At 42.8% G+C, this 144,179-nt stretch overlaps 6 protein-coding genes across 7 annotated transcripts; 4 read left to right on the plus strand and 2 right to left on the minus strand.

The window, feature by feature from the left end:
• The first annotated feature begins 3,135 nt into the window (after positions 1-3,135).
• On the plus strand, positions 3,136-21,027 carry LOC311230619 (transforming protein RhoA). The gene is made up of 5 exons (XM_084316954.1): positions 3,136-3,258; positions 4,326-4,483; positions 9,014-9,134; positions 17,678-17,808; positions 20,226-21,027. Exons 2-5 carry the CDS (start codon positions 4,328-4,330, stop codon positions 20,397-20,399), a joined length of 582 nt encoding a protein of 193 aa, XP_084173080.1. The 5' UTR covers positions 3,136-3,258; positions 4,326-4,327; the 3' UTR covers positions 20,400-21,027.
• A 710-nt stretch (positions 21,028-21,737) lies between these two features.
• On the minus strand, positions 21,738-44,545 carry tmem43 (transmembrane protein 43). Its single transcript, XM_084316192.1, has 12 exons — positions 44,406-44,545; positions 34,510-34,656; positions 33,391-33,525; positions 33,118-33,212; positions 32,210-32,259; positions 32,054-32,123; positions 31,478-31,548; positions 29,461-29,588; positions 28,844-28,918; positions 27,006-27,107; positions 25,951-26,068; positions 21,738-25,537 (listed from the first exon to the last, which is right to left on the minus strand). Exons 1-12 carry the CDS (start codon positions 44,427-44,429, stop codon positions 25,335-25,337), a joined length of 1,218 nt encoding a protein of 405 aa, XP_084172318.1. The 5' UTR covers positions 44,430-44,545; the 3' UTR covers positions 21,738-25,334.
• Positions 44,546-51,828: 7,283 nt separating this feature from the next.
• Positions 51,829-65,014, plus strand: LOC311229562 (rab GDP dissociation inhibitor alpha; the record flags this gene model as incomplete). Its single annotated transcript, XM_084315638.1, has 11 exons — positions 51,829-51,870; positions 55,609-55,716; positions 55,812-55,908; positions 57,263-57,397; positions 57,626-57,824; positions 58,168-58,296; positions 59,815-59,914; positions 60,370-60,541; positions 62,316-62,460; positions 63,404-63,458; positions 64,886-65,014. 11 exons carry the CDS (start codon positions 51,829-51,831, stop codon positions 65,012-65,014), a joined length of 1,311 nt encoding a protein of 436 aa, XP_084171764.1.
• Positions 65,015-83,032: 18,018 nt separating this feature from the next.
• Positions 83,033-95,919, minus strand: ndufaf3 (NADH:ubiquinone oxidoreductase complex assembly factor). 2 transcript variants are annotated; one of them, XM_084316047.1, is made up of 5 exons: positions 95,617-95,919; positions 86,001-86,196; positions 85,650-85,716; positions 84,930-85,030; positions 83,033-84,817 (listed from the first exon to the last, which is right to left on the minus strand). In XM_084316047.1, exons 1-5 carry the CDS (start codon positions 95,700-95,702, stop codon positions 84,722-84,724), a joined length of 546 nt encoding a protein of 181 aa, XP_084172173.1. In that variant the 5' UTR covers positions 95,703-95,919; the 3' UTR covers positions 83,033-84,721. The 2 variants fall into 2 exon arrangements, with proteins under 2 accessions (XP_084172173.1, XP_084172172.1); XM_084316046.1 differs by having other exon boundaries at positions 95,584-95,919.
• Positions 95,920-96,116: 197 nt separating this feature from the next.
• nckipsd (NCK interacting protein with SH3 domain) lies at positions 96,117-114,748 on the plus strand. Its single transcript, XM_084316532.1, has 13 exons — positions 96,117-96,734; positions 98,571-98,683; positions 98,814-99,015; positions 102,530-102,605; positions 102,861-103,630; positions 104,848-105,018; positions 105,942-106,028; positions 106,632-106,770; positions 107,600-107,680; positions 109,707-109,835; positions 110,576-110,665; positions 110,810-110,982; positions 114,016-114,748. Exons 1-13 carry the CDS (start codon positions 96,564-96,566, stop codon positions 114,241-114,243), a joined length of 2,430 nt encoding a protein of 809 aa, XP_084172658.1. The 5' UTR covers positions 96,117-96,563; the 3' UTR covers positions 114,244-114,748.
• Positions 114,749-117,967: 3,219 nt separating this feature from the next.
• On the plus strand, positions 117,968-141,299 carry slc25a20 (solute carrier family 25 member 20). Its single transcript, XM_084316360.1, has 10 exons — positions 117,968-118,067; positions 118,183-118,297; positions 119,533-119,625; positions 120,957-121,084; positions 121,205-121,295; positions 122,328-122,445; positions 123,246-123,318; positions 123,445-123,554; positions 125,197-125,321; positions 138,792-141,299. Exons 2-10 carry the CDS (start codon positions 118,193-118,195, stop codon positions 138,852-138,854), a joined length of 906 nt encoding a protein of 301 aa, XP_084172486.1. The 5' UTR covers positions 117,968-118,067; positions 118,183-118,192; the 3' UTR covers positions 138,855-141,299.
• The last annotated feature ends 2,880 nt before the right edge of the window (positions 141,300-144,179 follow it).

Consider the following 144,179-nt stretch of genomic DNA (forward strand, 5'->3'; position numbering starts at 1 on the left):
GCGGTCGGGGACGCGCTCACAGCTGCATTCTCGACTGTGATGGAAAGGTCGGTCAGGGGGGAGGATTTGTCCGGCAGGTGGGGCAATTCTGTTTTGCTTAGGTTCAGTTTGAGGTGGTTGGTCGTCATCCAGGCGGAGATGTCGGACAGACAGGCCGAGATCCGCTCAGAGACGTGGATATCTGAGGGAGGGAAGGAGAGGAAGAGTTGAGTATCATCGGCATAGCAATGATACGAGAAGGCATGAGACGTGATAATGTTACCCAGTGATTTAGTGTAGAGGGAGAAGAGAAGGGGTCCTAGGACCGAACCATTTGACACCCGTCCGCAGGAGGCAGGTGGCCGACAGAGTCCCTCTCCATGACACTTGGTAGGAGCGGTCATTGCGGTATGATGTCAGCCATGTCAGCACAGAGCCAGCCACTCCCATTCCTGCGAGGGCCGCGAGGAGGATCTGATGGTTGACTGTGTTGAAGGCTGCAGATAGATTTAGGAGAATCAGGACAGAGGAGAGGCCTTTCGCTTTTGCTAAGTGAAGTGCCTCTGTGACCGCAATGAGGGCCGTTTCTGTGGAGTGGCCAGTCCGGAAGCCTGACTGATTAGGGTCTAGGAGGTCATTCTGTAAGAGATAAGCAGTAAGTTGATTGGATACAGCACATTCAAGTGTTTTAGAAAGGAAGGCGAGAAGAGAGACAGGACGATAGTTGCCTATGACGGTGGGGTTCAGGGTTGGTTTTTTTTATGAGCGGTGTGACTCTGGCTTGTTTTAGGGAGGTGGGGACCACCCCCGAGTTGAGGGAGGAGTTGATGGTTGCAGTTAGGAATGGGAGGATGTCTGGTGCTATGGTCTGGAGGAGTGGGGAGGGTAGCTGATCCAGCTGGCATGTAGTCGGACGGTTCGACGTTACCAGTGTCAGGGTCTCGGCTTCTGTAATGGGAGAGAAAGATGACAGAGTGAAGGATGATCTGTCCTGAAGCGGGGATTTTTGATTAAACACCTGCTATCAGAAGAATACAGTCATAAAATAAGTTTTTACTTTTACTTTTTAGTACTTAAGTACATTTAAAAAATACTTTTACTCAAGTGTGTTTTTAGCCAGATACTCTGACTATTACCTGAGTACGATTTTGAGACGGTACCCATACTTTCACTTAAGTATCTTTTCTGGGTACTTTTTACACCCCTCATCCTGTAGAGAACAATGCTGGTCGATAAGTCAGACACTGCTGGTGGGGGGTCGTTTCTGCCACTTCCTGAAACTGTACCTCTTTATGTCTTCTCTACCTCTTAAGATGCAATATTTCCTGCATATCTCTCCATACATGCACTCAGGCCCAGGGTGGTGCAAATGCTCATCATACTCCTTCATCACTGGGTGTTTAGGGTCTATCACAATGGGGTGTAAGGTGTCCTGGCTGAGATCTCCATAACGCAGCATGTGGCCTCTGCAGTCGTGTTCTGGGGCCAGCATTAAAAGCAAACTGGATGATGATATCGGCTTGTTCCTTTTCCAGATGCATTAGCTCCCCTAGAAAGCTGGTCGGTTCAATGTCTTCCATGTGGCTCTATTTATAGCCATTTAAATATGACCACCAGGCACCAGTGATGGCATTGGGGACATTGGATCCTTGTGTTGTGTTAATTACAGCTCAATGAAATGATAAGATAGCAGTCCCTATAGGACAATGTAATAGCTATATTTACTACATCTAAATCATTTCCTGGTGAAGGATAAAAAGTCCCTGGACTTCGCTCCTGGCTTTATCACTGTTATTGACCACCTGTTGATGGATCCCTGGAGCTTGCTACTGAGAAGAGGAGAGGGTATCCATCATCTTTTGTAAAGTGTGGTGCATTCGCAACTCGTCCTCCTGTAAGTTCAGTATTATCGTATGGAAATCCAGAGATCTGGTATTTTCTTCCCAGTGTTCATGATTAGGTAAAGACCTATTTCGGTGGAGGAGTGTGATCCTAGCAGCATCCTCAACCTCTCATTCCTCTGCCATGCTGGAGTGAAATTGTGTGTGTTGATGAAGGCTGGGGTGTTTAACTTCATAGTCATCGACGCATAAAGGCCGTCCTGATGTCAAGGTCAGACGACAGATCCATGCCATCTGGGAATTTAGCCATCTTGCCACTACAGAAACGGCTTGATTGCGGCTCAAATTACCAAGATTGTATCAGAGCGTAATGTTGGATTAATTGGTACTCTTGGTTGAGCAAAGAATGACTAAATCTATGACACTGCAATCTCTGTAAACTGTCCAGTTAGCACAGTGAGGCTTGATTGATTGAACATTTTATTAACAGCTTGCAGAATGGTTACAATACAGTACGGCTCAATACACACAATTGTTAAGGGGATGTAGACCAGAGAAAGACTTTCGTCTTGTTTACATCAGGGTCCCCCATTTTCAATTCATAACAAGGTCCATATGAGTATTTTATCCAATGTTGAAAACTATCAACAGGGATGGCAATACAGCTAAATACACAAAGGGGAGAGGTCTCACAATGAACAATTGGATTAGGACTATGACAATGTCCAAAACCCAAGATGGGTGGCTGGCTAGACCTTGCAAACTAGCTCTAATAATTAACTATTCAGGTGGAGAGCCCATATTTATAATGGCCTGCCTCTGGGTTACTTATGGGTTGTATTCGGGTGACCTGATGACAATAAGAGGTCAGGGATGGATTGACCAATGACAATAAGAGGTCAGGGATGGGGGGGTAACTCGAAGCAATTCATTCTATAGAATTGGAGGAGGGAATTCTTGGAATGGCTAGCGGTGTCCATGGCAACAAATTGAAGCAGATTGGAACCTGTTGTAGGCTACTTTATGATGAATTGAAAATGGGGGACCCTGATGTAAACAAAACGAAAGTCTTTCTCAACTGGTCTGCATCCAATTGTGTGTATTGAGCTGTACTGTATATTGTACCCATTCTGCAATCTGTTAATAAAATGTTCAATCAATCAATCAATCAACATTGAGGTACATTGTGGTTTGGCATTTTTCACATTATTAATGTTATTATTATTGTTGTCGTCATTCATCTTCATCATCCTCCTCCTGGACTGTGTCATCTTCTACCCCAGACGTGTTTCTGAAGACCTCACTTGATCTCCCCTCCACCCTCCTCCCTCCACCCCCACAGCAGCAGCAGCAAGTAACGCATTGAGAGCAACGGAGGAGACAGACAAGCAAAGCATAACGTTAGCATTATCTGGAAGCTTTTAAACCTTATTACCAGGTAAGAATCGTGCCTTTATAAACAAGGAGTGTGGATGTAGTAGTTGTATGTTTGAATGAACGCCAGGTCGTCTTTTGTTAACCGAGTTTTGGTTCACTTCCGTCTAGCTAACACGGGCTAGCTGTGGCTAAATAACGGGTGTCGAATGAGCTAACTGGCTAACGGGGCCTGGTCAGATAACAGCTAACTAGTCGGGGAAAAGAGAATACATTGTTATGGTCCCGGTGAAATGATTTCTTAATCAACAGCTACTGGGTACTGCTGCATATGTAGTGAAGAAAACACCGTAGTTGTGTAACAATAACAACATATCCGACAACAACGTAGTTGCACATAAGTCAGCTGGCCGGCGGCTAACATTAGCTCGCTCTTTGTAAACAGTAACCCTACATTCGTTGGCTAATTTGACTCAGTGAACGTCTGTCGATGTGGTGAGTTGTTGTTGTTGTTGAGCGTGGCTGACTGTTGTTGTCAGTGCTATAATCGTAGTATATGACCACGTAACGGTAGCTGTTAGAACGTCGTTATCATAGGTTTGATTCGATTTGTAAAAACATGTTCTTGTAGGAAACCGTCCTCAAGCTTGCTAATCGGGTGGGTCAGACAGGCACTGACTGGAACGGAAATGTCTCATCGTGGAAGGGTCTAAGTCTGACGTTATTAATGTTACACCACTGTTTTATTTATTTATTATTATTGTATTTCTTTATCATGTTCAATTATTATTAACCAGTCCCATAGAGGCCATTCATCTTTTTAAATTGAAAACGAGCATCTGGTGGACTAGTGACTACACATTCCAGGGTTGGAAGCTAGCTTCCTGGTGAATTGAAAATGGGGGACCCAGATGTAAACGAGACGAAAGTCTTTCTCAGTGGTCTGCATCCCCTTAATAATTGTGTGTATTGAGCTGTACTGTACACATTCTGCAATCTGTTAATAAAGTTATCAATCAAAGCTAAGCATCATGCAACATTGCTCGAATGGTAGTAATACACGACTTAACTCCAGTGAAGTGACATTCCATTATAACATTTTGTCATCTCCTCTCTCTCACAACTGTTTAGCTATGGCAGCGATTAGAAAAAAGCTGGTGATAGTGGGGGATGGAGCCTGTGGGAAGACATGCCTGCTCATTGTGTTCAGCAAGGACCAGTTCCCAGAGGTCTACGTTCCTACTGTCTTTGAGAACTACGTTGCTGATATCGAGGTGGACAGTAAACAGGTAAGCCGTTATCTGGCTCTCAAATCTTCTAGTTTGTGGCCTTTTGGTTTGGAAAAATGTCACTTGAGGAGCAGCACATTCTTGAGTAGCTCATACTATTACTAACCTCTCTCTTTCTCTCTCTCACACACACACACACACACACACACACACACACACACACACACACACACACACACACACACACACAAAACGTGTTCATGAACTTGAGGTGGTTACATTGGACTTCAGTCAGGGCTTTCTATAATTATATACTGTATATACTTTTTGGTTTTATTATAGTTTTTTTTAAAGGATAACTCCACTTTTTTTTTTAAATTAGCTTATTTAACATCTTCCCTGGAGTTAGACAAGAAGATGCATACCTTTTTTGTCTCTGTGCATGCATTTTAGCTTTGGGAATAGACGCTCCGTTAGCATAGCTTAGCTTCATCACTGGAAGTGGGGGAGGACAGTAGCCTTACAGTGCCTTACAGTGTATTGCAAGGTCTGACATTGACCAAACTTGATATGCATGACCTTGGTGGGCTCTAGGTCAACTCCTGAAAAGGGGGTCAATGTCAGACCTTGCAATCAAAAGTTAGGGGCGCACTGAAATTATGGCAAGGGTTATTAGCCCCCTAACTTTTGATTGCAAAGTCTGACATTGACCCCCTTTTCAGGAGTTGACCTAGAGCCCACCAAGGTCATGCATATCAAGTTTGGTCAATGTCAGACCTTGCAATACACTGTAAGGCACTGTAAGGCTACTGTCCTCCCCCACTTCCAGTGATGAAGCTAAGCTATGCTAACGGAGCGTCTATTCCCAAAGCTAAAATGCACGCACAGAGACAAAAAAAGGTATGCATCTTCTTGTCTAACTCCAGGGAAGATGTTAAATAAGCTAATTTAAAAAAAAAGTGGAGTTATCCTTTAACAATCATCCAGTGGAACCTAAACTGAAGAAGAACTTTCCAAGATCCCCCAAAAATGGTTATATATGAATTCAGCCCTTTTTCCATTTACTGTCCCCAAACCTGTTTTGTACCGTCCCAGGTGCAATTTTGTTGACCCCAGGAAGCCCTGATAGTATGTTAAGCTTCTCAAAAGTGAAAATGAATCATAGAAAATAAGAAATGTTTCCAGTCATGGAAAGCAATGCGGAATATCAGAACATTTATGTGAATGCATTTTTGCGAATTCTGTGACCAAATGTCATGGAATGATTAACTGGATAAGGGAAATAACTGGAAAATGAGAAAGTGAAACCTCTCAGAAATCACCCAGCATGAGCAGAATCCATTACTAATGACTTCTCCATGTTCATCTGCTGTCATGAAATGCATTTAAGTATCTTAGGCATCATAAATTATTATGATGAGCTACAGCGCAATGTGAGAAATTCACCTTGGCTGGTGAATTTGTCCTGTGGTTGGCTGACAAGTTTGTCTACTCTACTAGACACTTGCACAGATAAACAACCAGACTCTTGTACTCTCAAGTTCAGTTGTGTCTGATAGGATAATGAAAGTAAGTACGAACTGGCAGGATGACCCAGATGTAGAGAGGCTGACCAGTAACCAAAAGACAGTAGGGTGTATTCTTGTTGTGAGCTAGCAGATGAAGGGTGTATTCTTGTTGTGAGTTAGCAGCTGAAGGGTGTATTCTTGTTGTGAGCTAGCAGCTGAAGGGTGTATTCTTGTTGTGAGCTAGCAGCTGAAGGGTGTATTCTTGTTGTGAGTTAGCAGCTGAAGGGTGTATTCTTGTTGTGAGTTAGCAGCTGAAGGGTGTATTCTTGTTGTGAGTTAGCAGCTAGAGGCTATATTCTTGTTGTGAGTTAGCAGCTGAAGGGTGTATTCTTGTTGTGAGTTAGCAGCTGAAGGGTGTATTCCAGCTGTGAGTTAACAGCTGGAGGGTGTATTCCAGTTGTGAGCTCGCAGCTGGAGGGTGTATTCCAGCTGTGAGTTAGCAGCTGAAGGGTGTATTCTTGTTGTGAGTTAGCAGCTGAAGGGTGTATTCCAGCTGTGAGTTAACAGCTGGAGGGTGTATTCCAGTTGTGAGCTCGCAGCTGGAGGGTGTATTCCAGCTGTGAGTTAGCAGCTGAAGGGTGTATTCTTGTTGTGAGTTAGCAGCTGAAGGGTGTATTCCAGCTGTGAGTTAGCAGCTGGAGGGTGTATTCCAGTTGTGAGCTAGCAGCTGGAGGGTGTATTCCATTTGGGAGCTAGCAGCTGAAGGGTGTATTCTAGTTGTGAGTTAGCAGCTGGAGGGTGTATTCCAGTTGTGAGCTAGCAACTGGAGGGTGTATTCCAGTTGTGAGCTAGCAGCTGGAGGGTGTATTCCAGTTGTGAGCTAGCAGCTGGAGGGTGTATTCTAGTTGTGAGTTAATAGCTGGAGGGTGTATTCTAGTTGTGAGCTAGCAACTGGGGGTGTATTCCAGTAGTGAGCTAGCAGCTGGAGGGTGTATTCTAGTTGTGAGTTAGCAGCTGGAGGATGGTTGGTATCACATTTACGGTGCCCACCATCTCTGCCAAAGTGTCCTTGAGCTATTAGGAGGGATGTGCCTTTTGTAAATGGACAATATCTTGAAATCTTGAAATCTTCCAGAGGACTGTGTCGGCAGGATGAGAAGTTAGATTCCTGCCCTGGCCTCCGCATCCATGCCTGTCTGTCCTTTTACATGGCGTGTGGCCACTGCATGCAAGAATGGGAGAGACTTCTGAGAACCAGAATTCACTTGCAACACTTTATTAAATGCAATGCCTCAGTGTTGTGAGGGGAGATAGTGTGAATTTCCCCCTTTCTTTCCCCAGTCAGTCCTAGGACTTTTTCCAACGCATCTTATCAATTCAGAAGGTGTGCAAAAATCTCCCTGTTTGTTTAAGTGTTTAATATTTTAAACGTCACCAATGAAAATGGTCTTGTACCGACTGAAACCCAGCAGTCGACGTGATGAGGCGTGTACATTCCTTAGTGTGCCAGCTAATATTTCTACATCGCAGGTATCTTATTTGGGGTTTTCATCATTACTACTTGGCTTGCCAATGATGTTGTTGATCGGCAGTCTTCTTCTCAGCACCCTTCTTGTTTTTCGCTGCACTCCAGTAAATAGGGCTACTGCCCCAATGACATCCACCCAATCGTGTGGATGCGGAGCAGTGCTGAGCAGCCGGCTGGTTACCATGGAGACACTCAGAGCCTCCTGGAGCTACTGGAGTCTCCACATCACCACACCGTGCACACACGTCAGAACCGTGCTTTCTGGATTTAGTTGCATAAATCACACTTTAGACAAAAACGATTGAGATATAATATTATATTTTCACCATTAGAGAGATCTAACATCCTCATACTGTATGTCAAGAATGCAGCCACTTTGTTTTTCATTTCTGACATATTTCATTTAATTTCAATCTTTATTTAATCTCGAAGGATCATCGAGAACAAGCTATCATTTACAATGACGTTGAGAAATACAACACATAATAAATACAAAAAATAAACATTGTCAATCAATTAAACATTTAGAATGATTAAAACAATTACAGATTGTGGTGAAGTGGTTTGCTATTAATTTAAAGATTTAAACTGACCGATAGATACTAATTAGGGATGTCCGATATTATCGGCCTACCAATATTATCGGCATTAAAATGTGAATCGGAAAATATCTGTATCGGTTTAAAAAAAAAAAAAAAAATTCTATAACCTTTATTTACCCAGGCAAGTAAGAACAAATTCTGATTTTATTTATTGTCAAAAGTATGCATAATGTTGTGTTAATTCCACAACAAGATATATGTAATGTTAATTACCTGAAATTATTCAATTTTTTGGGGGGGGGGGCTGCATATATCGGTATCGGTTGATATTGGTATCGGAAATTAAGAGTTGGACAATATCGGTATATCGGTATCGGTAAAAAAAAGCTAATATCGAGCATCCCTAATACTAATGAATTGTGTTTTAAAGTGCACTGCAAAACATTCCATGTTTCTTGGGCACAGAAGCTAAAAGCAGATTTTCCTAATTCAGTAAACGCTAGGAACCTTAAGTGTATAAACCAATCACTAGAGTGAGTATGATAAGGTCCAGAGCTCCAGTCCAGCAATGAAGTGACATGGGGTGGGAGATCATCAATAATGGCCTTATACAGAAACAGATGCCAAAGCAAGTCATGTCTCTCTGCCAGAGAGGACCACCCTCGTCATAATGAGATACAATGATGGGTACCATAATTGTTGCCAGCGATAAATCTAAGGGCAGAATGATATACAGAATCCAGAGGCTTTATGAATGTTATCCTTATCCTTGGGTATTTGATTATCTTCTTGGGGAAATTCTCCAATACTGATCCGAGAGGTAATCTGGGTCATTGCAAACAGAATATATTATTCATGCACAAACTCCTAATGAGTTCGATAAGTATCCTAAAACAATGGGATGATGGTGCGCATGAAAAAACACACTCATCTTCTTCTCCTGCATCGTTCTTTAGCGTAACCAAGGAGGACGGTTGTTGTCTGCTCACTGATCTGTGAACTGTTTTGGCAGGTTGAGCTGGCGCTCTGGGATACGGCAGGTCAAGAGGACTACGACAGACTCCGCCCACTCTCCTATCCAGACACTGATGTCATCCTCATGTGCTTCTCCATTGATAGTCCTGACAGTCTTGGTAAGAAAACACAGTGGGCTCGGACAAACGCACCCCCCCCCCCCACACACACCCACACATGGTGCCAAAAGACCATTGATTAGATTAAAATGTATTGTCATCATACAGCACAAGTACAGTACAACAAAAAGAAGTTTGGCATCCAACCAGAGTGAAAATTTAACAGTAAAGTGCAAAAGTCATATACAATATACAGGTTATTCACCTGGGTATAACATATAAATGAGTACTACTGAGTAATGGTGCTAATCAGATCTATAAGGGATATGTGCAGATATAGAATCTACAGATATGTAAAAGGATTATGTGCAGGTATGTACAGACAGATGTGGATATATAGTATATATACGGTAAGAATAAATATATATATACGGTATATACAGCGTTATTGTATATGCTATCATCATTGTGATCATGGTTTCACTTTCTCCACATTTCTCCCAGTTACAGAATTCTGAACTAAATTATATCCAACAACAAAAATCTTCTCAGAATGGGGTCCCTATGATATCCCTTGTGTAGACTCCATTATCCAGAGTAAAGTGGTTGTTATTTATCCAAATAATAAACCTTGGATAACCAAGGAGTTAAAAGCAGTTATCAACTAAAATAAACTGGCCTATTGTACGGGTAATGCCCTAGAGAAAAAGGCTGCTTCTAAAGAAGTTTGCATTGCTATTAAGAAGGCCAAACAAAGGTATAAGGACAAGATAGAAGCTCAATTTAGCAGTGGAGACCTCAGAGCCGCATCATGGCAAGGTATGAGGAATAAATCCACTACTATTAAAGGAGTAAATAGCACTGACTTGCCAAACACTTTTAATTCCTTCTTTGAAAGTTCTGACTTTTTAGAGAATATCTCTGTATGCATGGATTCCCTGGAACCCCAAAACGAAATGGTTATTTCCCAAGATTGGGTCATAGCATCATTCAAGAAGGTTAAAGGACCCCCTCGAAAACGAGAGAGCATATCTCAAGGGGTTTATCCTTCAAATAAATTTCAAAAAAAAAAAACCAAGGAAAGCTGCTGATCCTGACTCTATATCCACTGTGCTGATCAGCTTGGTTGGGTGTTTTCTAGACTTCCAGATGTGTGTAGATTTAGGTCAGATCGTTTTTGAAAAGTTTCTCAAAAATACTACTGTCTTTCATAGAGGGTAAATTAGATCCCCTTCAATTCGCATATCGGCCAGGTAAAGGTGTGGAGGACACTATGCTCTTCATCTTGGATACTGTGTAGAAACACCTGGAGCTCATGCAAGACTTTTATTTGCAGATTTATCTTCTGCTTTTAACAAAATGCAGCCCCACATTTTAATTGAGAGGCTTGACTCTTATTTCAATCTCCCACACCAGCTTCTCATGCTGATTCTAAATTTCCTCACTGAGAGGGTCCAGCAGGTCTTTGTCAACATGTCTATTTTCTAACACTGGCTCCCCCCAAGGGTGCGTGGTGTCCCCCCTCTTATTTATTATGTATACGGACAGCTGCAGATCGCTTCACAACCACAGGCATTTGGTTAAGTTTTCAGATGACACTGTCCTTGTATCCCTACTGCAGCGCTCCGAAACTGATCATGGACCTGTACTTCACGACTTTGTGAAATGGTGTGATGAGAATTACTTGGACCCTCAATGTCTCTAAGACTAAGGATATAATTACTTCAGACACAACTCCGATCATCAAGCCAGTGTTATTCACGAGGATGTCCAGAATGTTGAATCCTACAAGCAGGGGAGGAAATTAGGCCACTTTACTCGCCAAATGCGAGTATTTTTTACGTTTGGCGAGTGATTCATGAAGACCACTCGCCAGTCTGGCGAGTTGACAGTGCCACGAGAGCACTGCACAAGACCCGCGGACATATATAATGTTTAATAAAAGTTCCTGCAGTACTGGCCAACCCGCGGACATATATAATGTTTAATAAAAGTTTCCGCAGTACTGGCCAACCCGCGGACATATATAATGTTTAATAAAAGTTCCCGCAGTACTGGCCAACCCGCGGACATATATAATGTTTAATAAAAGTTTCCGCAGTACTGGCCAACCCGCGGACATATATAATGTTTAATAAAAGTTCCCGCAGTACTGGCCAACCCGCGGACATATAGAATGTTGAATAAAAGTTCCTGCAGTACTGGCCAACCCGCGGACATATAGAATGTTGAATAAAAGTTCCTGCAGTACTGGCCAACCCGCGGAAATATAGAATGTTGAATAAAAGTCCCGTGGTACTGGCCATCAGTCAAGGAAGCACTCGCAAACAGATAACGTTAAACACAGAAGATGGAAAACAGACAGACTGAGCAACGGGGAACTGCATCCAACCCTAGTACAACTCTCGAGTCCAAGGCAAGGACACATTTAAATTACAGAAGTGTATGTTAGTCTATTGCGCACCGGACTACGACGTAAGGTTAGACATTTTATTTCATGCTCAAAAGCCCCTGGCTTGCACATCGCAGTCACGAAAGGGGCTAGCTCAACCAGTGCACAACAGCAGACCAACCCAACTGACGTTACCACAACACTTGACGGAACTTCACAGCACTGTCGTAAGGCCACCGTGCCGTCTTAAAGGCACAGTGAACACTCGGATGCATACACAACATTGACGTGGCTTGACAACCGAGGTTCAAAGTTAACTTGATTGACGGATTGAAAACTTTATTAACAGATTGCAGAATGGGTACAATACAGTACGGCTCAATACACACAATTGTTAAGGGGATGCAGACCAGAGAAAGACTTTCGTCTTGTTTACATCAGGGTCCCCCATTTTCAATTCATCATAACATATGACATACACGACATACAGATAGACAGTACTGCTACATCTATACATTTCACATCTATCTATCTATACACTTCACAACATACTTCGGTTTTTTTCTTTCACTGCCCAACCCAGTCCAACCCAGCATCTTTCACTGCCCAGTTCAGCCCAACCCAGTCCAGAATAGATCCCTCTTTCATGTTAATGTGTTATGCTAATATTGTGAAGAGTAGAGACTGTTATTAATGTTTTATGCTAATAAATATTTTAAAGAGTAGAGACACGGTGTGATTATTACTATGATTGAAAATCAATTTAGACGAAGACATACAAAGAAGTAATTATCACAATTAGCGATTTTTTTTGGCTGGTAAAAAATCAGTTTGTCTGGTAAAAAAAATCAGATACTCGCCAGTTGGCTGGTAAGCCAAAAAGTTAGTTTCCTCCCCTGCCTACAAGTATCTGGGAACTGTGTTTGATTGTAAACTGAAGTTCAACTTAAATACAGAGTCCATTGTTAAAAAAGTTCAGCAGAGGATCTACTTGTTGAGAAAGCTGAACTCTTTTAATGTTAGTGTGAAGATCCTGAGCACCTTTTATGGTTCTTTTATTGAACGCCTTTTAACTTTTTCTTTTATCTGTTGGTTCAGTGGCCTATCTATTAAAGATAAGAACAGCCTATAGAATATTGTTAGTGTTAGAGACGGTATCCCACCAGAAATGTACCTCTCATGTTGGGACATAATTGGACCCCTATTACTTAATATGATTTTATACTCAGTCAAGGAGGGGAACTTTCATAAGAACGACAATATTGCACTCATAACAGTCCTCCTTAAAAAAGACAAAGACCCCACCGAGTGCGGTAGTTATAGACCCGTAAGCCTCCTCGGAACCGATATCAAACTGTTCTCTAAGGTATTAGCCATCAGACTTCAAAAGCATATGACGTCTTTAGTTCATCCGGATCAAACTGGCTTCATAAGAAACCGTTTGATCACTGACAACATAAGATGATTACTATACGTACTAGATGCCAGCAAGGACGACACCACACCTAAGGCGATGCTGTCCCTGGATGCAAGGAAAGCTTTTGATAGGCTGGAATGGTCGTATCTATGGGTGGTATTAGAAAGGATGGGGTTAGGAAAAGGATTCATTGATATGATTAAAGTATTATACAAAGACCCATCGGCCATGATTACAACAGGTATAATCGCCTCCGGAATATTTCCGGTATCACGCTCTTCTAGACCGGGTTGCCCTCTTAGTCCCGGACTATTCGATTTATCACTAGAACCTTTAGCACAATATATAAGACAATCCCAACTCATAGAACCAATCGTAATCAAGGGCACACAACACTAGGGCTGACCTTCGAATTTTTTTTGGCAATCGAAGCTTCGGGGCCGAGCTTCGATTTTAATTCGAAGCTTCGAATTAAAAAAAAATTAATTAATTAATTCTTTTTTTTATATAGTTTTTTTTTTTTTTTTATCTTATGTTGTGGGACTTGTACAGCACGTTGGTAAACTTTGTTGTTTTTAAATGTGCTCTATAAATAAAGTGGATTGGATTAATGAATTAAGTAGCCCCTTTCGTGACTGTGACGCAGCCAACACAGTGTGATTTAATTCAAGGTGGATCGCTGTTGTCGTTTGAACAACTTCAGATTTCATGGGAACCCCCCAAATCAAGAATGTTTAAGATGAATGAAGTAAGATTTTGATTATTTGAAATATGGCCTGTGTAGACTAAACTATGCACAGAATTATGTCAGTCTACAAGGTCCGGATTCTACATGGTCCGGCAATGTAGACCTTGTAGACTCCACTACAGACCAATTATCAGTGAATGTTCATGCATTTTTAAGAAGGGCTACTTCCACAAAAAAACAAAGAACTCACAAACATCTCAGTAGCACCTTATCTAAATGTTCTATTTCATATATGGAGATTCATATTTATTTATGTATTGCATGCATTTCTACATTTTATTTCCTATTTTGTTTATTCTTCCCAGTATCTTTCTTTCTTATGTGTGGAATTCTACAAGGCATTTACATTCACATTTACATTTAGTCATTTAGCTGACGCTTTTATCCAAAGCGACTTACAAGTTCTGTACGACAGGTCATCAGGAAGGATACAACTCTATCAGCTGAGTAACAATATTCATCAAAGTGTTGCGTGTTACAGTGTAGGTTAGTTTATTAGGACAAGTGCATGACAGTAAGGTTAGTTAGGGTTAGATTTTTTTTTATTTTATTTTTTAAATTTTATTTCAGATAATGGTTGAAGAAGTGCGTCTTTAGTCGACGGCGAAAGATTGGATGGGATTCGGCTGTCCTAACTGGGGTGGGTAGTTCATTCCACCATTGTGAGGCAAGGACTGAGAATAGGCGTGTAGGTGGTGTATATGTGTTTGAGGATGATATCCTTCAAACAGGCAATAGTGATGATATAATTTGGGCAGTGCTGAGCTGGGTTACTTTCCTCCAGTGTATTTGTCCCCCGGCCCCACCCAATGGCCCCATGCACACACACACACACACCGAAGTAAAAATTTAAAGTAAATAAAAATTTTGAAAAAAAGAAATGTTGAAAAAAATGTATTAATTTTTTATTTTTATTTTTTTACTTCGATTTTTTTTTTAATGTTCGAAGCTTGTGCCATCGAACGAAGCTTCGAAGTATTTAAGACAGCCCTACACAACACAAAATTAGTCTATATGCGGACGACGTAATACTGTTCATGCAAAACCCTAACACCGCAATGCCTTATCTTCTCAAGTTGATTAATGACTTTGGCGACCTATCGGGATTTAAAATAAACTGGCCAAAGTCGGCTTTCCTTCCACTGAACGCCCCTGCAAAGAATACAAGTCTTCCAGAAGAAATACCAATGGTTAAACACTTTAGATGCTTGGGAGTTGAAGTATTCCCTACCATAAGCCAAATGGTGAAACACAATTACACAGAAATCCAAAATAAAATAAAATGCGACCTTGACAGGTGGTCAAAACTTAAAAACTCAGTACAGGCACGGGTTTCAATAGTTAAGAATCGGATGTCTTACCTAGAATCAACATCATCAGCTCAATGCTTCCGTTACCCCCTCCAGATGGTTACTGGAAAAAATTACACTCTTCCGCATATAAATTTATTTGGAATAACAAACCACCACGTATAAAAAGATCCACCGCACAGAGAAACAAAGCCGACGGAGGGATGGCAATCCCAAATTTTTTCCACTATTTTAAGGCGTACACTTTAAGACCACTGACAACCTGGTTTGAAACCCCAAGCATCAGTATCCTGGAGAAATTTAGAAGTAAATATAGTAGCACCACAGAGACTGCAGGACATAGTATACACCAAAATATCGATTAAGCAATGCGAACTGAAATTTGGCCCCATAATTACACATGCGATCCGGATATGGCGTGAAACACAAAAAAAATATTCTAATCCACATAAATGGCATAATCATACTCCCTTATTCAATAACAATGCACTCCTGATTAGAAGACAACCTATAAGATTCCCTAGATGGGAAAAGCAAGGCATACATACATTAGGAGATGTTTTCAACAATCAGGGTATTTGTAGCTATGATGAAATAGAAAAAAAGTTTAATCTCACCGGTTCCACATATCTTTTTTACGCACAATTATTGTTATGTTTGAAGACTCACAGTGTTCCATTAAAGATACCAATTGCACACCACAGATACCACAAATGTTTCTATGAAAGAGAGACATCGAGAGGTTTTGTATCAGATTTTTATCATCAATTACTAACTGCTTCGTATGAAACCCTCCACCTAGACTCTGTTTGGAGGAGGGATATACCAGACCTAGAAAAAGATTTTGATTGGCAAGAAGCCTGGGCAAATGTTCGACTTGCATCAAGGAACCCGGACCATCAACAAATCAATCTTAACTATATTCATAGGACATACTTGACTCCTATAAGACTGAACAGAATGGGTCTTAAACAAGACTCCAAATGCTCCTTATGTACAAATGGGGACGAGGGGCAATTTTTTTTTTGGTCCACTTTTTCTCCCATTTTCTATATTTTCTCCCATCCCAATTTCGTAACATCCAATTCAACCCTCCCCTGTCACGAACGCTGTTTCTTGCCTCCCACAAGCCGGCTGCAATGTGGACTAAGTCATACATAGCACAAGTCCCCTCCGGTACTTGAGGTAACAGCAGTCGCATCTTTTCACCTGCGCAGCTCGATCTCTCAGTGGCGAGGAGTAACGCGTGGGAGGCTCACGCTGCCCCCGACACTTCCTGATTCTACTGCGCAGGCGCACCAACCGACCTGTAGGAGTCGCTGTCCACAACGCCCGATCCCCACCCATCAGTTTCCCACCCCCTAATACGGCCAATGTGTATTAGTACGGACGACCAGCTAAACTGAAAGCAAATGTGGAGCGCTGGGCTCGAACAGGCAAGCCCAGCGTCTCCAGATTTCGTGGCGAGCGCCTTGCCCACTACGCCACGTAGCCGCCCCGGGACGAGGGGACATTTATGCACATGTATTGGGACTGCCCACCAGTTAAGATATTCTGGGAAGAAGTGACCCAGCAATTATCAAATCTCTTAATTCTGAATATACCTGTACACCCCTCTATATTACTGCTGAATGATGTTTTTGAATATGCAGTACCTATACAACAAAAGAGATTGGTTTTATCTGGTATTACAGTGGCTAAAAAACTGATAGCATCACGATGGTTTCAACCGGAAAAAATGTGCCGAAAGGTCTGGATTCTCACATATCTCGATGTGATTTATCTAGAAATATCTACAGCAAGAATTTTGGGTCTCAATGAATCCAAATTGACAATGTGGTTAGAAGTGGTGGAGAGAATAAAAGCTAGCATTTAATGGTAGTGTTTGGTTAGGAGCGAAGGATAATGGATGGATTATCCATGGGGGGGGGTCCAGGGCGGGGGGTGCGAGCAGAAGCATATGTGTGTAGGGGAATAGATAGCGGGTATTAGGGGTATATCTTGTATAAGACATTTATCCAAACGATGAGTTAACTGATGTACACTGTTTTACAATGCTTGTATATCTAATCGTGTGTCATGTTTTGTTTATGTGTTTGTTTAAAAAATAATACAAAAATAAAATACAAAAAAAGAATATTGTTAGTGTGCTCCAAAATAATTGGAGTCAAACAGAGAGACCTAGAGAGACCTATGTTCTCTCTGGACGGACCAGGTGGTCAAAAAGGGGACGAGCATCAGAATCAACCTCTCCATGCTCTGTCTCAGCGGTTTTCGCTGTTGCCTTCTGGCTGCCGTTATGATGTTCTGTTGAGTAGGACCAACCATTACGCTAAATCTTTTGTCCCCTCGGCTATCAGACTTTTAAACACAGACAGTAGTCACTTTAAGTAGCCTATACAGTTGTCTGTTTTTACTGGACTGTGTATAGCATGGAATGTTGTTGCTGTGTTGTCGTTGAGATGTTTTTTTTGTTACTCGTGCAAAGCTACAATATGAATTGCCCCACGTGGGATCAATAAAGTTGTCTGAATCTGACATCTAATCATACGGGGCCCAAAGCTTAATTTGTATCAATTCAGGGGCTCAACATGAAAATTGAGAAGAATAATGAAAGAATGAAAAGAAACAGCAGGTCTTGTGTTGGAAAAAGGCCACATTTCAGTTTTTTTGTCACCTCTGCTGCCGCTGACATTTTGCTTCCTCCTCGTTTCCTTCCCCCTTCCCCTCATATAGAGAACATCCCAGAGAAGTGGACCCCAGAGGTCAAACACTTCTGCCCTAATGTCCCCATCATCCTGGTGGGGAACAAGAAGGACCTGCGCAATGATGACCACACCCGCAGGGAGCTGGCTAAGATGAAGCAGGTTAGTTCTCACACGTACACCTTTACTCTATTCATTCACTAGGCCGTAACCCTAACCATAAAACTACAACCAATGACTAACCACTAGATTAAAATGTATTGTCATCATACACTGTATAATGAAAAGAAGTTTGGCATCCAACCAGAGTGTAAATGTAACAGGAAAGTGCAATGTATATAATATATATATATATATAATGTACAGGTGATTAAACTGGGTATAAGTTGTATACTTCTTTTGGTCCCCTATTGGAAAAGCAGTCTCCAACCAACTAGTCTAGTCTGAAATGTGTCACCAAATATATTCATAGTAGTCAGTCGCAGACATCCTGGTTGGCAAACAGCAGATTATTGTAATCTAATAACAGGTGATTATCATTAAATTACAAGTATGGTCACCATTTTGGTTGGCATGAAACATGAGAATAGAATAATAGTTATAAATTAATAAAGGAGCACTTCACCCCATAAATGATCATTTGTTTATCAGTTACTCACTCTGTGTTGCCTTGAAAACATTTCCAGTTAACTCATTCAGCGCCAATCACGGAAAAAGTCGGGTTAACGCGCCAACCGTTCAGTGCCAATCATGAGAAAAGTCAGGTTTTAATTGTTATTTCTTTTATTAGCTATATCCATTCATTTTCATCCATCCAGCCTGATGTTATCATTGGGAATGGGTCTGAGCTCGCAAAAGGGCAAATACCGCCGCCTACGCCTTCCAGCCGGTAGTGCACTCTATTAGAAATGATGTAGTTTCTCTGGGCCGATCTGAGCCGTGCGGGCGGGGTTTAAATACTCAGGCGAGGCAGGCCTTTACAACGATGGCATGGAACCCTGCCCGCTCATGTGTAACGCTCGGTAATGTCGGGGACAGGATCGCTGTGGATAACTGGAATGGCGATCAGATAATTGGATTCTTTTTTTTTGCATTACATCAGAGACCAGGTAAGGACTCTATATATAAAATCTTGCGTTGATCTGATATTTTTTTCTACCGCGATCGAAGCTGTGTGTGTGTGGCTGTATGCCGTTGGGGGGGGGGGGGGGAGCGCCGCGCTACGAGGGCCATTTCATGTATGCACGAGGAAGGATAATAATGATCCTCATTTGACATTAACTCCCTCGTTCAACATGTGAAAAAGAAAAGAAAAATGCATGTATACGTTCGCGTGTTATACCGTGGTGAATATTGTATAGTTTCAGAGTGATCCTGGCAAATTCCTGGTAACTGTGCTATGGAGCGATATGTGAATTTTGCTAAAAGCGTTCGCGTTGCTCGCCTGGACACGCTACTATTTCGTTTTTTGATGCTTTGATCGTCAGCAACGGCATACGTTTTGGAGTATGTTACATATGATCGTTGCGATCGATGTGAAATCATTGTTGGGTCAAAGTAGGTTTGATGGGGGGACGGCTGGGTAGCGCAGTGGAGAATGCACTCGCCTACCACCGCAGATACTGTGGGATCGAATCCAGCTGTCAGCGGTACCTCCGGCTTGGTCAGTCGTCCCTACTAACACAATTGGCAGTGTTAGCGGGTGGGAAGCCGGTGGGGTATGAGTCCTGGTCCTTGTAAACTGCGACTCCTACTGGTCGGTCGGGGCGCCTGTTCAGGGGGATCTGGGGGAGATAGTGTGATCCTCCCATGCGTTACATTCCCCCAGTGAAACTCCTCGCTGTCAGGTGAGAAGAGGCTGGCGACTCCACATGTATCGGAGGAGGCATGTGGTAGTTCTACACCCTCCCCAGGCCGACAGTGGGGCAATGCGCGCAACGACCAGGAAGGGAATTGGCATAACGACTAAATTGGGACGGTGAAAATACAGAAAAGTCCAAAAAAATTGTATATATTTTTTCTTATGTAGGATTGATGTCACATAGTCCTTACCTTTACTAGGAGGTATCCCAAAAAGAATATTCCAATTGTCTGATCGTGATTTCCAGTATTGATGTCGATCGGGTCCCTGACATGAAGTGGCACAAGATATGCCTCAAGTGTGCTGAACGCTTTTCGAAGTGGTCGGATGAAGCGATTTACTTGGCTTGGTCTAAATTCTCCGCCCGGACGAAATTAGATGTGACCGTGTGAAATAAGGTTTCAAAGGGTGGGCGGTACTGCCACCTAGCAGGATGCGGCCGGTATTGCACTCTAGGGATCTCAGAATGAGTTCCTATGGTAACACAGAGGCCTGTGACACTGCATAGAATGAAAAAATCGAATAAAAGAAAGAAAGAAACGATGAAAACCTGAGAAATCTCGGGTTTTGGCGCTCAACCGCTGGTGAGATAACCAGAGAAATCTCGGGGTCTGGTGCCCAATGTGTTAGTCAGGAACACACACACAGATTCTCTTGTCCGTCATGTTGTCCTGTGTGGGTTTCCTAAAGCTGTCCTCATGCTCTTTTGTTCCCTTAGGAGCCAGTGAAGCCGGAGGAAGCCCGTGACATGGCCAACCGGATCAGTGCCTTTGGATACATGGAGTGCTCTGCCAAGACAAAGGATGGCGTGAGGGAAGTGTTTGAGATGGCCACCAGGGCGGCGCTACAGGCCCGGCGAGGGAAGAAGAACAGTAAATGTCTTCTACTGTAAACGGGAGGCACGAGAGGACTTCCTGCTTCCTGTAGGGGGGAGGGGGAGGGGGGGGCTAGGGGAAGGTTGGAATATTAGGTGAGCCCTCCCTCCCCTCCCCCCAGAAATACACGCAAAGACTGTGCTCACCAGTTTTTACTAAAGGTGTAACGCTTTTACTTTTCTGTCTTAAGCAAAAGTAGTCAGGTTTTGTCAGTATTCCGTTTTTTGCGGTTATGGAAAAAAATAAATGCTTTTTTTGTACTTTTAACATGAGTAAATCTGCCATATTGAAAACCTCCCTTGTCAACAATGTATCATGTAACCCTAGAGGTCAGCCAGGGGACCTATTATGTCAGACCTGCCAACTCCAGTAAGTGCTTCAAAGCCTCTTCCCGCTGATCTAAGGAATATCTCCACAGCCAATTAAGGGTGAGGTACCTATACACTGTGACCTATAGTCCTTTTCATTATTTGAAAAACGAAAACGGTATGCGCACATCAATTCCAAAATTGTTAGTTAAATGTGCTTCATATAACAAATGTGCCCCAATGCACAATCTGAGAAGACTGGAAAACTCATTTTGTTAAAAACACAAATGGAAACTTGGTGTTTTTTGTGTAATAAATAACTTTGTAAGAATCTTGAGATTGTTTGCATTACTTGATAATAGATTAGCAAGTAGTAAGATAGTGATATCTATACTTGGATGAGTAGTAAGATAGTGATATCTATACTTGGATGAGTAGTAAGATAGATATCTATACTTGGATAAGTAGTATGATAGTGATATCTATACTTGGAAAAGGAATAAGATGGTGATATCTATACTTGGATGAGTAGTAAGAAAGTGATATCTATACTTGGATGAGTAGTAAGATAGTGATATCTACTTGGATGAGTAGTAAGATAGTGATATCTATACTTGGATGAGTAGTAAGATACAGATATCTATACTTGGATAAGTAGTATGATAGTGATATCTATACTTGGAAAAGGAATAAGATGGTGATATCTATACTTGGATGAGTAGTAAGATAGTGATATCTATACTTGGATGAGTAGTAAGATACAGATATCTATACTTGGATAAGTAGTATGATAGTGATATCTATACTTGGAAAAGGAATAAGATGGTGATATCTATACTTGGATGAGTAGTAAGATAGTGATATCTATACTTGGATGAGTAGTAAGATAGTGATATCTATACTTGGATGAGTAGTAAGATACAGATATCTATACTTGGATAAGTTGTAGGATAGTGATATATTTCTGTTGACATTTTGAGGGTGCCCAATGAAAAGGGAACATTTAGAAACAAACAGGCCTACTGCTACACAAATGAAAAAAGAAAATACAAAAAAACTGCCTTTATTTATGACCATACATTGATAATAGTGGAATCGCAGTGATCCACACTTCTTTGGTGTTGACTAAGACTGGGCCTTATTTCTCAAGCACGAATGTTCTGAAATGGTTTCAACACTTTTCAGATATGGGATTTCATTTGTGTTAATTTTACAATGATGAGTTTATGAAGGCCTAAAGCATACGGTTTTTAGACGTAATCCCCCCCCCCCCATTATATTTATTTGCATTAGTCGAGCTTCCATGAGGCGTATTACATTGTGAATTGTTAATAATGTAAGATGACAGCACAGGTTAATTTCTAAAAAAAAAAAAAATCTGTATTAGTCAGAAATATTACATGCAAATGTCTAGTAACTTCATCTACATAATTTTCTAAGGATGTTTTGGAAAGAAACTGCTGTAACGTTAAAGGTATAATGAGAAAAAAAGAAGTGGGGATTGACTCAACCCCTTCCATTTGTTTAAAATGGAAAACAAATACACAGCCACCTCAAGCAACAAGAAGTCACTCTTGGAAAGTCTCCATGCAAAAGAAAGCATGCAGACACTACAGAATAAAGCTCATCCGCCGAGACAGTACCGCTCATGGTCAGCAGGCGCCACAATTACACATCACTTTAAGGCTGATGTCATTTTGCTTCACTAATCACTAACAATAGTTTACCAAGCATGACCTAGCAAGGCCTAGAGCAGGTATTCTCAAAGTGCGGCCCGCGATAAGTTGTTATGGTGTGAATGCATAGTGTGTTATATTTGGTCTGGCTCCAATACATTTTGGTCTGGTTCCAATACATTTTTAATTAAGCATTACATCACACGCAGGAGTGGTTTGTGACCAATAAACCATGCCTAGGGGTGGTTGTTAGGCCCGAGGCGCAGCCGAGGGTCGTTAGACCCCCCTAGGCATGGTTTATTGGTCACAAATCACGACTGCACGTGGTGTAAAGCTTTTATACAACTGCCAGATTCATCCAACCTTATTTCTATACAATAAACACACATTAATCGAAGATTTATTGAAAAAACCATCCGCCAGAAAAAGTAGTTCCCACAACTCCATGTGGAAGCAGCTTGAAGTGCATCCAACCAAACTAACACATCCAACTGTGTATTATTGGAATGATTGAGAGAAGTTGCCTCATGTGGAAGCAGCTTGAAGTGCATCCAACCAACTAACACATCCAACTGTGTATTATTGGAATGATTGATTGAAAATTTTATTACCAGATGCAGAATATAAAGTAGGTAAAACAAATTAAAACGTTTTCTTTGCCCTATAGGAAAAAAACGTTTTCTTCGCCCTATTTTTTTATTTATTTCTTTTAGCCTAAACTTAACCAGTTGGAAACCAGGGGTACAGTAATAAAATTAGCAATCAACAAATCAATCAATTCAATAGACCATGCTCACTTAAAACAGCGCTGCTTCTCTCTCAGTCTGACTCCCCCGCTGTTGCAGACAGGAGTGTGTGTGTGTGTGTGTGCGTGTGTGTGTGTGTCACAGTGTGTGTGTGCGTGTGTATGTGTGTGTGTGTGTGTGTGTGTGTGTGTGTTTGTGGGTACGCCAGCGTCGAACAGTGTGTGAGAGAGAACGCTGCAGTCAGTAGAAAGTAGGAAGGAAGAAATTTAAATCAATCAATTAATCTATCAATCAATCCGCGATTTTTCTTTTGTTCTAGATTGAGTCAAGACCCATCAATTACATCATCCAACATTGTTTAAAGGACTAACACATTCCCCTTGACAGAATCGCTTCATATTTAGTCGTTATGGTGCTTTCAACATAACCATTTGATCTCCGCGATCTTGTTTTCTCCCGGAGTGAGCCGGGGAGGGTTATGTGATTTGGTTGTGGGCGGGTCCTGAGCCCAGGACCGTGGATTGTTGCCAATAAAGACGTGTGAATGGCCAATCAGAATCGAGAAATTTGCATGCCGTTGTATAAACCAACCTACATCACACGCTTTTATTGGGTGGTCCTCAATCCAATGTTGGGTCCCTAAATTGACCCTCAGTCGTCAAAACTTCTGGTCTAGAGGATGGACTCAGACCGCAGACCGACTAACATCAAAGCAACGTTGGACATACAAAAAGTTCATAAAACAAAGTGTTACTGGTAGAATTTTACAAATGCTGTAATTGAAAACGCACAACAGATTGATAAATAAGGCCCATTGTTTTAGCAAAATACTGTCTTCAAGTGCAAACAAGTGATCGTACACATTCATCAACTTTTTTGGATATCGGATTTAACACAAAATGGATAGTTTGGATTTGTTGACATTGATTGTATGAAATACCTGCCAATAGTGTAGTTGAAGCAAAGCTCTTGAGTTTAGCCTACATGATGTGAGTTTAGCTACATGATGTGGTGAGTTTAGCCTACATGATGTGGTGAGTTTAGCTTCATGATGTGGTGAGTTTAGCCTACATGATGTGAGTTTAGCCTACATGATGTGGTGAGTTTAGCCTACATGATGTGGTGAGTTTAGCCTACATGATGTGGTGAGTTTAGCCTACATGATGTGAGTTTAGCCTACATGGTGTGATTTTAGTCTACATGATGTGAGTTTAGCCTACATGATGGTGAGTTTAGCCTACATGGTGTGATTTTAGCCTACATGATGTGAGTTTAGCCTACATGATGTGAGTTTAGCCTACATGGTGTGAGTTTAGCCTACATGATGTGGTGAGTTTAGCCTACATGATGTGAGTTTAGCCTACATGATGTGGTGAGTTTAGCCTACATGGTGTGATTTTAGCCTACATGATGTGGTGATTTTAGCCTACATGTGGTGAGTTTAGCCTACATGATGTGGTGAGTTTAGCCTACATGGTGTGATTTTAGCCTACATGATGTGGTGAATTTAGCCTACATGATGTGTTTAGCCTACATGATGTGGTGAGTTTAGTCTACATGATGTAGTGAGTTTAGCCTACATGATGTGGTGTGAAACAGGTAACTCTTTAGCCTGCATGCTGATGTGTTGATTAAAACCTTTTGGTTTCAAGACCCAGTTGGCTTTCTGGTTCACTCATAAGCCAGAACTCCAACCACAGGACTCCATGTAGGTAAACTAATAGCTTACTAATCCACTACACTACTGGCAACTATTTCATACAACTTAATGTCCCAAACTATCTCTTTAATACACGTCAAAAGTACAGAAAAAAATGCATTATTACTGCTGAGGATCCCTTCAAGTATTTCCTCTAGAACAGAAGTTGCCACGTATTAAGTCGTAAACATAGCCTTGCAGTGCCTAGCATGTCGCTGCTGTCGGGTGAAAACCACGCATCTGGTGATTTACATTTTTATACTCCAATTGAAAGTTTACAACCTTCTCTCTGTTGTGAGCAAGTTGCATGACCCATGAAACCCATTCAAACCCCCAATGTAGCTAGAAATAAAAAAAACACGGGCGTTGATTTAAAAATGAGTTTTTCTTCACTCCCATTTGGAGATGCAAGGTTTCGTCCGACAGCAAACGACATTCTTCTGATGGGAGTGACACCGGAAACGGCTTGTGGCGCACGACAAGCCACCACGGAGGAGTCCGAAAGTGCTCATGAGATCCAGTGTCATTGGTGCTTCTTGTGCGGAACGCGAGAGCGAGCGATAAGGATGGGCAGCAGAGCCACGGCGGCCAGCGCGGCCCCCACCAAGGGCCGGTAGAAGATCCAGCCCACCGCGATGGTGAGGAGGGAGAGAGAGCAGGACACACACAGGGCGAAGAGCTTCAGCCCCACGGACACCAGCTCTCGGAGGATAGGGACCCAGTCCACTGTGGAAGGGAAAAGAAGACAGCACATCCAGGGAGGAATTACATCTTTGTATGTCTGAAGTGTCGAGATGAATTCAATCTTTGTATGATTGACGTGTAGAGATTAATTAAATAAAGCTTGGTATCGAACACCTTGTTTCTAGTCTGGTATCAGCCTGGTATCTTGCTCGGTATCGAACACCTTGTTTTTAGCCTGGTATCAAACACCTTGTTTTTAGTCTGGTATCAGCCTGGTATCGAACAACTTGTTTTTTTTATCTGGTATCAGCCTGGTATTTAGCCTGGTATCAAACACCTTGTTTTTAGTCTGGTGTCAGCCTGGTATCGATCTTTTTAACCTAGTATCAGCCTCAAAATGCCACACCAGTATCGGTGCATCCCTACCGTGATGACTGACGGTAGTGAATGTTTACCCAGTGTGTAGATGATGCGCATGGTGAGACTAATTCCCAGGAACATCAGAAACCAGCCAGCAGCCCGCAGCCCCCATGTGATCATCGTGTTGTACTGCAGCGCCTTCTCAAACATCTCCTGCAGTCCAGAGAAAAACACAACCACGTTAAAAACATAACAAACACATCACCACAGGCACGTTGGAACCGGGGGGGTGACCCCATCAACTCGGTTGAATTCCCATCTGGCATATATTAAATGATTAAACAAAATGTTTTATTCTATAAATATTGCTTATTTGTCTCCTTGGTGCTGAGGTCTGTACTGTAGTTGACTTGAGGCATTTCAAAGCCTTTCCTCTATTAGACCACATGGTTGGAATGCATACAGTATAGGAGATGTGTGTATCCCGGTTTATCTATATTTTCATATTTAGATGTGTAGTTAAAAGATGAGAAAGTAGTTAGGTAAGTCATGGACTACTAGCTAACTCACAGGCTGACATTACTATGGAGCTTTGCGATGGGGAATTCTATCAGTCCCTCCCAGACCCGACTCAATCAAAGACTGTAAGGAGTTGAGATGACTGACTGCTGGTCACTTTGCTCTGGCTGCTTTGATTCATGGACAATGCAGTGGTTTTCTAAGATGTTTTTTGCTGAGTGAGATTAACATCTTCGTTCTCAGTACTCTTTGTTTACAGCTACTGCTAGCTAACATTTACTTTAGGCCACTTCTGTAGCTTTACCAAGTGGGGTAAGATTTAGATAGTAGTTCAGGGCAATGTCTAAGTAGCAGTGCAGTGGCTAGAATACCATGCTGATGGCGACAGCATTGTGTGTGTGTGTGTGTGGTGTGGCATGAAAGCCTCGTGTCTCATTCATGGCTCAGTTCACTGCATTCAGCACTGCCGTGTTGGACATCGCTGTCCAGATTGAAATGAGTACCCGCCCCTTAAAAAAATAGTTTAAAAAAAGTAATCCAACACCCCCTCCCAGAAAATAGTTCCAAAGTGCCTGCATCACCAGCTACCTGACACAGGCCGTCATCACAAACAGAACATAGACACACCCACCTGGGCAGAGAGATCCTCCAGGTCCAGCATCTCCAGTGTGTCTCCTGACTTGGTCTTAAAGGACACCAGATTGTCCCCGCTTTGCCTGGCCACCACACTGACCTGAGAGAGCAAGTTTTTTTTTTTATTAAAAAAAAAAAAAAAAAAAATCCTTCATTCTTTTTCCGATTTTTCTCCCATCCCAATGTTAGTCGTTATGCCAATTCCCAATCCCCTTCCTGGTCGTTGCGCACTCTACCCCCTACCGTCGGTCTGGGAGGGCGGAGACTATCGCATGCTTCCTCTGACACATGTGTAGCCAGCCCACCTCTTCTTTTCACCTGGCAGCGCGGACTCTCACTGGGAGAGTATAACGTGTGGAAGGTCACACTACCTCTCCCAGATCCTCCCCTCGCTGTGCAGGCGCCCCGACCGAACTGTAGGAGTCGCTGTTTACAACGACCAGGACCCACCCACGCCGGCTTCCCACCCGCTAACACTGCCAATTGTGTTAGTGTGGACGGTTGGCCAAGCCGGATTCGATCCCACTGGCTCTGTGGTGGTAGACAGACGCTTAGTCCACTGCGCTACCTGGCCGCCCTGAGAGAGCAAGTTTATTAAAAAATGTGTAAGTCGGGCGCCCCAGTGGCGAACCACATAGCGCGCTCAGCCGCGACACGGCCGACCCGGGTTCGACTCCCGAACCCGTCGTTATTTGCCGAATGTCTTCCCCCCACTCTGTCTCCCATTCCTCATCTGTCTCTCCCTACTGGACTGCCCAGTAGAAATAAAGCGATAAAGAAACACCAAAAAAAAAATCTAAAAAAAAAAAAAAAAAATTGTAAGTCATAACAAAGTCTGTACAGTGAAACTTATCAGGGAAAGAACAACCTCAAGAGGATTTGTCTCAGATTTGTATGTCTGATGTCTTTTGTGGTGTTTGTGATAATATAATTTGTTTTTATTTTTAGGTTCTGTATTTATCATTCTATTGTCATTATTATTGTCTGGTGTTGTTCTGTTTATTATTATTATTCTTGTATTATGTGTTATGTATTGTTTTATCCATGTAAAAAAAAAATTATAATAATAAAAAAGAAATTTAAATAAAGTCTGTACAGTGGAAAAGTTCATGGTATTGACTCATTGAAAACACGATTAGACTAAATCAACACTTAAACCTTTCTTTTGGATTGATATTAATTAGGGCTGAAAAATATTAACATACGTTTTTCTATTCATTTAAATACCATAACACTTTTATTTTCTTTATTATGCAATCACGTTACTCTTTTTTATTCCAACCGCCTCCCATGGCTTTGACAGCAGCTGTGGTGGTAAAGTGTGTTTACGTTCCTGAATCACTCTGACATGCAGACCGGGAGAATAACATGTAACCAGACATTCCCTGAATTCCCTGTGTTTCATTTATACAAAGTTCCTGAACTAACTTTTGGGTTCACTAACTGTTATGCTCTGTCATCGTGTGATATTAGGTTCACTAACTGTTATGCTCTGTCATCATGTGATATTAGGTTCACTAACTGTTATGCTGTCATCATGGCAGCATGTCATGTTAGGTTCACTAACTGTTATGCTCTGTTATCACATCATGTTAGGTTCACTAACTGTTATGCTGTCATCATGTGATGTTAGGTTCACTAACTGTTACGCTGTCATCATGTGATGTTAGGGTTATGCTGTCATCATGTGATGTTAGGGTCACTAACTGTTATGCTCAGTTATCAAGTCATGTTAGGGTCACTAACTGTTATGCTGTCATCATGTGATGTTAGGGTCACTAACTGTTATGCTCAGTTATCACGTCATGTTAGGGTCACTAACTGTTATGCTCTTACCGTCTGGGCTGGGCCAGGAAAAGAGCCTTCCCCACTGAGTCCAGCGTAGGAGAAGCTCACACGAACATCCCCCACCTAAGATAAGGTAAGATATTCCTTTATTGATCCCCTTGGGGAAATTCAGGCACCATAGCAGCAGGGGGAGGGGGGGGTACAGGTATGGGCAGGGTAATAGTAGAAAGACAGGCAATACAATTTTATCGGAATATAAAAATATGAGAAAGTAAATAGTGTAAACAATATAATTAACTATGAATATAAAAATATGAGAAAATAAATAGTGTAAACAAATGTGCAAATGAGGGTCTGTATGCCCCATCGGTTATCTTATACGTTACAATCCAATATAGGCAATAAAGACGCCTGGCGAAAGAACACCCTCAAATAACAGGTGATGTTTGGGTCAACGGCAATGAAGAACAGACAAGGGGGGGGGGGCGTGGCAGCAGCCAGGGTGGAGAGGGCTGTGTGCTCAGAACGTGGCGACAGGGAGGGCATGGCAGCAGCCAGGGTGGAGAGGGCCGTGTGCTCAGAACGTGCCGTCCAGCGTTTGTGAAGGAGACAACATAGCGACTCTGCCTACTACAGCACGAGAGTGTTTGAATAGTGATCCTCACCTCTGGCCGGCGGGGGGTTGGGGTGTGGTAGAAATAGTCCTCGTCTACGGTGAGGAAGGAGCCCGGTGGAGGTGGAGGCAGAGTCCTCAGGCTCAGAGTCTGGAAGTTATCAATCTGCTCCACCAGTCCTGTCGGTCGTTCAAAACAAATCAAAATGATCAATCACAGGGGATTTTCATGAAAGAGAGGACGCTGAAGGAAATATAGTATGTTTCGGGCTTATTCTGTTAAATAATGTATGATAGCATGTACAATAATGCTGTATATATATATATATTAGTGCTGTCAGGCGATTAAAAAAATTAATCTAATTAATTAAAGGATTTGTAATTAATTAATCTAATTAATCGCATTTTAATCGCATTACCATTTTATGCCTCATATTCTATATTCTATAATCATATTTCAAATTGCATGTGTCCGGATGGCATAATTCAGTACTGTATCTACAAAACCTTCTGTTTAATCATCTTCCATCTATTAATTTGCTTAGATTTTTCAGGTCTGGTCAATTTGAGCATGGTGTTATTCACAGTCAAAGATAAAAAAAAGATTTATTGATATTCTCATTTGGTTCATTACAATTTACTCAAAATAAAATGTTCATTCAATCAATCACAGCGCAGATTGATTGATTGAATGAAAATGTTATTAACAGATTGCAGAATGGGTACAATACAGTACGGCTCAATACACACAATTGTTAAGGGAATGCAGACCAGAGAAAGACTTTCGTCTTGTTTACATCAGGGTCCCCCATTTTCAATTCATAATGAATTGTAAGTAAGGGTGCAACTTGCACCGTTCAATCCATTCTTTGTGGATCTAGCCCACAGTATTTCTGACACTGGGAATACATTCCCTGAGATTCATAGATGTCCCTAGAATCAGATACCAAGAACATGCAAATGGACCATATTAAAAAAAAATCTGTAAATGTGTATTCTACATGCTTATGGAATGAATGAGATACAAAAAAAATATTATTATTAAAAAAAAAAAAAAAAAAAAAAATTGTAATATATTTTGAGTTAATTTTCATAACGCGATTATTTGCTGTGTAATTAATTAATCTAATTAACGCGATAAACTGACAGCCCTAATATATATATATATATATATATATATATATATATATATTTATTTATTTATTCTTACCATATCTATCCACATCCATCTGTACATTGCACATAATCCTTTTGCATATATGTAGATTCTATATCTATATCTGTACATATCCCTTACCTACTCTTATTAGTTATGCTGCTGGCCAGTATGACCTACTACCATAGTGTCTGTATACCTTTATCACTGGTATAAAGTATACACATTAATACTCCAACTCTGTACATACATCTGATTAGCACTATACACAGTAGTACTCATTTATATATTGTATATCCAGTAATTCCAGTTTAATAACCTGTACATTGTATATTACTATTGCACTTTACGGTTACATTTGCACTCTGGTTGGATGCCAAACTTATTTTCGTTGTATTACTAGTTATGCTGCTGGTCAGTACGACTTACTACCATAGTGTCTTTATACCTGTATCACTGTAAATATTAATACTACAACTCTGTACGTACATCTGATTAGCACTACACTCTGTAGTACTAATTTATATATTTTATATCCAGTTTAACCTATACATTGTATATCACTATTGCACTTTACTGTTACATTTGCACTCTGGTTGGATGCCTAACTTCTTTTTCGTTGTATTGTACTTGTGCTGTATAATAACAGATAGACTATCTATTTCTATTGTTTATTTATGTTTTGAGTAAGGGGCAGGCAAAATAATATTTTCCTCTCGCTGCTCCTTTTGCTCATGGAATGTGCAAATTCAGATTGATGTGATTATGAAACACTTTTATTTTATTTTATGTGAATTACAATTTTTTTTAATTAATTAATTTAATTAAATCACTGTGGGGGAAACTGCACATGTCTGCAGCTCTACATGGTTATGAACTACAACATAAATGTAAACATAATGTAAACAGATACCTCGAGACAGAATGAAAAGCCCGACACGGACCTCAGGGGACACCACCGTCACACTCTCCACCGCCATGGCACTACAAGGCAAGTAAAGAAGAACTTGTTTTAAAAATAGACTGTAAATGAGACTGATGTAGAATGATGTAAGATGTGATTAACCATTTTATTTTTTATCTTTTATCAATTTCAGTTAGGCCTACCCTGATATGTTTATTGTTTTTATCAATTTTTGTTTTCCTTTCTGCTTTCAGTTTTTTCTTTTTCTTTTTTTCCCATTCATTACATTCTGTATTTGTATTCTGTTGTATTAGGACCCCAGGACCATTCATTTGACAGCTAATGGGAATCCCAATAAAACAAAAACAAATAAACAGTAAATACCATGTTTACATAAAATAACACTAATAATCATCATAATAAAGTAATATAAAAAATTCAAGGTAAAAAAAACAGAATACACACACACACACACACGTGTGTATATATACAATTTTAGTATGTTGCAATAATTGTATAGATTAAACTTTAAATTACACATAATTTACAATGTGCAGAATTAGAGCTGCGTGTATATTTGAATACCTTGGGTTTATGTGACCGATTTCCTTATCAAAGTTCCTGCTGTTGATCAACTCAGATTTCCATACAGTGTCTGAAGAAAGAGAACCATAATGTGTCACACTAAACATCCACCCCATTAATATAGTTAAAAGAATAGTAGGTAGAACAGCAGCTCACTGTATGTGTACGTCGTCTCCGTTTTGGTCTCACCGCCCTCCTCGTAGTCCCTGGAAATGAATTATGGAACACACTTAAGTAGGCATTTCCATTTATACTGATATCAGTTCTGAACTGATTTCAATATCTTTCTTTGAGTAAATTATTTTGATTTTCTTTTTTTTTTATCCACTTTTTCTCCCATTTTTCTATATTTTCTCCCATCCCAATTTCGTATCGTCCAATTCAACCCTCCCCTGTCACGAACGCTGTTTCTTGCCTCCCACAAGCCGGCTGCAATGTGGACTAAGTCATACATAGCACAAGTCCCCTCCGGTACTTGAGGTAACAGCAGTCGCATCTTTTCACCTGCGCAGCTCGATCTCTCAGTGGCGAGGAGTAACGCGTGGGAGGCTCACGCTGCCCCCGACACTTCCTGATTCTACTGCGCAGGCGCACCAACCGACCTGTAGGAGTCGCTGTCCACAACGCCCGATCCCCACCCATCAGTTTCCCACCCCCTAATACGGCCAATGTGTATTAGTACGGACAACCAGCTAAACTGAAAGCAATGTGCCATTCGTGGCGAGCGCCTTGCCCACTACGCCACGTAGCCGCCCAATTATTTTGAATGTTTAACATTTATACATGCCACCTTCTTTTCTAAATAGTCAATCAATTAATTTCCTCCATGCAAATGCAAAAGACCAGTGTTATAAGACCTGACCCCCGCCCTGTTTACAGACCTGACCCCCACCCTGTTTACAGACCTGACCCCACCCTGTTTACAGACCTGACCCCTGCCCTGTTTACAGACCTGACCCCCACCCTGTTTACAGACCTGACCTCCACCCTGTTTACAGACCTGACCCCCGCCCTGTTTACAGACCTGACCCCACCCTGTTTACAGAGCTGCAACCCTGACTCACTTGCTGTCATGGTCCTCCACCCACTGGTACATCTCCACCTGCCTCTTCAGCTTCACGGCCTGCACCGCCACGCTGTAGTTGGGGTCATACAGGGGCTACAGGTAGACATGTGGGTGGAGGGGGCAGTCAGTTAACAACAGGAGATATCTGTACAACCGGTTTGGGGGTGACTGCATGAATAGGGTGTGTATGGTTTTCACATAAAGGAGTGATGAAATGAATGCATAGGGAATGGGGGGGTGCAACATAAACAGGCTTTGTGAACAGACTAACCTGTGAGGTGCGTAGCTGTGACGACAGGTGAACCAAGCGGTTGTCATTCTGTGGGTCCAGGCCGGAGTATGAGTCCAGGGACACCACCAGAGAGAGGCCTTCGTTCAAGGAGGAGGCTGTTTGCAGAGCCCTGCCCTGGTGTGCAGGAAATGGTTGGATTAGGTTCAATTAAAATCTATTGTCATTATACAGCACAAGTACAGTACAACGAAAATAACAGTAAAGTGCAATAGTAATATACAATGTACAGCTGATTAAACTGGGTATATAAAATAGTACTTCTGAGTATAGTGCTAATCAGATGTATGTACAGAGTTGTAATATTACTATGTACAGTGATACAGGTATAACGACACTATGGTAGTATGTCATACTGACCAGCAGCGTAACTAGTAAGAGGCGTTAAGGAATATGTACATGATCATATGCAGGTTTGTACAGACAGATGTGGATATATATATATACGGTAAGAATATATATATATATACGGTATATAGAGCATTATTGTACATGCTATCATACAGTTATATGGGTTATATGCAGGTGTATAAGTAGGTATATAGAAGGATTATATGCAGGTATATTCAGACAGATATAGATTACACACTACTTTGTTTGGTTGACTGTGTACACTAGATGCAGTTAGAATGATTTCTTGGCACCCTCTGCAATTTAGTTGAAAATACATTTCATTATTCTTCATTATTGGGTTTTGCAAAATGATATAACAAATAATATAGAATTTGACATCACTCACAATAATTTGTGAATGCAGTGTGGAATATCTGGCATTTGGAATGAGTACCTAAATGTCATCATTCTAAGCTAACTGTAACCTTTCTTGATATTAATCATGTTGTAGTTTTAAGTATGAGATGTCTGTAGGATGATTTGGATGAAACTCTAACATCAAGAATGGTTGTGTGATTTTGGGGTGGTTTGATAGAACGTTGACATTTAGGTAATCATTCCAAAAGCCAAATATTCCACACTACACTCACAAATCATGGCCTAGAGTCTGGTGTGGGAGCCAACACTCATTGGGATTAATCACAAGCCCCGCCCTCTTTTCTTGATCTTCCAATCCATCTTAATGAGGTAAACGAGTGAATCAACAACCTCGTTGGTGAAGAGAACGTAGAAGGAGAGAAAGAACAGCGCCACTCCGACAACCGTTCCTCCGGCCGTGTCACTCAGACGCTCCAGGAAGCCGGCATTGGGCCGACTAGATACACGCGTATGCTGGTCATGTTCTGCCCCTGAAAACTGAGAGGGAAATATGACAAAAGGTGAGTGAACATGACTGTAATATCACACACAACACACACACACACACACACACACACACACACACACACACACACACACACACACACACACACACACACACACACACACACACACACACACACACACACACACACACACACACACACACACACACACACACACACACACACACACACACACACACACACACACACACACACACACACACACACACACACACACACACACACACACACACACACACACACACACACTTCCTCAATTGACATACGATTCCAAATGAAACTGCATGGGTGCCATCACTGACAGGCAATCATAGCTAAATATATACAGTATATAGATATATGCATGATATATATACAGTACACAGTGTCTTGCAAAAGTAATGCTGTAATGCAAGTACCTTGGTTAAGGGCAATGGCAGGATATACCTAACATGCATGTCTTTTTATGGTGTGGGGGAAACCGGAGTACCCGGAGGAAGCCCACACAAACACTGGAAGAACATGCAAACTCCACACAGAAAGGCCCCCTGCTGGGGTTTGAAAGCAGGACCTTCTTGCTGTGAGGCAGCAGTGCTAACCACTGCACCTAGAGTCAGGGCCGCTGCTTCTTTTTATATATCACTTTACGGGATTTCAGCACCCAGTGTCGGATTTGTGAGCGTGGTCTAACTTGACACTTTTTTTTGTCAAATATTATATGCTCACACAAAGGAAATATATAATGGTGACTTTACACAGCACCAGAAATAAAGTGTAGGTTCCCCTGAATCATAAAAGATATAACACTATGTCCAGGCGAACCTTTGTCTATGTAGGCTTTAGAGGGTTACATAACCAAATGGGTAGCCACCAAAAAATAAAGACGTTTTCATTCTCTAGTTGAACAAGTTTGTGATGCAAGGATTAACACTGTTTTTTTTCTAAACTGTATTCAATGTATTTTCCATCTACACATGGAACCCTTGCAGGAATGTATGTGAATATACCCCACAATCGATGGTGAAAATATAAATTTAACAGTAGGGATGGGAATCGAGAAGCGGTACAAAATTGCACGCCTGTGCTCATCATTCTCTTTTATCTCTTCTATCCACTTTTATCTCTTTTATCCACACCGCCATGTTTTTCTGACAGTTGCTCGTGTGGAAACGTGCAACAAGATGTCTCGGTGGAGGGGAAGTAACAGCCCTAAGCGTGACTTCATGTGAAATGACAGCTCCTGAAATGTTTGTTGGATTTTAATGGGATTTTTATAACCTCATTCTCCTGTCTGACAAGGAATTGTACTACCAGTTGTAAAGGTCTGTAATATCTAATCTGCTTTAAAAAACAGTGGACTACTTATCCTGTTTTGGGAACTTTTGTGAATTTGTCCTCCACTTTGTTAGCAGTAGTCTAGCCTAGCTGGCTCTGTTAGCAATTAGCCAAGAGCTGGAAGACCTGCAGTAGCCTAGCTGGCTCTACTAGCCCTGCTATCAATCCAGTCCAGAGTATAAACTAACGTTAGGATACAGAAGGCTAACGTTATGATACAGAAAGCTAACGTTATAATACAGAAAGCTAACGTTATGATGCAGAAAGCTAACGTTATGATACAGAAGGCTAACGTTATGATGCAGAAAGCTAACGTTATGATGCAGAAAGCTAACGTTATGATACAGAAAGCTAACAAGGTTGTCATTCGAGAGGTAGTCTTCTCTTTCTCTCTTTCTCTACCTGTGTTGGCTGTGGGCTAGCTATCTGTGTTGGCTGGGGCCTGTGGGCTAGCTATCTGTGCTATTATTTAAGAATACGTTGACTGTATGCAAAGATTTTTAAAAATGTTTTATTAATTGATAAAAAAATGTAACCTTTAGGGGGCCTCGCGTTTAAATCTTACACAGGGCCTCGCATTTCTCCCAGACGGCACTGCCTAGAGTACATACATGTAGAGCGCACATGTGCACACACACACGCACACACACAAATACCCACATACCCATACACAATATAATGAGTGCATATTGCATTGACAGTTGAAAACATACACACAAATCGCAAACACTTGCCCAATCACGCGCATGTATTCACCGGTGGACAATTGCCTCTTTGCACTGCTGCGATCAGGCAAGCGCTACCGGACTCCGGAGTCCCAGTACAGAGAGACTCAGAAGGAGCTTCTATCCCCAGGCCATCAGGATGCTCAATGACTCCATGTAACATCAACCCATCCATCTACACTCATTACACACACATCCACATGCATACTGACTTTAAACAAACACTCACCTTAACACTCACTTTAAACACTTTTAACACTACACCTTATTTTATCTATTTATTAAAAAAAGAGATTGCACTACATCCATATACCTACTTTTTGCATTTAGCATTTTATTTTTGTACCTCGTTGTCTGCATTTTTACTTCATTGTACTTAGGTTGTACTTTAGTTTGTATATTTGTATAGTGTTGGGACTTTATTCCTCTTTTACTTGTTTTACTGTATGAAGCACATTCTCAGGGGCTCATACAGAACCAAGCATTTCACTGTAATGTACATGTACTTTATACGTGACAAATAAAAACAAACTTGAACTTGCTTCACACACACCCAGAAAGATTGACACTAGAGCCGGGAGGTATACCGTCATGGATCCATTCAAAGGTATGGATTTTTACTATACCATCATCCATGTAGTACATTTACATTTAGTCATTGAGCTGACGCTCATTGAGCTGATGCAAGTTCTGTACAACAAGTAAACAGGAAGGGTACAACTCTGGCAGCTAAGGGTAAGTAACATTGTTCATCAAAGTGTCGAACTTGAGTGCTATAGTCTTTTTTTTTTATCTACTTTTTCTCCCATTTTCTATTTTTCTCCCATCCCAATTTCGTATCGTCCAATTCTACCCTCCCCTGTCTCGAACGCTGTTAGGCCATGCCTCCCACAAGCCGGCTGCAATGTGGACTAAGCCTTACATCACATGTCCCCTCCGGTACTCAAGGAAGCAGCAGTCGCATCTTTTCACCTGCACAGCGCAATCTCTCAGCGTCGAGGGTCTGCGTTTTGGAGGGCACGCCGCCCCCGTCGCTTCCTGATTCTGCTGTGCAGGCGCACCAACCGACCTGTGGGAGTCGCTGTCCACAACGTCCGATCCCCACCCATCAGCTTCCCACCCCCTAATACTGCCAATGGTATTAGTATGAACGACTAGCCAAGCTGATGGCAATGCGGAGAGCTGGGCTCGAACCCAGCGTCTCCTGCATTGGTGGTGAGCGCCTTGCCCACTGCACCACCTAGCCGCCCTATAGTGCTATAGTCTTGAGTGCATAGTAGTAAAGACATATTAGCATAGTATGTAGTAATATAGGCAAGGTAGATTATTTAGTAGCAAAGTGCATAATAGTAAAATACAGTACGAAGGTTAGTATTTATTTATTTTTCTTCTTCATTTCAGATATTGATTGAAGAAGTGTGTTTATAGTTTCGGCTGTCCTGACTGTGGTGGACAGTATACATCAACAAGGCCTGCCCACCCCTACCACTGACACGGTCCCTTATCCCCACCCCTACAACTGACACGGTCCCTATCCCCTCCCCTACAACTGACACTGTCCCTTATCCCCACCCCTACAACTGACACGGTCCCTTTGTTTGGTTTTATAAAAAAATAAAATATATATATATATATAATTTTACTTTTTTTTATAAAATATATATATTATATAATCATACTTGTAGTTGTATTATCTGCGAGACATCGCCACCACGCAACAAGTCAAAATGCTCGCTATCTGCAAACAGCTCCACTGTCTGTGTGTATACTCGAGTAGCCTCCCCTGCAGCCAGGATTCTCCGGCGCTGCAGCTGGACCCTATTGGTATACTCTGCTTTGGTCAAATCACATTCAGCATGCCCTCAGCTAGCCCCTTTCGTGACTGCGATGCAAGCCAGGGGCTCGAATACGCATCGAATCAACGTTATAAGACATTGATATCAGGAGCTATCTGTAGCTACTGCTAGCCGGCTAGATAACATTAAGACAACGCCTAGTGAACTAGGCGAACCCCTACCACCCCCTCTACGACGAGCTAGTCAAGATGAGAAGCTCGTTCAGCCACAGACTCATCCCCCCCGACACTCAACTAACCGCCTCGGACAGTCCTTCATACCAGCGGCCATCAGGCTCCACAACAGTGGGCAGCGACTAGCAGCCTCCAGGCCCCACAACAGGGGGCAGCGACAGCGACTGCTACCAGACATTGACCTGGGACTTATAGGAACCCAAGGGGGACAAAGTAGACTACCCTGGTACTTTGATTAATGTATACTCAGTAGATAGTAAATTATTATAACACTACCTCTTGCATACTGCACCTCATGTGACACTGTGAATAATGTGAATATTCCTCAGCTAGTCAGATAGTAAATTATATTGACCATATTGATCAAATTGTTTACACTGCCTGTGTTGTCTTTTACTACCTGTATACTGTGTTGTTTTACTACCTGTACCCCTCCCCCCCTCCCCCCCATGCTGCTATGATGCCTGAATTTCCCCAAGGGGATCAATAAAGGAATATCTTATCTTATCTTATATAGTTTACTGGAACATTTCATATAAACAGTGAGCTAACGTTAGCTACCTAGCTACCGGAGGTATCATGCACTCGACTATTGCTGGAGCATTTGTTGATACCGTTAGACAATGCCTCATGTATTAAACTAAAAGTGAATAGTTGACTGAGTCATTTCGTTTAAACAGTAACGTTAGCTAGGTAGCTAATGTTAGCTCACAGAGGTCCCATGCACTAGACTAGAGCAGACTATTGCCGGAGCCTCTGTTGACACGGGTCTGGGAGGGGCAGGGGGAGGAGGGGGAGGGGCCGTGCGCTGCAGCTCTGTGTGCCTGAGAGAGAAGTCAGCGAGTGAGAACTCCGCTAAGAATTGGATCATGTTTTTCGATCGGTTTTCACGATCGGCGAAAATAAAGCATTATCGGAATTCACCGATCTCATATTTATACTGAATATCGGCCGATACCGATCGCCGGCCGATTGGGGCATCCCTACCTACAACTGACACAGTCCCTTATCCCCCACCCTTACAACTAACACAGCCCCTTATCCCCAACCCTACAACTGACAGTCCCTTATCCCCACCCCTACAACTGACAGTCCCTTATCCCCACCCTTACAACTAACACAGTCCCTTATCCCCACCCCTACCACGGCCCCTTATCCCATCCCCTACAACTGACACGGTCCCTTATCCCCACCCCTACCACTGACATGGTCCCTTATCCCCTCCCCTACAACTGACAGTCCCTTATCCCCTCCCCTACAACTGACACGGTCCCTTATCCCCACCCCTACAACTGACACGGTCCCTTATCCCCACCTACAACTGACACGGTCCCTTATTACCACCCCTACCACTGTCCCTTATCCCCACAACTGACACTGTCCATTATCCCCACAACTGACATGGTCCCTTATCCCCTCCCCTCACAGACTGTATGTCACATTAACAGGCGGCCTCCATCGTGCACATTCCTGTACAAACTGTACAGCTTTTTCCACTTTAAGAAAAAATATTGCAAATATTTCCATTTTAATTAGATTTTCTATTTTTGACTGTAGTACTTGTTTTCAATTCTACTTTCTTTCTGTATGTTTATTGTATGCACTAACGTACAAAGATAAATTCCTTGTATTGTGCAAACATATTTTGTAATACATCCGATTCTTATACTGAGAAATGTACATACTGTATATTTTTCACATTCAAAGAATTGCTCCTTACAACATTATTAAAAAATATATAAAAGAAAACTTAAAAAATACAATACCATATCTCATATCACATTGTAATTTGTAGTTTCTTGTGTATCTGTGTGTTTTATCATAAATAGGGGGGATTGGGCGGAGTGAAGCCTGGTCTGGCTCTTGAGGGTGGGTATGGGGTCACCACCCTCCTCTCTTCCCTCTTCTCAGTCCTTCTCAGCATTTATCTTTATATTATCATTAGGGCACAATTATCTTGTGTTTTTATTATAAATTGTACTGGAAAACAAAATACCTTCAAAATAACATTAAAAAAGTATACTGTTATACCGGCAAAACTAAGGAAAATATTGTGACGTGATATTTTGACCATATCACCCAGCCCACATTGAAACAATAGAATAATAATAGTATACAACAAATAATAATAATAAAATTTATATTGAACATTGTTTTCACAATAATAATACATCAATAAATAAAAAGTAAACGGGCACATTATGGCTTACTGTTACATTTCTGTGACTTTTTCCTGTCCGACTTCTCCACTCACTAGTAAAATTGGACACGAAGGTCACTGAAATTCGACCTATCGCCACTTTCACTTATTCTGTACACAAAGTCTCAGGTTCAAAACAGAGTACAGAGCATCTGATGAAGTGAGCCATGAATACAGGGTGTGCAACACCTACAGTATATACCATGTTACAAGCAAGCCTTGCGAGATAAGGGGGGGGGGGGGGGGGGGGGGCTGTTGCTAAACAGGGCAGGGATGATGATTCACTGGACATTACTGAGCTAGATATCCTCAATGGAAGTGCTGTGGTTAGCACTGGATAGGGTGAATTCCTCCTCTACTTGTGCCCGACTCAGTCTAATACAACTAAAGGTGGTACACAGAGTACACTACAGCAAAGCAAGACTAGCTGAAATCTACCCAGACTCCAATCCCAATTGTGACCGCTGTAATAGTCCACAAGCTGATCTCTCTCACATGTTTTGGTCCTGCCCAGGGCTTAGACCATTCTGGTCCTCAACATTTGCTGTGCTCTCGATAGTACTAGATACTACAATACAGCCCTGTCCACTGTTGGCCATTTTTTGGGTACCGGCTGAGCTTCTCCCTATTAAGTCAAACGAGACTGACATGTTGGCTTTTGCCACACTCTTGGCCAGACGGAGAATACTCCTAGCCTGGAAATTGTCTACACCCCCCCCCCCCCCCCCTTCTCCGCCTGGCTAAAATATATGGTCTCGTTTCTAAAACTAGAGAAGATTAAGTATGCACTTAGGAGTTAACAAAAGATTCTTTAAAAAGTGGCAGCCGTTCATTTCTTACTTTAACAGCCTACCTGTTCTCCCTCCTGACTGAGTGTCCTTCTTTTTTGAGTGACCCTCCCATCTAACCAGGCCCAAAAAAAAAAAAATTTGCTGTGGTTGGGGTGTGCCTGCAATGTCACTTGGGGAAGGACAGTTTGGCCTAAATATGTTTTCAAGCACTTTAAAAGGGTATAATGCAATGCATGTTGATTAAGCAATATAAGACTAAATGACTACCTTCACAATATCTCTATCCACATCTGTCTGTACATACCTGCATATAGTTCGTTTGTTTATTAATTGTCAATTAAATACACATACTTTACGGTGAATCCTTTTACATATCTGTATACTATATCTATACTACCATACTGTCTTGAATGATACCTCAGAAGTACTAATTTATATATCGTATACCCAGTTTAATTGGACTTTCTGAGTGACAGGCCCCAGGCGGTCAGGGTGGGGGGTCATACCTCCAGCACAATCACCCTGAGTATCGGGTCCCCCCAGGGCTGTGTTCTAAGCCCCCTGCTGTATTCACTGTAAACACATGACTGTGTGGCCAGGTTCAGCTCCAACTCCATAGTGAAGTTTGCTGACGACACGTGGTGGTGGGGCTGATCTCCAACAACGAAGACGAGAAGGCCTACCGGGAGGAGGTTGATGAACTGGCACGCTGGTGCCGGGATAACAGCCTTCTCCTGAACATTGGTAAAACCAAGGAGCTGATTGTGGATTTTAGGAGAATACAGCAGGGGATAAATGGGGCTATCGTGGACAGGGTGAGCAGTTTCACGTACCTGGGAGGGAGTCCACAATCACATCACAGAGGACCTGACATGGTCAACACACATAGATTCTGTGGTAAACAGCGAACACACATAGATTCTGTGGTAAACAGCGAAACAGCGCCTCTATCACCTGAGACAGTTAAGGAAGTTCAGAGTATCGGGGAAGATACTCCACTCCTTCTATTCCGGGGCTGTAGAGAGCATTCTGACTGGAAACATCACTGCCTGGTTTGGAAACAGCACGGCACAGGACAGGAAGGCCCTCCAGAGAGTGGTACGCTCAGCAGAGTGTACTACGGGTATTGCACTACCACCCCTGCAGGACTTATATAACAGGAGGTGCAAATCCAGAGCCTGCAGTATAATGAAACACCCCCACCACCCCAACAACAGCCAGTTCAAGCTGCTGCGGTCAGGCAAGCGCCTACGTATACACACGCAACAAGAACAGAGAGACTACGGCTCAGCTTCTTCCCCCAGGCCATCAGAACACTGAACTCTCCACACACAAGTACACATGAGCACACACATACACACACAACACACATGCTGCAATCACTTATCGCTTTAAACAAAAGTCACTTTAAACAAAATGGAAAGGTCACTTTAAAGGAATGAGGAATATAAAGGTCACTTTAAGGAAAGAACCGATGTGGTTCTTGTATAGTATTAGTATAGTTTAGATATAGTAAGTATAGCATAATGACAAGAGTTAAAACTAGGGATGTCCGATATTATCGGCCGACCGATATTATCGGCCGATATCGGCAGTAAAATGTGATATCGGAAAATATAGGTATCGAAAAAGATTTTTTTTTTTTTTTTTTTTTTTAACATTTATTTAACCTTTATTTACCCAGGCAAGCAAGTAAGAACCAATTCTTATTTTATTTATTGTCAAAAGTATGCATGTTGGTTTAATTCAACAACAAGAGATATGTAATGTTAATTTTTACTTTTTTAATTATCATATTTTGCACAGATAATGCTTACATTTAGAAAGCCTTTTGAATGCATCCAGTGAAATTATTAATTACCTGAAATTATTCCGTTTTTTTGGGGGGAAACCCTGCATATATCGGTATCGGTTGATATCGGTATCGGTATCGGTATCGAAATTAAGAGTTGGACAATATCGGAATATCGGTATCGGTAAAAAAGCCAATATCGAGCATCCCTAGTTAAAACTGTATATTGTATAGTAGTGTACATAGGACCCAGTGCATTCTCAGGAATTTAGCATGTCTATTTTTATCATGCACATCTTATGTCTTCTTATTACCCGTTTTTTATGTCTATTTTATTATTAGTATTATTGCACAATCGATGCGGGCATGACCACCCGCATTTCACTGTATGCCCTGGTATGTATGTGACAAATAAACCTCTTGAATCTTGAATCTAATCACTTGTACATTTACATTACATTACATTGTATATTACTATAGCACTCTTGGATTGGATGCCAAACTTATTTTCGTTGTACTGTACTTGTGCAGTGACAACAATAACAACAATGACAACACATTTGAATCTAATCTAATTCAAAATGTAAACAGGTCAGTGTCCCCTGTAGTATAACAATACAAGTACACACACACCCTTTCTGAAAATGTATATTAATATTGAAGGAATGATGCAACAATTTGGAGCTACTACATTGCATTCAGTCAATTCACTTTTTAATTCAATAGAACATAGAGGCCTAGCTTACTGTAAATTAAAATGACATTTGCCATTCACTCGCAATATCTTTATAGACAGGAGATAATAACCTAATACACTTCCTGACTAGTTGAACCCGCGTAAAAACTCAACCATAAACTCAACAACTTACTGGTGGTGGTGGTTCCGCCGACATGTCTGCTAGTTCAACGCCCAGCTAAAACAGCTGTGAGTTCGGGGGTGCCTGCGGGGAATATTTGCGAAAACAAACCCTTCCAAAAGTGCACCTTTTAAAAGATCGACGGAGAGCAAACTTTACGTCATTTTTCGACGCCTCTTTCTTTCTTTTTCTTTGTATTCTGGGTAATGTAGTCTTCGCACACACGCAGTTGAAGGTGGGGAGCACCCTTCGGGAATGAATGAAAACTTTATTTAACAGATTGCAGAATGGGTACAATACAGTACGGCTCAATACACACAATTGTTAAGGGGATGCAGACCAGAGAAAGACGTTTGTCTTGTTTACATCAGGGTCCCCCAAATTGAACATTCCAAACAACACAGTCACGATATCAAATATTATTATTATTATTATTCGTTTTTATCACAGACACACCTTCAGAAATTTTTTCCAATTTGTAATAACCTTTATTAAAAAACAATGTTATGTATTTATTTTAATTAAATTGCTATTACATGTGTTTTATAATGAGTCTTATGATGGATCATATTTGAAGTCATACCAAATCCAAGTGAAATGAACAAACAACAAACTTAGGTGGACTTCCTTAGTTGCAGGTAAAAAAAAATACAAAATAAAAGTCATCATAATAATATATAGTATAGTACTACAGATCGTATATTACTTCTGGTTTTTCATTTTTACATCCTAGTTGTGTAACAGAGTTAGAAATTATATTTGTTTGCATGTGAATTTGATCTAAATTGAGAAACATCATACCGTATTTGTTTTGGGAGCCACCTGTGTACTGGCTAAGCGTCCCGCTCTTAAGCCATACCGAGATATACCTCATCTCATGTACCTATTGTACTCCATCAACGAATAAAAAACCAAATACACCCACCACCTGCCAGGCCCCGCCCCTTTAGTAGCGTACTATAAAGTACTAGGCGTGGTCACCACTCACTCTTCCTCGGAAAAAATCGTTTCCGGGAAAAGATTCCCCAAGGGAACTCAGGGCACGCTAAGAGCGGGACACTTAGCCAGTACTCATATAACTAGGTTATATATATAACCTGTCGTTATATAGCGTACTTGCATCGCGTCCCGCTCTTAAGCCATACACAGCACAGGCGGAACCACGTGTGACACAACACACTGTGGCCCATACCCACACACCCCTGCTACCCCACCAAAGGATGGGAAGCAGGAGAGGCCACAGACCCCAGAACCGCCTGGGAGACAGAACCCCCGGTCATGTCCATGAGGTAAAACCTTACGAAGGGACCCGGGGAGGACCATGAAGCTGCAGCACAGATGTCCTCCACCGAGGCCCCACCCAGCAGGGAGTGGAGTGCGCCCTGACGCCCCCAGGGGGAGCCAGCCCGGCCAACGTGTAGCAGAGGGCAATGCCCTCGCACAACCAATGGGACAGGCGCTGTTTCGATAGTGCCTTACCGGCACGAGAACCACCGTAACAGACAAAAAGCTGATCGGTAGCCCTGAGGCCCTAAGTACGGCTGAGGTAAATCCCCAAAGCACGGACCGGACATGACAGGTGAAGGCCCGCCTCCAACTCACTAGCGTGAGGAGGCGGATGAAACGCCTGAACCACAATATCCCTGGAGCGGAAGGAACTCCGGATATTTTTAGGCACGAAGGCAGGATTAGGCCGCAGAGTGGCACCGCAATCGGAACGAAAAGACAGGCACTCTGGACATACCGAAAGAGCACAGAGCTCACCCACGCGTTTAGCGGAGGTGACGGCCAGCAAGAACGCAGTCTTGAACGACAGCTGTCCCAACGGCGCTTGCTCAAGAGGCTCAAACGGGGCCAAGGAAAACCGACCAAGGACCAATTGAAGATCCCAACTCGGAGCCAAAGAGCGTTGTACCGGCTTCACGCGTCGAGCGCCAAGCAGGAAACGCTTCACAAGAGGGTGGCTGAACAAAACATCACCCTCAAATCCCTCATGATAAGAGGATATAGCTGCTGCATATACCCTCACCGTCGAAGCCAACAGTCTATCAAGGAGAGACTGGAGGTAACCCAGGACAGCATCCAGGGGGCAGGACACTGGGTCCCGGCCCCCCGCCTTACACCACTCTTGGAACATATGCCATCTGCCCGCGTAAAGCGCGACAGTGGAGGGAGCATGTGCATTCCGGATGGTATCAACCACAGAAGGGTCCATCCTCTCCAGATTCACCCTCTCACCAGCCACACCATCAGACGTTGGCCAAACACCGGGTACTGAAACAGCGACCCGTGTGCTTGAGAGAGGGCCGTCGCCGACCAAGGAATAAGCCATGGCGGAGCGACCAGTAGCTGGATCAGGACCGGGAACCACACTGCCATGCCCCGGTCCGGCGCGACCAGGATCACCGTCCTGCTCTCCCTCCGTATCCGGTCCAACAGCTGACTCAAAAGCTGTAGAGGAGGAAAGGCGTACAGAAGGCCGGGCGGCCATGGAAACATTGAGAAGGCATCCACCCCCAAGGGGGGATGATCTGCCCGACTGACCGAGAACCACAAGGGGCACTTGTGAGAGCGTCGGCTCGCAAACAGATCCACTGAAGCCTCCCCGAAGCGATCCCAGATCTGCCTGACTATGTCGTGGCGCAGTTCCCACTCGTCGCAACGAGGACCGCCCCGAGACATCACATCTGCGCCCACATTCTCCATACCAGGGATGTGGAGCGCCCTCAGACTGTGCAGCCTGCGAGATGCCCATAGCCAGAGTTCGACCGCCGCCCGGTGCAGGCGGGTGGATCGAGTCCCACCCTGCCTGTTGATATACGCCGCTGCCGTCATACTGTCCGTTCTGACCAGAATGTGCTCGCCTACCACCAGGTGGTCGAACCGTTTGAGGACCAGGAGGACCGCCCTCAATTCCAACACATTGATGTGCAGGGTAGACGGAGCAGCATGGACCGTCCAGCTGCCCCCCACTGCGTTGGTCCGACACGTCCCTCACCAACCCGTGAGAGAAGCGTCGGTGAAGACCGTGACGTGTGAGCGCCTGCTGCCCATGGGGACCCCAATGGTGAGGATACCCAGCCTCCTCCAATGGGCGAGATCTCCCCATATCGACAAAGGAACCGTCAACCGTTTCCATTTGTCCCTCACCGGATCTATTCCCATACTGAAGAACCACCTCTGTATCCTCCTCATGAAGAGGAGGCCAAGAGGAACCCCCGTGTGAGCAGATGACATCATACCGAGCAGGCGCATCACTTGCAGCGCCGTGACCGTCCCTCCCAGACGAAAACCCCTGAGCGCGTGTAGGATAGACACCCTCCGTTGCTCCGAGAGGGTTACAATCATGGGCCTTGACCTCAACGTCAAGCCCAAGTACTCCACCTGTTGACTGGGAAGAGGCATACTCTTCTTCCAGTTCACAGCAAAACCCAGCCTGGTGAGGAATTCCACCACCAGCCTGGTATGAGACCTGGCAACCTCCTCCGACCGGCTGAGGAGTAGAATGTCGTCGAGATAGAATAGAACCCGTATTCCTCGACGACGTAGAGGCTCCAGCGCAGTCGCTACGCACTTGGTGAATGTGCGGGGAGCCAGAGAATAGCCGAACGGCAACCTCTGGTACTCGTATGCTACGCCCTGAAACAGGAACCGTAGGAACTTCCTGTGAGGAGGGAAAATCGGGATGTGAAAATACGCATCCTTCAGATCTATGGAGGTGAACCAGTCTCCCCTTCTGACAGCAAGCAGCAGGAGTTTGACGGTCAACATTCTGAATGGTCTCGCTACAATCAGACGATTGAACGCGGACAGATCCAGTATAGGTCTGACCCCTCCCGTTTTTTTGGGCACCAGAAAATAACGGGAGTAGACGCCTGACATCGCGTCCTCTCTCGGGACCACGACTATAGCCTGCTTCGCCAACAGAGATCGAATCTCGTCGGCCAGGGCTGTCACTGCTTCTGACCCTGACAATAGGGTCTGCACCAAACCTGAAAACGGAGGGTGGGGTTGTGCGAACTGCAAAACAAGCCCCTCCCTCAACGTTCTCTCTATCCACCCCTCCAAACGGCATTCTTGTCGCCATATGTGAAAATAATCCCACAGCGCACCCGCCGTCAACTGACACTGGGCCGCAAGGAACAGTAAATAGGTGGCCCGGTCCCTCCCGCTGTGCTACGCACTCAAGGGGGGACCCCGACAGAAAGGGCCGGTTTGATACGGGAGAAGCTGCCATCAAACTGGTTGACACACACCCCCCCTGAACACCCCTCTAGTGCATGCTGAGGAGTTGTTCTACAGCTAGACATGCAAGGCGTGAGGACCCCATGGGCTCCTACACGCTGTAGCCCTGCAGTGATATTGCTATCACCCAAATCACGCTTGCCTCTTCTTTGCAGACCACTGCCGCTCTCACGGGAGTGGGAGGCATCAGCGTGATACCCCGCCTGGCCAAGGCTGGGGTAACCCTTGCTGAGCATTCAACCGAAGAGGCCTCGAGTCCCCCTGCTGACCACTGTAAATAGTGGCAGCCGTAACACCAGGCTCACCCATCACACAACGTGTGGTGCAGGAGCCACGCGACAGCACAACATTCTCACGGACAGACCCAGGCTCAGCCATCAACTGGGTGTCAGCCCCTGTCTCCATGAGAAGCGAAAAGTGGGGCAGCATGCGCTTCAAAGAAGGTTCGCGGCCCGCAGCCAAAGGAAAACGATCAGAGCCCCGCTTCCGTGGGTAATGGAGAGAGGATTGAACGGGGAGCGGGCTGCTCGCAGCAGAATGACGACGGCTTGTTTGTTCCAAGCCGAGTACACCCAAAATGGCCGATCCCTTGGCCGCCAAGGCTGTCGGCCTTGTGGATCCCTGTTGACTCTTTGCCCAGGGTACCACTGGCGGGGGAAACATGGCCGCCTGTCGAGGGCCTCGCCACAGTCGCTGACGAGGCCGTGCTCCAACCTCTGGCTGCATAGCGTGAGGCGGTGTGGGACCCAGATCAACAACCGCCTGCGCCTCCGCAGAACGACCAAACAGTCTGTGGAAAAAGGAGCCGTGAGGAGAGAAAATCTATCTTCTTCCCCAAGAGGAGATTGCTCCAACCAGATATGCCTATTAACAAACGTTGATAGCATCCTAATCCTCCCCGCAGTTATAGCTTGCGACTGAGTCAAGATCTCTATAACACCACAAACATGCAAAATGTTTTCAGTGTCGGCTGGTCCCGTAGCCCCACTACCCGACGCTAATGTGGACAGGAAAATAGTCAGCTGAGCCATAACACTGGCCGCCGCTAAATACCATCCTGCAGCAGTATAACACTCATCCGTCCATACTGCCACCCTCCGAGCCGATTCGCTCTCAAGCATCGGCCGGGTGGGACATCGTTCATCCCCGCCGGGGCACAGGATCAAAGCTACCTGGCTACTTAGCCACGGTACACCCGGCCTGCACCCTGTTGTCAACCCATTTACCCGTAAAAAGGGTAAATAGGACTCAGCAAAACCCCCCACATTAGCTACCGACTGACCTTCATTAATGAACCGGGCAAGAGGAGGGAAAAGCGGCAACATCCCACGCGGGGAACATTAGAACAGCGACCCATTTCAGCATTAGCATTAGCATTAGCAGTAGCATTAGTGTTAGCAGCATGCTCCAGGATCGCCCGGAAACCGTCCACTGCAGTGGAACGTTCACCAAGCCATCCCGCCCCCGGCGCCGACACACACTTCACAGCATTACTAACACTAGCATCAATGCCTGATGACACAGGGCCTACCTGTGTACAAGCCGGCTCGATAGCCAAACCTTGCATGCTGCTCCTCGATCTGCTGCCACAAGATGAGGAAACATCAGCATAGGCCCGACGTGTCGTTGAAACATGCCCGAAGATTCCAGTGGTAAGCAAACCTCCGGTAAGCATTCAATATTACGCAATTTCTCTAATCTTTTCATATCGCTAGTTGCATAGGGCGACTTGCATCCGCTATGATGGAAACGAAAAAAGAGGAAGAGTGAGTGGTGACAACGCCTAGTACATTATAGTACGCTACTAAAGGGGCGTGGCCTGGCAGGTGGTGGGTGTATTTGGTTTTTTATTCGTTGATGGAGTACAATAGGTACATGAGATGAGGTATATCTCGGTATGGCTTAAGAGCGGGACGCGATGCAAGTACGCTATATAACTACAGTTATTGTATTATGTGTCGTCCATAGGAATAAATGGTCGAAAGCAGTTCCCAGTCTCTTCAATCTCTGATCAATTGAGAACCGTTACAGTTGGATCTGGAGTGCACAATACAGTATATGGTTAGGCTTTAGGTCATGTATCCTAACTGTACTGTATGTATCCACAATGATTGGACATCTCTAGGGCTGACCTTCGGTTTTTTTTTGGAATTCGAAGCTTCTGGGCCGAGATTCGATTTTAATTCGAAGCTTCGAAAAAAAATATGTAAAAAAAAATTATACTTAAAAAAAAAATTTATTAAAAAGAAATTATGATGTGGGACTTATGTTGTGGGACTTGTACAACTTTTTCAGTGCTGTAAAGTTTAAACCTTTTTAAATCTTAGACAAACTAAACACTTTGCTTCCATGAAATATTGTAAGCCGTCATTTGAGGCTTTATAAAAGCAGCACAATGAACACAAATCTGTCAGTGCCGAGTCCGACCTCATCTTAAATAACAAACAGCATTGCTTGTTGTAATTAACAAAGAGAGGCAGAGTTGATTTAGCGATTTTTACATAATCAAATTTTATTTTCATATTCGAATCCCATGCCCATCGAACGAAGCTTCGAAGCTTCGAAGTATTTAAGAAAGCCCTAGAAATCTCCACTACCAACCACTCTTTTCTACAGACGCACACATCTAAAAAGGATTATTGTAAAGGGGAGGACACAGCAATCACTGTCATTCATCATCATCATCATCATCATCATCATCATCATCATCATCACCATCATCATCTTCACCACATCATCATCATCACCACCACTCCTCTCTCTCTCTCTCTCTTTCTCACACATTCATACACACATTTGAATACTTTATTTGGTTCCACAAATTATATTACATAAACAGGGAATCAAATATATCGGGACCAAGCAGCACTGAACACTTAAGGGTACACATAGCACCTCCTTCTCCACGCGGCTAAGCTGCCAATAATAGCTGAGACAGAGCAACACACACACACACACACACACACACACACACACACACACACACACACACACACACACACACACACACACACACACACACACACACACACACACACACACACACACACACACACACACACACACACACACACACACACACACACACACACACACACACACACACACACATTTATCCAGTAAGTGTCTGTGCAACAGAGGACGGTACTGGTAGACTACTACTCAGACAGTAGGGACGAGGTGGATAAGGATGGAGGAGTTTGACATCATCGTACTTGGAACAGGACTGAAGGTATGTTACCCTGTGATAGTAAGATAGAGCATATTAATCTGTCCAATCGTTGAGAGATACACAGTGGCAATAATGAACCTTTGAGATGCATCACGATGTTTTCAAACCTAATTATCTAAAACAGTGGTTCTCAACGTGGGGTCAGAGGATGCCCCATGGGTCATGGGGGGGGGGGGGGGGTTCCAGGGGTCCCCAAGAAACAATAGTACTCACTAATATTTGAGATAATGTATAAGAATGAATATTCTGATCATTAGACAGTAGAGGTTGTGTATTTTATTATCTAAAGATGGTAAGTTAGAGTGTTGTTTTCATTCATAGTTAAAGACAGTAGAGGTTGAGTACTTTCAGATGTAGAGAAAGACTTGTAGACTAGTGTTCCAGAGATTAGCATGATGATTAAAAGGCATTATCTGTTCTTCTGCCACGGTCAGCCCTTGTCAGGTGGGAACACCTATAGCTGACTAAGCTGCTGTTGTTATTATTGTTGTTGTAAGCTGTACATTGTTATTATTGTTGTTGTAAGCTGTACGTTGTTATACCGTTATGTATGGTATGTAACTAATATTATGGCACAGGTTGAAGGCATCCATTTAGATTTTCACCCATTCATGACCCCCCCTCTCTCTCTCCTCTTTCTCCTTCTCTCTCTGTTCTCTCTCTCTTTCTCTCTCTCTCCCCTTCTCTCTCTCTGTCTCTCTCCTTTTCTCTGTCTGTCTGTCTGTCTGTCTGTCTGTCTGTCTGTCTGTCTGTCTGTCTGTCTGTCTGTCTGTCTGTCTGTCTGTCTGTCTGTCTGTCTGTCTGTCTGTCTGTCTGTCTGTCTGTCTGTCTGTCTGTCTGTCTGTCTGTCTGTCTGTCTGTCTGTCTGTCTGTCTGTCTGTCTGTCTGTCTGTCTGTCTGTCTGTCTGTCTGTCTGTCTGTCTGTCTGTCTGTCTGTCTGTCTGTCTGTCTGTCTGTCTGTCTGTCTGTCTGTCTGTCTGTCTGTCTGTCTGTCTGTCTGTCTGTCTGTCTGTCTGTCTGTCTGTCTGTCTGTCTGTCTGTCTGTCTGTCTGTCTGTCTGTCTGTCTGTCTGTCTGTCTGTCTGTCTGTCTGTCTGTCTGTCTGTCTGTCTGTCTGTCTGTCTGTCTGTCTGTCTGTCTGTCTGTCTGTCTGTCTGTCTGTCTGTCTGTCTGTCTGTCTGTCTGTCTGTCTGTCTGTCTGTCTGTCTGTCTGTCTGTCTGTCTGTCTGTCTGTCTGTCTGTCTGTCTGTCTGTCTGTCTGTCTGTCTGTCTGTCTGTCTGTCTGTCTGTCTGTCTGTCTGTCTGTCTGTCTGTCTGTCTGTCTGTCTGTCTGTCTGTCTGTCTGTCTGTCTGTCTGTCTGTCTGTCTGTCTGTCTGTCTGTCTGTCTGTCTGTCTGTCTGTCTGTCTGTCTGTCTGTCTGTCTGTCTGTCTGTCTGTCTGTCTGTCTGTCTGTCTGTCTGTCTGTCTGTCTGTCTGTCTGTCTGTCTGTCTGTCTGTCTGTCTGTCTGTCTGTCTGTCTGTCTGTCTGTCTGTCTGTCTGTCTGTCTGTCTGTCTGTCTGTCTGTCTGTCTGTCTGTCTGTCTGTCTGTCTGTCTGTCTGTCTGTCTGTCTGTCTGTCTGTCTGTCTGTCTGTCTGTCTGTCTGTCTGTCTGTCTGTCTGTCTGTCTGTCTGTCTGTCTGTCTGTCTGTCTGTCTGTCTGTCTGTCTGTCTGTCTGTCTGTCTGTCTGTCTGTCTGTCTGTCTGTCTGTCTGTCTGTCTGTCTGTCTGTCTGTCTGTCTGTCTGTCTGTCTGTCTGTCTGTCTGTCTGTCTGTCTGTCTGTCTGTCTGTCTGTCTGTCTGTCTGTCTGTCTGTCTGTCTGTCTGTCTGTCTGTCTGTCTGTCTGTCTGTCTGTCTGTCTGTCTGTCTGTCTGTCTGTCTGTCTGTCTGTCTGTCTGTCTGTCTGTCTGTCTGTCTGTCTGTCTGTCTGTCTGTCTGTCTGTCTGTCTGTCTGTCTGTCTGTCTGTCTGTCTGTCTGTCTGTCTGTCTGTCTGTCTGTCTGTCTGTCTGTCTGTCTGTCTGTCTGTCTGTCTGTCTGTCTGTCTGTCTGTCTGTCTGTCTGTCTGTCTGTCTGTCTGTCTGTCTGTCTGTCTGTCTGTCTGTCTGTCTGTCTGTCTGTCTGTCTGTCTGTCTGTCTGTCTGTCTGTCTGTCTGTCTGTCTGTCTGTCTGTCTGTCTGTCTGTCTGTCTGTCTGTCTGTCTGTCTGTCTGTCTGTCTGTCTGTCTGTCTGTCTGTCTGTCTGTCTGTCTGTCTGTCTGTCTGTCTGTCTGTCTGTCTGTCTGTCTGTCTGTCTGTCTGTCTGTCTGTCTGTCTGTCTGTCTGTCTGTCTGTCTGTCTGTCTGTCTGTCTGTCTGTCTGTCTGTCTGTCTGTCTGTCTGTCTGTCTGTCTGTCTGTCTGTCTGTCTGTCTGTCTGTCTGTCTGTCTGTCTGTCTGTCTGTCTGTCTGTCTGTCTGTCTGTCTGTCTGTCTGTCTGTCTGTCTGTCTGTCTGTCTGTCTGTCTGTCTGTCTGTCTGTCTGTCTGTCTGTCTGTCTGTCTGTCTGTCTGTCTGTCTGTCTGTCTGTCTGTCTGTCTGTCTGTCTGTCTGTCTGTCTGTCTGTCTGTCTGTCTGTCTGTCTGTCTGTCTGTCTGTCTGTCTGTCTGTCTGTCTGTCTGTCTGTCTGTCTGTCTGTCTGTCTGTCTGTCTGTCTGTCTGTCTGTCTGTCTGTCTGTCTGTCTGTCTGTCTGTCTGTCTGTCTGTCTGTCTGTCTGTCTGTCTGTCTGTCTGTCTGTCTGTCTGTCTGTCTGTCTGTCTGTCTGTCTGTCTGTCTGTCTGTCTGTCTGTCTGTCTGTCTGTCTGTCTGTCTGTCTGTCTGTCTGTCTGTCTGTCTGTCTGTCTGTCTGTCTGTCTGTCTGTCTGTCTGTCTGTCTGTCTGTCTGTCTGTCTGTCTGTCTGTCTGTCTGTCTGTCTGTCTGTCTGTCTGTCTGTCTGTCTGTCTGTCTGTCTGTCTGTCTGTCTGTCTGTCTGTCTGTCTGTCTGTCTGTCTGTCTGTCTGTCTGTCTGTCTGTCTGTCTGTCTGTCTGTCTGTCTGTCTGTCTGTCTGTCTGTCTGTCTGTCTGTCTGTCTGTCTGTCTGTCTGTCTGTCTGTCTGTCTGTCTGTCTGTCTGTCTGTCTGTCTGTCTGTCTGTCTGTCTGTCTGTCTGTCTGTCTGTCTGTCTGTCTGTCTGTCTGTCTGTCTGTCTGTCTGTCTGTCTGTCTGTCTGTCTGTCTGTCTGTCTGTCTGTCTGTCTGTCTGTCTGTCTGTCTGTCTGTCTGTCTGTCTGTCTGTCTGTCTGTCTGTCTGTCTGTCTGTCTGTCTGTCTGTCTGTCTGTCTGTCTGTCTGTCTGTCTGTCTGTCTGTCTGTCTGTCTGTCTGTCTGTCTGTCTGTCTGTCTGTCTGTCTGTCTGTCTGTCTGTCTGTCTGTCTGTCTGTCTGTCTGTCTGTCTGTCTGTCTGTCTGTCTGTCTGTCTGTCTGTCTGTCTGTCTGTCTGTCTGTCTGTCTGTCTGTCTGTCTGTCTGTCTGTCTGTCTGTCTGTCTGTCTGTCTGTCTGTCTGTCTGTCTGTCTGTCTGTCTGTCTGTCTGTCTGTCTGTCTGTCTGTCTGTCTGTCTGTCTGTCTGTCTGTCTGTCCGTCTGTCTGTCTGTCTGTGTGTGTCTCTCTCTCTCTTTCTCTCTCTATCAGGAATGTATCCTCTCTGGCTTAATGTCACTGAGTGGGAAAAAGGTTCTCCACATGGACAGGAATCCTTACTATGGAGGAGAAAGTGCTTCCATCTCACACCTAGAGGAGGTCTGTTCACATCCCTGAGCACATACAGTATATGGAGGGTTACCACATTCTCATTACTAACATTACATTCATACATATTATCTATACATTTACAGTTGTATAAGCGGTTCCGCATTTCTGGACCACGCCCACCTACAGACCGTGGGAAAGACTGGAATGTAGACCTGATCCCTAAGTTTCTTCTGGCCAACGGTGAGGGCAGAGCTTGCCTTTGTGACAACATATCTTAACCCTTTCACTGCCACACGACAGAAGGTTACCCCTTTACTATCACACAACCGACGGTTAACCGGCTGTCGTGTGGCAGTGAAAGGGTTAACCTTCTGTGTGTCGCCACGGTGAAAGGCTTAACCGTTTTGGTAGTGCGGCGGTGAAAGGGTTAAAGTCAAGTGATAGTTCAAATTTTTTTTGCTCTATCAATGATGTTGTCAATTGGTCCAGTAGTAGTAGTAGTAGTCCAGACTCCAGAGTCCTTTCTCAGCACAATCTACACTGATTCTTCCTCATACTAATTCCGTCTAGTTAGCCACACACTAATGCAAGTCAATGGGGTCAAGCTCCCATCTGTACAAGCTGACTGAAGCTCAAATCTACTCCACAGTGCACACCAAGACATTTCAGTGAGCTTCAGTCAGCTTGTACGGATAGGAATTTGACCCTTGACTTTGCATTGGTTTGTGGCTAACTAGCCGGAGCTAGTGTAACTAGTGTGGATTTGAACCTGGGACCATAGGATCCACAGGTGGCTTCACTAACCAGCTAAGTTAAAGGGTCAGACCCGTTAGCAGGTGCTGGGTGACAGCGACCAACTCGTCAGTAGTTTACACACTAGTATGAGAAACAGTGTGAATTGTGCTCAGAAAGGACTGAGAAAGTTTGGAAAAAAACTTGGTTTCCAAAAATCAGAACTATCCCTTTAAAGTTTGATAGACGAGATAAAAACACCAAAGAGACTGACCCCCCTCTCTCTCTCATACTCTTTCTCTCTCCTCTCTCTTCTTCTCTCTCTCTCCCCTTCTCCCCCCTCTCTCTCCTCTCTCTCTCTTTCTCTTTCTCTTTCTCTCTCTCTCTCCTCTCTCTCTCTCTCTCTCTCTCTCTCTCTCTCTCTCTCTCTCTCTCTCTCTCTCTCTCTCTCTCTCTCTCTCTCTCTCTCTCTCTCTCTCTCTCTCTCTCTCTCTCTCTCTCTCTCTCTCTCTCTCTCTCTCTCTCTCTCTCTCTCTCTCTCTCTCTCTCTCTCTCTCTCTCTCTCTCTCTCTCTCTCTCTACCTAGACCTATCTCAAACCAAGAGTACACCAAGAGGACCAAGAAAAAAGGGCAGGGTTTGAGATAGGTCCCTTGAACCCTTGAGATGAAGAACCAGAAACTGTTTTAGGTTTTAATATGAGTTTGTGTTTTCAAAATAGATTGTAAGTTGGTGTGATGTGCACATTCATTGTGTGTGTATAAAAAAATGTGGTTCTTCATGTCAATGGACAATTATTTATTATTTATGAGTCTATATTATTTCTCAGTGTTAATATTTGATCTGCTGTGTGTTCACATCAGGTCACCTGGTCAACATGCTGATGTACACTGAGGTCACACGCTATGTGGACTTCAAAGTGATTGATGGCAGCTATATATACAAAGCAGGCAAAGTACATAAAGTCCCTGTCACAGAGGAGGAGGTCCAAGCTTCAGGTGACGACCAGCATACTGTTTTCTCATTTATTTATTTGTCTATTTATTCTGACATCTCACTATAATCATGTCAGCCTATTATTATTTAAATTAATTTATTTTATTTTATTTTATTTTATTTTATTTTATTTTATTTTATTTTATTTTATTTTATTTTATTTTATTTTATTTTATTTTATTTTATTTTATTTTATTTTATTTTATTTTATTTTATTTTATTTTAATAAGATCTGATGGGCATGTTTGACAAGCGAAGGTTCAGGAAACTGCTCCACTTCATTCTGAACTTTGAAGAAGCAGACCCCCGGACGCACCACGACGTGGACCCCAGGAGCAGCAGCACGCGGGACCTCTTCCAGCGCTTCGACGTGGGGCCGGACACCATGGCAGTCACCGGCCAGGCCATGGCTTTGCATTGCAGTGAGGAGTCAGTGTGACGATTCATACACTGAAACAATCTTAGACGTGCACCGATATCCCGTTTTGTTGTCCAAGTAAAAGTACTTTGTTTTAAGTATCGAAATTAGTACTTTGATTCATATTGTACATTTATTGACAACTATTTAATTTTGTAGGGAGAAAAAGATTGAAAATGATTAGCCATTACCCAATACTGGTATCGGTATATCGGTGCACCCCTACACAAACTTCTATAATATAATAAATTTTACACAACATAGAAAATGTGATAGGAAGTAATGATGACATGCTGTTTAACAGGTGTTCCCATTTCTCTGGTTGCCCCCCTGATTCCCTCTGTGTTGCCGTAGTTACCTGGACCGGCCATGTATTGAGACCATCAGACACATTAAGCTGTACTCCCAGTCTCTGGTCCGCTTCACCAGTCCCTACATCTACCCACTCTATGGAATTGGAGAGCTGACGCACGGTTTTGCCAGGTAAGACCATAACAAAATGTATGCATGAGCGCATACAGGCACACACACACACACAGCCATGTTTTCATGCTTTGTGGGAACCAACTATTGACTTACATTCATTTCCTTACCCCTTTACCCTAAGCTTAACCTAACCCTGATCCTAACCACTGAAAAAGACCCTTGTCTTTGTAGGGTTCAACCAACGTCCCCCTTGTTCCTTCAAGTCAAGTCAAGTCAAGAGTTTGATTTGTCACGGCATACAAGTATACAATGAAATGCGGGTGGTCTTGCCCGCAACGATGTGCATAATACAATAGTAATAACATATAATAGAATCCAATAGAACGACATTGTGCAATAAAACAAGTAAACAGAGTAGGGCATATCGGTATATGTACATAGGTTATTTACAGAGCATGGTAGGACATGCTAGGTCCTGTGGTAGTGCAATACACTGTTAGTTAGAGGCACTGGGTCTTTCTGTACATGCTATTTTATACAATCTCAGGTTATACTATACTATTCTTAAAGTGACCTTTCCTTAGTGACCATAAGTGTGGGCTCGTGCAGCATGAGTGTGTGCTTGCTCATGTTAAAGTGGCTGCTAGTGTGTGAGCGTGTACAGTGTGTGTGTCGTGACTCGTGTGTGTGCTCATGTGTGCTTGTGTGTGGAGAGTTCAGTGTTCAAGGCTCTGATGGCCTGGGGGAAGAAGCTGAGCCGAAGTCTCTCTGTCCTAGCAGCTGGTGTTCGCAGGCGTCTGCCTGACCTCAGCAGCATGAACAGGCTGTTGTTGGGGTGGTGAGGGTCTTTCATTATTCTGCAGGCTCTGGATTTGCACCTCTTGTTGTATAGAACCTGCAGGGGTGGTAGTGCAATACCCGTGGTACGCTCGGCTGAGCGCACCACTCTCTGTAGGGCCTTCTTGTCCTGTGCCGTGCTGTTTCCATACCAGGCAGTGATGTTTCCAGTCAAGATCCTCTCTACAGCTCCGGAGTAGAAGGACTGGAGTATCTTCCCAGATACTCTGAACTTCCTTAACTGTCTCAGGTGGTAGAGGCGCTGCTTCGCCTTTTTTACGACTGAGTCTATGTATGTTGTCCATGTCAGATCCTCTGCGATGTGGACCCCCAGGTACTTAAAGCTGCTCACCCTGTCCACGGTATCCCCGTTTATCCTCAGTGGTGTGTGTGGCTCCTGCTGTCCTCTCCTATAATCCACGATCAGCTCCTTGGTTTTACCAATGTTCAGGAGCAGGCTGTTGTCCTGGCACCAGCGTTCCAGTACCTCAACCTCCTCCTGGTAGGCCTTCTCGTCGTTGTCCGAGATCAGCCACTGTGTCGTCCGCAAACTTCACTATGGAGTTGGAGCTGAACTTGGCCACACAATCGTGTGTGTAGAGTGAGTACAGCAGGGGGCTCAGAACACAGCCCTGGGGGGACCCGATGCTCAGAAAGTCCAGTATCCAGGCGGTCAGAGCGGAGCTCAGACCCAGCTCGATCAGCTTGTCCACCAGCTCTGCCTCCTATGTGTTGCAGGCTGACTGTGGAGCGAGGAGGGGCCTACATGCTGAACAGAGCAGTGGATGACATCATGATGGAGGACGGCAAAGTAGCAGCTGTGAAGTCTGACGGAGCGGTGAGTGGAATTAAAGGAACACGCCGCCAAATAAACACAGCTAAATTATTACGCCCCTAGTCTCACGAGAATCCCAGGACTATAACATGTGTGATGTCATTATGATGTATGTTATTACTTATTCCAGGAAGTGATACATATGTGAGATAATGATAATGAAAAATATGAAGGCCTTAGTGATTTATCAACAGTTCCTAGAAGGCACATTCAAAGACCAGATATATAATATTAATTTTCACAATTTTAGTTACTCTACTATAGCACAGTTTAGTTAGTGTGAACAAAAAAGTTAAAAGCTTTATACAAACATATAATAAAAATGTATACATTTATAAATTGTGGCCCCTAGTGGTTGAAGCCTCTAAACAACGGAATAGATTGTTTACACCAGGGGCCTGACCTGTGTGTGCAGAAAGTGTGTGTAATCATGATTATCTCTCTCTCTCTTTTCAAAGGTGTTCCGCTGTAAGCAGTTGATCTGCGACCCGAGCTACGTGCCCAACCGCGTGAGGAAGGTGGGCCGTGTCATACGGGTCATCTGCTTATTGAATCATCCAATCAAAGACACCAACAACGCCAGCTCATGTCAAATCATCATCCCTCAAACTCAACTCAACAGGAAATCAGGTACACAACATACCAACTATACATCCCGTCACCTGGAAGGTTGTTCTTTGATCCGTAGGCAGTGGGTTAACCGGGTTAACGGTTGAGTTAAGGGATAGATTTATAAACAAATTCTTGGTCAACTAGCGACAACCCTCTTCTGGCTGCACATAATCCTTTTACATATCTGTAGATACTATATATATCTGTACTAGTGCTGTCAGGCGATTAAAAAAATGAATCTAATTAATTACATGATTTGTAATAAATTAATCTAATTAATCGCATTTTAATCGCATAACCATTTTAGGCCTGATATTTTATATTCTATAATCATATTTCAAATTGCATGTGTCCGGATGGCAGAATTCAGTACTGTATCTACAAAACCTTCTGTTTAATCATCTTCCCTTTATTCATTTGCTTAGATTTGTCAGGTCTGGTCAATTTTAGCATGGTGTTATTCACAGTTAAAAAAAAATAAAAATAAAAATAATTTAATTGATATTCTCATTTGGTTCATTACAATTTACTCAAGCCTAGTAACAGACACAGTATTTCTGACACTGGGAATACATTCCCTGAGATCCATAGATGTCCCTAGAATCATATACCAAGGGGCGCTCCAGTAACATACCATATAGCGTGCTGAGTCGCGAAGCGGTTGTCCCGGGTTCGCTTCCCACACCCGGTGACCATTTGCCGCATGTCTTCCCCTCTTCTCCTCCCATTCTCCCCCTCCTCTATCGGTCCTGCGTGACAAGGAAAAAAGCTGTAAAAATGCTAAAAAAATAAAATAAAATCAGATACCAAGAACATGCAAAATGGAACATTTAAAAAAAAGTTTGTAAATGTTTATTCTTTTTTTTATCCACTTTTTTATCCTCTTTTTCTATTTTTCTCCCATCCCAATTTAGCCATGCCAATTCTCCCCTCCCCTGTCTAGAACGTTGCTCGCATGTGCCCCCCACTGGTTGTAGGGAGGATAGAAGCCCATCGCATGTCCCCTCCAATACATGTGTAGGCAGCCAGTCGCATCTTTTCACCTGCCAGCGCGGACTCTCATTTGGCGAGGAGTAACGTGTAGGAGGCTCACACTGCCCCTGCCATTTTCCTGTCTCTGCTGTGCAGGCGCCCCAACCGACCTGTAGGAGTCGCTGTTTACAACGTCCAGATTACCACCCATCGACTTCCCACCCGCTAACTCTGCCAATTGAGTTAGTATGACGGCCGGCCCAAGCCGGAGGCAACGCCAACAGCCAGATTCGATACTCTTGTGTCTCTTGCGTTGGTGACGAGCGCAATGTCCGCTGTTCCACCCAGCCGCCCTGTACATTTTTATTCTACATTCTTATGAAATGAATGAGATTAAAATTATTATTATTATTTTTTAATTATTACATAATTTTTTTATATAATAAATTTTGAGTTAATTTTCATAACGCGATAATTTGCTGTGTAATTAATTAATCTAATTAACGCGATAAACTGACAGCCCTAATCTGTACATATCCCTTACCTAATCTACTAGTTACACTGCTGGCCAGTATGACTACTACCATACTGTATATTACTATTATCACTAGAGTACCTTAATTATAGTGTATTCTTATTACTTATAATGTAATTATTATAGTGCAATAGTAATAGTATATTACTATTGCACTTTACTGTTACATTTGCACTCTGGTTGGATGCCAAATGCATTTTTGTTGTACTGTACTTGTGCTGTTTAATGACAATACACACTGTGACAAAGGAGATCAGACTATGGATTTTTTTCCTTTTCATGTAGACATCTACATAAGCCTGGTGTCCTATGCCCACAACGTGGCATCAGAGGGGGGGTACATCGCCACGGTGAGCACCACCATAGAGACCAGTAACCCAGAGAGAGAGGTGCAGCCAGGCCTGAAGCTTCTTCAACCCATCATGCAGAAGTAAGGTCCTACTCTGGGTCCCTCCGGGCACTTCACCTTCAGTATCACTCTCTTCTGTCTGCTCCTTTTCAGCAACGCGCTGCTTCACACTCACACGGTTCCACACATTCACACCTGGGAGCTGCCCGGTACAACCGCAGTCTGACACTGTTGCTCACTAGGAGCTGCCCGGTACAACCACAGTCTGACACTGTTGCCCACTAGGAGCTGCCCGGTACAACCGCAGTCTGACACTGTTGACCACTAGGAGCTGCCCAATACAACCACAGTCTGACACTGTTGACCACTAGGAGCTGCCCAGTACAACCGCAGTCTGACACTGTTTACCACTAGGAGCTGCCCAGTACAACCACAGTCTGACACTGTTTACCACTAGGAGCTGCCCAGTACAACCACAGTCTGACACACTGTTGACCACTAGGAGCTGCCCAGTACAACCACAGTCTGACACTGTTGACCACTAGAAGCTGCCCAGTACAACCACAGTCTGACACACTGTTGACCACTAGGAACTACCCAGTACAACCACAGTCTGACACACTGTTGACCACTAGGAGCTACCCAGTACAACCACAGTCTGACACACTGTTGACCACTAGGAACTACCCAGTACAACCACAGTCTGACACACTGTTGACCACTAGGAGCTACCCAGTACAACCACAGTCTGACACACTGTTGACCACTAGGAACTACCCAGTACAACCACAGTCTGACACACTGTTGACCACTAGGAGCTGCCCAGTACAACCACAGTCTGACACTGTTGGCCATTGAGCAGTTCCACTGGAGCAGTTGGGGGATAATAAGTGCCTTGGATCTAACTGATCGAACCTTCCAGTCACAAGCCAGCTTCTCCAATCTTTAAGCTCCCACTGCCCCCCAATGTTTGTATTTATTGAATGTAATGCCTTTTCGACTGACTGATAATTCGCCCGTGCAGGTTTGTATCGATCAAAAGGCTGATGGCTCCACTTGACGATGGAAGAAGGAGTCAGGTAAATGAGGATTCCAAATTTTATTCTAATTCTGATTCTGATTCTAATACTGATTCTGATTCCAATTCTGGTAAATGAGGATTTAATTCTAGGCAAATTACTAAGGTTGGGATCAATTCACATTCAATTCAGTCAATAATTTTTTTTAACAGAAAATGCTCTTAACTTGCTGATGACAGAACATCTGTCAAATAAACACATTTATTTGTACAACCAATGAAAATTTTGAATTTGAAAGACTCAGATGAAATGATCCCAACCTGCATATTTTCACTGAGGATTTATAAATAAATGGGGTTGAGGGGTTGAGTGGGTGGGGTTGAGTGGATGGGGTTGAGTGGATGAGGTTGAGGGGTGGGGTTGGGGGTTGAGTGGATGAGTTTGAGCGAGTGGGGCTGAGGGGGTCGGGTGGGGTTGAGTGAGTGGGGTTGAGGGGGGGTTGAGTGGGTGGGGTTGAGTGGGTGGGGTTGAGTGGATGGAGTTGAGTGGATGGGGTTGAGTGGATGGGGCTTAGGGGTGGGGTTGGAGTTGAGTGGATGAGGTTGATGGGGTGGGGTTGAGTGTATGGGGTTCAGGGGGTGGGGTTGAGTGTATGGGGTTCAGGGGGTGGGGTTGAGTGGATGGGGCTGGGTTGAGTGGATGGGTTGAGGAGGTGGGGTTGAGTGGGTGGGGCTGAGGGTGGGGTTGAGGGGATGGGGCTGAGGCTGAGTGGATGGGGCTGAGGCCTGAGGGTGGGGTTGAGTGGATGGGGCTGAGGGTGGGGTTGAGGGGATGGGGCTGGCGCTGAGTGGATGGGTCTGAGGGTGGGGTTGGGGTTGAGTGGATGGGGTGGAGTTGAGGGGGTGGGGTTGAGTGGATGGGGCTGAGGGGTGGGGTTTAGGTGGTGGGGTTGAGTGGATGGGGCTGAGGGGGTGTGGTTGAGTGGATGGAGTTGAGTGGATGGGGTTGAGTGGATGGGGCTTAGGGGTGGGGTTGGAGTTGAGTGGATGAGGTTGATGGGGTGGGGTTGAGTGTATGGGGTTCAGGGGGTGGGGTTGAGTGTATGGGGTTCAGGGGGTGGGGTTGAGTGGATGGGGCTGGGTTGAGTGGATGGGTTGAGGAGGTGGGGTTGAGTGGGTGGGGCTGAGGGTGGGGTTGAGGGGATGGGGCTGAGGCTGAGTGGATGGGGCTGAGGCCTGAGGGTGGGGTTGAGTGGATGGGGCTGAGGGTGGGGTTGAGGGGATGGGGCTGGCGCTGAGTGGATGGGTCTGAGGGTGGGGTTGAGTGGATGGGGTGGAGTTGAGGGGGTGGGGTTGAGTGGATGGGGCTGAGGGGTGGGGTTTAGGGGGTGGGGTTGAGTGGATGGGGCTGAGGGGGTGTGGTTGAGTGGATGGGGTTGAGGGTGGAGCCTCCGCTGTAGGTTCTTATTCTGTCCTCTCTGTCCTCAGATCTTCGTGTCCTGCTCGTACGACGCAACAACCCACCTGGAGGCAGAGTACGAGGACATTGAAGATCTGTATCACAGAATCACAGGAGCAAATTTCTGTTTCAGGGAATTACGCAAAGAGCCTAACTGAGACTAACCATTTTTTTTATTATTATTATTTAACCAGTCAATTAAGATAAAATTCTTATTTACAATGGCAGCCGGGCAAGAGGGGCCTCTCAAAGGGTAACAGGGAAAGGGGAATTTTTTTTAAAAAGAGACAGACGATACTAACACGGTCTCATTAGAAATGTAAATAAAGTACTTAATCGACCACAGGAAAAAAGGTACATAATGTACGTTATGTTATATATATATACAGTATATAAGTAATATATTTACGTTTCGTATCGATGAAGGTCCAAAAAAGAAATGCAATCAGGAGTCAAACTAACAATGCTTGTGGTGGGGGGTGAGTGCTCTCACCAGTAGACCAATACATATATCACAGAGGTAGGGGAAATAATTAAAACATACATTAAACTAACAATACAATTACAAGATATGCATTCTTTCATCTATTTGCATTTATTTTTAATTTGTTGGACCTTATGGTGTCCTTGTTCTATTCTTGACCTATTGTTATGTAATGTTTTCTTCTTGACTTGTTTAAAGAAGACTTGTACGGCCCATGGGGACATTAACGTGTGTTGTTGGGCCTTATAAATAAATTTGACTTGATTTGATTATGATATGTAATACATGAAGCAGAACAGCCAAATTGCACACACACAGCCGAAGAGAATTACTAGGGGGGTTTTGTAATTGATCACTCCCGGCTCTCGTGCATAGCAGGGAGTGATTTAGAAACAGAGCCTTCTGACGCCAACATTAAATCTGTTTTTATTCATGCTCAATAAAACTTCTTAGTTGTCTGACTGAACTGAAATGGTTTGCTTTTGTTGATAGGTGACATCATGAACCAAAAGAGACCATGATCAAATTAAAAAAAAGCAGAATACATTTTATAACACTAGTTCTGTAATTGTAACAACAACAAATTGTAACTACCAATTGTAAGGTAGTTCTGTAATTGTTAAAGTCTTTGGCAGTACTTATGGATTTATTTAATTTTATTTATTACTCACTGCCCTGAGCATTATGTCTATATCGTACCATTTTAACCCTTTCACTACCACACTAGGTTAAGTGATCGTTATATGATTTTCTGTACCCGCAAAAAGCTAAAACAGAAGGCCGGCTGTCACAAAACAGTCACATCTAGAGACCTCAAAACTTACTCTAGAGAGGCCTTTAACCTAGAACTGGGGAACTTGGACTGGTCAGATGAACTCAGTGGTACACAGGTTGAAGAAACATGGCTTGGATTCAAAACCAAATTCACAACAATACTCAACAACATGGCACCCCTAAGAACCACCACGGTTAAAAATCGCGCTGAGCCATGGATGCACACTGAAATACTGGCCGCTATGAAAACCAGAGACAAAAAATGCTCTGAACTTCATAAAAGTCAGACAAAGCTTTCCAAAAGCTCAAACAGTGAACTCCAAGCCCACGTGGTTGAACTAAAAATTCAAAGAAACAGACTAAGAAATGACGTAAACACCATGATCAAAACCGCAAAAAAAAAATTTTGAGATCTTCCGGTTTAGCTGCAATATGTAGCGCACGCAATTGGTTACAGCTCCGCTCCCGTTATCGTTAATTTCGTTTAAAAACCTTATTTGGACAATACCAAAAGAGATTAGACCACATCGTATGTATTGATAAGACCCTCTACTAACTATATCAAAAAGACAACATGGATAAGGATAAGAGAAAGGGTGGAAGGAAACAAGACACAGCAATTCTAACGGCGCCGATTGAAACACGCTCAAAGAAAATAACAGGCGACGCTGTGGCAGATCCGTTGGGGACAAGCCCCGACGCGGGGAATATAGAGGAGAATACACAGGGACCAAGGACAACTGGCCCCGAGATGGAGACAATAGATGACAACATAACAGGAACATCAGAAAAAAGTACCGTGAAGGAAAAAGCAGGCGATTTTGAGAAGATAATAGCAAAAACATCCATCGGATCCCTCACTGCTCCAATAACATCAACCGACACAAGCAGTTCAGTTGCACAGCCCGACTTCAACTCTCTGACTATTCTGATAAAAGAACAGATGGTCGCTTTCAAAGCACACGTAGAAGAACAGTTGGTCGCACACGCTGAACACATCGATACTAAATTCGAAGAGGTTATGAGAGCGATCGCTTTGCAGTCCGAGCGAATCACGACAGTGGAGATTTCGGTGACAGAAAACACAAAAGCAATCAAAGCGAACGAAGGTGGCTTGACAGAGATGGGAGAAGAGATGGAAAGAGCTAAAGAGGAATATCGGAGGGAAATAAAATTGCTTAAAAACGAAGTGATGGAGAGGCAACTAGAAACCCATCGTTACCACAGGCGGAATAACATCCGCATTGTGGGGCTTGATGAAGCAGTGAACTGCGAAGACATCAACTTTCCAAAAGAGTTATCAACGATTTTGGAAAACTCCGATCCAAACAAAGTGCCAGAAGTGGAACAAGTTTACAGAATTGGTTCCCAGGGGCAAAGTATCAACGGGCCGAGAGTCATCATTGTCACTCTGCGGAAAACTACAACAAGGGATGACATCATCAAATATGCTCGCAACCAACGTGGGAAGCTGAAGTATGGTGATAAACCAATATTTATCTACGAAGATTTGAGCAGAGAGGCCATCATCCGACGTCAACCATACAAAGATGTGATGCAAAAGCTGTACAAAGCCGGCTACAAGCCAAGGCTAGCATATCCGGCGCTGTTATCATTCTTGGGCAATAACGGCCGCAGGTCAGGTCCATTTACACCCTTTGAAGCTGAGGATTTCCTGAATCAAAATGCAGCAAATAACCCAAAGCATGACGAAAATGCCGGAATCAGTTAAGCCTCTCTCTAAATATATACCAGTGTTGGAATGACTTTATTGTGTTCATCAATGAGGTCATTCCACCAGTGTTGGAATGACATTGTTGTGTTCATCAAAGTAGCAAACGATATGCAAGTCGTCTATAACAAAGTGTACTGTGTATAATACGATTCATAATACATTATAATTTCAGTCTCTGGTCTCTGAGGGGACAAATAAATATCAATGCAAAAAGATCTATCTGGAATATTCTGGGTTTATCGCTCAAATGCCCTGGGTCTCTTAGATCATTCTGGAATGTAAAATAGTCTAGGCACTAGTATATTCTACAACCTTCTAGAATATAAGGCACCATGACAACGAAGCATACAACTCTAACAATAACATTCGGTGTGCATACACATAGCAGATAATAAATTAAATGAAGTGCAATCAGTCCTTAATAATACTTTAAAATTAACCACACATAAACGTATGAGCACAGCAAGGTTATTCTAACAATTTAAGTAATCACTCCATTAAAGGCACATTGAAGCGCTAAAAGGCGCTGCTTTTCTATCTTATCTAATCAGTTAAATCGGTTCTAGTGGCTTCTCCACGTTGATAATTATTTATCTCTTATTCCTTATCTATATCTTTCCATTGATTTTTATTTTATTTAATTTTTTCTTCTCATTACTCTATATTTTTTAAATATATTTTAACTTACATTGTTCTTTTCCAATGTTCTTCACATTAAGGTGTCAATATTACTCTATATTTTTTAAATATATTTTAACTTACATTATTCTTTTCCAATGTTCTTCACATTAAGGTGTCAATATTGCTCTACAATCTTTTCCTTTTTTTTCCCCCCACACGTTGGTGGAGGGTTCAAAGGAATATGTCGATAAAGGTTTATTCTCTTTTTTTTATTTTATTTTTTATTTTTATCTTTAGGTTATTTATCACAATACTTCATTACAGTAAGGGAAGGTGCAAGACCAAAAGCGACATTCTATTGCAATAGAATGGAAATGTTAGATCCTATGGCAATGAGCATAGGAAAATTAGGATTACAATGCTCAGTTTGGGCAATCCGGTGGACCATGGGAGAAAGTCAATTGCGGAGGATGTGTTCTTGGAACACAGGCATGTTCGACTTTCTGGGTGAGGGGAAAATAGGGGATTTTTATTTGTATATATATATGTTTTTAAGCTCAGCTCTCAACGGGACCTCATTAATTGGATGTGCATCTATTGTAGCTTCATACTCCAGAAACATTACCAAAAACTACACGAAAACATGCATAGACTATGGCTAGTTTGAATATAATGGTATGGAACACCGGTGGGATAAACAAACAACACAAGCGCAAAAGCGTGCTTACACTGATGAAAAAAGAACATGTGGACATGTGGCTCTATTAAGCGAAACGCACATTTTAGAGGGAGACATAAATACGTTAGCGGATAACATATACCATAATATTAGTCACTCTTCTTTTGCTACGAGAACTAGAGGGGTAGCCATAGTCGTCAGACGCAAATTAAATATCGAATTGAAAGGGGTATGGTCGGATGCTGAGGGGCGCATAACTATAGCTAGGATTATACACAATAACAGGAAAATTGCATTGGCAGCGGTATATGCCCCGAATTTGTACGAAGTGGGTTTCTTCACTTCACTAACAGGAGAAATGTTAAACCATCCCGAGTACTCATATATAATAGGTGCGGATTTTAATGCCATTTGGAACCCAAGGATGGACAAAACTTACCTTTCCTTCTCCAGCGAACAAAAGAATTCATCTAAAGCATTAAAAGATTGGTCGAAATCAACAGGAGTAACTGATTTATGGCGTTCACTTAACCCCATGACCCGCAAGTACTCCTGTCGTTCGGCGAGACACAACACACTATCCAGAATTGATTACGTCTTTGCATCCCCGAGAATATTTGATAAATATGAAGTGGAAATGACACCCAATGCGCTATCAGATCACTGCTACTTAATCCTGAAAGCAACATTTGGTACACTATCTACCCGGGCCCCAAGATGGCGTTTTAATTCGATGCTGCTTAACAACAAGGAATTCATTACACAAATTAAAGAAGCTCTCACAGTATTCCTACAAGATAATGCTAACTCGGTGCAAGATCCCAGAATATTATGGATGTCGGTAAAGAATATGATCAAGGATTTCTCGGATAGATTTACCTCCATATTGCGCAAAAATCAAAACACAAAACTGTCTGAAATGGAAACGCTTTACTCAACGCTTTTTAATTCTTTAAAATACAACAACTCTACTAGACTAGATAACCAAGTTAACATTCTAAAGACAGAGATCAAAGCAATGTACAGACAAAAATCGGAATTGCAAATACGCAGCACTAGACAACAGCAGTACTTCCAAGGTTCTAAACCTAGTCACCTATTAGCCATGCGACTAAGAATTAATGCAAAATTTGCAGATATAACTGCCATTAGGAAACAACAAGCTCTAGTAACAGAACCCAAAATAATAAACGATACATTCAAAGAATTCTACTCCGATTTATATAACTCAGAAACGACCTTTGATCAAGACAAATTAGACACATATCTTAATCAAATTACTCTCCCTAAACTTACGGATGAAGACGCTAAACAGTTAGAAGTACCGATCACATTAGAAGAACTCAAGAAGGCCATATCCGGAATGAAAAACGGCAAAGCTCCGGGAATTGACGGTATCCCATCAGAAATGTACATTTCTTGCTGGGACATATTTGGACCCTTATTACTAAATATGATCTTATACTCAGTCAAAGAGGGAAGCTTCATTGAACACCAAAATACCGCACTCATTTCAGTTCTTCACAAAAAAGACAAAGACCCCACTGAATGCGGTAGTTACCGTCCTTTAAGCCTCCTCGGAACCGATGTCAAACTGTACTCTAAGATATTAGCCATCAGATTGCAAAAGCATATGACGTCTTTAGTTCATCCGGACCAAACAGGCTTCATAAAAGGTCGCCTGATCAATGATAACATAAGGCGAATACTGCACGTACTAGATACAGACAAAGAGGACATCACACCTAAGGCGATACTATCCCTGGATGCTATGAAAGCATTTGACAGGTTGGAATGGTCGTTTCTATGGGCAGTATTGGAAAGGATGGGGTTAGGAAAAGGTTTCATTGATATGATTAAAGTACTATACAAGGACCCATCGGCCAGGATTACAACAGGCACATTCATCTCCGATATCTTTCCGGTATCACGCTCAGCCAGACAAGGTTGCCCTCTTAGTCCCGGACTATTCGATCTATCATTAGAACCTTTAGCACAATTTATAAGACAATCCCAACACATAGAACCAATAGTAATCAAGGGCACACATCATAAAATTAGTTTATATGCGGACGACGTAATATTGTTCATGCAAAACCCCAACAACACATTGCCGCTTATACTCAAGTTGATAGAGAACTTTGGTGATTTATCGGGATTTAAAATAAATTGGCCTAAGTCGGCTTTTCTTCCTCTTAACACCAGTGCAAAAAAAGAGACAACCCTCCCAGGTGCGATACCCATGGTCAAACATTTCAGATGCTTGGGTGTGGAAATATTTCCCACCATAAGACAAACGGTGAAGCACAATTACACAAAAATACAGAACAAAATCAAGGACGACCTGGACAGGTGGGCAAAACTTAAAAACTCAGTACAGGCAAGGGTATCAATAGTTAAGATGGATGTATTACCAAGAATCAATTTCTTCAGCTCAATGCTTCCGTTACCTCCTCCAGAGGGCTACTGGAAAAGATTACAAACCTCCACATACAAATTTATTTGGAATAACAAACCACCTCGCATAAAAAGATCCACCGCACAGAGAAATAAAGCAGACGGTGGCATGGCAGTCCCAGATTTTTTACAATATTTTAATGCCTTCACATTAAGACCATTGAAGAAGATATGGTTTGACCCCGAGGCTTTGGTATCTTGGAGAAAATTAGAAGAAAACATAGTAGCCCCACAGAGATTGAAAGACATAGCATACACTAAACTTTCAATCAAGCATTGTGAGCGAGAATTTGGCCCAATAATAACCCATGCAATCAGGACATGGCGGGAAACACAAAGGAAATTTCCTAACCCTCAAGTATGGCATAATCACACTCCCATATTCAATAACAATGCTCTCTTAATGGGAAAACGACCTATAAGATTCCCTATATGGGAAGAAAGAGGCATACACTCATTAGGGGATATTTTTAATAACAAGGGCCTCTGTAGTTATGTCGAAATATGCATAAAGTTTAACCTCACCGAGTCCACATGGCTTTTTTACATACAGTTACGACTTTGTATGAGATCTCACGGTGTTCCATTACACATACCAATTGAACACCACAGATACCACAAATTTTTCTATGAAAGAGATACATTGGGAGGTTTTGTATCAGGTTTTAATTACCAATTACTAACGTCCTCGTATGAAACCCTTCAACTAGACAATGTCTGGAGGAGGGATATACCAGACCTGGAAAATGACTTTGATTGGCAAGGAGCCTGGGCAAATGTCCGACTTACATCAAGGAACCCGGATCATCAACAAATCAATCTGAACTATATTCACAGGACATACTTGACTCCTATAAAAAAGATTGGTTTTATCGGGTATCACAGTAGCTAAAAAACTGATCGCATCACGTTGGTTTCAACCGGAAAAAATGTGCCGGAAAGTGTGGTTTCTTACATATCTCGATGTGATATATCAAGAAATATCTACAGCAAGAATTCTGGGGCTCAATGAATCCAAAATGTCAATGTGGTTAGAAGTGGTGGAGAGAATAAAAGCTAGCCTATAATGGTGATGTCTGGTTAGGAGTGAGGGATAATGGAGGTACTATCCAAGAGGGGGTCCGGGAGGGGGGGGTTTGAGCTGGAGCATATGTGTGTAGGGTTTTAGAAAATAGGTATTAGGGGTATATTATATACTAACATTTATATAATTGTAACTTCGCTGGATATACACTGTATACGGTTAAAATGTTATTATTGACTATTTTTGTTTTATCCTGTTTCTGTACTTGCATATATTTTAACCACCTTTACTGAAAGTTTCATTATACATTGTGTGTTGAGTACTGACTTTTAATAAGTTTTGTTTTGCAATAATAAAAAAAAAAAAAAAAAAAAAAAAAAAAAATTTCATCAATGACAAAACTGAGGAAAACTAAAACAAACCATGTGAACTTTGGAAATTACTCAATAATGAACTAGGCTGCAGTAAAACACTTAAAACCAGATTCTCAAACATAAACATAAAGACGGACAACACGCTCATCACAGACAAGCTGGATGTAGCCAATTACTTAAACATCTTCTTCACAAACATAGCCACAACACTGGTAAACAAACTACCCTCCCACTCAGGGCATTATGGGGTAGAACACATAGTAGCATACTACAAAAACCTAGGGGTCCACAAAGATGACTTCAAACTTGAAATGGTAACAACCGATGAGGTACTCAAAAAATTGAGCGCCCTCCAACCTAACAAGGCCACTGGCCATGACAACATCCCCTCCAAATTCCTCAGAGACTCAGCAGCCGCCATCACCCCAGTCATCACACACATAATAAACCTCTCTATAAAACAGGGACACGTCCCCAAGGACTTCAAAATTGCAAGAGTGACCCCTCTGCACAAAAAGGGCAGCAAATTAGACCCAGGCAACTACTGCCCTGTTTCTATTCTTACCTCCATCTCAAAAGTCATGGAGAAAATAGTCTACGAACAGGTCGAAAAGTACCTGGCGGAAAAAAATCTAATCTACGAATTCCAATCTGGCTTCAGAACGTCCCACTCCACTGACACATGCCTCCTCTATTTGAACGACCACATCAAACAAGAGGTGGACGCGGGCAAATACTGCGGCATGGTCATGCTGGACCTACAAAAGGCCTTCGACACTGTCAATCACTCCATTCTGATTGACAAGCTAAAAGCAATTGGTTTTGATAGTTTATCAGTGAGCTGGATGCAATCCTACCTGGAGGGGAGAGAACAGATGGTAGAGGTAAACGGTACTCTATCCCCCCCCCCTCACAGTGAGCTGTGGTGTTCCACAAGGAAGCATACTAGGACCGCTACTGTTCCTAATGTGGTATATTCTTAATCAATATCTAAGGTGATTTGCAGTACAATGCGATTGCTATCTGAAAGGAGGAAAGAAGGTCAGGCCAGGCCAAGAGGAACTATGGTTCAAACTCAGTATTTATTTGCCTCTGGGCTCAGAGTGAATTAGAAGGTTGCTTTTTCATACAAGGATTATTCAGAGCACATTAACACATGTTTGTACAAAGGATCAATACAGTTTGCACATCAAACCCTGCATGTACATACAACAATCATGTTAACATCAAATGAAAATAGAGAATCTACTGTAAGCATTTTACACATGAGTAAGCCTGGTTTTTAAGATAGGCTAAATCTATATATCACAAACAGTGATTACTCCATCCAGCTTACTCACATGAAAATCAGCCGACAGCATTCTCTGGATGGGAGCGGGAGCCGCAGACCTGGGTTGTCTGGGCTCCTGAATTAACACTGTGTTCGCTCTTAAATACTATCATTTTCCACCAATCATAACAGTCTAGTAGTACGTTTTGGTCCAATCCGGTTGGTTCTTCTGTGGGGGCTGTCCCCAATCGATCTCCTGTCCATGTGTGGGCCTGTTCCTGCATCAGAGGGGGGGCCCATGGCCCCCGTCGGTTGTGGCCTTTTCTTCACAGAGGCATGTTCCAATAAACATTTACAAGATGTATCTCCTGTGTATATGTATTTATACACTTCTAATATTATCACAGTTTTAGCCTTGGCTTACATTTTGATATCAAACAGTGATAAAGAATAACTTGATACGTGTATTTTACCAGACTAAACCTTTGTAATTGAGACTTATTTTCTATATATGGTTGGCAACAAGAGTGAAATGACACTATTATCTTCATAATTATTTTGACATTCTGAATGATATTCAAATATCTTTTACTCTAATACCTCAGATAGATTAATATGATATAGTTATTATTAGTAAGCACATTCTTCCTGTTAGCTGTTTAGACTAGCTGCTCTCTGCTGAAATCTGCTAACATTAAGGTGTGACCTTTAGTCTTTTGTTCTCCACTGATTACATTTGCATCTTCATTGTGTTGTTACCCTGAGAGTTTACTGTCAGCAGATTCCCATACTACTGTGGAGGGATCTAATCATTCTAGTAGCCTCTATGTAATGCTACAATTCAATATTAAAGCATTATTTGAATTAACTATTATAACAGATATTTGCAGTTTCAGGGTTGATCTAACAGTCTGCTCAAGTCAATATACCATAGTAGCTCTAATGTAATGAGTTACATATTTATTCAGCATTAAACCAATGTGGCATTGTCTATATTTTAATACCAGATTCCCTATATAAAGTATACTGAATTAATAGTTCCTTGAATGTGTCCCAAACAGTTTTAGCATAAGGGGGCTTTTATGACCTGTCCCCAGTGTCTCCAACTGTTCTTCTAAATACAGTTGAGTAAACAGTCTTAGCCTGAAGGGGGTTGCCTGAAGGCTCCCCAGAATGTCACACAACACTGACGCCTGCAACTGTTTGTTCCAACTAATTTATACATACATGGATTTGTTATGAAATACCAGTCAAGGATACCATACTAATTTATGCAAATGACATGTCGTCAGCCTGTGACTGCAACTTGTTCCTGTTTGCGGACGACTCAGCCCTGCTGGTCTCTGACAAGAACAAGTTGCAGGTTGAAAAAACCCTCAGCTCGGAACTAGGCAAAATCTGCATATGGCTCGCTGATAACAAACTATCATTACACATGGGCAAAACAGAGTCCATTCTCTTCGGTTCAAATAACAAACTCAGCAAGACCGACGGCTTCTCAGTTACAGTGGGTGACAATATTGTCACAAGGAAAGACGAAATTACCTACCTGGGTTCCATCCTAGAGGCAAATCTTTCCTGTGACAAAATGGCATCCAATGTAATAAAAAAAAGTCAACCAACGAACTAGATTCTTGTACCGGATCTCCTCTCTGGTAAACAAGAATACCCTGAAGACTCTGGCAGGAGCACTCATTCAAGGGTACTACGACTATGCTTGCACCTCATGGTACCAAAGCACCTCAAAGGCACTAAAAACAAGATTACAAACATCACAAAACAAACTGGTCAGACTACTACTTGACCTTACCCCCAGAACCCACCTCACCCCTGCCCACTTTGACAACCTAGGATGGCTTAGAGTAGACGACAGAGTACAGCAACTTGCAATGGGCCTGGTCTACAAGATACACTATACGACTAAGGTACATGTCGAAATACTTCCCAAAGGTCAGTGAATACCACAACCACTACACCAGAGGAAGCTCAACAAATCATGTTAAACCCAGATTCGGCTCAAACAAGGGACTAAACACGTTTCGCAATTATGCCACATCAATGTGGAACGCCCTACCCAAAGCTGTAAAGGAATGTGAATCCCTACCCACATTCAAAACCGCTCTTAAAGAGCACCTACGGGAGGCTGCAATTCGAAACTGGCCACCGTAAATGCCCAAACCCCCCACCACCTCCTAATAGACAGTCTCCTCCTCACCGCATGTATATATTCTCTCCCCGCCGTATGTATATTTCTCTCTCTCCCACCCACCCACCCCCTCCAAATGTACAGTCTCCTCCCCACCGTATGTATATTTCTCTCCCACCCACCCACCCACCCCCTCCTAATGTACAGTCCCCTCCCCATCATATGTATATACTCTGTCAGGATCTATGGGTAACAGTGCTGTATATTTGAATACCGTTTATGTCACAAATGTATCAGTACTAAATACCTGTATGTCCCTATGTCATAAATATCGATATGAATTGAAAATGGGGGACCCTAATGTAAACAAGACAAACGTCTTTCTCTGGTCTGCATCCCCTTACCAATTGTGTGTATTGAGCCGTACTGTATTGTACCCATTCTGCAATCTGTTAAATAAAGTTTTCATTCATTCATTCATTCACTATATAATGTTAACCCTTTCTCTACCACACTATACAGAAGGTTAACCATCTATAGTGGGGTAGTGAAAGTGTTAACCTTCTGTAGTGAGGTACTGAAAGTGTTAACCCTTTGTAGTGTGGTAGTGAAAGGGTCTTCCTTCTGTTTACACAATCCTACAAAAATATATTTTATCATTATAATTGTTTTTCTAATTAAAGGCTTATTACGCACCCTCCTGTGTATTTTATTTTGTGGCCACACAATTCACAACAATTGAATTACTACTACTGATACTGTGTGAAGCAGTATGTCGACACACACATTGTCGTTTACACGTTGCATAGCAACTACCAACTTTAGCAGCTAGCAAAGTTAGCTTCTGCAGGACTGCAGCTGAATAACGTTGCTGGACTGTATACTGGGGCAAATCTGCCCCAAAAGCACTGAGACAACTTGTGCCAGAGTGACATGTGTGCTATTGCTAGGTATACCACAAGCCAACATTAGTACAGGTCCTGTGGTTCACATTTTATTTCCTCTATTCTGTGAAAAAAAGAATATAACTTACTTACTTTTACATACATTACATAAATAGTGCCGTTTTTTTGGTTGAAAGATATCCTATATACTTATAATACCTCACAGTGACATATATACTGCATGTCAAGAGAAAAATTACTTCAGAACAGTGAGTTGCACATGAAACAAGTTTAGAACTATAGGGTTCCAAAAATCTGAGCTATTCATAAAATGGAGATTTTATGCTAAATTAAAGTTTTCTGTATCTGGTGAAGTGGGTCTTTTATGTAACTTCCTTTGTCTGTAAAGACATGTAAAGTCAATGTGGTATATTAAGTCAATACCTTAGATTATTCACAGTGCATTGAGGTTGCTAACTGAAGGGGAAAATGGACAGAATGATAGGAAAGGTCCTCATCTGACTCCAAATAGCCAGTAGAGAATAAAACGTGTAGTCAGACAACGGAACTATAGTTCAAATCAAATGATTTATTGCCGCGGGGCTCAAAGTGAATAAAATGTTGTTTACATACAGGGATTATTTCATATTTACATGCTGTACAAAAGGATGGTTGAGATGTACATAATTAGAGCCCATTCACAGTGGCAGTGGTTTCTCACATCAAACAAGTCTGTACACAAATAGCAGTCATGTTACTTCAATGAAATAGAATATACCTTTGCCATCACATAGTTAAACCTGGTCTAAGATACATTTACACTATATCACAACAAACAGTGATCTCATGGTCTACTTACATCATGGCAAACAGCATATTCTGTGGAGCAGGGAGGCGCAGAACCCCCTGGGGTTTCGGGTATCTGTCTGGCCTGCTCTCTCTAACAATGCGTTCTGGTTTATATACTATGGCATCAACCAATCAGTTACATTTTATATATATGGAGTTTTGTTCCAATTGGTTGTCTTGATTCTACTAACAGGAGTTCTGAGTCTGCCTCTTCCAAATAAGGTCATGTCTTTTTCCGGTTGTTTGTGGCAGAGATGAGCTGGTTCCTCAGTCCAGGGGGTCTGTGGCATGTGTCCCCTTTGAATGAATCAAACACTTTAACATTCCTTGGTGTACCATTTTGATTTTCCAATGTACATGTGTCGTATATTCTAATCAATATCTAAGGTTATTTACAGTACAATGAGGTTGCTACCTGGAAAGGAAGAAGGATCATAATGGTAGAATGGTCTTCTCTACTGAGTAGAGAAATAAACTGTGCAGGCCAGACAATAGAGCTATAGTTCAACTCAACAGATTTATTTTGCCAAAGGGCTCAGAGTGAATTAGAAGGTTGTTGTTTACATACAAGGATTATTTCATAGTACATCAAATATATTGTACATAAGGCTTAATAAGGTTTGCACATCAAATCTAGTATGTACATAAACAGTAGTCATGGTTATCAAATGAAATAGAGAATCTTACTGAGCATTACACATGAGTAAACCTGGTCGACAGATAAGGGATCTGTACATTACTCTAACCTAAACAACATTGGTTTTTCCATGATTTACTCACATGTAAACAGCTCACAGTAGTCTCTGGATGGGCGGTGGTAGAGACGCAGACCCTAGGGGGTCTGGCCTGCTCTCTCTAACCATACATTCTCATTTATACTCTGGCCTCAGCCAAAAATAGCAGTCTAATATTTTAAAGTGGTCCAATCAGGTTTGTCTTCTGGGGGCTGGTCCGCCCCTGTCTTCCTCCTCGTGTGGGCTGGTCTGTGGCCCCAGGGGGGGGGTCCTATGGTGGCCCCCTCCTTTTGGGCTGTGGCTTTTCAGTTGGAAAGAGGGGTATTCCACTTAAACATTTTACAAAGTATTTCCAGTGTATATGAATTACACTCTTCCAGTATTATCACAGTTTTACTCTTTTGCTTACATTTTAATACCAAATTGCATAATCAGGTGACATTCTAAATGCCATTTATCCAATAAGTCAGTTTCCTTTTAATATGATCTTGTTTATGACCATTTCCATGAACCTTTAGCAAAAGCAAGTTAGGTCTGTGACCAGACCACTGTTTTCTCTGCCTGTAATCTGTTAGGTGTGGCCACATTTACATACAATCCTCAGTCACACGAGTGGGGGTTGAGTGACTGTTTTCCTTCTGTTCTAAGCAGTTGAGTACATCTATTTGTGTGAGGGTTTGTTGACTATTCCTGTAACACCAGTATCACTTTTTGCTGAGCCCTGAAAATCCACTCTGCTGTTAAAAAGGTACACCTGGCTTTTGCATTATGGTTTTCTAATTATACACACTTTTGGTTATGAAATACACAGTCAAGGATACCACACATGGTTCATGCAATGACCTATAGATCTCTAATATCACCCCAGTACAGTCATTGCTTCTAGGCCGATACCAAACATCATAGGAGACAGCACCAACCTTTATTTACCAGACTGAAACTTTGTAATATAACTGATAAATATACCAGGATTCTTAATTCTAAATATCTATATAGATGTTTTTCTTGGTTTCTTTATAGAGTTGTCAATCCAATCAAAGCCAATCAAGTATCATGCTTTTTCATTTCACTTTGAAACATGTCCTATTGATTAATGATCTTTATTCCTGTCTTATACTTATCAGAGCCAGTATCTGCTCAGCTGTCGCTGCTGAAATTTGCTAACAGTTGGGTGTGACTTTTTAGTTCCTTTGTTCTAGTGTTGAGTAGTTAGTGGGGGTTTGTTGACTTGCCCCTGTGTCCTCCAACTGTCTTCCAGTATGGTTCCTTATTTAGCACTGAAAACTGAGACTCAGTTTGTTCCAAAAGGCACACAAGGCTTTTGCATATATTTCCTATATACAGACATATTGATTATGAAATTCCAGTCAAGGGTACCACATCAATTCAACCCATACCTGAGGTTGTTGAGTAACTCGTTTGAAAGCAGCACTAATATATATATATTTTTTTATCTTTTGACGTCCATTATCTTGACATCTTATGCTGTCGACAACATGCAAAATACAGTGAATACAATTAAAAACTCTTATTTTCATGCTTACATCAACAGATCATTACGTTTGGATCACACATTGGTCCTTTAAAGTGCACACTGGCATACCATTTATCGTTTCCAGCAGCTTTGTACTGTATATCCTACTGTAGATGTTCCTGAATAGTCAGCAGCAACATTACATATTCTGGTAAAAAAAACATCTGGTTTCTAAAATATATCAGCAAAAACAAATAACAATGTACTTTCTGTGTTCTATGAAATAAACCTTAAGTAATTTTGCCTGTTGACAATCATCTCTGCGATGTCAGAGGTAAACAAAAAAATATATAAATGTTTCCATAAACTCTTTAATTAATAATCATTTCCTTTTTATTTAATGTGTTCCAGTAACTGTTTACATGATGCAGCCTGGTAATGTGATTTACGGTAATTACTTATTCTAGATTAACTGACCTAAATGCCTGAGATGGTCAAAGATAAACTAACCAGCCCCAAATTAATCTGACAAGTGATTTTCTCTGGCATTTAAACAGTTAATCCTATCCAATAGTCCTGACCTCTTCTCACTCTCGCCAAGCAATTAACCCCTTGCAGCCTCTGTGTGAGTGTAACCACAGTCCCTGCATGTTTGAAGAGAGAACAGCGTTCAGGCCGACAGGCCGTGTTGATGTAGGGTAAGTACAGAAGAAGAGCTGAGACAGATGATTACAAGATGAAGAAGGATTTGTGGCTTTGTGTCTGAGAAGTACAAAGCCATTATGAGTTTATGGGGTCATGCTATGCTGCAGAGACTGCTGGGTAACATTAGGTACAGTATACTGCTGGGGGCTGAAGACAGACAGACAAAGAGATTAGTGAGATTTTATCCAAACAAAGGACAGACCAACACCTAAGATGATATTCACATACATGTTTCACCACACATATGAGTGCATGCTTACCAACTGTTCGCCTGTTTTACTGCAACACTACTATCACCGACACGACATCTAAGAAGGGAGATCCCCCATTGAATGGCCCTTCTAATGTTTCTCTCCTCCACATTGCCTGTGGTGCATTTTTTCCTGTTGCTATAGGTTTTAGTGAGTGTTTCCTCACCTTTGCGTGGGGTATGTCTGGGAGTGTTGCATTTATTTAAAATTTTTTGGACTTTATGGTGTTTTTGAAGACGTGTCCAGCCCATGGGGACATTAACGTGTGTTGTCGGGCCTTACAAATACATTTGATTTGATACTTGTTATTTTGAACCCCATATTTATCACACTTCTATGGATAAGAACACTGATCTAGGGTCACTGCTCAGGTCAGGTACTCCTTGAGAGAACGCTCCCTTGATAAAAACGCCTGCATTTGTGCGGTTTTCTTAGATTTAAAGAGGGCATTTGATACCGTCTGGGTTCTCCAGACTGGGTCCTCATATCCAAGTTAACTTTTTAAATATCTTTTGAACAAGCCATCCTATGGATGAAATCATATTTATATAATAGAAAGCTATGTTGACAGAATCAAATCGCCCTACCTTGAGTGTCCAGTAGGGGTCCCACAAGGCTCCATGCTCTGATGTTCTGTACATCAATGACATACCAAATAGGTAGGCGGATGATGCAGTGATTTTTACACAAGCAAAACATTTGCAAGATGCCTCTTGCATCCTAACATCAGCTATGACTCATGTGCAGGAAAGGCTCACCAACTCATGTCTTCAATTAAATTCAAAAAGAAAAACGTATACATGTTATTGAAATGTCAAACTAAGATAATGCACTCTAATGCTTTCCTAAAGGGGGTAGAGCTTGACATAGTGAAAGAGTTTAAGTATCTTGGTGTCATTCTAGACAATACACTTATTTCAAAAGCATGGTGAAAATGTGAAAGTTCAGGCAAATCAGGTCATCTCTGCCAGTAGATGCGGCAAGAATGTTCATGCACACAATGATCTTCTCACATGTTGAATATTGTCTCTCACAGGTGTAACAATACTCAAACCAATTGAATCACAAAAAGAACGTTTTTGACAGGAAACTGTTCTCATCATCACTGCAACATCCTTGAGAAACACACAACCCATTGAGGTTTGATCATTTTACAAACTTTAAATATACGTGTTCCATGTATAAGATCTTGAATGGAGTCGACCCCCCCCCCCCCCATCTTATATACACGTGAAGGTACATTTTATATCAATCTTATATTTTGCAAACTGTGTCCTTCCCCAAGTGACGTTGTAGGCGCGTCCCAACCATAGCACTGCCATTTCCTGTCAAACAGGATATAGCTAGGCGATGTCCAGTGAATCATCATCCCTGCCCTGTTTAGCAACAGCCCCCCCTATCTCGCAAGGCTTGCTTGTAACATAGGTGTTGCACATCCTGTATTCATGGCTCACTTCATCAGATGCTCTGTACTCTGTTTTGAACCGGAGACTCTGCCTGGCATACCTACAGTACATGAAAACATCCATTAATATGTATTGTCTGACTTATGGGGTCAGATCAGCAATACTTAGATATGCTTGATAATAAATACAAGCTCTGATGTTTTCCTGTACATTCATACTTCCATACATTACATTGTCATTTAGCTGACGCTTTTATCCAAAGCGACAAAACACACACTGGAAATTCTTTGCTAAACATGAAACATCTAGTGATCGTTAACACGTTTTACTGTTTATTGCATCTAGAGCATTATATATTTCATTCATAATACACGCTGTACACAATATACAGTATCCACACAGGTATACAAGTACATTTTCTGACAAAATAAGCTCCACTGGTGCTTCCATCCTTACCAACATCTGCTGCCTGCCTGCATTCACACACACACACACACACACACGATCAATGCTTCAAATAGTGGTTGTCAACTTTCTTAATCCCATGGCACACTTACAAGAAACACGGTTTTCTCGATTACTCTGAGATGTGACAGAAAGGCCAGAATGATTATACTAAGTGAACCTTACCTGTACGCGTGAATATAATTCGATTTCAAGAAATGTACTTATTTGTAAATACTTTCTGTTCTACGCTTTCTTCATCTCAAAGCAAAATCTGAGCCGACTCCATCTCACTGTGTCTCAGCAGGTTGAGAAGCACTCCTTTACGAAGGGTAGATGTGAAGGAGTGGTCTACAGATCCCACAGCCCGGACGAGTCTATTCTTTCCCCAATACATTTCCAGTTCCGCGTTCGTGTTCTGCGATCTGATTGGCCACATACGTTTCTGGTGTGATCTGATTGGCCACTGACGTTTCTGGTCATGTGACATGTGCGCCCAATCGCGTGACGAGCTGTGTCTTTGCCCATTTCCGGGTCTAACAGCCTGAAAACTACCTAACGCCTAGTTTATCACTGGTTAAGCTTAGGCGACTCTTTCGAAGTTGGTTAAGGTTAGGTTTGGAATCAGGGCTGGCGTTCTATCGCCCTGCTCTAAGACAAACTCTAACCTTAACCAACTTCGAAAGAGTGCCTAAGCTTAACCGGCGAAAGAACTTGCCGTCACACGATTGGCGCGACCAGAAACGGCAGTGGCCAATCAGAGCGCAGAAGGCGAACGCGGAACTGGAAATGTATGGGGAAAGAATTCAGGCAGCCCGCACAGACGTTTCCATTTTTTATTTGTAGGGAGTGGCTAAAGTTAGGGTTAAAGGTGCTGTAAGTGGTATTTTCTTTGTTGAAATAAGTGGTCCACATGTTAAAATAATAGCTCTACACAATAGCTCTAACAGCCATCACTGATATAGAGTGTCTGGTCAGTAACATGGGTCTCCCAGTCCATCCACTCTGTAGTAAACAGAAAATAAATGTTCTGGTATCGTGTTTCCACTTTATCCAATCAGGAGAGAGAACTCCATACTGCAAAAATAAGAAATGAAAACAAATATGTTGAAACAAGTCAAATAATCTGCCAGCTAATTTGGCTTGGCAAGATTTCTTGAAATAAGTAGAAATGTCTAGGGTTCTCTCTCCTGATTGGATTTACAAAGGGACTTACAGCGCTCACACCACCAGGTACAAATCACCCTTATTTCAGTCATATTATAGACTGTTTCAAAGTGACAACAATGACATTCTAAATTAAAAGAACCCAAGTTTACTTCCTGTTGCAACAGTTGACAGGAAATACATTTGGGTCCAAACGGTTTCCTAGCAACAAAATTCCAGTGAAACTGTCAATAGCCTTTTCTCTCCCCCTTCTGGGTGTTCCAGGACCTGCTGCTTTGGATGAGAATGGAGATCCTATAGGACCATTAGATCCATCCATCAGTCATTGTCTCTTTTCCCCCCCCATCACTCCTTGCTGTGTTTCCTCCAGGGCACTGCTTCCTGTGTTTACTCCAGGATATTGCTGGCTTCGGGAGGTATGAGGCCAGCTGCCGCTAATCGTCGTTCACTGGTCAAAAAGTTGAAGGTCGCACATGCGTTTGGCTGGAAAACAGCAGGGATGAAAAGAAAGAGAGATGCGAGTTAGACGTAGAATTCGTGGTGCAGGGCCAGGTGTTTTAAGAGGTCATGGGACATAAATCAAGGTACGCCTTACCGTGTCCTGCACCTCCACTGCGATGCCTTTGCTCTTGAGTAGGGCTAAGACTTTTGGATTGATTCTCTCCACCCGAGATCCTGTTCCCAGCACCAGAACCTCTGAACGAGACACGACAACACCAGACAAAAATGAGAAGTGTTCATATCAAACAGAAAAATCACAAATCCACAAATTTAGAATAGGCAACTTTTTCTTGGGTCAGTTTGTTGCCGTGGTTACTCGGACAAGACTTTTGACTTGAGTGGCCGTGGTTTTGGCCTACAAGCTTGCATTTGTTTTAGTCCTTTTCTGAAATATTAAACTAAAAGTATTAACTCGTTCAGGTGTACGATTTTACAGGCGAGATTAGAACTTTGAGGATGGAACATTCTAATGATGATGCAACAGTGGCACCTGGTCATCCACACCTATGGGTTGTTTTAAGATAAGATAACTATTCCTTTATTGATCCCCTTGGGGGAATCCGGGCGTCATAGCAGCATGGGGGAGGGGAGGTACAGGCATGGTTTTCACTTGCGCCATAGTGCGTCCCAAATTCAGTTTACACGGAATACCTACTTACAGACACACAATGGTCACTGCAAAACGCCTACACAGGGGGCACTTGTCAGCAGGCAATGTCCCTCAGTAAGCATTCCATACGATTTAATATGTGTGTGTGTGTGTGTGTAGGGGGGGGGGGATAATGTACTTTCTAATAAAAAAGATTCTCTTTACCAATTCGCGGTTCAAGCATGTGGAAAAGCGAGACACTGTCCTCTGTAATGTCTTCAGTACGGCCAACCTGAGAGAGAGAGAGAGAGAGAGAGAGAGAGAGAGAGAGAGAGAGAGAGAGAGGTGAGAGAAAGAGAGGGGTGAGAGAAAGAGAGGGGTGAGAGAAAGAGGGGGGGAGAAAGAGAGAGAGAGAGAGAGAGAGAGAGAGAGAGAGAGAGAAAGAGATTGGAGCAGTGAACAACGCAACATCTCATTACGACTACGAGCGCAGCAGAGCTGTGAATGGCAGCAGGTTACACAATGTACTCCTCCAAGTGTCTTGACATGTGGAGGTTTGTATAGAATCATCCTTACATTCCACTGCAAGATAGCTGGAGGCAGCACGGCGCAGGGACCCAGGACCACGTTCCCGTCCACGTTGAAGCCCCTGGGACTGTAGCCGTAGATCATAGCGGCTGCTCCCGGCTCCTTCTGCATCACAGTCACCGTGGTGCGCTGGTACATCTCATCATCGCTGGGACCAAGTCTGTGGCCACGAGACAGCGCGGGGCTGGACCGTAGCAGAGGAGATAGACCTAGTTAGTTAGTTAGTCACAGTATAACCGCTATACAGCTCTCCACCATACAGCTGCACGGTGGTGTAGTGGTTAACACTGTCCACGCCGACACAGCAAGAAGGTCCTGGGTTCGATTCCCACTTGGGGACCAGGTTGCCAGGTACCCAGGTGGGGTATCTCCCAGGCCTTTCTGTGTGGAGTTTGCATGTTCTCCCCCCGTGCTCGCAAGGGTTTCCCCTACAGAAAAAGAGATAAACCCAATGGAAAAACATGCAGAACAGATTGCTAACGCTGTCGCATCCCTAAGGGCATGCGTCCACCTATCTCACAAAAACGCTGGCAGTGCGCCGGTAGTACTGGGGGTGGAGCGCTGCAGCGCAAGCCTTTGTCTGAATATGCGCCCAGCGCATCGCTCTGTAAAGTTCCGAAAGTTTCAACTTTAAAACGCTGTGTGCGGCCGCACAAAAAAGCTGAAATGCGCTGAAAAAAGAAGCTGACTGCAGCGCATTTCCTTATAGGCCGCATACGCTCCCTCCCAATTGGAATACATTGAAAAAAGACGCTTACGCCAAGAAATATGAGGCAGGTGGATCCGCACCCTTATGAAGAGAAGCCCATGTCTGCTCCCTGCCCTTGGGGGGGAAGGGCGACAGGAAGCGCAGAGAGGCATTTCATCCGCGGAGACCCAATTTATGTGTGTTCCTGTGTGTCACCCATCTTCAACCTGAAGAAAGTGATGCCGTCCTTTTTTCAGCACATCGCCTGCTCCACGAGAGGGAGGAACACGCTAGACCACTGTTATTCCCCGTTCAGAGCCGGCTACAAGGCAGTAGCCGCTCCGCCATTAACGGGATCTTCAAGCTCGAGTGATCACAACTCCATCTTGTTATTCCCCGCCTACCAACAAAGATCACGTGACGCCGTCGTGTCACGTGAGACAAAGAAGTGGACTGACGAATCAGAGGCCACGCTCCAGGAAGTGTTAGCAGACACGGATTGGGATATGTTCCAAGGCAGCGCCAGTGACGTCAGCGAGCTCGCAGACACAGTGGTGAGCTATATAACAACAATAGCTGATAGTATCGTCCTCACGAAAAAGGTGCGGGTTTTCCCAAACCAGAAACCGTGGGTGGACAGTACTATTAGAGCAGCTCTGAACTCTCGCACCACCGCTTACAACCTGGGTAGAGAGTCATGAAATATGGAAGAGTATAAGGCTTCAGTCTATACTCTACGCAAGGCTGTTAAACTTGCTAAGAGGACATATGCTGACAAACTGGAGACACAAATGGCACAAAACGACACAAGAGGATTATGGCAGGGACTGAAGACAATAACTGACTACAAAGTCAGCGCCCCCTCAATGGGGAGCGACGACGCCTCCCTCGCGGACAAGCTCAACTCTTTCTACGCTCGGTTTGGTGTAGACAGTGGCGCTGCTGGCTCTCCGGCTAGTGATCAGTGGTCCCTGCCTGCTTCAAGATGTCTACCATCATCCCTGTACCAAAGAAACCCTCCCCAACATGTCCAAATGACTACAGACCGGTGGCTCTCACCTCTGTGGTCATGAAATGTTTCGAGAGGCTGGTCAAGGACCACATTTGTGCCTCCCTCCCCAGTGATATGGACCCTATGCAATTTGCATACAGGACAAACAGGTCCACTGACGACGCGGTCTCCCAGGTACTGCACAGCACCCTCTCTCACCTTGACCGTCAGAAGGGGGGCTATGTGAGACTGTTGTTCATTGACTACAGCTCAGCGTTCAACACCATAGTCCCCACCAGACTGGTGGACAAGCTGATCGAGCTGGGTCTGAGCTCCGCCCTGAGCGCCTGGGTACTGGACTTTCTGAGTGAAAGACCCCAGGCGGTCAGGGTGGGGGGTCAGACCTCCAACACCATCACCCTGAGCATCGGGTCCCCCCAGGGCTGTGTTCTGAGCCCCCTGCTGTACTCACTCTACACACACGATTGTGTGGCCAAGTTCAGCTCCAACTCCATAGTGAAGTTCGCAAACGACACGGTGGTGGTGGGGCTGATCTCGGACAACGACGAGAAGGCCTACCGGGAGGTTGAGGTACTGGAACGCTGGTGCCAGGACAACAGCCTGCTCCTGAACATTGGTAAAACCAAGGAGCTGATCGTGGATTATAGGAGAGGACAGCAGGAGACACACACACCACTGATGATTAACGGGGCTACCGTGGACAGGGTGAGCAGCTTTAAGTACCTGGGGGTCCACATCTCAGAGGATCTGACATGGTCAACAGACATAGACACAGTAGTAAAGAAGGCGAAACAGCGCCTCTACCACCTGAGACCGTTAAGGAAGTTCAGAGTATCGGGGAAGATACTCCAGTCCTTCTACTCAGGAGCTGTAGAGAGCATCTTGACCGGAAACATCACTGCCTGGTATGGAAACAGCACGGCACAGGACAAGAAGGCCCTACAGAGAGTGGTGCGCTCAGCCGAGCGTACCACGGGTATTGCACTACCTCCCCTGCAGGTTCTATACAACAAGAGGTGCAAATCCAGAGCCTGCAGAATAATGAAAGACCCCCACCACCCCAATAACAGCCTGTTTCAGCTGCTGAGGTCAGGCAGACGCCTGCGAACCCCAGCTACTAGGACAGAGAGGCTTAGGCTCAGCTTCTTCCCCCAGGCCATCAGAGTCCTGAACAATGAACATTGAGTACCACAGAACACTGAACTATCCACACATAAGCACACATGAGCACACACACGACACACACGACACGCACGCTGTGCACGCTCACACACTAGCAGCCACTTTGACACTTTAACATGAGCGGGCCGGGCACACACTCATGCCGCACACACCCACACTCAGGGACCGAAACTAAAGCCCGCCGCCCGCCAGGGGCGGGCTGTTTTTACCTTTGGCGCATGACACTTAGAGGACTGCCCGCCGTGTGGCGTGTAGACGTGTAGTTCATAACTTCATAACGATACTCTTGTGCGAGTACAGATTATAGCCGCTCGTCTTTTTTTTCTCCGCCGCGAGATCGTTAAAAAACTACAAGTCCCACATCGCACTAGGTCCAATCACAGTAGAGTGACGTGACTGGTTTCATGAGAAAAAAAGCAAATGACCAATCGGAAGCTATCTGGCTTGTTTACTTCATCTGCTCTAGTCTATATCGGACCTCCAAGAGCTAACGTTACTGTTTAAACAATGACCCAGTCAACTATTCACTTTTAGTTTAATACATGACGAGGCATTGTCTAACGGTATCTAGCTGGCTAGCTACTGATAGCTGCTGATATCAACAAATGCTCCAGCAATAGTCTACTCGAGTGCATAATACCTCCGGTCCCTCGTTAGCTAGCTTAGCTAGCTCACGTTGATCCATATGTCCCAGTAAACTAAATTGTCTTAACGTTATCTACCGGGCTAGCAGTAGCTACAGATAGCTCCTGATATCAATGTCTTATAACATTGATTGAATGCGTATTCTAGCTGAGGGCATGTTGAATGTGATTTGACAAAAGAACGGTAACGTTATAAATAGGTCCAGCTGCATCGCCGGAGAATCCTTGCATGCTGAATGTAGGGTCTAGCTGAATATAGGGTCTAGCTGCAGGGCCGGAGAATCCTTGCTGGAGCTGGAGGCTACTCAAGTATACACACAGACAGTGGAGCTGTTTGCAGATAGCAAGCATTTTGACTTATTGCGTGGTGGCGATGTCTCGCAGATAATACAACTACAAGTATGATTATATAATATATATTTTATTTAAAAAAAAAAATTATATAAAATATATATATATTTTTTTAATCAAAAAAAATTGGCAGGTAAGAAATATGCTTGGCGGGTAGACTCTTCCCATCTACCCGCCACTGGCCGGTGAGTCAAAAAGTTAATTTCGCTCCCTTCCCACACTTATTGCCAAAAGGAAAGGCCACTTTAAATTAGTATTAGCAACATTAACAGTGTATTGCACTACCAAAGCTACCTAGCATGTCCTATATGCTCTGTAAATAACTATGTACAAATGCCGAGATGTCACACCATGTTGCCTGTTACCTGTTATTGCACAATGTTTTTTGTATTGGATTCTATTATATGTTGTAGTACCACTGTATTGCACATCGTTGCGGGCAAGACCACCTGCATTTCATTGTATACTCGTATGCCGTGACAAATAAAACTCTTGACTTGACTTGAAATCTTACATGTGTGTTGCTGCATGACAAATAAAGACTTCTTTATTCTTTTAAGACTACTAAATGTTTAATACGTTTTGTTTGTTTGTTGTGTAAGATCATGTACAGGAGGAGCCAATGTGCCTAAAGAGCTGATCAAGTTATTAAAATCATATAACACAACACACATAAGACAAGAGAAAACACACAAATGAACATGAAAGTAAAAATACATTTGGCAACTAAAATAAACAATAGTAGCTGAAGTCGGCACAGCGTGAGACCCAAACACCTGGTTCACACACCTGCAGTCTGAACATTGGGCTCAATGTGGCCTTGAATAAAGGTGTCACAGTGTTTATCCTGCAGGCTCTAATCTCCATGGAGACTTCAAACCGAACCCAAAACCACCAGGCGCTACGTGACAGAACAGATGGCTTATGGCATAGTCTATGAGCCAGGAGATCCTCCCAACTGGCATGCTGCTGAAAGGACTGAAGCAAACACCTTCGGGCGCTTTCTGCAGGGAGGAGCCAGGCAAGAAAACAAAATGTTCTGTAAATAAAGTCATACAAAGGTGATTCCCACCCATGTTTGCTAGTTGTTATTAAAGATGTTACATTGCACACTTGCACTCAACACATAGCCTACCGCAATATTCCAACACAATTCTGCTTTGAAACAGAGCACAGTGCAGGGTGTGGGTACCAATACGCTGCAGTAACAGGAGTATTATAACAAATTCTGTTTTAAACCAGACTCCCAACATGTTGAATGTGTTCAAATAAACGATTGATTAGGCCTTTACCATTTGTCTCTTTCATGGAAGTTCCATAGATAAGAAAATTATTTGAAAAACGACCAAGTTAAAGTCCAAGTGATGGTGCCAGTAGGTCGCTGTCTCTTAATACTACTCGTGTGGCACATATGAATGAAAACACTGGTCAAGTATTGATGTGGCGACGATAGGACAACGGGAGTCTTATAGCTCCACCAGATGGAGACAGAAATACCACCTAAAACTTTTTATATTTTGGTGGAGTGTTCCTTTAACATCAAGAACCAGTTAGCCCTGAGCCAGAGGCAAACTGTCAGCCGGCCAAGATCGTTGGTGATTCTCATGAAGCCAACTTCAAACCTTGGCTTTGACTATTTGAGTGCCATAATGATTTAGAATGATAAAGCATGGATATAGATAAATGTTTGTTATGATTCAGTTCATTATTTTACTTAGATTTTACATTATTTAGGCTAATTGTTTTTTTTACTGTAACTCAATTCTCATTACCGCAAGATGTCTGCCTTTGTTTCACGGTGACATAAATAATGCTATAATAAATCAAGTAGGCTAAATCTACAAATAAAACTTAATTTTAAATGGGCAGTTCAGTTCAGGGCTCCGATTTTAAACCCTTAAAATTTTCCATATTGAATTTGTATACATGTTTGTTTGTTTTTTTCATCAAATTGCTCAATAAACGGCTGAAAATGGCTTAGCCGCATCTCTACACCTTTAACTTCATTGAGAGCAGGGATCTATGAATATGCAAATGGTCAACAAGCACCCATTGCAAAGTGGGCGACATGTTGTTGGCACAATTTGGAAATGCACAAACACAAACTAGGGATGCCCCGATCACGTTTTTTGCCACCGATACCGATCACCGATCGTCGTGAGCCATATCGGCCGATACCGATCCGATACCGATTGTTTTTGATTAAAAATAAATTAAAAATTATTTTATATAATTTTTTTTTTTTTTATAAAATATATATATTATATAATTAGACTTGTACTTGTATTATCTGCGAGACATCGCCACCACGCAACAAGTCAAAATGCTCGCTATCTGCAAACAGCTCCACTGTCTGTGTACTCTAGTAGCCTCCAGCTCCAAAAAGGATTCTCCGGCGCTGCAGCTGGACCCTATTGGTAACGTTACGGTTCTTTGGTCATTTCACATTCAGCAAGCCCTCAGCTCCAATACGCATTGAATCAATGTTATAAGACATTGATATCAAGAGCTATCTGTAGCTACTGCTAGCCGGCTAGATGACGTTAAGACAGAACTTTAGTTCAATGGGACATTTCGTTTTTGAACAGAGAACTAACGTCAGCTAACGCAAGCTAACGCAAGCTAACGGAGATATGAACATGGACTACTAGACTTTCTGGATCATTTGTTGATATCAGGAGCTATCAGTAGCTAGCCGGCTAAATACCGTTAGACAATGCCTACTAAACGTGAATAGTTGACTGGGTGATTTTGTTTAAACAGTAACGATAGCTAGATAGCTAACGTTAGCTCAGGTCGAATGCACTACAGACTCGAGCAGGGGAGCCTCCTCTCAGTCCTCAGTGTTTACAAACTTTACACGGGGGCGGGCGGGGCTAGGGAGGAGGAGCAGCGGCAGTTTGCAGGTCCTGTGTGTCTGAGACAGACAGCGAGTGAGACCTTCGCTTGATCGGTTTCCGCGATCGGCGAATATGACTCATTATCGGAATTCACAGATTGCATTTATACTGAGTATCGGCCGATAACGCTCGGTGGCCGATCGATCGGGGCATCCCTAACACAAACCACTGTTTTTATCTTTTTGTTATGCCAAGCTAGCTGTATTCCAATGCAACACACTTTTCACTGTAACGTTAGTGTACTATCCATAGAATCCTCCTCATGCTCCCATGTTCCACAGCTTCCAGTGTTGTTTTCCTGCAACAAGTCACGCCTTTCAGAGCGAGATTTCAGTTTCAGTGGCAAAAACAAGCACTTTAGGTGGACATACTTGGTTGGTGGGAACCAATTTTTATAAAAAAATTAAATCAAGTTCCCTCAAAAACCACTTGAGGTCAGTTGAAACAGCGAGTACTTGAGTAATCGATTACTCATGCCCATCCCTACTTTCTGTGTATGCTGAAGATACAGGTGTCAAGTTACCACATATTGGACTATGAGAGGTATAAGGGCAACCGAACAACAAAAAGATGCCAGTGAGGGAATATGGTACGAAGCTCTTTCCAACGCGTGGTGCTTGTTGATAGTAAATGATGTCTTCTCGTTGAGTGCATTTAAAAGTTTTATTTTCGCTTGCAGAGTGGAAAAAGCAAAGCATAACATAAACTCTGTGTTTAAACTGTAACCTAAACAAATGACTAGTGCTGCAAAATAAACCTGAAAAATAACTCAAAACAACTGAAAACAAACAAAACACACCCGCTTGAAAAACTGTGTGGCTTCCCTGTGACTTTCCCCAATTCCCTGCCGCTGCGCACCTGTGACACACCTACAAATAGGCTGTGCCCGAGATCATCCGATTGGCTTATGCCACCTGCCCAGTTAATTAGTCAATAATCTCAATAACACCGTCACAATAACACAGCACCTTCATACAATAAAGTGACCACAGTAAAATCATCGAATTGGCTACAACAAGAGGTTTTACCTATTAGTGACATCACACATGCAACTCAGATTTCAGGGAAGTACAGAGAAGATCTCCCGCTCCAGGGGAATAATGTGAAAAAGGTGCTCTGGTCACAAGTTCTGCACAAATAACAATCTGTATCAAAGTCATGCCTCCAAGAGGAGTTAACCATTAACTAATTCTGCGCCATCGCTTAATGCGCCAGAGGGCGCTAGTATGCCAGTGCTTTAATCAATGGGGGGACTGCGAGATTTGCGAGTGCTTAAAATATATCTTATATTATAGCTATGGGTCTAACACCCGTCGATTGTCAGTGAGTTGCTTCCAGTCAACATGTACAAAACGGATTGTTTTTTCATCCGTACATTTCCGCTTTATACCGTTTTGAATATGAATATAGTTTTGGTGATTCTTAGTAATCCCAGGAAAAGACGCGATAATAGCCCTTTAGTGGAATACACTAAACAACGTTGTAATTTTTCGCCTGATTATCGAATCTTCCTGAAATCAACGCTAGATTATCATTATTATCCTTCCTCATGCAAGAATGAAATGGCCCTCGTAGCGCGAGGGCTCCCCCGCCACCTCCTCCCACTCCCACTCAACGGCACACAGCCACACAGCTTCGATCAGGGTAGAAAGAAATATCAGATCAATGCAAGATTTGATATATAGTGTCCTTACCTGGTATGTGATGTAATGCAAAAGAAATAATCCAATTATCTGATCGCCATTCCAAATACTGCTCGTGGAGGTCCGTCCCACATTACCGAGCATTACACATGAACGGGCAGGCGGGGTTACTGTTCCATGCCATCGTTGTAAAGGCCTATCTCGCCTGAGTATTTAAACCCCGCCCGCACTGCTTGGATCGTCCCAGAAAAGAAACTACACCATTTCTAATGGAGTGCAATACCAGCTGGAAGGCGTAGGCGGCGGTATTTGCCCTTTTGCGAGCTCAGACCCATTCCCAATGATAACATCAGGCTGGATGGATGAAAATGAATGGATATAGCTAATAAAAGAAATAACAACCAAAACCCGACTATACTCGTGATTGGCGCTGAGCGGTTGGCGAGTTAACCCGACTATACTCGTGACTGGGGATGAATGAATTAAATAAAAACAAGTTTTTGAGTGGAGGGGATCTTCCCTACTCTCTCACTTTGTCAAAATGAGAGAAGATTTGTCCCACACTACATAACTTCTTATATGCTGATGTGCATAGGCAGCATAGCTCAATAAATAATTAATATAATTAAAATGTGCATGTAACAGTACCCAAAATCATTATTCTGGGGATCACATATTTCAAATCAGAGGTGAAAGGTTGTTAAGACAAACTTTTGGTTTAAAAACAACAGTCTCCCATTCATTGTCTACAGAGCAGAATTAAAGCCTTGGGTTGTCCAATTTCTTGTGTCGAGAGAAAGTTGTTCATCGTCAAAACAAAACATACTGATTATTGAATGGGGCACTGACTAGTAGGTCAGAACTAGATTTTAAACCTGATTTTAGTATAAAAGCTCACACAACATTTATGAGCGAGTCCACAAAGTCAGTGCTCCATTCACCGTCTATGGAGCAGTCCCATATTTGATATCCTGGTGACACCACTCAAGGTTTCTTTCCATTTATGGGCCACGGGAATAACATGTGCATTCATAAAATCGGTGGCATCCCCCTTTAACTACCAGACGTTCTCTGGAGATCTGAGTCCGAGATCACGTCACAGAGGGCAGAGTGTGGTATATATATATAGCTATAAATCGCTCTAACGTTACCTTGCAACCCGAGTATCAGACACCTGGCCATACCTTGTGAAAGCGGGGAATGCTCGAGGAGTGAATGGCAAAGTCTGTCTTTGTCTGAGGAGGAATCTGGCACACATCATAGTAGCCATGTTGATTGGGAATCCAGGAACCCAGTGACAGCGGGTCAGAATTCAATGTAACACCGCACACTCGTTTCCGGCGACCTAGTGTCGAGCTTCACAAAAACACCCCAGTAATATTTCTTTATATTATTAGCTTGAGTTTTTAATATAACGTACAAGCCGTTGAGTTGGAGACAAATGTAAAAGCACGGCGAAATAGATGTATCATCTGCCATTGATTAAATCAGAGACCATTCAGAAAGGATACGGCGCAATTCATAGTAATTTCCTGTATTTTCATCACGTGAGCTACACACGGTGCGGCATTGGCTGGCTTTACTGTCCTCCCACTTTGGGACGCCAGCGATCTCGCAAGTGTAAAGGTCCCGCCCACTTCCGCGTTACATGGAGCTCGTGAGGGGGGAGAGAGCGCGGGGAGGCTAAAAGGAATGCATGTTGATTAGAGCCTTGACTTACTGCCGGAAATTCTAAAGAAGAAGAAGAAGAAGAAGAAGAAGAGCCTTGACTTCACGCCCCCCCCGCTCTCTCCAATGAGCTCAAAATACCGGAAGTGTTCCGCTGGTTTGTGAATGCGTTATCTTTTATTATCTACCATCTTTGATTAAATGGTCTAGGGGGGCGTGGTCTGAGCTGCCTCTGCAGGACCTGCGCCCCCTGCAGTCTGTTTACCGGACAAGATCGCAAGTTGGACCATCCTAGACATGACGGTGTAAATAGAAAACAGTAGCAGGCCATGCCGTGACAGGTTTATATAGATCACTTCTTCGGAGCGACTCTCTTATATTAGGAAGCTGTTTATCTTACAACACGCCTGTGTGTGTGTGTGTGTATTTCGAGGCATTTGCAGTGGACACAAAAAGTGAAAGTATGTATCGGTCTCTCTATGCCTTCCGATCCACGGAGCCCAACTCGATCCACTTCGCTGCCGGGGAGAGCTTTCTAATCCTGGAGAGAAGCAACAGACACTGGTGGCTCGGATCGCGCTGCAGCTCGGGCGAGACCGGTTACATCCCCGCTTCATATATCGAAAAAATTCAGGTAGGGCCGGGAATTTAGCAACTTTACTTTCCCCTCAGCGATAGGAGGCGTTTTGGTAGTGTGGTGGAGGGTGTGTTGCGCAGCTGAATTGTTGGAATCGAGACTAGAGAGACTGCTCCTCCCTCAGATCGATGCACGAATGCTCTGATCAGCAGGCCATACTGACGTTAGCAGCTGCTCAATTTGTTACATACAATTGTGTTTCGCACACAGGAGGACTCTGCACTATGTGGAAATGAGCATTAGATGCATTTGGGGGATAGTCTTGGTAAACATCCCGTGGCAGACAGACAGCTAGGTACATATGACAACACTGCAGGGGGGTCGTTCAATGCGACAAAAAAGTGTCGAGTGGCATCTGCCCGGTGTCACGCAGCCGGGACGCGCGTATAGGTCCAACTAGAGCAGTGTGGTTGTCAAACTTTTACACGTCAAGCCAAGGACACCCACATTGATATGAATTGGCCGTGGACGCCCCGTTTGATTCGATTTTGTCTCATGGACTTTCATAGATGGAATTCCCATAGCTGTCTTGTTGTAGGTGGTGGGGAATGAAACCCACGAACAGAACAGTCGGTGTTGTACATTCTCTCATTGTTTTAACCTCTAGTGAAAAAAATATATTTAAGTCAAATTTAACCATTGCCCCATTTTGCTCGGGGCCCCCTGGTAGGTAGGTAGGTATTTATTTAGACAACAAAACATATACAGATCATTACATCACATATTTGCTTTTGTCAAGGATAGGAACGAAAAAGCCAATGACTTATCTCTACATCGTTGTCCCTGGAAGTCAAGGATGCTTGATACATACACATACAACTCATTACAGAAAGTCCCCCCCCCCCCCCAAGGACCCCTGGGGGTCCCCGGACAACACTTTGAGAACCACTGCACTACAGAACCAATGACAGTCCACTCATATCCTGCAGTACTACTGATTCATTCAAATCAAATTGCACTATCCAGTACTCATGTTCCATACAAGTCTTGTCAACAAGTCTCCCTGTAATGCAGCATCCCAAATCCACAGTTTATTTAACTGTGGCCTCCTCATTCTAGCCCGCCCAGTATACGTAGACTGTATTCATTTATTGAGCACCCTAGAGTTGACATGACAGTAAACTAGTCCAAGCATGCCAGACTAATGCTGTCTGACCGAATTAGCAACTGGTCACAACTGGTTACATTGGGTCCCATTGTGCTACGTTGTGATGCTGGACAGAGGGTGTGATACATTGTTTAAAAGCCTGGCCTTGGTTTTGGCTTTTTGTTAGATAACCGTCCCAATTTCTTCTGCCTGGAGTCTCATATATGCCCTATAAACACAAACATGTTTGGTTTTGTTCCCAGACCAGTTTCATAATTATTCATGCTGCCATCACGTTAATGAATACTGTAAAACCTATACTATCTCTATCCAAGCTGATAGTCTTGTCAGCCATCTTCTCCTGTGCACTACTGGGGATCTGGTGCAGTGAAGTGTTAATAATGAAATAATCCATAGGATTATCCATAGATGAATACCCAGTTCTATGTTTTATTTAGATGTGTACACGCTGGTACATGTCATATAAGTAATATTCATACTTGTTTCATTTTGATGTGTACATGTCATACAATATTCATACTTATTTAAATAAACAATTGGATATTTCCCATGTTTGCTGAGTACCATTTTTGTGCAAAGGGAATTATAGGGCTGTCTCATATAGATGCCTGTCCCAAATAAAGGTGGGGTGAGTTCAGTGATTGAAGAAAATAAAAGCCAGGGCTATTAATTGAAGTTTTAGAATGTTTAATTTACCTCTTTTTCACCTTATTGGACAATCCCAGGGCCCAGAGCAGGATGAAGTGTTGCAGTCTATTGACAGAGCAATCGAAGGCATCCATAATGTGGCTATGAAAAATGGAGGCAAATACAATCTGGAGCAGCGAGATGTCTTACAGTGAGTGCACATTCTGAACTAGTACACCAAACACTATCTTCGCACAAAATAATTTGGATAATGATGTTGACTCATGCTACCAGCTCTTCTCAGTATTCTTCCTGTTGCTGTTTTTGTTGTTGTGTTCTAGAAAGTTGATCCATCACAGAAAAGAGACCCTCGCACGACGGAGCCCAGGGCCGGCCCCTCCCAAGCTAGGCCTTCCTACTTCTACCAGCGAGATCTCTCTCAGTCAGACTCCCAATGGCCTTAACCGAGACTATGGGCGTCAGGGTAGCGTACCTATATCAGGAAGTCTGGACAATATGCAAGGAGAACAAGGGTTTTACCAGGTAATAGACTTACACAATACACAGAGGGAGAGAGAGAGATACACACACACTTCGCACCTTATCTATTTCATTGATTAATACCTTCTTCTTTTTTCACCCTAAAGGAAAATCTATGGGTGGAAAGATCTATGGGTGGAAACAGGGAACAAAATTAACTTTTTGACTTACCAGCCATTTGGCTGGTAGATTTTAAAAACTACCAGCCAGGCAGATTTTTTACCAGCCAAAAATTAAAAATAGCTTTTTAGTATATCGCCATGTGTTATTATTACTATATAATACTCTCATATGCTATTTTCAATTAATATCATAAACAACATAAGGAATATTAGCATAATTTTGAGTGGACTGAAGGAATGAGTCAGCGTTAATAGTTTTAAATGCAAATAATTTATTGAAACATAGAAGTGGGGGTCGGGACACACACACACTGTTTCAACTCACCACCCCCGCATCATATTGTAGTCTAGTCTGTCTTCAAACTTCCACTCCTCTCAAAACCTTTTTATATTTGAATATCAACATTATCTGTGCATCCTCAGTAATCCTCAGTTTACTACAATATACTCCTCTCCTGAGTCCTGGCTAGTGACTTCATCGTCTTTCCAAACGCACGCACACACACAGAGAAAGGGAGAGTGCCCCCCCCCCCCCATTTCCCTTTCCCCAGTCCACACTGTCTGCTGTTCTCTATGGCTCTGCCGCTGAACAGGATTAGCTTGTTAGCTTACGCTAACATAACGTTCATTTCGGGCGATGTGGGCATAAAGGAATGGCGACGATGCAATGCATGTTAGATGCATTTGACCCGTTGTGAGAAGAAGAAAAAACCACAGACTTATTTCGGCTCGCAAAATAGGCGCACTGCTGTGTAGCTCTGCTCTCAGGGAACAAACTTAACTTTTTGACTTACCAGCCATTTGGCTGGTAGATTTTAAAAACTACCAGCCAGGCAGATTTTTTACCAGCCATTGGCGGTTGGCTGGTACTTATTTTGTTCCCTGGGTGGAAATATCTAGAAGTGGAAATGATCTAGGGGTGGAAAGATCTAGGGTGTAATGATCTTGGGGTGTAATCATCTCAATGCAGAACCAAAGATAAAAAAAAATTTACCTTCAATACAGTGTATTGAAATATAAAACTGTATCAATGATTCTCCTCTCGTTCTCTTCCCTAGGTCTCGTTTATTTCTCTGTTTAACTGGTGGTATGGCTACTGCTATTAGCATAATGTTTAAGGTACAGTTTAACTGGTGCCTGGTGGTATGGTATGGCTACTGCTATTAGCATAATGTTTAAGATACAGGCTACATGGTGGTATGGTATGGCTACTGCTATTAGCATAATGTTTAAGGTACAGTTTAACTGGTGGTATGGTATGGCTACTGCTATTAGCATAATGTTTAAGATACAGGTTAAATAGTGGTATGGTATGGCTACTGATATTAGCATAATGTTTAAGATACAGGTTAAATGGTCATATGGTATGGCTACTGCTATTAGCATAATGTTTAAGATACAGGTTATATGGTGGTATTGTGTGGCTACTGCTATTAGCATAATGTTTGAGGTACAGTTTAACTGGTGGTATGGTATGGCTACTGCTATTAGCATAATGTTTAAGGTACAGTTTAACTGGTGGTATGGTATGGCTACTGCTATTAGCATAATGTTTAAGGTGCAGTATAACTGGTGGTATGGCTACTGCTATTAGCATAATGTTTAAGATACAGGTTAAATATTGGTATGGTATGGCTACTGCTATTAGCATAATGTTTAAGGTACAGTTTAACTGGTGGTATGGTATGGCTACTGCTATTAGCATAATGTTTAAGATACAGGTTAAATAGTGGTATGGTATGGCTACTGCTATTAGCATAATGTTTAAGATACAGGTTAAATTGTCATATGGTATGGCTACTGCTATTAGCATAATGTTTAAGATACAGGTTAAATGTAGTTATGGTATGGCTACTGCTATTAGCATAATGTTTAAGATGCAGGTTAAATGGTGGTATGGTATGGCTACTGCTATTATTAGCATAATGTTTGAGGTACAGTTTAACTGGTGGTATGGTATGGCTACTGCTATTATCATAATGTTTAAGGTACAGTTTAACAATATTTCAGTTTTTTAATATAATTTTAAGTCTTTAAAGTGTGGTTTATGTGTGTATTTCTGAGCATTTGGGAACTATTTAAATTCAAATGTATATTCTAAATGTCTGGCAGTGGATGGAACTAAAGTTATCAGGGATAAATAGAAAGTCATTGTAAGCTGGACAAAGAAAACAACAATTCAGCAACAACTGGATTGTTTTCCTTTAAAAGAGGCCAATTTCTAACCTGAATCCTATCATTCTGTAATAAGGAGGACATGTAATAATTGGACATAAAAGTTACCAACACTAGAGGTGGGGAAAAGAGAGATATGGCAGAATATCGCAATATTTTGCATGCCGATATTGTATCCATACACTGACGCCAAGTATCGATATGCTTGACAATCCCATTTTGCTGCAATAAAAATTATTGGAGTGAGGTGAACAGACTGAAAACCTTGTTAGATAAAGCAGATGTTGTGTATATATATTTTTTTTTATCAGAGTTGTTGCCAAAATTTCCGTTAGGGACATCATTTGCAGTTGAAAAAAGGTAATAAATCGCAATATATCACAATATAATAACGTGTATATATAACACAGTGTTTCCCATTAATTACCTAGACTGTGGCGGCCCGCCCGTCTAATTTGTCCCGCCACAGTTATAATGAACCAAAAAATTAAAATTAATTAAAAAAATATATATATATTATTTTATTTTTATTTTTTATTTTTTTTAATATAAAGTTTGCCAATAGGGATGTATCGGTAGTATTGGCAGTGGTAGTAGTCGTAATAGTAATCCAGTATATCTTTTTATTTTATAAAAAATAAACCAGTTCCACACAGGTAACCACTTTGGTGGTGGAATTTAACAAATACATTGAACGGCTGGGGTGCTTCGAGGAGAGGATTGGGAAGCACTGCTCTAGTTGATTTTGTGTTTTGAGCACAAAGTTCATCATAGATCTAGCCTCTTTATTTTGCTCTCAAAGTGCACCAGATTGATGCATTTAACTTTAAAATGTACAAACAAACAAAGAAAGTTCCGGGGGGCACCCCCCTAGAGGGGCCTAGGTTCACCCACCACAGTCTCACAAAATCCTGTGGGAAACACTGTAACGTGTTCTGCGCTTCGAGAGCTCGGCCGCATCCCCCCCCCCCCCCGCGAAAGAATTCCGGTGAGCTGACCTCTAGTGAAATGCAGACACCGCTTCCTCACTCGAGGCCCCGGACTCGAGGAAAGTTAAAGAAATAGTCGTGTTTTTCGGGGGACCGATGCAGTCGAGCTCTTGAGACACGGACCTTGTCGCCATTACGTTTTATATCCTCCTCACAACAGAGCGATGAATCGGTGAAATACCCCTTTAATAATGCATTTCAGCTTCAATCACCTCTCTCTTTTTCCCACAGGTGCCTCCTCAGCCCCGCCGCGCCGCCCCCATCACCCCGCCCCCGCCGGAGAAGCAGCGTGCCAGCCGACGCCCAGGTCAGAGCTCCTCCCCGCTCTTGTCAGACAGACTTGTCGTCACGTCTATTCCTCCCCTCCTCGTTCACAACGTCTTATGTGTTACCGTGTCACACGTTAAGCGCGACATTCTTACTTCCTTTGCTCATGTGCCGCCAGAGGCTTAGCAGCCACGCTCTATTCTTAGTCGAGTGTCATTCCTGTTCATTAGCCGACTGACACCGGAGAGCCTCCTCTATAACTATTTCTCCCTCTCTGCACATCCTCTCCCTGCAGAACCGGATGTCCCCTCCCGGGTGTCTTCTGTCCCCCCGTCCCCCATCCCCTCCCTCTCTGTCAGCACCGCCTCCCTGGACTCGGGCTCCTCCCACTCTCTGGTCTCCTCTGACGTCAGCCTGCCTAGCGTCGCCGGCAGCACCCCCCCTCCCCCCGTGCCGAGCCGAGCCAAGCCCCCCCCACTTCCTGCGGGCGAGTCGCCCGCCGCCTCCCCCCCTCCTCCCGCCGCCTCCCCTTCCGCTGCCTCCCCCCCTCCTCCCGCTGCCTCCCCTTCCGCTGTCTCCCCCCCTCCTCCCGCCGCTTCCATTTCCGCTGTCTTCCCCCTTCCCTCCACCTCCCCTTCCGCTGTCTCCCCCCTTCCCTCCGCCTCCCCCACCGCTGTCTCCCCACTTCCCTCCGCCTCCCCCACCGCTGTCTCCCCACTTCCCTCCGCCTCCCCTCCCGCCGACTCGTCTCCCCACCCGGCACCGTCCAGGAAGAGCCCAGCGCCGCAGCCCCCGCAGCCCACCCCTCCCTCGCTGCCCGAGGGCGACTGGCCCGTGGCCCCGCCCTCCATCGCAGAGAGCCCGCCCCCCGGGAGCCCCACTACCTCAGAGCCCGTTCCCATGACGATCGGGGCCGAGCTGATCGAGTTGGTACGGAAGAACACGGGCCTGAGTTACGAGTTGTCGCGCGTGGCCGTCGGCGTGGTCGTGGGCCACCTGCAGCTCACCCTGCCTCAGGCGTCCGCCACGCTGGAGAAGGTCCTCCTCTCACTGGTCCAGAGCAAGGTCAGAGTTCATTCTATCCAATGGCTGTTAGCGGAACCTTGCTGACTCTCAGAAAATGGAGGGTGCGCCTGTTCGAATCCAGCTCCCGGCGTTGCTATCAGCTTGGCTGGCCTCTCACACTGATACAATTGGCTGTATCAGGGGGTGGGAAAGCTGAAGGGTGGGTCCTGGGCGTTGTGGACAGCGACCCCTACAGTTCGGTCGGGGCGCCTGCTCAGCGAGGGTTGGAACTGAGGAGAGATAGTGTGGCCTCCCACACGCTACACTCTCCCCGGTGAGAACCTGCGTGGCCAGGTTGGCCTGCCCCAGGCTGCACATGCGTCGGAGGAAAGCATGTGACAGTCTCCGGTCTCCCGGACCAACAGTAGGGGAAAGTACGCAACAACCAGGAAGGGTGGGATGGGAGAAAAATCGGGAAAAAGGAGGGGAAGAAAGATAATAAAAAAAAAAGAAAAAATGGAGGGTGTTTGCCGGACTAGCGAGATGTTTCGAGAGAAAGCATTTTTATATATACCGAAAGAAACTTAAAGGAACACGCCAACATGTGGGGAAATTAGCTTACCTTACCGTCTTCTCCAGGGAGAGACTAGAAGATAGATACCAGTTTCCTCTCGTTCAGTAGAAAGCTATCTGACGTTAGCCTAGCTTAGCACAATGAATGGAAGCGGACATGGCCGGTTTGCCTTCGGGAGACGTGTTAGTTGGACAATGCCTAGGCTAATGCCTAGATTGTTAATAAAGTTTTCATTCATTCATTCATTCATTCATTCATAACCGGCCATGTCCGCTTCCATTCATTGTGCTAAGCTAGGCTGACATGCAGCCAGATAGCTTTCTACTGAACGCACAGAGAGGAAACTGGTATCTATCTTCTTGCCTCTCTCTGGAGAAGACGATAAGCAAATTTCCCAAAATGGTGGCGTGTTCTTTTAAGTACATTATTGTGAGAATGTAAATATATATTGAATTAATTGGGTTAATTCCTTCTGTAGCACCTACAGTATGAACTGCTTCATTAATTAGTTCCTCCCCCTCGTTGTTTTTGAGGCTTAAACTGGAAAGGGGCGTGTTAGGAGTTATGTGCTGCCTGTGTGAGCCAATCGGAGGCTTTGTTACATTTTGGATTGTGGTTGAACAGAACATATCTTGAAACAAACATGCTTATTGGCTCACTGACACTGATGAGATTAACTACTGAGGTGTTCTGATGTCTGTAGGACTTCAGCTCGGCGCTGCCGCAGGGACAGGTGTGTCATGACGAACAGCGACTGGAGGTGATCTTCGGTGACCTCGCCCGTCACCGTGACGACTCGCAGCAGCGCAGCTGGGCCCTTCATGAAGACCACGCCCTGATCGCATGTTACCTGGAGGAGCTGCTAAAGATATTAGTATGTCATAATAAATAATGCACTGTTTTGTGACTTCACTGTTAGATGTTTATTGCCAGGCATTTTCTCTTGACTGATGGAAGACCAAAACAGCTGAAAACAAATTGAATACCTTGAGACAAAGAACCATATACAGAAGTCCAGTTTAAGTCTTCAGAGCAACAATGTCTTCAAACTTAACTATCTAAACAAGTTGGAATGTTGTGTATCATTATAGTTAAAGGCACCGCTACTGAGATTTTGATATCAATATGTCATTGTAAATTCAAAGTCTGTACCTTAGCAGGATTACTGCAGAAACATGTTGAGACCGTTGAGATTGAAAGATACTTGAGGAGATTGTTGAGAATGAAAGATAATTGAGGAGATTGTTGAGAATGAAAGATAATAGACGAGACTGTTGAGAATGAAAGATAATTGAGGAGATTGTTGAGAATGAAAGATAATTGACAAGACTGTTGAGAATGAAAGATAATTTAGGATAATGTTGAGAATGAAAGATATTTGAGGAGATGGGTCTCCTATGCAGCAAGCTACAGGGTGTATGGGAAATGGAAATGTGGTATTACCATGAGGACTAGGCTACCAATTGTTTCGGTAATGGTCTCATTTGTTTACTATATTTATAGCAAGGTATCACAACTAATCTGACAATGATATGTATATGTATTTGCCTCTGGTTGATATCATGTATTATTGTTGAAAATGCTCCATGTAGTGGCTTTAAAGACAGTTGGATCAATTTCAGGTGATGCGTCAGATTCATACTCCAAGTGATTTGGATTGACTTTACAACTGCAAATACACAAGCTGTCCAAAACATTTCAAAACAGACTTATATGGTTCTGTGTCTCGGGTTCAGTTCACAATAATGAATTGCTATCGTGTCGTCGTTGTTTGATGGTGTGAGTTTATGTCCGCAGACGGATGCAGAACCTGAGGTGTGTAAGAGGATGTGTAAGGTCAACCACTCTGAGCCGGTCCTGTCGCTAGTGTCGTACTATCAGATGGTAAGAGACTTCATGTTGTGTTTAACGTCGGATCATATCAAGACTGTCTGGGACATACTTTTCAAAATATTCCAGAACTGCAGTGGTTTTATAGTATGACTTTTGTGTGTGTGTGTGTGTGTGTGTGTGTGTGTGTGTGTGTTGCAGCGTTGGGATCAATTCAATCAATTAAAAATGTAACAATAAATGTATGTTTACTATCTCGTTATATAACATCCATTCTCATTCATTAGGTTGGGTAGTACAACCTTTTTGTGGCAGAATAATAATTTTTCCCTTAGGGAAATGTGGGCATAGCAGCATGGGGGGGGGGGGGGGGGGTACAGGTATGGGCAGGGTAATGGTAGAAAGACATAGGAAATAAAATTAGATCTGAATATAAAGATATGAGAAAAATAAATAAAATAAAATGTAAACAAAGGTGCAGATGAGGGTCTGTATGTCCTATCATATTATACATTACAATACATATAGGCAATAAAGAATCCCAACCAGGTGAATTGCAGAAATAACTTCAACGCTATCTTGATTGGTTTACTCTGTTGGTGATGGTTCCATCCTGGTTGAATCCAGTTTGTTCATGCGTTTGCTGTGTGACTGCAGGAGCATCGTGTTTCCTTGCGCCTGCTGTTGCTCAAGGTGTTTGGGGCCATGTGTAGCCTGGACGCGGCCCTCATCTCCACCCTGCTCAACTCCATCCTGCCCATGGAGCTGGCCCGGGACCTCCAGACTGACAAGCAGGGTGAGGGGCGCCTCCTCAGTTTCTACTCTCTCTTTAATATTAATCAAATAGAAGAGATAACGACTAAATTCATTAAGAAATAATGGATTCCTTTTCTTTTCACCCCACTGTCTTTGCACAATACCTCAAATATTTTGAATACTTTCCTAATACTTTTACAAGAAACATCGTACTTGTTTTTAATATTATTCTGGATGTGTATAATGTTTTGTTCTTTCTCTTGTCCTATATGAACAATCCACTGAGCCAAATTCTTTGTTTCATGCGCAGAATAAACCTGATTCAGATTCTTTCACAATTCCATGTGTTCCCATCTACCTCACCTTTCACAACACAATCTCCAAGTATTTCTCACTATTATGTATCATAAAAGATATTTCCCTGTTCACCCTTGGCTAAAAAGAAAAATAAGCAATGTATAAGTTAGTATTTCAGTTAATCAATTTGGATTAGAAGAAAAGTGTGATCACTTTTGTCGATCCCTATTTTCTACTCTCTCACTCTCTCTCTCTACTCTCTCACTCACTCTCTCCCCTACTCTGTCTCACATTCTCGCTCCAGCTACTCCCACTCACTCTCTTCCCCTCTACTCTCTCTCTCTCTCTCTCTCTCTCACACTCGCTCTCTTTCCCCCTACTCTCTCACTCTCACTCACTCTCTTTCGCCCTACTCTCACTCTACTCTCTCTTTCTCTCCATGTATCCTCTTTTTTATAACTGCACATTCCCATCTACCTCACTCACCTTTCACACACAAAACATGTCCAAATACTACCCACTATTATGTACCATTTATTCCCACTTGTTATGTATTTATGTTCTCTCTTCAGAACACCAGAAGATGTGTTACACGGCCTTGGTGCTGACCATGATATTCTCAATGGGGGAGCAGGTGCCGTATCATCACTATGGTAGGGAGGGGGTTCTCATACGTTACATGACACTGCAATGAAAGCACTAAAGGCTCAATCATAGTTTTAGAAGTGGCTCTGTTTTGCTTAGGTTCAGTTTGAGGTGATTGGTCGTCATCCAGGCGGAAATCCAGGGCGGAAATGCAGGCCGAGATCCGCTCAGAGACTTGGATTATCTGAGGGAGGAAAGGAGAGGAAGAGTGGAGTGTCATCAGCATAGCAGTGATATGAGAAGGATGAGACGTGATAATGAGATTTGGTGTAGAGAGAAGGGTCCAAGGACAGGGTACCTCTCCATCATACTTGGTAGGAGTGGTTGTCAAGGTAGGATGACAGCCATGCCAGCGCAGAGCCTATAATACTCATTCCTGCGAGGAATGCGTGGAGGATCTGATGGTTTCATGGGATGGGATCATGAGTTTATTAGTCATGGGAAATTCCACATCACCATGGCAACCCTACTGGCTACTACACGTGACATGAAAATCTTATCAATTTGACCCTTTTTGCTCAGCACAGGATGAAGCCATGGCACAAAACATTTGAGGATATAGACTTCCTTCCACTGTGGTTCTGTTACAGAACAGGACAGACAAAAAGGAAATCACTGTACATACACACAACACTGGACCATAGACTCAGCCACATCAAAACAGATTACATAGGGATTTACAAAGATTTTCCCCCAAATGTATCTTTTGACGCAATTTTTAAATGATTTGCATTTTCAGAGGAACAGTGACTATTCCAAGTAACAGCAGGGAGCGAGTACCTGCCCCCTTCAGCCGTGCTGAATCTATAGATATTAAAGGGATAGTTCAGATTTTAGCCACAAACCAGTGCAAAGTCAATGGGGTCGAGCTCTTCACTGATGCTTGCTTAAATATACTCTACCACCGTGCACACAAAATAGAGCCTTGCATTTCTTTGTCAAAATGACAACAACACGTACAAGGTCTATGTTCAAGTTCAAGTTCTTTATTTGTCAAATACACAATAATATACAGGGGCATTGCAGGTAATGACATGTTTGTGTTTCGGGCTCAGACTCAACAGTGCACAATTAAGAAACAAGAACTGGCATTTTCAGTACAATATGAGGTTGACTGCCACATAGCGAACAACACTGCTTTAATCATAACGTAACAGTAGATGTAGAAATACTATGTATTTATATTTACCATTTGTAAGTGCTGTGTACCTCATCACCAATAGTCATCATGTCCTCTTCTTGTTGATAATTCAATCTTTTGCCAAATCCAGTCAGAAGAACGTCTTTTATGCCGAAAGGTCCTCTAGTGCGACTCTTGTTCTTGTTGAGTTGACATGAACATTAACAGTACAGCATGTTGATTTGAGAGACACCATTAAAAGTTTGGTTTGAAAATACAACCAGCAACTATTGTAACATGAAGGGCTCATTGCTCTGCTCTCTGTCTCTCTGCTCTCTGCTCTCTGTGTTTCTCTCTGTCTCTTTCTGTCTCCTCTGCTCTGCTGCTCTCTCTCTTTCTGCTCTCTCTCTTTCTGCTCTCTCTGTCTCTGCTCTCTCTGCTCTGTCTCTCTCTGTTTCTTTCTCTCTGTCTCTGCTCTCTCTGTCTCTTTCTCCCTGTCTCTGCTCTCTGTCTCTTCTGCTCTCTCTCTCTCTGCTCCTCTCTGTCTCTTTCTCTCTCTGCTGCTCTCTGTCTCCCTGCTCTCTCTGTCTCTCTGCTCTCCTGTCTCTCTGCTCTCTGGTCTCTCTGCTCTCTTCTGTCTCTCTCTGTCTCTGCTCTCTATCTCTCTGCTCTCCTGTCTCTCTGTCTCTGCTCTCTCTCTCTGCTCTCACTGCTCTCTGTCTCTCTCTGTCTCTCTGGTCTCTCTGCTCTCTTCTGTCTCTCTCTGTCTCTCTGCTCTCTCTGCTCTCCTGTCTCTCTGCTCTCTCTCTCTGCTCTCACTGCTCTCTGTCTCTCTCTGCTCTCTCTGTCTCTTCTGTCTCTCTCTGTCTCTGCTCTCTCTCTGCTCTCTCTATCTCTCTGCTCTCTGCTCTCAGAACACTTGAATGCAGAGTTTGTTCAGTTCCTCCTGGAGGTGGTGGAGGATGGTCTTCCCTCTGACCCCACAGAGCAGCTCCCCGACCTCTTCCTGAACCTCCTCCTGGCCTTCAACCTGCACCTCACCGGTGATTGAATTGAATTGATTGAAAACTTTATTAACAGATTGCAGAATGGGTACAATACAGTACAGCTCAATACACACAATTGTTAAGGGGATGCAGACCAGAGAAAGACTTTCATCTTGTTTACATCAGGGGCCCCCATTGGAGGAGGAACACATCACTAGGACTGGATAGTGGCTAGTGATGGTGCCATGTGGACAAATATCACATCACACATATTCCTCTTGGTTTTTTGATGGTGTAACAATGTGATGTGATATATATTTTTATGTCTTTTTCTTCTCTCCTTGTAATTGAATTGTCATTGTGCTACTTGATTCAAAATGGTATTCTTTCATCCAATGTTCATCTCAAGTTCTTTATACTGCAATTATATTGGATCGGATTTAGGTAAACTTTTTTGTCAAAATGTCTAACTTGAGTGCTACAGTCTTGAGTGCATAGTAGGTAGTAGTATAGGCAAGGTAGATTCCTTAGTAGCAGTTTTTAAATTTCAGATATTATTAAACTGTTATGATAACAAGCCTAGGCAAGCCCAGTTAAGCTGTATCAAGATACATGCCAGTGCAAGACTCCCACATGTGTGTTTCAACAATGAGGAGTCAGTCAGCCTCGTAACTGTCAGTAACTGACAGTGTCTTCTTGTATTGGGCCATCCCTCCGGGGTCTGGCCCTGTGCGTATGTGCGGCCATGTGATGTGAGTGTTTGTTCATTCGTTGTGTCCTTGTCGTCTCTCTCTCAGTGCCCAGCACAAACGTCATCATGCAGGAAGTGATCAAGAAAAACTTTAAGATCCTTTCAGAGAAAGTACTTCTGCTTCTAAACCGAGGCGGTGAGACTCTTCTGTTTCTTTGCTTCATATTTCATGCTTGTTGCATCTGTATTTTTTCCATCAACCTCAGGCCTCGCTCACCTTTCACTGTCTACTCTTCATGGTGCTTAGTTTGAATGACGTCTTTGTCCCTCCCCTCTCCAGATGACCCTGTGTGTGTCTTCAAACACACCCCGCCCGCGCCACACGCCATACTTAAGTTTCTGCAGGACGTCTTCGCCAGCCGAGACTCCGCCGACATCTTCTACCGCACCGACATGATGGTGATGATCGACATCGCCGTCCGGCAAATATCTGACCTTTCACCCGGAGACAAGGTGAGTGATCCGCCTGTTCCCTGCTCACACCGCCTGTAACGGACCCTTCTATATCGGGATGCACCCACTCTATACGTACCGATTCTGAGTACTAAACTAGTTAAGTATCGTCTGCTACCAAGCGCATTACTCGCCCTTAGTCTGGGGTCATTGGACAAAGATGATCGAGATTTAAAACCATTTTCTCCATTAGAGAAAGCGAACATCTTTCTATGTGTCAAGACTGCAGAAAAAAGGCTTTGCTTTTGTTTCTGACATGGTACACATGGCTCTTGGTATCGGGCTTTAAGTATTGGGGAAATTATCTGGTATTGATACTGTTTAAGCCCGGTATCTGCCCAATATCTGCTATCGGTTTCAGTGTATCCCTACTTTTATATCAACCGGTCTGGTGCCTTAAAAAAATAAAGCTAATTTATTACACCTATATTACAAAACTACCCAGATGGCCATCATATTTTCTTTCATTTTCATCATTTCACTAAGGTGTATTTAAAGATTTCAAGTCAACATCACTATACCTTGGCAGGATTACCGCAGAAACACGACGAGACCAATGAGAATTAAGTCCATTCTTAGCCTTTATTTTGTATTACCGGTAGGGATGGGTACCGAATTCGGTACTTTTGAGGTACCGAACCGAAACACGTCGGTACTACCGAGTATCGAATCAAGTGAGATTTTTTTTTTTTTTTTTTTTTTTTTTCATGTCAACGTTCACACGCACAATATATGCTTACCTAGGATTTGACTTGATTCAACAACAAAGCAGTCGGAGCAATGACGAGCCGAAAACTGTCGAAATTGTAGTTATTTGAAGTTTGGATTTTTTTTTTACGACTGAGGTAGGTAAATTAAATTTCTTGAGACTAAAGTACAGAAAAAAGGTACCGTTGGGTACCGGTATCGATTCACAGGTACCGGTACCGGTATCGGTTCAAATGTGAAAGGTACCCATCCCTAATTACCGGTAATGTTGTGTGCTGTCAGGTCCAGAGTTCTGCAGAACAGCATTGCGGCACAAAGGAAGCCTTTCCACACTAAACTTGCTTCATCAACAAAAATAACTCCACATTCACAGTTAGAAGGCAGCCGTTTACCCTCTCGTAGCTTCTTCAAAACAAATCCCATGTGGGATGATGCCGGGGGCGGGAACAATTGGCAATTACAAACAATTTTTACAATGATATATACGACATGACATATTGTTGAAAATTCTCCTTGTAGTAGCTTTAAAGGCCAACCTCTAGGTTAAACCCTACTGATCAATTATGGGTAGTTTACATCATTGGTATATAATTTCATTATTTATTTATTTCCATTTGACACCGGAAATGCCACTCTGAAAGAGTTAAAAAGGTCCACGCACGAATAACATGCACGCGCGAATCAAAAAAGCTTATCAAAACGCCGACGTCACAACAGGTGTGGCTTGCATATTAATGAGCCGAATCTAATGTTGCTTTTCCACTAAAATAAAGTACTCAGTTTGTCTCCGTGTGGGGAGGCGGGGCTGCTGGTGATCAGCATGAGAGCTCCAGAAATGACACGTGAAAAACTGCAGACCACTGATTGGTCAGAAGAGAGACGCGTGACGTCACTGTTTGGGGAGTCTGAACGAAAACAGAATGTCCGCGCCGCCATCTTTAATGTCTCGCGTAGGATATCTTTTGTGTGTTTGCAGCAAGAAACGAGTGCAATAAAAAAGGATACAGTCACTGTGTATTCTGCCTCATTTATTGATGAAACAAAACCGACATCAACACAATTTGCCACCGAGCGGAGAGTTTAGTCTGACAAAAAGATCGCTGATTAGTTACGCTTGTTGTTGGGGGTTAGGGACGTAACGTTAGTTAGCCTAATGCTAACGTTAGCAGATAGACACGAGAGGCTATCTGTGTAGAATAGACACAATGAGGTAACGTTAGCGTTAGCATAATAGACACAACGAGAGTCTGGTTAATGTTGTTATTGATTGATTGAATGAAAACTGTGTTTTACTCTGGCTTGCCAAGCTCATCATAGCCCCTTTCGTGACTGATGCACCGAGTGAAGCTTGTGGACTCTACAACACGGCGCCGGAGCCCGCAGCGCTAGTTAGCTCATAGCTATCGTGTAACACTAGCCTTTGCGGGCTCGGGCGCCCTGCGGCTGCCGCCGCCGTCGCGTCCATGGGCCCCCCGGCAGAGCACCCGTGGGGACGGGGTGTACAGAGAGGAGAGAACCATTTTGGGTCGGCCGTTCATGCCGGCCAGCAAGCCGGATGTCGGGATATGTTGTTAGCACAATAGCTACCAAGCTAAGCTATGTTAGCTACTAACGTTATAAACACTGTGTACAACGACACAATGATTTACATTATTACAAATATGGTAACGTGGTTGTGGCTTTTACAAATAGTGGTTAGCTTTAGAGATGGATGGATGGCTATAATCACGGAGCAATAGTGTTAGGTGAAACAGATACATTTTCATTCGGCTAGTAGTAGCAAGCATATATCTATGGTAGCAAGGCTCTCTGCCTGCCACTAGCTGTGTGACTCTCAGCGCCCCCTGGTGATACCCCTGGTGACCAATACCTGTTGTGACGACATTACACGTGCACGTTATAAACCATTGATTAAAATATGCAAGTGCATGTTGATTGTGTTGGGCAGACAAAATGTTTTGATAAAAACGCTAAAACTGGGTCAATTTCAATACTTTTTTTTACAATTCTTCATGAAAGTCACTGTTGGCCTAGTCCACATTGTTTATTGAACAAAAATACAACGTGGAGGTTGCACTTTAATATTTCCTGAAATATGACATGATAATGCCATCACACATTCCAACTCTGTAACTCAATAACTCTCGAACCAAATGAATTTGCGCCACATGCTTTAGATTACAGGCATACTAAACCGGCTTTATAATTATTTTTTATGTGTGGAGTGATTACTAAAAGTGATTAGAAAAAATAAGGATTAAAAAGTTGCCACAGAGCGGATCATGATTTGTTTCTTCCTCCCCTCTTCCACGTCTCTTGGGGCAGCTGAGGATGGAGTATCTCTCGCTCATGCACTCCATCATGCGCTCGACAGACTACCTGGAGCACCGGCATCGTCTGCCCGACCTGCAGGGGGCGCTGCAGAGGATCCTGCGGGAGGAGGAGGATGTGGTGGAGGAGGAGGAGGGTGGGGCCACGGCCAAGCAGATGGACAAACTGATCGTCCAAGAGATCTGCAAGGAGTTCCCTCAAATCTGCGACAACAAGGACTAAAAGAAAAACAATCGTAAACGTAGCCGTATCATTATGCCCTCATGCCATAGTCTGTTCCCACTTTTTGTATGGAGAGGGATGGTACAATTAAGCTGTACTGACACTAAAGAAATAGGACACCTGGTTGTCTGTGCCAAATCGGTACGGAGACGAAATAATTTGGTTTTAAAGTGTGATCTCCTGGACTCATGCCTGAAGCTCATGCCTCATACTGGGCTAAAATATTAGTTTAAATATTTAGAAATTGTATTATTTTTATTTAGATTATTATTGATAATAATCATAATAATAATACAATACATAACTAATTCATTAATTAATTAATTTAGCTATTTCACACATTCTTTCCCATCTCAAAGCCTTTGAAGTGGCTCTGATTAAAAATAATAATAATAATAATAATAATAATAATAATAATAATAATAATAATAATAATAATAATAATAATAATAATAATAATAAATAAAAGTGAGGTTTTTCTTTTTTTTTGTGCATGTGGAATAGAGTAATAATTAGAATGGAAAGACATTTTTTTTTTTTTTTTTTTTTTTCAGCCATTGCTCCAGGAGGAAGTAGGACACTTGATGTGCTCCCTTTTTTAAAAGGGACCAAACTACTGCGTTACTGGGAGAGGTTTCTCTTTTAAAGTACTGTGTTACTGAGAGCCGGGGTTCTCTTTTAAGTACTGTATTCTTCTTTCAAGCTAATCATCTCATTCACTCTTTCACAATTTTTTTCAATAATAACTGGCACTGGGGGGGGGGGGGGGGGGATAAACATATCTAACCTAATACAGAGAAACAGTACATTCTGATCCAGTAGTCAAAAGGATTTAAGCTTTGAGCTTAATAACTATGTTTAATTAAATGACAAAGCAGCTACATAGTGAGTCTCCTTTATACTTATACAACTGACTCTTAACTGACCTAGTGTTGTACTTTTTGTCCTAATTTTTTGTGACGTATGTCACCTTGGCTTATTAACTGAGCAATTGCATATGAAAAAGTAATTAGATACTGATTAATACAAGTTGAAAGTCAGTTTAGTGATTACAGATTTATTCTCTGATTACTTCCTGGTTAAGTGAGTTGACCTGAAGTATTTTTTGTTTTTTTTATTGTATCTATATGCTGCATCGCTGTCGAAACTAACTATGCTGCAAGTAAGGCTATATCAACTATGACTGCTATAACATACTAAGTCTTGGCTAGCTATGTAAGAGCTGTGGCTGTCTGAAGGGGAATGGTTCCCCACTCTTATTTATATCAAAGATATTAGATAGATATTATTAACCTCAAAGCAATCTGTGGATGACTGGCAACCTCTGTCTTGAACAAAATCTCCAGTATTTTGTGGGATGAACTGGGTTTGTTGTGATTCACCTGTACGTGGTGGGATTAATATACAGAATTATATTTGCTGCAATTCCTCATTTTCAATTGTAAATTCAGCCATTGGCCCGGTGTCCTCATCACACAGCGAGAAGCATTAGACATTTGTCTCCTAATGTTCTAATACTTTAACATCCATTGTACATATCCTTGTTTTGTTTCCCACTATCTAGTATTTGCTTATGGTAATTAGTCTTATCACCTTCAATCATCCCACTGTCTTATCTACTTTCAGGCTCTCTGTCCATGTTGTGTCCAGTACCACTTATTATTATTTTTTGAACTTTCTGGAAGCATAGCTTTGACAAGTTCTTCATTATTGTTGCCAACAAACACACGTATTTTTTTATTTTTTTATTTTTACAAAGTGATGTCAGCGTATACTTTGTTAGTACAAGTGTTAAAACAGCAGCATTCAAAGTGCGTTTGTGTTATGCGGGATAATTTAGTGTATTATTGCCATTGTTATCTGTGTCCATAAAATACCCCCCCCCCCCTTGAGCTACGACTGTGTTATAGTAAAACCAATGAAATTATATTTTCCCAACTGAAATGGTTGAAAGAAAGGGATGATCGTGTCAAACTGTATTTTCTTAATGTTTACAAACTAACAAAATAAAAATCTCAATTAACAAGTGTGGATGTGTGGTAGTTAAAGTTGTACAGAAATAGGCAGTTATGTTGTTAAAGATATCCATGTGTATGGTCATCAAAATGGCTGCATTTATATAGTGCTTTTATCCAAGGTGCTTTACAATTTGTTCCTCACATTTACCCATTCACTCACACAGATGGTGGAGGACTGGAGGTGACCATGCAAGGTGCCAACCTGCTCATCTGGAGCAGTTACTATAGGTGTTAAGTGTCTTGCTCAAGGACACTTTGACACATTGCCCGTGAGCGGGAATCGAACAAGGAACCTCCGGGTAACCAGACGACTGCTCTACCTACCGAGCCACTGTAGCCCCTAATGTGTCAAATAAATCATTCGCTTTACTTTTTGTATAACCAAAGAGACTATATAATAGAATATATATATATTGGTAATACAATATTATTTTGAAGATTCTCTCGTATGTACTGTGTCCCTTTATAAAAGCACGGATATATAGAGGCCTTTCATAGAATGTTTAGAATACCAATTATTTTCTCGATGTTGGAAGAAACAACGGTTGCTATGTGTTGATTAATATATGAGAAATTATCAAGAGAATGGTCTACAAGATACACTACACGACCAAGGTACCCATGTACATGTCAAAATACTTCCCAAAGGTCAGTGAATACCACGATCACAACACCAGAGGGAGCTCCACAAATCATGTTAAACCCAGATTCGGCTCAAACAAGGGACTAAACACGTTTCGCAATTATGCCACATCAATGTGGAACGCCCTACCCAAAGCTGTAAAGAAATGTGAATCACTACCCACTTTCAAAAACATTCTCAAAGAACACCTACGGGAGACTGCAATTCGAAACTGGCCCCTGTAAATGTCCTAACCCAACCCAATGTACAGTAAATGACCAAGTATGGTTTTGTCAATATTCCAATGTACAGTTTTGCTTGTACAGTTGTACAGTGTCCCCCACCCAACCACCTCCAATGTACAGTCCCCCCCTACCCTCCAATGTACAGTTTCTACGTCAAATGTATATACTCTCTTTTCTGGACTCTTTGTATCACAAACAGTACTGTATTTGCAAATCTGATATGTCATAGATGTAGCAGTACTGTCTATCTGTATGTCGTACGTACGGTGTATGTCATATATGTTATGATTAATTGAAAATGGGGGACCCTGATGTAAACAAGACGAAAGTCTTTCTCTGGTCTGCATCCCCTTAACAATTGTATGTATTGAGCTGTACTGTACTGTACCCATTCTGCAATCTGTTAATAAAGTTTTCAATCAATCAATCAGAAATGTAATAAATTGGTGGTTTATGGCTGGATTTTGTAAACAAGTCACAGTGGACCAGTAATATCATGATTGATTGATTGATTGAAAAGTTTATTAACAGATTGCAGAATGGGTACAGTACAGTACAGCTCAATACATACAATTGTTAAGAGGATGCAGACCTGAGAAAGACTTTCGTCTTGTTTCCATCAGGGTCCCCCATTTTCAATTCATCATATTTGTCCAATGTTTTGCCTACTCCTCTACCACTGCACAGTTTAGCATTTTCCTAAACCACAGTTGAGTGGTTACCAATAGTTACACGCAGCCATGTTGGAAGAAAGAGAACTACACAAACATTCCGTGCAAGGCTTTCAAGCCGGACATCAGCTGGCGACGCACACGCGCAGACGTGTCACTGTCAATTGAGTCCGGGTACACATTTGGGTGAAAGGTCTCTACCTGCCTCGGCATTACAGAAGTGACAGCTAACTAAATAGTTCTCCAGCAGCGGCGGGTGACTGAACAGGTTTGTTATTTTTTTTTCTGCTTCCCGATAGAACGATGCGACAATGTGATGTTTGTTTTTGTCTGTAAATAATTCACTCGCGCCACACTGTTGTATTTTTTTTTTTTTTTTACAGAGCAGCAACTATGTCTAAACAGCCGCAGCCGATAAGTCCAGGGAAGAACTTCTTCGCCGGAGGTTTCGGAGGTATTTGTCTGGTCTTCGCCGGGCATCCTCTCGATACCATTAAAGTAATTTGTTTGATTAATTGTATGTAGTTTTGTAGGCCTACATTTTCAATGACTATGGCAGTGTGACCTTTAACCCATTTCAGCTTATCTGGTAAATGGCTCCCCGCCCCTCTAGAGGCACATATCAAGGGTTGCTTAGAAGCCTGTATCTTGTATTCACTTGAGACACACAGATCACTTCTCATTAGTACCATGCATTTTCATATCATTTTCACATAATTTCCATTAAATGCAATGGCGTCAAACAGCGACCTCTGTGGGGACCCTGATGTAAATGAATGAATGAATGAATGAAAACTTTATTTAACAGATTGCAGAATGGGTACAATACAGTACGGCTCAATACACACGGGGATGCAGACCTGAAAAAGACGTTTGTCTTGTTTCCATCAGGGTCCCCCATTTTCAATTAATATAGAATCTGGTCTGCATCCCCTTAACAATTGTATGTATTGAGCTGTACTGTACTGTACCCATTCTGCAATCTGTTAATAATCTTTTCAATCAATCAATCAATGTGCAAAATAGCACCCCCACTGCACTTCGTAAAAAAATAGTGTTTTGGTCTGAATCAGACCTTCTGATGTGTGAGTTGGAGTTAAGTGAGGAGGGGTTGCTATTGCTTGTCAAGAGAAGTCTGGAGAAATTCACACTAATAATAATAAATTACTATATAGCTATTATGTATATTTACAATATGATATATATAACGATAGCTATAATATAATATAGCTACTGTATATAGTCGTTTATTTATTATACTGTGAATTTCTGTGAGGTGTCAGGTCTGGCCAGCTATAGACCCCCCCCCCCCCCCCCATTGAACTCCAACCCACACACCCACACAAAAAAATGCTGTTTGACAGCAATACAGATTTGACCTTTTAAAGCAAAACTCCTACATTTTGGGAAATACATTTATTTGCCATCTTCCCCAGAGTCAAATGAGAATATTGATATCTGGATCTCCTTCTGGGGCTACTGGACACTACAGTGGCCACACGCCCACACCAGAAATTAAACTGATATCAATCTTTTTGTCTGACTCCGGCGAAGATGGCAGATAAGTGTATTTCCCCAAAATGGAGTGTTGCTTTAAACTATGCCTAATTCTGCTAATTATATGGTATCAAATGTTTCCATGCAATTTCATAATTCTAGATGTGTTTACTTGGTAATGTTACTTGTGTGTGTGAAGTATATTGATTGTGTGCATAAATCCTCTTCTTTCACAGGTGCGTTTACAGACTCAGCCCTTACCTAAACCTGGGGAGACCGCTCAGTATGCAGGCACCATCGACTGCTTCAAGAAGACCTTCGCTAAAGAGGTCAGTGTGTAGTATTGAAGAAGTCTTTCAGTCTGTTTATACAAGTTTATCATGAGTTCATAGGAGAGTTAGAATACAAAACATGAAAGCGTAGTCTGTCTCACTGGAGTATAGAGCCAGAGCTTAGATTATATAGGAACTATAGTCTGTCTCACTGGAGTATAGAGCCAGAGCTTAGATTATATAGGAACTATAGTCTGTCTCACTGGAGTATAGCCAGAGCTTAGATTATGTAGGAATCATAGTTTGTCTCACTGGAGAATAGAAGCAAAGCTTAGATTATGTAGGAATCAGTCTGTTTCACTGGAGAATGGAGGCAGAGCTTATATTATATAGGAATCAGTCTGTCTCACTGGAGAATAGAATCAAGAATCAATCAAGAGGTTTATTTGTCACATACATACCAGGGCATACAGTGAAATGCGGGTGGTCATGCCCGCGTTGATTGTGCAAAATACAATAATAAAAATAGGCATAGAAAAAAAGAAACATAGAACAAATAATATAGGTAAAAAAAAGACATGCTAAGTTCCTGAGAAACTGGTTTATAGGAATCCAACCGAGTCAGCAAGTGACCTTAACACGTGGGGGTGAAGAGTAAATAACAGCAAATGTATCCCAGGAGGCGGGGCCACCGCTCCTACCTATCTTTTTTTTTTATCCACTTTTTCTCCCATTTTCTATTTTTCTCCCATCCCAATTTTCGTATCATCCAATTCAACCCTCCCCTGTCTCGAACGCTGTTTCTTGCCTCCCACAAGCCGGCTGCAATGTGGACTAAGTCATACATAGCACGAGTCCCCTTCGATACTCGAGGTAACAGCAGTCGCATCTTTTCACCTGCGCGGCGCGATCTTTCAGCGTCAGGGGTCTGCGCTTTGGAGGGGCGCCGCCCCCATCGCTTCCTGATTCTACTGCGCAGGCGCACCAACCGACCTGTAGGAGTCGCTGTCCACAACGCCCGATCCCCACCCATCAGTTTCCCACCCCCTAATACTGCCAATGTGTATTAGTACGGACGACCAGCTAAACTGAAAGCAATGTGGAGCGCTGGGCTCGAACAGGCGAACCCAGCGTTTCCAGTATTCGTGGTGAGCGCCTTGCCCACTGCACCACGTAGCCGCCCCTCGCTCCTACCTATCTATAATACCAAAAGACTTGGAAGGAAACGAAGGAAATCTCAGTTGCCTTTCGAGTTGAAATAAAGGTTTAAAATGAAAAATGAAATGACACCAGTGTTATCCTTTACTGTTCTGTATAGAAAGAAACCCTTTTAAAGTTGTTTCTCGTTCCTCCTTCACATTCACTACTCCCTTCTTTTCTTTCTGCAGGGGGCGAAAGGCCTCTACAAAGGCATGGCAGCCCCCATCATCGGAGTAACGCCCATGTTTGCCGTCTGTTTCTTTGGTTTTGGCATGGGCAAGAAACTACAACAGAAAACCCCTGACGATATCCTCACGTAAGTGACTGTTGAGTCATAGTCGCCCGGCGCCTGCCCCGGCCCCTTGTTCCAAACATTCTAGTGTGCATACTAGTTTTGTGGATGTGCCTTAGCGTCTTTTTCTCTCCTTACCTCCAGGTATCCACAGCTTTTCTTGGCGGGAATGTTGTCTGGTGTGTTCACGACGGCCATCATGGCACCCGGAGAGCGCATCAAATGCCTCCTACAGGTTGGAGATACATTCTATACTTCCTAACTCAGTCACGACAGATGAAACCCACCCAACTGAAAACACACTTCTTTATTCAATATCTGAAATGAAGAAGAAAAAAATAAACTGCTAACCTTTGTACTGCCTTTTACTATTATGCACTTTGCTAAGTAAGGAATCTACCATGCCTATATTACTACCTACTATGCTAATATGTCTATACTACTATGCACGCAAGAATGTAGCACGCAAGTATGACACTATTTGACGAACAATCTTACTTACCCTTAGCTGCCAGAGTTGTACCCTTCTTGCTGACTTGTTGTACACAACTTGTAAGTCGCTTTGGATACCTGTTTTTTTTTAGCTTATTCAAATTATCTGTAAAGGAATTGTTTCTCACTTGAGGTTTAGTCTGACTTTTTAATCAACTTGAATGTTGAGAATATTCACAGAATGTTTAGAATGTTTATTCCTGCAAGGCAGCATGTAACATGAGTAACATTCCAACAACTTGACCAGATCTGCTTTTATTTTTCAAAGGTAATAAACCTGTAAACGCACATCAAATGCCAAAACTAACATGTACCTATGACTCAGAAATGTCTGTTTTATTGAAATCTGTATAACAGTAGTGCTTATACTTCAGAAGTATGATATTTAGACTAGCTCCCCAAAATGAATGGAAGTGAATCAGGTACCTGACACCTGGGAAGAATGGTGGTGTTGACAGCAGACGGCAGGGACAGCAACAGTTGCTAGTTAGGTAACTTGACACTTAGAGGTAAAACAGCTGAAACATGACAAGTTCTACTAAAGTGAAATATCCCTCCTCCAACTGCTCCAGTGGCTGTAGGGTGTTTCTGAGAAATAGTAACCATAATCTGCAAACCTACTAATGGGTAAAAGATGGTAAAATAAACAAGAACATTTGGGACGATTCCTCCTTCAGTTTCGGGGCGAATAAAACTGTAGTTTGGGGACAATTGTGAAAAACATTTAATCTTAAACCCTGAACATGAAACGTGTGTGTTTGTTGTTTGTTTGCAGATCCAGGCAGCGTCCGGCAAGGTGAAGTACACCGGACCGATGGATTGTGTCAGACAGCTGTACAAGGAAAGTGGGATCAAGGGGATCTACAAAGGCACCGCGCTAACGCTTATGAGAGGTACACTGATCCATCTTTAATATACTATATGAGAGGTACCTTACCGTCTTAACACTGATGCATCTTTACTATACTATATGAGAGGTACCTGCTTGTCTTAACACTGATGCATCTTTACTATACTATATGAAAGGTACCTGCTTGTCTTAACACTGATGCATCTTTACTATATGAGAGGTACCTGCTTGTCTTAACACTGATGCATCTTTACTATACTATATGAAAGGTACCTGCTTGTCTTAACACTGATGCATCTTTACTATATGAGAGGTACCTGCTTGTCTTAACACTGATGCATCTTTACTATACTATATGAAAGGTACCTGCTTGTCTTAACACTGATGCATCTTTACTATACTATATGAGAGGAACATGCCTACATTATGGGAAATGCGCTTACTGTCTTGACCCAGACAAGAAGATGGATACCAATTTCCTCTTTTTGTGCCTTCAGTAGAAAGCTATCCCACTGCAAGTTAGCCTAGCTTAGCACAAATGAATGGAAGCGGATACAGACCACTAGCCTAGCTTAAAACTCTGGGAGAGGTGATTTTAGCCAACCGCTAGGCTACCGTAATTGATCTGTATCCGCTTCCATTCATTTGTGCTAAGTTAGGCTATCTTGCACATGCACACCTGAACACACAGAGAGGAAATTGGTATCTATCTTCCTGTCTGACTTTGGAGAAGACGGTAAGCGCATTTCCCATCATTTTTAACTGTGATGAATCTTCACTATACTATATCTGAGTGGAAGTTACATCTTTTTCAACACTGTTTTGTCTGTCTGTCTTTTATAGACGTGCCAGCAAGTGGGATGTACTTCATGACCTACGAATGGTTGAAGAATGTTCTCACACCGGCAGGAAAGAGGTGAATGTTTGTTTGTTTGTTTGTTTACAGTAGAAATGAGCAGCTGTCTAATCGGTGTGAAATTCCTCCTTGCTCTATTGTATTTGAGTATATTATTTCTTATTTGTTGTTGTACTGTTCCCACAGCCCCAATGAGCTCAGTATTCCCAGTATCCTGTTTGCTGGAGGGATGGCCGGAATCTTTAACTGGGCTGTGGCGATTCCAGCCGACGTTCTCAAGTCTCGGTACCAAACAGGTGTGTCTTTTTTTGGAGTTTGTGAATTGAAAACATGTTTTCAGAAGTGATTTAAAAGATGATACTAACTTAGACTGTGGAGCGTGCCAGACAAAATTACAAACATCACAAAACAAACTGGTCAGACTACTGCTTGACCTTACTACTAGAACCCACCTCACCCCTGTCCACTTTGACAACCTAGGATGGCTTAGAGTAGACGACAGAGTACAGCAACTTGCAATGGGCCTGGTCTACAAGATACATTACACCACTAAGGTACCCATGTACATGTCAAAATACTTCCCAAAGGTCAGTGAATACCATGACCACAACACCAGAGGGAGCTCCAAAAATCATGTTAAACCCAGATTCGTCTCAAACAAGGGACTAAACACATTTCACAATTATGCCACAACAATGTGGCACGCCCTACCCACAGCTGTAAAGGAATGTGAATCACTACCCACCTTCAAAACCTCTCTAAAAGAGCACCTACAGGAGACTGCAATTCGAAACTGGCCCCTGTAAATGTCCAAACCCAACCCCCTCCAATGTACAGTTACCCCACCCCGCCTATACCAACCTCCTCCAATGTACAGTTTCTTCCCCCTCAAATGTATATACTCTCTTTTTAGACTATTTTTGTACTCACAAACAGTAATATTTGTAGATCTGGTATGTCATAAATGTCTAGATGTGACAGTACTGTATCTGTATGTCATATGATGAATTGAAAATGGGGGACCCTGATGTAAACAAGACGAAAGTCTTTCTCTGGTCTGCATCCCCTTAACAATTGTGTGTATTGAGCTGTACTGTATTGTACCCATTCTGCAATCTGTTAATAAAGTTTTCAACCAATCAATCAAACAATCAGGGGGGGGGGGGGGGGGGGGCGTGCTTTTGCTGTGGCAGCCCCAAAGCTGTGGAATGAGCTGCCACTGCATGTTAGGCAGGCCCCCACTCTGCAGGTGTTCAAATCACGCCTCAAAACACATTTATTTGCTCTGGCTTTTGGTGTTTAAACAGTTTTTGAGAGACCTGCCTTTTTATGTGACATATTGTATTTGTTTTTATTGTGTGCTTTTATTCTATTTATTATGTTTTTATCTTATGTTGTGGGACTTGTACAGCACTTTGGTCAACTTTGTAAATGTGCTTTATAAATAAAGTGGATTGGATTGGATTGTGTCAGTGCAAGTTGAGCTTTAAAAGAGATCAATTAACTCTTAACCCTTTCACTACCACACTACAGAAGGTTAACCTTTCACTACCACACTACAGACGGTTAACCTTCTGTAGTAGTAGTGAAAGGTTAACCTTCTGTAGTGTGGTAGTGAAAGGGTCTTTATGCCATATCGGTTACCGTATATAATATACGTTACAATAAATATAGGCAATAAAGAATTTGTATCTGAATATATATATATATATACTATACTACTATAAAAGTAAACGGTATACACAAGATGCAGTATACACAAGGTACCCTAAGTGGCATGATATACGTCATACGTTGTAGTCCGTACAAATATATAACATTAGGATGATCATTGGCTAAATGTGACTCGTAAAAAGCTGAGGTTTCTTGAGCGCTAATATGTTGATATGAAATGATGCTAATGACAAAACGTATATTCATGACCGATTTCCCCCACAGCTCCCGAGGGGATGTATCCCAACGGCTTCCGGGATGTTCTACGTGTGCTGATCAAGGAGGAGGGCATTGGTTCACTCTACAAAGGCTTCACTGCGGTCATGCTTAGAGCTTTCCCTGCCAATGCGGTGAGTCACCTCTGCCTCCTTATTAGATTGGATTAGATTAGATTCAAATGTATTGTCATTATACAGCACAAGTAGTACTTTGGCATCCAACCAGAGTGCAAATGGAACAGTAAAGTGCAATATACAATGTACAGGAGATTAAACTTGGTATAAAATGTATAGATTAGTATAACTGAGTATAGTGCTAATCAGATGTATGTACAGATTTGTAGTATTAATATGTACAGTGATACAGGTATAAAGACACTATGGTAGTAGTCATACTGACCAGCAGTGTAACTAGTAGGGCTGACCTCGACTAGTCGAATAGTTGACTAATCGATCAAAAGGAGCCGTAGTCGACTGCCAACCTCTTAGTCGAATGCAAAAAAAAAATATATATATATATATAATGGCGCGCATACCAGAGAGGCTAACTGCCTAAGAAAACGGGCACAGAGGCACTGAAAGAGGATTTCACCTGTCTAATGAACACACTAGACAAATATCAAGATGTATCCATCAGTGGACCAATTGCATGCTTTTGCAGAGGACAAGAAGCCTTCAGTCGACTCCTTCAGACATTAAGCACCCCCCACAGCCCAAATGGAATGATTTTGGCCAATCAAAGTCGACTATACAAATCCTTAGTCGGGGACAGGCCTAGTAAGAGTAGGTAAGGGATATGTACAGATATAGAATCTACAGATATGTAAAAAGGATTATGTGCAGGTATGTACAGATAGATAGGTATACGGTAAGAATAAATATATATATATATATTTTATACAACAGGTATGTCCGACCACACATTGTGATTGGTCGAGAGCGTTTTAAGCCATGAGTATATTCATGATACACTCACAGTTAAATCACCATATACCACTGCGCTGGCTTTAGAATGTTGTAGAAAGTTTCAACTGTTTCATCAAACGGAAACTGTCAATGACCTACTTGACAGTTTCCTACTTGACCTACTCCGCGGACAACGTTACGTTTGATTTAACGTACCTGTAGGAGCTATTTGATTGTTTTGTGTTATGTCTGTAGTTGGTTAAGTTCATCACTGGGTGGCAGCGCGGAGCGCATGGGTTTTTGGATATAGGCACAGGTGTATGCTATTGCGCACAGGTATGGGCGACGGCGAGGTCTCGTTTTTACTGTATTGAGCCGTACTGTATTGTACCCATTCTGCAATCTGTTAATAAAGTTTTCAATCAAACCGCATGCACCACGCTTTCACTATCGTAATGTCAATTTATATAATCTATAGCAACCATGTATTTATGTTAATTACTTGAATTAAATGGGAACTTCACCCAACGGCAAGTGACAACGACTGGACATTACTTTTATCTTTAATTGCGCGTCAAAGATGAGGATTTCCCTCACCCAGTCGAGCGCCTACCAGGACATCAGGATAGTCGCTAGTGAGTACATCAATTCTTTAAATAACTACCGTCCTATCTCCAAGTTACCCTGCTTAGCGAAGGTCTTCTCTCGAACCCGGGACGTCCGTGTTGCACTGCAGCGCAGCTACGTGGTGCGCCACCCTGGCGCCCACAGCAACAATACATCTTTAGGAACAATTTTTCTACGCCAAGTTCACTGAAATCGATATAAAAGACCCTAGAATTGTCTGTATTCATCATATATTTTTCCCGACGGTGCAACTTGCTGTATAAAAGCAATAATACACTCGAACCAGTGGAATATCAGGAATATTGCCACTCTGTGATGCCAGACCCCTGTCTCTTTGACTGTTACTCGAGCTTCGCTCTCGTGGCTGCAGGCGCATCACAGTCATGGCAATATTCCTGATATTCCACTGGTTCTCATGTATTATTGCTTAAATATACGGTATAGACAGCATTATTGTACATGCTATCATACAGAGTTACTGTATATGGGTTTATCTTGATTTTATTCTGTTTTTATTGCTAACCCTTTTTCACACAGGATTTTAGCCTGTACTTTCTGGCAGGGGGACTGCCAATGGAAATTAGCCTTTTGGCAAAAATTTGGTGCATTTACATCTGTAAAATGTTTTATTAATGTACGCTGTCCCCCTTGATCAAATAAAGTAAACCTAAACCTATATGCAGGTGTATAAGTAGGTCTATAGAATAATTATATGCAGGTATATTCAGACATATGGATATATATATAATGTGGTAAAATGCGGTTTATACTTGGTAGTTTAAAGCAGGATTTCCAGAGACACCCTGGACACTATGATGAGGAGACTGCGGGGGTTAGGAATGTAACTACAAAACAAACATATTCAGATCCAGTGTTGGGCAAGTTACTTTTAAAAAGTAACTAGTTACAGTTACTAGTGAATTCTTCCAAAAAGTAACTAAATTACTTACTCAGTTACAAATTATAAAAGTAACTAGTTACTTCAGAAAGTAACTATTGCGTTACTTTCAATATTATTATTTTTTACATAAACAACATACACAAATGAATGTTGCTGTGGGACAAAGTGAGACTAGCCTCCAATCAAATGCCATGTATGTAGATATTATAATTACTATGTTTATATAGTGGATTATACAAATACAATAGATGTTTTGGAACTTTTGATTGGGGTATTGCCCCTCAACAGGCCACAACTGGGCAACATTAAATTATGCTTGTTAAGCACTATACCAAAAATAAATAACAAATATATACTGATTGATTGAACATTTTAATTAACAGATTGCAGAATGAGTACAATACAGTACGGCTCAATACACACAATTGTTAAGGGGATGCAGATCAGAGAAAGACTTTCGTCTTGTTTACATCAGGGTCCCCCATTTTCAATTCATGACATTTATGACATACACAACATACAGATAAGAATCTAATCGAATCATATTCTAAACTAATCTAATCATGACATTTAAGACATGCATGACATACAGATATATATCTCTGCGCACCAGACTGTGCTATTAAACCATGAAGTGCAGCACTATGTTGAGCCTGTCAGCAGTAGCCTCCACTACTGTATAGTGCCCTGCGCTGCAACACAACAAGAGTGAACAAAAAACGCTCATGGACCCGCGGTCTCACGCTGACTGCTCGCTTGTGTTGTTCCGTTGGATTCGTTTTGGATTATTTGGGCTCAAAACGTACACTACACGGACCCGCGGTCTCACGCTGACTGAATCGCTCGTGTTGTGGCTGTGTGTCAGACTCTGGAGGCACCCGCCCACCTCTACCTCTGATTGGCTTACCATGACATTTTACTCAACCTCAGCCAATCGTCAGCATGTTTGTGCTTGTCTCGCGCACTGCCCACTAAACAAGGAAGAACAGATGCCTCTCAGCGCAGATATCTGTCTGATGAAAGAAACGGGTTCATTCATAGTAACGCGCCGCATTTTTTTGCAGTAACGGTAACAGCATTATTAAGATTGGAAGAGTAATCCGTTAGATTACTCGTTACTGAAAAAACGAACGCTGTTACTTATAGCACCGTTATTCCCATCACTGTTCAGATCTGATTTTATGTTGAGTAACAGTATTTATTAATTACAATCTCGCCGAAAGGCTGGTAATCGTGAGTCGTTGCCATGGTAACTAAAGACTCCGTGGCAGAAACCACTGGATGGCACACGCATAGAAGTTGGTTTAAGTGGGGAAAAAAGGCATTTTCTATCGCAAGACCAGTGACTTCACATGAAAGAAAAACAATGACATGTGTGACAGATTATTAGATATGGATGACTCCCGGGCAGGAAACAAAGTTAACTTTTTGACTTACCAGCCATTTGGCTGGTAGATTAAAAAAACTACCAGCCAGGCAGATTTTTTACCAGCCAAACATTTTTAATAGCTTTTTAGTATATCGCCGTGTGTTATTATTACTATATAATACTCTCAGCTATTTTCAATTAATATCATAAACAACATATATTAGCATATTAGCATAATTTTGAGTGGACTGGAGGAATGAGTCAGCGTTAATAGTTTTAAATGCAAATAATTTATTGAAACATAGAAGTGGGGTCGGGACACACACTGTTTCAACTCACCACCCCGCATCATATTGTAGTCTAGTCTGTCTTCAAACTTCCACTCCTCTCGAAACTTTTTTATATTTGAATATCAACATTATCTGTCCATCCTCAGTAATCCTCAGTTTACTATAATATACTCCTGTCCTGAGTCCTGACTAGTGACTTCATCGTCTTTCCAAACGCATGCACGCACACACACGGGGAAGGGGAGAGTGCCCCCCCATTTCCCTTTCCCCAGTCCACACTGTCTGCTGTTCTCTATGGCTCTGCGCCTCTGATCAGGATTAGCTTGTTAGCTTACGCTAACGTTGTAGTGATTGTAATGGTTAGAGCTGCCGCGATTACCGCATTACCGCGGTATCGCTGTTACATCACGGCCACCGCAGAGTAGGCTGAATACCGCGTCACCGCTGTTTTTTATAATAATAATAAATTACCCGCCTCTCGTTGGGCTTGCGGCTCTGCAGATATACCCTACTCATCTATCGAGGTTCCAAGCGACCCTATTGGGTACCAGAAAAGTCACGTGAAACATTGCAGACCACTGATTGGTCAGAAGAGAGACGCGTCACACGTTGTAGCGTCACCACCAATCGGCAAGCGCGTATTAGGTTTTTACTTCCTGAATGTCAGATCATCACAACACGGCTAATAACGTTAGCTTTAACTCTCCGCCGGAGTGGACTACGATCGCTCCTAAGGAGTACTAAACGAGACATAATGATTTTACTGTCTGCAACGAATGTTATAATAAAAGCCCTTCGTTCTATACACTTGTCTGATTGAAAACTTTATTAACAGACCGCAGAATGGGACAACTCAGCACGCTCTGAGCAAAGAAAGGAACTGAGATATGAATAGAGTATTGCTTGCCTTGCTATTGTCCGGTAAATACGCTGATGTTATTGAACGTATAACTATATAATGTTAATGCCACAAAACGAATGCCTTTATTATAAAGTAGTAACTTTATAGTAATAATAATAAGAAAGGGTCGGGGGGGTTAGGGGTAACCACCCCTGCCCGCGTCACCGAGTGAACGGCGCACGACCAGAGGGGAAACTTCGAATCCGTGTTTCACTTTCAATAACTAATGCGTGCTTGCCGAATCCCAAACAATATTCATGCTGCAAAGTCATCCTCTAAAAATAGACATTTAGACTAGAGGCAGGCTATATGCTATAAAGAGTAGACTACTACTAAAAAAAAAAATGCATTCAAACTTTTTTTTTAAATTTTTTGTGTAATAACCGCGGCGGTAGGAAATATTTTGCAAATTTGTGCGGTAAGGAAATAATCAATACCGCGGCAGCTCTAGTAATGGTACATAAACGTTAATTTCGGGCGATGTGGGCATAAAGGAATGGCGACGATCAGTGGCGGACTGGGACACAAATTCAGCCCGGGACATTCAGACGCGCCAGCCCACACACCGGCCCACGCACCGGCCCACGCACCGGCCCCGAAACCGGCCCACACAACGGGCGTTATGAAACACTTGTCCAGTATTAAACAACCCAAGGCTGTGGCTAAGGAGTCAACATCAGGGAGACCAAATCTACACACCGCCCCTAGATGTGCACTCATGCACAGTGCACACACACACACACACACAGACACACACATACATATACCGTTACTTCCCGTCATTGGCATATGTTTTTTTTTACTAACATCTTAGTGCCTCATTAGCCTAGGGATTAAGTATACATGAAGTATTAACTACACCATAATAATATTGAGGTTTTGATCCATAGAAAGTAGGGATGTCCGATATTATCGGCCTACCGATATTATCGGCCGATATCGGCATTAAAATGTGATATCGAAAAATATCGGTATCGGTTTTAAAGAAATAATATTTTATTTACATTTCTATAACCTTTATTTACCCAGGCAAGCAAGTAAGAACCAATTCTGATTTTATTTATTGTCAAAAGTATGCATAATGTTGTGTTAATTCCACAACAAGAGATATGTAATGTTAATTACCTGAAATTATTCCATTTCTTGGGGCGGGAAACCCTGCATATATCGGTATCGGTTGATATCGGTTGATATCGGTATCGGAAATTAAGAGTTGGACAATATCGGTATATCGGTATCGGTAAAAAAGCCAATATCGAGCATCCCTAATAGAAAGGTCTGTGCTACACAATTTCAGTTAGATTGGATTTATTGTCCTTTAATTTGGCACTCATGACATTAGTTGCTTGCCGTTTAATCAACATCGAAAGACCCCCCACTTCCTCCCAGACACCCATTCCAAGAGCCTGTTTTCTCTCTCTCTCTCTCTCTCTCTCTCTCTCTCTCTCTCTCTCTCTCTCTCTCTCTCTCTCTCTCTCTCTCTCTCTCTCTCTCTCTCTCTCTCTCTCTCTCTCTCTCCCTCTCCCTCTCTCTGTGTGTCTCTCTCTCTGTGTCTCTCTCTCTCTGTCTCTCTCTCTGTGTGTCTGTCCGTCTGTCTGGACTGGGCTCTCTCTCTCCCCTCAGGGTCAGCTGTGCTGGACTGGGCGCTCTCTCTCCCCTCAGGGTCAGCTGTGCTGGATTGGGCGCTCTCTCTTTCCTCAGAGTCAACTGCATAAGAAGAACATCAGCAATCAATAATAATGGCTTGAATTCATACAGCGTTTTTCAGCCTTTTAAAAACACCCAAAGTAGTAGTAGTAGTAGTAGTAGTAGTAGTAGTAGTAGTAGTAGTAGTAGTAGTAGTAGTAGTAGTAGTAGTTTATTCAGTCATCATCTCACACAATACAATATACCCCATCATTTAACAATATTTGATTTTACAGTGACTGAAAAGGTACAGACTGAAGCATAATGCTTATATATGCCTGTCCTATATTCTTAACAAAAATTTAAAAAATTGGCGGCTACGTGGCGTAGTGGGCAAGGCGCTCGCCACAAATACTGGAGACGCTGGGCCCACATTGCTTTCAGTTTAGCTGGTCGTTCATACTAATACACATTGGCCGTATTAGGGGGTGGGAAACTGATGGGTGGGGATTGGGCGTTGTGGACAGCGACTCCTACATGTCGGTTGGTGTGCCTGCGCAGTAGAATCAGGAAGTGTCGGGGGCAGCGTGAGCCTCCCACGCGTTACTCCTCGCCACTGAGAGATCGAGCTGCGCAGGTGAAAAGATGCGACTGCTGTTACCTCAAGTACCGGAGGGGACTTGTGCTATGTATGACTTAGTCCACATTGCAGCCGGCTTGTGGGAGGCAAGAAACAGCGTTCGTGACAGGGGAGGGTTGAATTGGATGATACGAAATTGGGATGGGAGAAAATGTAGAAAATGGGAGAAAAAGTGGATAAAAAAAAACAAAAATTAAAAAAATTAAGACTCCAAAACAGTATTCTAAAAGAAAATAGCAAAAGAAAACAGTATTATTCACCCCTGTAGTTTTCAAAAATAGCTTTACAAATTTTTCTTAAAAACCAAAAGCGAATTACTCATTCTTAACTGTATATCAGCATTGTTCCACAAAGCGCTTCACAGAAACCATCAAGCATTCACACTCACACAGTCATACACTACTGGTGGTTGTGAGCAGCATCAGCAAACACAGCTGCCCTGTGGCAGACTGACGGAATCATGTCTGCTAATCAGCGCCAACCACCATCAACAACCTTCATAAATACATTCAACATTAATGGAATAGGCTAACTACCAACTTAGCTGTAGCAGTTAGCTGTTATATGCAATCACATATGTTTAACTACGGGGTAGTAGTTGACCTAGTTGTTAGCTTAAGCTAGTTAGCTGTGGTTATTTACAAACATGTAGATGAGACTAATCATATACAGATCGAGAACATGGCTAACAGTTGGGAATTCTAAGGTACATCTTATTTAAGCATGTAAAATGGCAACTAATCAATTCAATCAATTAGATTACCAATATTATATCAACATGAAAATTTGGAAGGGAACATAATAGTATTTTATTTTAGTATTTACTATTATAATATTAGTAGCCGATTAATTTGCAGCCCGTCCTAGGTTCTGATTGGCTCTCTAGGTTAGCACTTTAGCTTCTGATGCTGTGGTGGGCACTAGTCCTAACATTGCTAACTAAACTTTTAGTCAGAGAAAAAACGTCACGAGTCACAACTATTTACGTCCACGTGCTGTAAGGAATCAGGAATACGGAAAGCACATTGTCTTGTAATAGAATGACTGAAATCACTGCAAGAGCTAGTATAGGCTAGCTAGCCCTCATGAACCGGCAGACACCAACAGTAGAATATGCACTAGGCTACTGCATGCACCTGTCATGTTACTGTTGGTTCCTTCCACTTGAACTTCATCATCATTAGCAGCAGCAGCGGGTAAACATGTCTGTAATTTTAGAACATTGTTCTGCGTCTTTTACTAGCAATTTTAGTTTTTTAATTCTAGCTTTTTCAGCTCCACCCTTTCTTTTTTTGCATTCTCCATTTCTGCGCTTCTAGGCCTACTCGCGGTTGGGAGGAAACGTGAATCTCATTCACTGATGTCTCATGTCTCATTCAAGACTGGCTAACAAAAGCATGTCTTTCACTTAACACCAAGAAAACAGTGTGTATGATGTTCACAAAGTCACCAGTAGAGGTCACTCACTCTAATGTGTTTCTGGGAGAGGCGGAGCTGGACATTGTACATTAATTCAAGTATCTTGGGGTCACATTGGACTCTACATTGACCTTCAAAAAGTCATGTGAAGAAAGTGACAAACAGTCAAGTTTAACATCGAAAACTTCAGGCAGATCAGGCCCTGCCTGCCAGTTAATGCTGCAAGGATGTTTCTGCATTCAATGATTTTATCACACATCGAGTAGGCCTACTGTTTTATCAACTGGTCTCTTTTATATGTCACTACTCTTACACCAATATAATTACTCTACAAAAAAGCCATAAAAGTATTTGATAGGAAACCAATTTCATTTCATCACTGTAATGTTTTAGAAAAACATAACATGCTAAGTTTCGAGAATTTCCAAGTTTTCAAATATACTTGCTTCATGTACAAGGTTCTGCATGGACTTGCCCCTCCCCCATTGAATGAGTTCATCCAACAGAAAGCAGACACTGGCATTACCACCAGGGCCATCAGTAGAGGGGACTGTAAGGTGCCTTTTCGGTATACTACCATTGCAAAAACTGTGTTCTCTGTTAAAAGTGGTAACTACTGGAATAGCCTTCCAGTTGTGATTATAGAGTGCCCTACATACTCCATGTTCAAGACCCATCTTAAACTGCATCTTAAGGCAAACCAGAACTGTGATCATTTTTAATCTGATTTAGTTTATGCAACTTGTTTATTGTTTTATTGCCGGCCCACACACCGGCCCACATAATGGCCCACACACCGGCCCACATATGGCCCACACACTGGCCCACACACTACACCGGCCCACATTAGTGGCCCACACACTGGCCCACACACTGGCCCACACACCGGCCCACACACTGGCCCACATACTGGCCCACACACCGGCCCACACACCGGCCCACATACTGGCCCACACACCGGCCCACACACTGGCCCACATTAGTGGCCCACATACCGACTCACACACTGGCCCACACACCGGCCCACATACTGGCCCACACACCGGCCCACACACTGGCCCACATTAGTGGCCCACATACCGACTCACACACTGGCCCACACACCGGCCCACAGACTGGCCCACATACTGGCCCACACACCGGCCCACACACCGGCCCACATACTGGCCCACACACCGGCCCACACACTGGCCCACACACTGGCCCACATTAGTGGCCCACACACCGACTCACACACTGGCCCACACACTGGCCCACACACTGGCCCACACATCGGCCCACATTAGTGGCCCACACACTGGCCCACACACTGGCCCACATTAGTGGCCCACACACCGACTCACACACTGGCCCACACACCGGCCCACACACTGGCCCACATTAGTGGCCCACACACCGACTCACACACTGGCCCACACACTGGCCCACACACTGGCCCACACATCGGCCCACATTAGTGGCCCACACACTGGCCCACACACTGGCCCAAAAAAAAAAAGTAAAAAAGTAAAAAAAAAAAAAAAAAAAAAAAAAATCTTTTTTTCTTTTTTTTTTTTTTTTTTTTGGACCAGCCCACTTTGGTCCCGGCCCATCGGGATTCGTCCCGAACGTCCCGATGGCCAGTCCGCCACTGGCGACGATGCAAAGCATGTAGATGCATTTGACCCGTTGTGAGAAGAAAAAAAACACCACAGACTTATTTCGGGTCGTGTAGGCGCACTGCTGTGTAGCGCTGCTCTGCTTTCAGAAGTACGGACTGGGCGGATATGACTCGCGGAGTTGCTACAGGGTTTTTCAAAATAAGAGTATCATATGAACCGAACGTTGCTAGCTGCCGGAGCCATAGATATTATGACTGGAGCTGCGCTTGGGGCGGAAATGAGACCCGCACAGGATTTTCAAAATAAGAGTATCGATATGAAGTACACGCCAGGTGGCAGGCAGACCTCTCATTTTTACTCGCCAAACCTTAAATCTACACGCCATTGCCGCTTGGCGGGGGCTTATTTTGTTCCCTGCTCCCCAGTCAAAGAGACAGGGGTCTGGTCTTGTTAGCCTTGTTGTTAGTGCCCGTTATCAAGATGGCGGCAGAGTGAAGCGACTTTGGACAGACTCTGGTATTTCACCTTGCTAGAACACAAGCGCTACCATGAGTCCCAGGAACAGTGACCCGTGGATGAGTTGAACCACCAATAGCAGCAACCAGCCTTTTTGGGCTCCTGGTTTTTAGACTGCTGCACCTAGTGTCAGAATTTATAAAGTGTTATAATTAGGGATGCACCGATCCGATATCGGCCGCCGATATCAGTAAAATAGCTGGATCGGGTATCGGTAAAAAAAAATATATATATATCGGATTTATTTTCTTTTCTTTTTCTTTTTTAAATAAGAAATAAAATAAGAAATAACCATTCAGTACATTTATATATATATGTGTTAATTTGTTACATTTAGTTTCACTAAGTGAAACTAAATACCCAGGTATCGGTATCGGGACTGAAAAAGTCGGATCGGTGCATCCCTAGTTATAATACACAGTTTATATATTGTATAGAAATGTATATCTATAGAAATGATGTCCGATATTATCGGCCTACCGATATTATCGGCCGATATCGGCATTAAAATGTGATATCGGTTGATATCGGTATCGGAAATTAAGAGTTGGACTATATCGGTATTGGTAAAAAAGCCAATATCGAGCATCCCTACTTATTATAATGCATTATGTTCTAAGTGCTTCGTAGAAAATGTTAAATGTTAGAGAAAATAATCTACAGGAGGAGGATTCATCATTGGTTCAAAGGTCTGAGTGCTACAGACCTGTAGCTGTAAACACCAGAGCCATTATCATAAGTCCTGTTAGGAGTATCTTTTATTTTTCCTTTCTCATTTGCTCCTATCCCCCAATTTATTTGTTATGCCAATTCCCTTCCTGGTCGTTGCACTGCCCTACTGTCTGTCTGGGGAGGGTGTAGACTACCCTACTGTCGGTCTGGGGATAGTGTAGACTACCCTACTGTCGGTCTGGGGACAGTGTAGACTACCCTACTGTCGGTCTGGGGACAGTGTAGACTACCCTACTGTCGGTCTGGGGATAGTGTAGACTACCCTACTGTCGGTCTGGGGATAGTGTAGACTACCCTACTGTCGGTCTGGGGATAGTGTAGACTACCCTACTGTCGGTCTGGGGATAGTGTAGACTACCCTACTGTCGATCTGGAGACTGTAGACCTCCCTACTGTCGGTCTGAGGAGGGTGTAGACTACCCTACTGTCGGTCTGGGGATAGTGTAGTGTAGACCTCCCTACTGTCGGTCTGGGGATAGTGTAGACTATCCTACTGTCGGTCTGGGGATAGTGTAGACTACCCTACTGTCGGTCTGGGGATAGTGTAGACTACCCTACTGTCGGTCTGGGGATAGTGTAGACTACCCTACTGTCGGTCTGGGGATAGTGTAGACTACCCTACTGTCGATCTGGAGACTGTAGACCTCCCTACTGTCGGTCTGAGGAGGATGTAGACTACCCTACTGTCGGTCTGGGGATAGTGTAGAGTAGACTACCCTACTGTCGATCTGGGGACAGTGTAGACCTCCCTACTGTCGGTCTGGGGATAGTGTAGACTATCCTACTGTCGGTCTGGGGACGGTGTAGACTACCCTACTGTCGGTCTGGGGACGGTGTAGACTACCCTACTGTCGGTCTGGGGACGGTAGACTACCCTACTGTGGGTCTGAGGAGGGTGTAGACTACCCTACTGTCTGTCTGAGGAGGGTGTAGACTACCACATGTCTCCTCTGTTGGTCGGGGGAGGGTGTAGACTACCACATGTCTCCTCTGTTGGTCGGGGGAGGGTGTAGACTACCACATGATTTTTGCGATACACAGTCGTCAGCAGCTTCTTTTAACCTGAGTTTCACTGGGAGAGCGTTGCTGCCGGGAATTGAACCCCCGGTGGTAGTCGAGTGCTTAGACCTCTACACTGCCCTGCTGTCCCTGTTATGAGCAACTATCATCAACTAGCAACATCATATAATTAAGCAATAATACACGAGAAGCCGTGATATGTCATGAATATTGCCACGGCTGTGATGCGCCCGCAGGCACGAGATCGAAGCTCGATTGCCGTAGGCATCACAGCCGTGGCAATATTCGACATACCACAGGCTTCCGAGTGTATTATTGCTTTTATACAGCAGGTTGCGCCGTCGGGGAAAAATATAGGATGAATACAGACGATTCTAGGGTCTTTTATATCAATTTCAGTGAACTTGGCGTAGAATTCTTTTTCCTAAAGATGTCTCGTTGCTATGGAATTTCAAATGGAGTAGGCTATCAACAAGCTTGTCAATGCAAACTAATGATGTATTAGTCTAAAGTCCGAGGAAGTCGTCAGCACCTTGGGGGATCAGCACTTTGGACAGTTCCAGGATTTGGGCCAGTTCAATGCCCAAATTCAAGTTGACTTGGTGGTGTTGATTTCATTGCGGCTTTTCTCCAGCACGTCCAGCTCGTCTTTCGTTGGATTGGCATGTCTAATAATGCTGTTTTTCTGAATACCGGTAGATGTAGGCCCGTCCTCTTTATCTATCCACTCGTTTATGGTTAACGGGTACGTTAAATCAAACGTAACGTTGTCCGCGGAGTAGATCATGTTGACACAGTTTCTGTTTGATGAATGGCAGTTGAAACTTTCTACAACATTCTAAAGCCAGCGCAGTGGTATATTCATGGTGATTTAACCATGAGTAGCCTATATCATGAATATACTCACTGTTTAGAACGCTCTCGACCAATAACAATGCGTGGTCATAACTACCTGTTGTATAAAGCACTATAATGATGACCATCATGTATGTAATGTATATGTAATGCGTTTATTATTAAATCCCTATCCTGCTCTCTCTCTCTATTTCTCTAGGCCTGCTTCCTAGGATTTGAGGTGGCTATGAAGTTCCTGAACTGGCTAGCACCTAACCTGTGATTCCGAGTCAATACCACCATAACACCCCCATCTGGATCTCCCAGGGTCGGACTTCACAAAGACAGTCAGCGGAGTGGAGTGGCCATGTGTCCTCTGCACAATCAATAGTTTCACACACACACACACACACACACACACACGCACACGCACACACAACACACAACACACACAGCACTTTTCCACTACCTTTCTGTGCTGGAATGCGTGCTCCCACTTTGTTTTGCTTTCTCCACTGCCAACTGACCCGTGATGAATTTAGGTACTGTTCTGGGATCTGTATCTACCAAAGTACTATCCGTGCTGCTATGCAATACAGCAGGCCATTGATTGGTCAGTGGAAATCGTCACAAACACATCATCTCATGTTCGTGTTCATTGTTCACCGGCACCAACCGCCATTTTAAAATACCAGCAGTAGACGTAAAATGTTCTCACCTCAACAGTTCAAGAAAATGTTTCCAACAACATTTTAGGTAAGAAATAGGATATGAAATTGCTGGATCTTTTTTTTCCATCCAAATTTGACAGACATACATATAAAAACAGAACCTACGAAAAAGAAAACAAAATTAACAAAAACAACAAAAAACAAAAAGGTGAGAAATAGGATATGAAATTGCTGGATCTTTTAACAAAGAAAAAGAAAGATTTTTCTTAAATTTGACAGACATACATAAAAACAGCATCCCCAAAAAAAGAAAACGAAATAAAAAAAGAACGGGCATTCACATCCTTCATCCCTTCAATCTAAACTACACAAAAGGAAATCATTGGATCTTAATTCACATTTGATCTGCAACTCCTAGTTTGACAGTTTGATCTGAATTTCGTGAATTTGCCACATTTCAAATGCAACGCAAAATTAAACCCAGAGGTGGCGCAAATGCATACAAAGTCAAGTGAAACACGTGACTGGAGGTGAACATACGCAGCTTCGCTCTGGGGGCAGATGCCATTCAAATATCTCAACTTGAGCAAGAGATTTGCCAGGCGAGATGTAGCAAATATAGGTGTATCTTAACAATGGATATGAAATAGTATGCTATGAATGGTCTGTAGCCTATAGATACTGAATAGGTTTTTGTAAATGCCACTGTTGAGACCAGTTAACCACTGGGACGCCTGATAATTCACCACATCCAATTCTACTTTTACAGCTGTGACTGGTCTCTTCAAGTATTGGTATTTCACTTTTAAATAATTCTTTAAATAAGACTCATTGCCAGTGGGCTTGCAGAATAGTGTAGTGAGAAAGTGCTTTTAAGCAGTCTTGTTTCACCAAATAGCGAACATATATATAATATATATATATATATATATATGCGCACAACACTTCTTACACAATCTCGTTATAACTAAGAGATTTGCTTAAAAGAAATAATTGTGTTTGTGCATAGATCACTAGATAGGCCTATATCAACTTATATAGTTTCACATATATTTCACATTTCCTGGATGACCGGCAGCAGCAAACTTTTAATACTTAACCTGCTAACATGAAACTGTTTCAACAGCAATAACATGTAACGAAGAAATTCGATGAAAAGGACTCATCCTTAATGCATAGGTTAAAGTTATATCAACATGGGTATATCAACGACAATATGAGGTTCACTCAGGCATTTTCATGTTGCGTCAGAGAGCTGATAGTCTCGGAGCAACAAACGTGCGCTTTAACTCCTCCCACCACCCCCGCCTCGGTTCACATGGTCTGTTGTGTAATGGAGAAGCATACATGCAGCATGGCGCGGGACGGGTAGGCTTTGCCGTGCCGTCCCCTACCGTACCGTGCCACGCCGGTCAATGGAGAACACGCAAACGTACACGGCCTCCACAACGCATTGACCGAATCTGCCGCTCAGATTCCCACTGATGTGTTCACTGGTGTGTAAGAGACTAGTACAGAGAGGCCGGGGTATTCAGACTGGCGTAGGAGCTGAGGTCTCTCTGCAATGCGGGAACACCATCCAACCTGGCGTAGAAGCTATAGGGTCTCTCTGCAGTGCAGGAACACCATCCAACCTACTTTACCAAAAGCCAGTAAACACACATGATTGTTATCACTCTTTTGTTGTACTTCGATTTATTTTCTGATGTTGTGTTTTGTTTTTTGTTTTGTTTTCATTAGTAAAGGAGTGAACCTGACGTGTGCCTTATCTTTGTTATCTATGAGCCAGGTACATATCAGGGAATATAGGTGCATTTATTTCCTTGTGCAGTGTGTGTGTTATCAGTTCTCTCAACAATAATGCCTTTAGAAAAACATGTAATTGCTCCCCGTATGGTCACATTCCATAGTGATCCAATAACCAATGAATATTTTTAGTCTGTTGATGATATTAACTAATAATTCGAGCCTAGGTGTATTGAAATTGATGCAATGGTGGATCATTTATGAATACGAGTGAATGTAAATAAAAAAATTAAAACGAGAATTTAAATGGATTATTTGGCTTTTTAAAATGTGATTGATCTGTTTGCCTCTACTGCAACCTTTTGTACCTCTTAACCAGGAATGTAGAGGAGAGTAAACTCACCGAACTCAGTTCACCCACCTTTTTAAGCTGATATGCAATGTTCACAGCACTGATCAGTGGTTCTCCGTGTGGGATCCGGGGACCTCCAGGTGGCCATGAGAGAGTTTCAGGAGGTCCTCAGAAAAATTTGGAATAATTTTTTTTAATTATTTCATTCACTGAATCAAGAATCAAGAGGTTTATTTGTCACTTATACGATGGCATGCAAATTTATCGATTCTGATTGGCTGAAACAGTCAAGTTACACATGGTTATTTCTTATAACCCCTGCTCGTGGTCCCAGAACCCGCCCACAACCGAATTACAATCACTCCGCCGTTCGTGGTTTTAGAAATGAAAGCAAGATGGCAGACAATAATCTTTACGAATGGATATGTTGAAAGCGTCATAACGACTAAATCAAAAACGATTCTGTCACGGCGAATGTGTTAGTTTCTTACACAATGTTGGATTATGTAATTGGTGGGTCATGAGTCATTGTGGAACGAAATAAATATTGCGCGAAGTCTGTTGTTAGATGCCATTCGTCAAAAGGACATGCATTTCACTGGTAATAAAATTTTCAAGCAATCAATCAATCAAACCAATAACACACGCTCACGCGGAGGTACGCTGTTGTAACATTTTTTTAACCTACTTTCTATAGAAGCAGCTGGGAGGTGCGCTGTTTTAAGTGAGCATGGACTATTGAATTGATTGATTGATTGCTAATTTTATTACTGTCCGCCTTGTTTCCAACTGGTTAAGTTTAGGCCCTCTTTCGAAAACAGCGCACCTCCCAGCTGCTTCTATAGAAAGTAGGTTCCAAAATAATAAATAAAACATCCAACTGTTCTCACTAACACATCCATGATCCAACTGTTCTCACTAACACATCAACTGTTCTCACTAACGCATCCAACTGTCTCACTAACACATCAACTGTTCTCACTAACACATCCAACTGTCTCACTAACACATCAACTGTTCTCACTAACACATCAACTGTTCTCACTAACACATCCAACTGTCTCTCACTAACACATCCAACTGTTCTCACTAACACATCAACTGTTCTCACTAACACATCCAACTGTCTCTCACTAACACATCCAACTGTTCTCACTAACACATCCAACTGTTCTCACTAACACATTCAACTGTCTCTCACTAACACATCCAACTGTTCTCACTAACACATCCAACTGTCTCTCACTAACACATCCAACTGTTCTCACTAACACATCCAACTTCTCTTCTCTTTTTTTTTTATTTCTTTTTTTTAACCTACTTTCTATAGAAGCATCTAAGAATGAAGTGAGCGTGTGTTATTGGAATGATTGATTGATTGATTGATTGAAAATTGTATTAATGTCCGCCTTGTTTCGAACTGGTTCTGCTTAGGCCCTCTTTCGAAGTCGGTTACATTAATACAATTTTCAATCATTCAATCAATCAAACCAATAACACACGGTCACTTCATTCTTGGATGCTTCTAAAAAAAAAGAGAGAAGTTGGATGTGTTAGTGAGAACAGTTGGATGTGTTAGTGAGAGACAGTTGGATGTGTTAGTGAGAACAGTTGGATGTGTTAGTGAGAGACAGTTGGATGTGTTAGTGAGAGACAGTTGCTCTTCCGAGCTGCTTCCACACGGAGCCAACTTCTCTCTTTTTGGAACTACTTTTTCTGCGGATGGTTTTGTCAATAAATCTTCAATTAATGTGTGTTTATTGTATAGCAATAAGGTTGGATGAAATCGGCCATTGTATAAAAGCATTACATCACACGGCTGCGCCTCGGGCCTAACAACCACCCATAGGCGTGATCTAATTTCTATAACCCACTCTGTCTCGTGATGTAATGCTTAAATACATACCAGGGCATACAGTGAAATGCGGGTGGTCTTGCCCGCATTGATTGTGCAAAATACAATAATAAAATAGATAAGACACAAGATATGCATGGTAAAAAAAAAGACATGCTAGGTTCCTGAGAAACTGGTTCTTATATACACTACTATGCAATATACAATTTACAATGTTAACTCTTACTGTATCTAAACTATACAGTACCTCCTTTTAAAGTGTTTCTAAAGATTAAATTTTTTAAAGTGACATTTTGTTTAAAGTGATTTTCTTTTTTTTGTGGTTGCCGCATGAGTGGTGTGTGTCTGTGTGTGCTCATGTGTATTTGTGAGTGGAGAGTTCAGTGTTCTGATGGCCAGTGGTGCAGTGGCAAATTGACAGTAGGTCAAACGCTCCACGCGCGTGCGCGCGCATGCACAGTTTTTTTTGGCTGCTCTCGTCCTGCAGCTGGATACTATTGCCTCACAGCGCGGCCGTCAGCGCGCGGCCCAGAGAGCGCCGCTGGCTCTGCGGCTCTGCAGCTGCATGCTTCTCCGGGAGTCCGGTTGGATAATGCCATGTAAAAAGCGATTGCGCGTACTTCAGCCTCAGTGAGCGAGGTATAACACCGTTATACCGAGTTATACCAGCACTGCAACACTGCTGATGGCCTGGGGGAAGAAGCTGAGTCGGAGTCTCTCTGTTCTTGCAGCATGTGACCGTAGGCGAATAGTAGTTCATTAATAGTTTTCATGTTGTGTGTGTATGAAAGAAAAAAACAGGACTACTATGAATTACTACAGTATTTCTGTGGTAAATATATGGTATGTATGAAGAAAATACACAGGACTACTATGAATTACTACAGTATTTATGTGTTAAGGTGCGGCCGGGTAGCGCAGTGGACTAAGCTTCTGTCTACCACCGCAGAGACACTGGTATCGAATCCGGCTGTCAGTGGTACC

The sequence above is a fragment of the Notolepis coatsorum genome, assembly GCF_963971535.1.
Source record: "Notolepis coatsorum genome assembly, chromosome: 6".
In the NCBI taxonomy this organism is placed as follows: Eukaryota; Metazoa; Chordata; class Actinopteri; order Aulopiformes; family Paralepididae; genus Notolepis; species Notolepis coatsorum.

Excerpts from the sequence above, each read along its gene's own strand:
- nckipsd (XM_084316532.1), top strand. The coding sequence starts at position 96,564 with ATGTATCGGTCTCTCTATGCCTTCCGATCCACGGAGCCCAACTCGATC. Across the intron at positions 102,606-102,860 it reads GCGTGCCAGCCGACGCCCAG|AACCGGATGTCCCCTCCCGG; the intron begins GTCAGAGCTCCT and ends CTCTCCCTGCAG. Across the intron at positions 106,029-106,631 it reads TAGTGTCGTACTATCAGATG|GAGCATCGTGTTTCCTTGCG; the intron begins GTAAGAGACTTC and ends GTGTGACTGCAG.
- slc25a20 (XM_084316360.1), top strand. The coding sequence starts at position 118,193 with ATGTCTAAACAGCCGCAGCCGATAAGTCCAGGGAAGAACTTCTTCGCC. Across the intron at positions 118,298-119,532 it reads ATCCTCTCGATACCATTAAA|GTGCGTTTACAGACTCAGCC; the intron begins GTAATTTGTTTG and ends CTTCTTTCACAG. Across the intron at positions 121,085-121,204 it reads ACCCCTGACGATATCCTCAC|GTATCCACAGCTTTTCTTGG; the intron begins GTAAGTGACTGT and ends CCTTACCTCCAG.
- LOC311230619 (XM_084316954.1), top strand. The coding sequence starts at position 4,328 with ATGGCAGCGATTAGAAAAAAGCTGGTGATAGTGGGGGATGGAGCCTGT. Across the intron at positions 4,484-9,013 it reads TCGAGGTGGACAGTAAACAG|GTTGAGCTGGCGCTCTGGGA; the intron begins GTAAGCCGTTAT and ends CTGTTTTGGCAG. Across the intron at positions 17,809-20,225 it reads AGCTGGCTAAGATGAAGCAG|GAGCCAGTGAAGCCGGAGGA; the intron begins GTTAGTTCTCAC and ends TTGTTCCCTTAG.
- tmem43 (XM_084316192.1), bottom strand. The coding sequence starts at position 44,429 with ATGTCGGCGGAACCACCACCACCA. Across the intron at positions 33,526-34,509 it reads ACGTTCTCTTCACCAACGAG|GGCAGGGCTCTGCAAACAGC; the intron begins GTTGTTGATTCA and ends CCTGCACACCAG. Across the intron at positions 26,069-27,005 it reads TGGAGGATCTCTCTGCCCAG|GAGATGTTTGAGAAGGCGCT; the intron begins GTGGGTGTGTCT and ends TCTGGACTGCAG.
- ndufaf3 (XM_084316046.1), bottom strand. The coding sequence starts at position 95,702 with ATGGCTACTATGATGTGTGCCAGATTCCTCCTCAGACAAAGACAGACT. Across the intron at positions 86,197-95,583 it reads TCTGATACTCGGGTTGCAAG|CCCCGCGCTGTCTCGTGGCC; the intron begins GTAACGTTAGAG and ends GCTACGGTCCAG. Across the intron at positions 85,031-85,649 it reads CATGCTTGAACCGCGAATTG|AGGTTCTGGTGCTGGGAACA; the intron begins GTAAAGAGAATC and ends TGTCTCGTTCAG.